General features: G+C 43.1%; 4 protein-coding genes, 2 long non-coding RNA genes and 4 pseudogenes across 13 annotated transcripts in view; 4 read left to right on the top strand and 6 right to left on the bottom strand.

Moving 5' to 3' along the window:
- Ces2f (carboxylesterase 2F) overlaps positions 1-9,790 on the bottom strand; it is a 13,776-nt gene extending 3,986 nt beyond the window's left edge. The window contains exons 1-13 of one of the 4 annotated variants that reach the window (XM_006531382.2): positions 9,691-9,790; positions 8,891-9,101; positions 7,041-7,182; positions 6,299-6,432; positions 5,959-6,217; positions 5,092-5,190; positions 4,531-4,671; positions 4,330-4,410; positions 3,981-4,125; positions 3,499-3,636; positions 3,039-3,111; positions 2,417-2,615; positions 1-1,284 (exon numbers count right to left, since the gene is read on the bottom strand). The exon at positions 1-1,284 is cut by the window's left edge and continues 1,433 nt beyond it. In XM_006531382.2, coding sequence (XP_006531445.1) covers positions 2,429-2,615; positions 3,039-3,111; positions 3,499-3,636; positions 3,981-4,125; positions 4,330-4,410; positions 4,531-4,671; positions 5,092-5,190; positions 5,959-6,217; positions 6,299-6,432; positions 7,041-7,182; positions 8,891-9,101; positions 9,691-9,766 — 1,686 coding nt within the window. In that variant the 5' untranslated portion in view covers positions 9,767-9,790 and the 3' untranslated portion in view covers positions 1-1,284; positions 2,417-2,428. Of the gene's footprint in view, positions 1,285-2,416; positions 2,616-3,038; positions 3,112-3,384; positions 3,470-3,498; positions 3,637-3,980; positions 4,126-4,329; positions 4,411-4,530; positions 4,672-5,091; positions 5,191-5,958; positions 6,218-6,298; positions 6,433-7,040; positions 7,183-8,890; positions 9,102-9,690 lie in introns of those variants that run through there. The other 3 variants (NM_001079865.2, XM_006531384.1, NM_001357269.1) reach the window with 3 other exon arrangements.
- A 12,682-nt stretch (positions 9,791-22,472) lies between these two features.
- Positions 22,473-30,885, bottom strand: Ces2e (carboxylesterase 2E). 2 transcript variants are annotated; one of them, NM_001163756.1, is made up of 13 exons: positions 30,749-30,885; positions 29,933-30,137; positions 28,276-28,417; positions 27,530-27,663; positions 27,190-27,448; positions 26,381-26,479; positions 25,939-26,079; positions 25,737-25,817; positions 25,159-25,303; positions 24,608-24,745; positions 24,149-24,221; positions 23,391-23,617; positions 22,473-22,698 (listed from the first exon to the last, which is right to left on the bottom strand). In NM_001163756.1, the coding sequence occupies exons 1-12, from the start codon at positions 30,822-30,824 to the stop codon at positions 23,431-23,433; spliced, it is 1,680 nt and encodes a 559-aa protein (NP_001157228.1). In that variant the 5' UTR covers positions 30,825-30,885; the 3' UTR covers positions 22,473-22,698; positions 23,391-23,430. The 2 variants fall into 2 exon arrangements, with proteins under 2 accessions (NP_001157228.1, NP_766347.1); NM_172759.3 differs by having other exon boundaries at positions 22,473-23,617.
- On the bottom strand, positions 56,070-70,347 carry Gm8798 (predicted gene 8798; annotated as a pseudogene).
- Positions 68,773-88,046, top strand: Gm33141. Of its 2 annotated transcripts, none has more exons than XR_387975.1 (3): positions 68,773-68,861; positions 69,037-69,191; positions 87,897-88,046. It is a non-coding gene; the product is annotated as a predicted gene, 33141 (long non-coding RNA). The 2 variants fall into 2 exon arrangements; XR_387976.3 differs by lacking the exon at positions 87,897-88,046 and adding an exon at positions 84,245-84,453.
- Positions 83,062-89,721, bottom strand: Ces2d-ps (carboxylesterase 2D, pseudogene; annotated as a pseudogene). Its single transcript, NR_033726.1, has 12 exons — positions 89,585-89,721; positions 89,040-89,250; positions 87,762-87,900; positions 86,973-87,106; positions 86,638-86,896; positions 85,796-85,894; positions 85,392-85,533; positions 85,182-85,262; positions 84,820-84,964; positions 84,322-84,459; positions 83,894-83,966; positions 83,062-83,467 (listed from the first exon to the last, which is right to left on the bottom strand). The product of NR_033726.1 is annotated as a carboxylesterase 2D, pseudogene (transcript).
- Positions 88,147-104,086, top strand: Gm33218. Its single transcript, XR_387977.3, has 3 exons — positions 88,147-88,235; positions 88,411-88,565; positions 103,845-104,086. It is a non-coding gene; the product is annotated as a predicted gene, 33218 (long non-coding RNA).
- Positions 102,662-110,077, bottom strand: Ces2c (carboxylesterase 2C). Its single transcript, NM_145603.2, has 12 exons — positions 109,937-110,077; positions 108,946-109,156; positions 107,360-107,501; positions 106,572-106,705; positions 106,237-106,495; positions 105,395-105,493; positions 104,992-105,132; positions 104,782-104,862; positions 104,420-104,564; positions 103,922-104,059; positions 103,494-103,566; positions 102,662-103,067 (listed from the first exon to the last, which is right to left on the bottom strand). Exons 1-12 carry the CDS (start codon positions 110,010-110,012, stop codon positions 102,881-102,883), a joined length of 1,686 nt encoding a protein of 561 aa, NP_663578.1. The 5' UTR covers positions 110,013-110,077; the 3' UTR covers positions 102,662-102,880.
- Positions 110,266-111,509, top strand: Matr3-ps2 (matrin 3, pseudogene 2; annotated as a pseudogene).
- On the top strand, positions 111,218-112,775 carry Gm33715 (annotated as a pseudogene).
- Positions 112,776-117,051: 4,276 nt separating this feature from the next.
- Ces2b (carboxyesterase 2B) lies at positions 117,052-128,651 on the bottom strand. Of its 2 annotated transcripts, XM_006530885.1 has the most exons (13): positions 128,614-128,651; positions 125,398-125,548; positions 124,355-124,565; positions 123,177-123,303; positions 122,398-122,531; positions 122,063-122,321; positions 121,200-121,298; positions 120,797-120,937; positions 120,586-120,666; positions 120,230-120,374; positions 119,739-119,876; positions 119,302-119,374; positions 117,052-118,875 (listed from the first exon to the last, which is right to left on the bottom strand). In XM_006530885.1, exons 2-13 carry the CDS (start codon positions 125,471-125,473, stop codon positions 118,689-118,691), a joined length of 1,671 nt encoding a protein of 556 aa, XP_006530948.1. In that variant the 5' UTR covers positions 125,474-125,548; positions 128,614-128,651; the 3' UTR covers positions 117,052-118,688. The 2 variants fall into 2 exon arrangements, with proteins under 2 accessions (XP_006530948.1, NP_937814.1); NM_198171.3 differs by lacking the exon at positions 128,614-128,651 and having other exon boundaries at positions 125,398-125,539.
- Positions 128,652-144,179: the final 15,528 nt, after the last annotated feature.

Genomic DNA, 144,179 nt, shown 5'->3' with positions numbered 1-144,179 from the left:
GGCTTAGCACTCTCCTCATCTGTGCCCTAGTGTCCGAAAGAGGCAATGTAGGTGTCTTCACTCTCATCCATAGGTGCTGGATGAAAAGGGATTTTGTCCTGGGAAAACTGATGCCCAAGGAAGGCAAATTGGCCAGAGGTATCGGATGAGAAATTCAAAGATCAATAGGACAACAGGACACACCCTTTCAGTGACAGATGCTTTGGGGGAACATAAGGTATGGTTTAGCATCATTGTAAACGACAATATAAAAGAGGCCTTGAGTTGCTAGGGTTGAGACGTTTAAGTACAACAGTAACTTAAGAATGCCCCAAAACTTGGAATACCCAAGATACAATTCATAGACCACATGAAGCTCAAGAAGAAGGAAGACCGAAGTGTGGATGCTTCAGATCTTTTTGGAAGGGGGAACAAAATACTCACAGGAAGAATATTGAGACAAAGTGTGGAGCAGAGACTGGAGGAAGGGCTATCCAGAGACTGCTCCACTTGGGGATCCATCCCATATCCAGTCACCAAATCCAGACACTATTGTGGATGCCAAGAAGTGCTTGCTGACAGGAGCCTGATATAGCAGTCTCCTAAGAGGCTCTGCCAGAGTCTGACAAATACAGAGGCAGATGATCACAGCCAACTCTTGGACTGAGCATGAGGTGTCCAATGGAGGAGTTAGAGAAAGGACTGAAGGAGCTGAAGGGGTTTGCAACCCCATAGGAAGAACAACAATATCAACCAACCAGACCCCCCAGAGTTCCCAGGGACTAAAACACCAACCAAAGAGTACACATGGAGGGACTTATGGCTCCAGCCACATATGTAGCAGAGGATGACCTTGTTGGGCATCAGTGGGAGGAGAAGTTCTTGGTCCTGTGAAGGCTTGACTCCCCAGTGTAGGGGAATGCCAGGGCAGGGAGGTGGGAGTGTGTCAGGGCACTCTGGTCAGGAGTGGGTGGGTGGGGGAACAAAATCAGGGGAAGGGGGAGGGGGAGGGGGAGGGGAGAGGGAGTTTTGGGATGGACCGGGAAAGGGGATAATATTTGAAATTTAAATAAAGAAAATATCCAATTAAAAAAAGAATGAGGAGGATTTCTTTAAAACAAGAAGATACTCATGCACATGGTGAAGCCATCAGTCAAGGTTCCAGACACAGGAATGTCTTCTGTTAGACATGTCTGCACGTTTCTACCTTCTCTACTTTACACCCATGTGACACACAATAGCAAAAGATCTTCACAGATGTTAGATGTTCATGCAGGTGTGAGTGTCATAGTGTCTACAAACACCCTGAGAATAAGAAACAAACAAACAAACAAACAAACAAACAAACATATTATTAGAGGGATCCTACCAAGGCCTTCTGGTCAACTCTACTCTTGGCCTTGCTTGAGGTATTTATGAACATGTCAAGTTCAGTTTCTTACAAAAGTGGACAATTGCTACTTGGGAAGGAAATTGATGACATTTCCTCTCCAGGGACAATCTGCACAGAGGTTTTCAGAGGCTGGCATGCTCAGTGGTTACTGTCAGAGAGGTCTAGGAGCTGAGCGCTAAAAGCCTGTGTGGCTCAAATTCATTTGTAGAAACATAATTCCCTATGTGTTGATATTAACAGTTGGGACCCTTAGAGGGTCCAGAGTGCTATAGTTTGTACATCCTACCTGGAGAGGATACGAGTGTAACCTTTGGGTCAAACAGGTAGTAGATCTGCTGCCAAACTGACCCTATATTTCTCAGTCTACAGAACTTCATGTATATTTCTGCTGTTTACAAATCGTACACCTTATAATTTTTTGTTTGTTTATGAGATATAGGTCTTGCTGTGTTGCCCAAGCTGGTCTGGAACCCCTGGACTCAGGCAATATTTCCTTTCAGTTTCTGAGTATATGGGGGTCACAGAAACCTATCATAAGACCCGAGGCAGTTTGTGATCTGACTAGAACAGCAGCTTGAACTCAGGAAAACAATAGGACTTTGGATAATCAGGTTTACTACTGGCCCCTTATAAAGATGTGGAAACATGGGACTTGCTGAGAGAAGGGTGTGAGGTTTTGATATAGCCTACCCTGTATAGTCAACGTTCCCCAAAGTTTCTGGGTCTTGGAGAAAAAGGCAATGGAGAGAAGATAACGGAAGAGAGTTGAATGGAGTTTAGTACTAGAGGAGTGTGAAAGAAGATGGGGGCACTTTGGTACTTACACATCCACACTTACATGAGAGCCTTTCTGGAGTGGGTCTAATAAAAAGTTTGCCTAGCATTTTGAATAAAGAATTACATGTAGAGAGTTGGTCATATATGTTGGCAAAATAGACAACTATAGAGGTTAGAAATGGTTGTGTGAATGTTGGAATTAATGCAGTCTTCTAAATGGGCCGTGAGAACCTTAGGCTAACCTTGACTTTACTGAAGTTCACATACCTTTCCTGGGCACTATACAGCCTTGATTTTATCGTGATTTCCTTTTAGCTCTAGCATCTTCTGGGGAAGAGTCTTGGTCCAGAATGGCAGCCTTCTGGCCTTCAGGGCATGGCCCACAGAAGGGTGGATGTCCAGCTGCAGGTACAGATCATCTTGGTTTGACGCTGGCCAGTAGGGTAGATCCTCACTGTTGGGGTTCCTATGGATATACCAAACAGTATAGAAAAATGAAGGTCACTTTCATTTAAGGCCTGACCTCCCAAGGTAAGACAGGGCAGTGGACTAAGAAGATGAGGGGACTGATAAACATACTGATTTGGAAATACAAGTCTGATCCACTAGTTTCTACTCCCTGTGGGATAAGGTTACTTGGCCTGTGTTGTTTCTCCTTCTCAGAGGTCAGATCTAAAGAAAAGTACCACAGTACTGTGATTCATCCACCGGGCACTGTGAAATGACCAGTAACCAACACCTACAAAGTAACTATTTCAATATGCCTTGGGTACAAAGAATTCTAACCCATGAGAAAGGATCCATGAATGCTAATGAGGTCACCAATCACGAATGGATCCCTACATGAGTACCTAAGCCTTAGGAGATTGAGAGAAGATCATCCTCTCACCCATATCGTGCAAAGTTGGCCCAGTATTTCATCATCTTCCTGCTCAGCAGCTTCTCCTCCGCAGTGAAGCTAACTGCAGGGAGAAGACAAGGGTCCAGATGCCAGCCATTTAGCACATCTGCCAAAGTCATGCTTCATACTCACCATGCCAGCTGTACCCTAAAACCGAACTCTAGGCTTCGTTCCCTCCCTCCTTTAGCACCCAGCATCCAAGGTCCATTTAGCCCCCTAAGTAAATCCCCTCAGGCTTATTCCTGATCCTGTGGATCCTCATTTTCTCTAACACAAGCTAAACTAAGAAAGACCCAGACCCAGTGCAGGTTTTGAGCTGTGAGCTGGTACACACTTGATCCTGTTGGTCTCAGAGCCTTGGACTCCTAAATTGGGCTTGAGGCTCAGACATCCTTCAGGTACAAATTTGGTTCAACATCCTGTTCATGGAAAATAAAGAAAGACTCACATTTGAGGCCCCAGAAGAAGGATCCAAAGATAAGGTAAAGCTCATCACCGTGGTCAGCCTTAACATGCCATGGCCTGAAATACTTGAGTAAACTGGACCTATGCTGGAACTCATAGAAGTAGACAGGAGCATGGGAACCTGAGGGCAGGGATACATGGGGACAGAAGCGAGTCTTGGTATCAAGTTATCTGGACTCAAAACAGTTGAATGTGGTGACCCTTCTTGGAGCACTGGCTGTGGGAAAGCCCACTGTTAAATAATGACTCTGCCCTCCCTGAGGGAACAAGTCACAGATACCACTCAGCTGTTTCCTCATCTGTACACAAATAAGATGTCACCATCTTATACTCAATATAAGGATAAAGACTCTTAGGGTCTGGAACCAGAGATATGATCTAGACATGGGTCAAGACTGGACACAGAGCATGCCTAGGACCCACAGCTCTGAGCTTCCTCCCTCAACCTTGTTACAGATTACTCACGCTGAAAACGTGCTACTTGGAGTGCAGGGATTATAATTAAGAAGTCCCCTATCATCTCTCTGAACTGCATTTGGAGTGTCCAGGGGTCCTCAGTGTCTCTTAAGTACTCTTCTATTAGCAGGTCACCACACTCAGAAGGCAGCATCTACAGCATTGTGATGAGAAAAAAAAATGAGCTTGGGTGGGCGACATCCTTAGGGTGGGGGAATGCCATTGAGGTCTATTATAGGGGGAATGCTCTGAGTTACTTCAATCAGCTGACCCTCTCTAACCTCCAATTTCTAGGGTTGCTATCTGAGCAGGATATTGAGAGGTCTTCTCAATGGAGGCAGGTCTCAAAGATTCTCACCATTTGCTCTGTTGTGATCTTCATAATAGCCTTCAAGTTATTTCTATTTATTTTCCTTATTGTCTGAGAAAATTTGAAGATCTAGGGTGGGGAGAATGTTTTGAGTTTGAATTAGGCTAGATATGGATCAAAGAGTCTCTGAGTTCCCATTGCCCATATTATGAGCCCTCAGACACATAGGACATTATATCTGGACCTTACCTTAGGGATAATCCAGCCATACTCATCATTGTTGACACCAATAATGCTGGGGACAGGGTGAAAGTCAGCAGAGGCCAGCAACTTCTTGGGATGTCTGGGTAGGAATTTCCCATCCACCACAGCAGGCATAAACCTGAAGGCCTGCGGGGGACATTCAAGGTTAGTATTGAAGATCTATCATTCATATATATATATATATATATATATATATATATATATATATATATGAATCATTCATATATATATCATTCATACATATATATATATATATATGAATGTATGTATTTGAGACAGTTAGGTGTTATTTATTATTTCCCCATTTCCTAATTTGTCTCAGGAGCATCATTCACACCACACCTCTCCCATCTCATCCCTGAAAAGACCCTACGTTTAGACCCTACTACATACACGACTCTATGAGGCAAGCTGCACCTTTCATTTTGCACCCAGGATTAGAAGAATGCCAAGCCATGCAGATAAAATAATTTGTCCAGAGTAGTAAGGACTTCCATTCACACACCCTATTGCCTATCATCTTCCCAGACACACAATTTTGCCAACCTTGCTCATAGCCAGAATTTCTGCTTCACTCTTGCCTCGAAGGCAGCGCACCAGGGCTTCTGAGTTTGAAGTTTCACAACCAGATAGGTTTGCCACCTTCTGTAATGGGAGTTGGCATGAGAGAGGAGTATCTTTCCAGTCCCAAGTGGGTGACTGTCCCTAAATATAACATCTTGTTGTGTGTTATATACAGATTACAATAGAATGTAAAATTGTTCCTATTTTCCTGTTGCTCAGAGTTGACAGCTAAGAAAGGGATCATCCTGTCTGCCCCCGGCCCCGTGTGTGTGTGTGTGTGTGTGTGTGTGTGTGTGTGTGTGTGTGTGTGTGTGTTCCTGTGTAACAATGGGTATTGTGTACGATATTTTGCCTGTGAAAGTCAGAGGACAACCTCGGATACCATTTGTCATCTTCCTCCTTATTTGAGACAGGTTCTCTTCTCTTCTTTGTTGCTGCCCACACCAATGTAGTTGACCTTTAACCTTTAGAGCACCCCTGTCTCTGCAATTTACTTTACCATAGAAACACTGGGATTGCAAATAAGTAGTGGCCTTATGTGGTTTCTGGGGATTTGACCTCTGGACTGCATGCTGCCACAGCAGGCTCTCTCACCTACTGAATCATCTCCCAAACCCATGCATCCTTGTTTTGGCCAATAATTAAAGCTGCTGGGAGGAGCTTTGCAAGCCACATAATGTATTCAGCATGTGTGAAGTAGAGGTAAGTAGAACCTCATCCTTGAACCTCTTAGAAATTATTGGAAAGAAGCTATTTCTCATGGTTCTTGTTTCCCCACTGAACAGAGTACTAGAGTATATGAGGCTGAGGGCTATGGCAAAGTCAGGGCTGGGGTGACAGTTCACTTACTGTGAAGATCATCTCAGGGGAGTCAGGTATAATGGTAGGCAGCAGGGCCACCCCACTCTCCATGATGGCTCTATGGAAGAGTCCTTGGGACACGGGGGACAAGACATGGAAAGACACACTTGTGCCACCTGCTGACTGGCCAAAAAGTGTGACAGAATCAGGGTTGCCTCCAAAGTTGGCAATGTTCTGCTGGACCCAGTGTAGGGCAGCTGTTTGGTCTAAGAATCCCCAGTTGCCTCTGGCCTGCTCATCTCCAGTGCTGAGAAATGAAAGGGACAGGGATCAAAAGGCTGTCTAGGTTCTGCTCAGCCCCTGTTCTCCAGCCCAGACTTATGCTCACCTGTAAAAGCCCGGGATTCCCAGGCGGTACTGAGTAACCACCACCACCACATCCTCAGTGGCTGCCAGCACGGATCCATCATACATGGAAGCCATGCCTGCAACCAGTCCACCACCATGGAGCCACACCATCACCTGGAGAAGTCAAGAGATGCCAGGAGGCTTCTTTACAACACATGCTCAGTTAGAACTGCCTCCTAGATTATTAGCTGCTGTGTATCTCTGCAGATAAAGACCTACACAGGACTCCTCAGCATCCTAGATCCAGGTCACAGATGAGGAACTAAACTCCCATTAGCATATTTTCAAACCCCACTGTGGCATCAGGAGTCTCGTAGCCTGGATTAATGGATGTAAGTCTAGAGTAATGTCACCATCACTCTCAGACTCCTCAAGAGTGTGGAGAAGGATATCTCCGCAAGTATTTTTTTTTTCCTGATTATGAATCAAAAGGCTCACCAACTTTCATTAAGTACAACCAATATCCCAAAGCTAGAAATTTGGCTTATCTTAGGGTTGAGCCCTTGGACACCTGACTGGGTCTCTAGGGCTCAAGTTTGTAGCGTGTGTCCTTAGTTAATCCATAATCCAACTCTCAGGAATTAAGTTGTCCTGCATGGCCATGAAGCAAAGCAAGAAACAAAAAATCCAAACCTTCTTGGACCCACTAGGGGTAAGGCTTCTCTTCCATCAGTGTCTACACTACTTTGCCCCCACCCAGTTGACCATGGCCCAGCTCTCACAGGCAGGTTAGAGCCCTCCTGGGCGTGGGCTGGTGTGTAGATGTTGAGATACAGGCAGTCCTCAGACATAGAGAAGGGAGGCAGGATCATCTTTATTATCTTCAGACCCTCTAAATTCACTATATCATCATTTTGTAGACACCTGTTGGCAATGACAGACACTGATACCAAGGAATGAAGGAATGTTTAGTGATCCAAACCTGTGTGTCCTAGTAATGTCAGAAGATACACCCATACAGTCTCACGAACAGTAAGGTGTAAACCTGACCTGAATAATACTGACATACATAGACACACAGAAGTAGATAGGTAAAGAACACGAGGCCTCAACCCTACACAGAGCTAGAGGTAAATAAGGAATATTCAGAGTGGGAGGAAAATCTTCCCTAAGGAAGAGCCCTTTTATAGGTTATCCAATACTAAATGGCTGGCCATCACACACACACACACACACACACACACACACACACACACACACACACACACACACACACTATTAAACAGACTAAGCAGGTTATATTTAGAAATATGTGTGTGTATACATATATGCATGTAACAACAATCAATGACAAAAGAGGCTATGAATTTGAGAGAGCAAGAAGGGATATATGAGAAGGCTTGGTGGGAGAAAAACAAAGGGAGAAATGATGTACTTATATTATAACCTCAAAATTAAAAGAAAAGAAAAAAAGTAGACCCTTAGGATTTTCTTCTAGTCGCCCTCAACACCTCCTCTAACACAGGATTCCTCTCTACAATCTCATATCAAGGTAAGGGTCACTGGCTCTGTGGAGGCTGAGAGGCGTCCAGATTTCCAGGGAGGTCTCCAGTTGAGTGGGGGCAACCTTTGTGAGACTGGAACTTTGAGACGTCTTGGATTCTCTGTGGAAATGATTAACTGCCGGTGGTGCTGTTCACCCCCTCTCCTTGTACGATTTATTTAGAATCACATGGGAAGAGAGTCTCAAGGACAGACTGTCTAATATGTTGGCCTGTGGGGATTATCTTGCTTACATAAACCAAAGTAGGAATACTTGTTTATGGTGGGTGTCACCATTCCCTAGCAAGGGACTTCTGAACTGAGTGAGTAGTCAGAGTGAGCAGACTATCAGCAAGCAATCATGCATTCTTTGCTCTCTTTCCCCAATTACAAACGTGATGTGACCAGCTTTCCTTACTGTGACCTCTGCTAAATACTCCCCCTCCCCCATGATGGTTGTAACCTGGAACTGTGACATGTCTTCCTTCCCTAAGCTGCTTTTGTCAGGGTACATTTATTACAGCAACAGCAAATGAAAGTCAGGTATCTGGATATTTGGGTGCTGTTTCTACAATGGGGCTGTAGGAATGGATGGACAATGCTGTACTGTAGGGAATAAGAAATCCTTCATCCCATGTCCCGACTCTCAGGGAATCTCTTTTTCCTATATATTCTCCAGTGGAAGCTTTCATCCATGTTCCTTGGACAATGGCATTTAATCTTCTGGGTTGCCACGGTGACTCTGCAGGATACTCATTACTGCTGCCCTCCCAAGGGACTTGTAGTGCATGACACCAGACTCTGGGCCCCTTCACTTGACGTAATCTGATTCTGGGATGACTTTAGATATGTTTTCCACTGTAGCACTGGGAGCTAACTCCCTTTATGTACCAAGCTCTAACCCAGTAGTCTGACATAGTTGTTCCATTCTAATCCTTAGCATATGCATCAGAAAAATGCATGGAAGATGTCCCTCATCACAGGCAGAGAACTGCTCTGTAGCCAAGAGGGAGGAGACACTTCCGCATGGCCTAGATGTTGGAACATATTTTCACCCCAGTACCAGAAACCCTCTGGGTCCAGAACTTACATGGCCGGCTGTGAGGTCCCATCTCTCACACCACTCCATGGCTCAGGGGCCTCAGGAGGTGCAAAGCGCAGTGGTCCTACAGGAGGCTTGGCAAAGGGGATCCCCAGGAAGTTATGGGCTCCAGCTTTGATGTCTGTCAAGTGGACAAACTTGCCTCGGACCTGTCCAGTATGTGTGTTTCTGATGGGGCTGGCCTCTGATGAGTCAAGACCTGTTGGCGAGATATCATCCGGGTTAGTTTTCTGGAATCACTTGCCTGGGTAAGTCGTGGAATTTCCCATTTTGTTATTATCAGAGCTCACAGGAAGGGAAGCCAGGGTTCCTCAATTCAGCTGTAACAGCTCCCCTATGCCCCAGGCCCAGGAACCTTTCCTAGTACCCCTTTGAAGGGTGTCACAGCATTTCTCTGGCCAAAGAGGTCACACACTCAGAGCCATTTGGCAGCCCGGAGGTGTTATTGTTATGATTACCCAAAGTTAGGAACAGTCACAGCCACACATAGATGTGGGAAATGCCCCTTTTGCTCTTCTCCTGACCTTCAGGTCCAGCTCCTTGGAGCCCTTTACACTGGGCTGGATCCTCAGCAGGCAGTAGTCTTCGACAGCTCTGACCCCCAGTGTGCTATGGCGCCCACTCTATGAATTTTAGTGGGTGCATTGGGTGGCTCACATTCCTCATGCTTTCATCTGTCACCTGGATGAACTCCTCCCTCCATGGTGCCTTCTTCCCACAAGCTCAGCCTCTGACTGACCTGGGCTGCTCTGACCCTGCTCCCCACCACCCCACTTAGGGAGTCTCACCCTTCACATGGAGGAGGAGAACCAGGAGCCCACAGGCCGCAGCATCCAGCCATCCAGGAAGTCTGTGCACTGGCATGATCGGCTCCCAGGCCTGAATCTGTTCCTCAAGAACTGAAAGCAGAATATATAGGCCTTGCCCAGACAGGACCAAAAGGAATGTAGGTGGGACAGTCCGTGGGGTGGGGCAAAGTTTTTTTCTTCCTGACAACTAAACGCAGAAATGACAGGAGACAATCAGTGACCAGCTGTAGGAAAAACACACCTCTGCAGTTTCTGCTCCTTGGCCTCTTGGGGAGGCACAGATGGCTTCTGTGCTCTGCAGTTCTTCTGAGATATCAGGAGCTCTGTCTTCAAACCCAGATCCACCATGACCACTGTTCTTGTGCTCACTGGCAGAGGTCAGTGCTGTTGCAGAGGTCAGGGGACAAAACGCTGTAACAGGAGAAATCGGGGGGTGGGGGGCTTCTCTGAGTAGGCAAATATGGAAGATGCTATAAATGGATAGAAGCTCAATGGCTGGAGCTCAGAACACCATGACCATTACAGTGATCTTAGGACTTCCATGGACTGCTCCCAGAAATCCTGGCTATGTCATTGAAACACTGGAATGTTGGCACTTCTTAGTCACATTCATTCCATCTCTATACTGTGTCTCCTCTGGTAGCTAGCTCCTGCACAGATCAACACACAGTCCTTTATTTACTTGGGAAACACTTTTTAAACCATTTTCTTATTGTTTGTTTGTTCATTTAATTATTTACTTATTGTGTGTGTGTGTGTGTGTGTGTGTGTGTGTGTATGTGTGTATGTAGGTGCGTGAGTACTCACATGCCATGACATGAACGTGAAGGTCACAAGGTAAGTTCTGGGAGTCAGTTCTCTCATTCCATCATGTTGACGTGGGGGATCCAACTCAGATCTTCAGGCTTTGTTGAAAGTCTCTTTACCCATGTAGGCACCTGGCCACCCATCACCTCCACTTGACAACAAGTGACATTTCATGGCTCCAGTAGTGATGAGAGTCTGGGCTCTCAGAGCCTATGAAGAAGCTGGAGACACAGGCTTCTAAACAGTTTCAGAATCTTAGAGAACCCTGGTGACTACAGGATGACTACATCCGTGACTACAGGATGAAGAGTTCCCACCTAGCTTGGTTTGATTTCCAGGAGGAAGTGGTGCAGAGATCCATACCAGACAGCCTTGAGTTCCCTCTGAGAACTGATTTTGGCTCTCACTTTCCCATCCCCAACAGTTTAGGGATTCACAGTTGGGAGTGGCAGGACTTCTTTCTTTGGTTCTTTTCTGGCTCCTCTGACATGAAACAGTCATGGCTTCCCCTGCCTCCTTCCAATCTGCAAGTCCTGCTTTTGATTCAATATTATCCTTACAATGCACTCTTGTTCAATCTGTGGTTTCAGCCCTTCTTGCCAAATGCTTTTCCTTCTTCAGTTCTATAACCAAATGAAATGCTTGCTCATGGGGTCCTGAGAAGTCCCCAGTTTCTCTAAGATCGAGGTCAAGGAACCAATTTTTTTATGCCTCCTGGGACATCCTGGTACTTCTTATTCCCAAACCATTTTAACTCAGCTTAGAAAAATCCATATGCACTGCCTCTTACAGTACCGCCATTCAGAGGCCCAGTGTTAATGATGGTTAAGACCATAGTAAAGATATGGAATAAAGATGGCATTGGAGGGAAGCAGAATTGAGAAGTGAGCAAGAAATAAAGAGAGAGGGGGGGGGAGGGAGAGGGAGAGGGAGAGGGAGAAGGAGAGAGAGAAACAGAGTCTCAAAAATTCATCATAACACATGCAATGATACATCATCCATACCCATTCAGTTGAATCAGAGGTAATTCCCATTGGGCCAAGTGCTGGCTAGGATTAGGAGCCATGTATCTATCTCCTCATACATGGCTGGAGAAGATGTGAAATGATATAGTCACTATAGGAAACAGTTTGACAGTTTCTTTAGAAGTTAAACACACCTATTCTATCTACTCCCAAGTCTTTAACCCAAAGAAAAGAAGGCAGCAATCACACACACACACACACACACACACACACACACACACACACACACACACACACACTAAAACAGATTGAAAAAGTTCATAAAAGACTCCTAGTCCATGATAGAACCTCCAGGGCTCTGATGTTTCCAAATTATATGCAACTGCCAAACTTTAGCATTAGAAAGTTGTTGCCTAGGAGCAGAGACTAAGTAATGATTTACATAGGATCTGAAGAAAACTTTTTTCCCATAAAAGAAGTAGTCTTATAGCTCCTATTTTTAGGCAAAATGTGTCCATCTATGCTGGAAAATGGGCAAATTTGGTAGCATAGAAATCATTAAACAAAAAAATTAAAAAATAGTATAGCTACTGAAATTCTAAAGGCCATTTTGTGAAGTGTCTGTATGTCCACAGAAATGGGGACCTCACAGATGCATGTGTGCAGCAGGAGCTCAGTAACCCCGCAAGTTCCCAGGACAAGTATTAGCCTCAGTTCTTCTGCACTCAAAGGAAGGGTTCTTCTCTGCTCAGCTACTGAGCCAAGGCTAAAGGATATTTTCAATTCTTTTCTGTCCCCTGGTGTTCAGAGAGAGGAATACAAAAACCATCACTTGGACGATGGTGTACTGTGGTTAGTCTTCAACAAAGTGAATTGAAAAAGGAGGACTTTTCCAACCTAAGAAAATTGTACCCCAGTGGGGCAAGGTGGGCACAGGTAGAGATATAAGGCAGTGCCAGGGTCTAGAGAATGAAGGAACCAACCTCTTTATGATGGAAGGAAAAAGCTTTGGAAGAACCCAGGGGTTAATGGAATACATTTTTGTAACCTTTGCAAAGAGACATAAAGCATGAGAGTTTAGGGACAACACTAAGGTAAGAATAAAAAAGAAATCACAGGAGATAAAATAGTTGTCATGCCAGAAGGACCCAGGAGGGCTCCTGGGACATATGTGCCCCTCCACATGTGGACTTGCTCAGAGGTCAAACAGGGATCTCTGTTATGGGATGTTTCTGGACCTTCTGATACCACACCCCACTTCTAGGACACACCTGACAGACACATAGTTTCCAGATGTCCTAAGCATGCAAATGTGAATATCATAGCATTTCCTGACTGCGATAATGAGAACAAACTTTAGCAGACAGGAACACAGACACAGATAGAGACACAAGACTTACAGACAGATTGATGGACACACACACACACACACACACACACACACACACACACACACATTTCAGCTCTGCTAATGAAGATTTCTAGACCCACTTCTCTTTGAAAAAAAAATTGTGCCACTCAACACTTGGGAAAGGTACAGATGAATTGATTATCTTGAATGCCAAGTTGCATTATATGTTGAAACCCAATCTATAATGTAGTAAAATTAAGAGTTGGAGCTGTTAGGAAGATATCAAATCATGAGCACCATTGTTTATCTCTTATATTTTATGAGAACATAAGGTAAAATCTTCAGTCCAGAGAGCTATCCTTGTTACACAGCAGGTCTACTGTCATCTTGGCTCTAGGACTTCTTTGTCTTTAAAACTGAACGTATTTCATCTGTTTATAAGCTATATAGTATATGACACACACACATATAAAATATACATATACGTGTGGTATATATCTTATCCCATATGACATATATACTCATTTACATATATAATATGTACTATTGAGATGCAGTGCCCATGTAACAAGGGGGTTACTCTTGAAATACTGAGAACATGCAATCCTCCTGTCTCTGTCTCGTAACTGGGACAAAAGCATCAGCCACAGCATCTAATGTGCAGTTTGTGATGATTTTATTATAATCACTGTATTAGGCAGGGGTCCCTAGACTAACAAGACTGATGGAGTACACATGTGCTATAGAAGGGGATTTACTAGAATAGCCTTGTATTTAAGGGGCTGGGTACTCTAACAATGGCCACAGGAAGCCTGAAGACCGTAAGAACCCCAGTTTCTGCTCAGTTTACCAATCTCAATGCTTTCACAGTTGCAATCTGGTATGGAAGGCCTGGAAGCTTCCTAGTGAGTTGCTGGTCTTCATCTCATAATAATGGCTGAAGGCAGCAGCAACAACAGAGATGGACACATTAAAAAAAGTAAGCAAGCTTGAAACATTGGTTTTTAAATATCTCCTTATATGTAGGACACAGTCAAAAGGTGGCATATACTCTGGGGGAGGTTTTCTTTCCATTGGGAATTTTCCTGGAAGTGTCCTTTGAGACCCACCCAGAGGTGAGTTTCTTAGTTGATCTTATCAAATCGACAACCAAGATTAAACATTACCTCAGCTTACAGGTAGTGAAAGATGAGATTAATACAATTTTATTGGCCAGTGTAAGTATGAGAAAACTTGGGACTCACTGAGGAGTAGGCATGGAAATTATACACACAGCCACCATGTCAACAACCTACAAAGTAGCTGTTCTATTTGAGAAATTCTAGGCCTCGGAGAAGAGGAGAAAAGGATAGGATAGGATGAAGATAAAGTCGAGGAGAGAGGAAGGTCACAGATTTAGTGGGGTGTAGAGAAAATCTGGCATCCACTGGGGCTCCTTTCTATCTCTTCAGAGTGTTGGGCACCACAGGCTGATCCCCTTTGTGCTCAGTACAAAATCTGACATAACTTGCTATAGTTACATGTGGCTGTCCTCAGCCACCTTCAGCTCCAGGATGTTCTAGGGCAGGGGCTGAGTCCAGAACACCATCCATCAGGCTTCCAGAGTATGGTAGATATCCAACTGTAGGCATTGTACATCATGGCCAAACAAGGACCAACGAGGTAGCCATTTCTTTGGGGATTCCTGTAACTATAGACTTCCAGTAGTGTAAGGCACTGGGCATTTTGAATTTTACTGAGCCAAAGACTCATTTCCTGATTCGGGTCAAGATAGTGGCTAGAGCATGCTAAGGGGAGAGAGGTTCAGAGGTGCAAGTGTCCGGATGTAAGGAACTCTGCTCTGTGTGGCAGAGCCATGTGAACTGTTTTGTCCTTTCTTTTACAGACAAAATAACATCCCTGCCAGGTTGTGGGGAGACAACCAGTGACTGGTACCCACAAGATATTCCTGTCTGAGTGGGCTCTGGCATTGTAAAGGAGGCTCCTATTGGTGAAGAATCCATGCATATTGATGAGGTCACCACAGGTAAGGGGAGCCCTGGATAGGAATTCCCTGACTAGGGAGGTTGAGGGGGTCCACTCATATATGTCATGTAAACTTGGTCTGGTACACCCTCCTCCTGCTAAGCAGCTTCTCCTCAGTGAGGTAGATTGCAGACAGGAGGGGAACCAGGGTCTTGGTCCTGACCACAGCGTGCAGCTGCCAGCTCATGCGCTACACTTGCCATTCCTACTTAGCCTGACCCTAGGCCCAGCATATGTCCACCCCACACCTGCCAGGATCCAGGCTAAACCTTCCTTATCCTGCCCTGACTGGTCCCAGCCTCTAATGGAAGCTCTCCTGGGCTCATTACTACCCAGAATGCCTTCCTTACCTCTATCATAGGGAAAAAGTCATGACTTTCAAATACCTTTCTTGGAATAGTGACACACCTGTTATCCCAGGCCTCTAGACAGAAGGCACTCATGGCCTTGGGTTGTGTAGGGCTATGCTAGGTTGTATAGGGCTACCACTCCAACATACCCTTTCTCAAAAATCCACACAAAAACAAAGAACAAAACAAAAAGCCTAAAAAACAAAAACAAAACAAAATAAAAAACACAAACAAACCAAACAAAAAAACCCTACAAACAAACCTATAAATTAATGAATGACATAAGATGTCCCCCCTCTGCCCCTATTTGTGTCACTATGGTCAGTTGGAGAGGGGAACAAGAGGAGGGAGCACAGGCTAGAGTGGAAGAAACTTGAATTCTAACCCTAGAGCAGTTTTTTATCTGTAAAATGTTCCACACTGGATCCCATCCTTCTTCAAGACCAGTTTCCACACCTGAAAAGTGGGGGCAATCACCCTTTAGTTACCTAGCTGCTGGGGACTGAGAAAGACTCACCACTGCACAGTAGGACAATCTGATGAAAAAGAGATGCTTATTACAATGGTTGTCCTTCATGTAGGATGGCTTAGAGTCCTTGAGAAAGTTGGGCTGATAACAGAATTCATAGAAGTAGACTGGGACATGGGGACCTGAGGACAAGGACACACTATGACATAGTGGCTTGTGATCTGGAGCTGCTCTTTATGCTTAGTGACCTAGGACCTTGATCCAAGGTGACCAGAATCTAGATAGTAGGTTTAAATCATAGCCTTTAACTTCCAGAGAAGACAGAGAACTAGAGGCTCTAAGGATGAGGACTAAGTCAGCAGGCCAGGGCTCTAACTTAATCTCTGCATGGCTTCCCTCTGACATGGTGAAGTCATTTATGACAATGGCATGGACTAACATTGACTCTCTTTCATATGATATCCAACTCCATGGTCAGTGAGGGGACAGGTAGAGAGAGCAGCAGTCTAGACAGGGAAGGGTTCAAACTCTCACACTAGTGTGGGCTTTTAAGCTATTTATAAGATGACTGGCTCATGAAAAGAATACTCGTGTTTGCTGCTCCCAGAGGAGAATCCAAAGACATAGACAAAGGCATTCTCACCATCATAGTTGGCTTTCACACGATGTGGTCCAATGTCTCTGAAGAGCTTGGGGTGGTACAGAAAATCATAGAAGTAGGCAGGTGCATGGGAACCCTGAGAGTGGACACATGTGACATAGTGGCCTCTCACACGGAGCTGTCCTGTCTCATCTTTTGCATAACAAGATCTTGGCCTAAAGTTGTGAGGAATCACAGTTGTTGGAGGGCTGGGGAATTGGGCGAGAGCATGGGCTCCAGGGCTGGAGCAAGAACATTGGGAAGGCCTTGGTAATCACAACCTTGGCTTTCATGCCTCAGTAGTTTGGGCAACTAATAGACCATCACTACCTCAGTTTTCTCATCAGTAACTAGAAAAGATACCACTCTTTCACACTAGACATAGGATTTACTTAGATGAGAGAACCGTTAGGGTATTGATAAAAACATAGAGAAGGCCTGGATATCACAGGACTCACCTAGGACCTACAGCTCAGAGATACCTCCTAAGAATCAGGCCTCTTCTTTTTCCCCTAGTACTGGGGACTGAGCCCATGATATCATTCATGGAGCAGAATTTCTAACACTGAGAGTCCCAACCTGGTCCTCTTTACAGATGTATTCACACTGCAGATGTGCTGTTGTAGAGCAGGGGTCATAAACATGAAGTCTGCCATTGTCTCCCAGAACCTACCGTGGAGAGCATCAGGGTTTCTCAGTGTCTTCTATGTACTCCTCCACCAGCAATGCACTACATTCAGCAGGTAACAGCTACTCCAGGAAAATCAGGAAGAATGCAGTTAGTTGGGTCCAGAGGAGGAGAAAGCAGCCTTGGGAGGGGAGATGGGTTATGGGATGGAGCAAGTCCAAAGGAGCCAGGGTAATCCTACCTGGAAAACATACCCTAGGCTTTAGTTTTACATATTTGTCTCTGAGTAGGATATATGGGAGATCCTGTCTATTGGAGCAGAACTCAAAGAGTATCACCATTTGTGCTGCTGTGTACTTCGGATCAGCCTTCAGAGTCCTTCCAGTTCTTTCCTTTATGGTGTGAAAGAAGTCTAGAAAGGCCAGGAAGAGTCTTCAGTATGTGGTGGGTTGATCTTGGACTAATGAATCTCTGACCTCCCACCATGCACCAGGTGAATTCTCAGGCCCCAAGACTCTTAGAAACACATTTCACCACAGCATGGTGCAGCTTTACTCACTGATGTTGAGACCAAGGCAAAGACCAGCAGAGGCCAACAACTCCTGGGGATTCATGGGTAGGAAATCTTCATCCACCCTACCAAGCTGAGAATCAAAATCTTAAAAGTATTAAAAATCACTGTCGAAGGTCAACAAGAACCTATTTCCATCCACACAGATTACCCCACTCTTGCTAATTCTTTCCAGTATTAATTAAACTAATTAATAGGCTTACACACATATAATAATTAATGTAATTATACATTTTCCATTTCCTCCTTCTCTCCTATGCCTCCCATGTATCCTTTCTCAAGTTTATGGCCTCCCCTTTCTTAACTATTACTGTTAGATATACATGTAAATGAATAAAGATATAACAAGAAGCTATTGGAGTTCACACTTCAGTGACCTGAGATGAGAGACATCAAGAGCTGTCTGTGTAAATGCCCTGGACACAGAACCTTCCTGGATAACCTTCTGATGAGGGTGCCACCCTCCTCACAAGGCTCATCCACAGTGACATCCAGGTGGCATGGTATTACATACTTAAAAAGAGAAGTTTGATCTGGACATGGTGGCAAGGGCACTTCGGACTATGTGGCAAGGAAGCTGTAGCCTTTCAGATCTGCAATGTGTTGAGGCTGGGGGCTTCTGTGTGCCCTAAGACTAGGAAACTTGCCTAGGATCCTTATCTGGGCAAAGGGTGACACACTCAGAGCCCAATGGCAGCATTACTACTTTCATTGATATCTAAGGATCACTATCAGCTACAACCATTGCTATAGCCACAGCCACACAAAGAACAAGGAAATTCCCCAACAGTCCCTTTCCCCTGAGCTTGATACTCTGACCTATACCCCTAAATGCCCATCAACTGGGCAGGCTCTTCAGTGTTGAGTGTCCTCAGGCACCGATGGTCCTCTTTGCTCCAAGAACCACCCTGTAGGCTTTGGTAGAGGCAGTGGGTAGTGTAGGTTTCCACAATGCCATTTCTCATTTCTGCCTGCACCTCCTTCCCTGATCCCTTTCCACCTGCCTTCTCAGTCTCTGGATCTCCAGAACCTGGTAGCTCTGATCCTAGCCTCCATCTCTACATCACAGAACCTCGCTTGACACACAGAGAAGGAAAAGCAGGCTTTTTGAAAGGCTTCAGCATTAGGTAGAAAGAGAATTGATTCAGGGGCATGATTGTTTCCCAGGCCTGAGTCTGTGCTGCCGTTGGATGCATGATGTTTAACCACAGGAAGCTTGAGTTGTCAGCCTAGTCCAGGCATGGTTCTACCCATAGGTGTGTGGCTAGGGAGTCTGGTGGGGCAGGGCAAAGTGGCTTTTAGAGAAGGACTGCACTGACCAGGAAGAGCCAACAGGAGCCAGTGGTGGTTAGGCTGGAAAAAGCCTTCTCAGTTAGTTTTGTCTGTTTTAGTCTTTCCGGATCTACACAGTATAGTCTCTGAAACCATAGCGGATATCTATCACTCTCAATCCAAACCTGGAATCACCATGGTTACTGTCCAGTCACAGGCTCAGCATGGATATGGGAAAGAGAGAAGAAAGCAGAAATCTGTAATCCATTTTCTCTAAGGAGGTACTTGCTGAAGATTCTACAGGAGAGTGGGTTGGCCCTTCGGTTGTTTTTGTTTTATCTTTATGTGTACGAATGCTTTGCTTGCATGCTCATCATGTCCATGCCTGGGAACCACAGATTCCAGAAGAGGGGGTTGGATTCCCTGGAATTGGAAATAGGGATGGTTGTGAGCTGCCTTGTGGATGCTGGGAATTGAACTCAGGTCCTCTGCAAGAACAAGAAGTATTCTTATACATTGAGCCATTTCTACGGCCTGACATTGGTTTGTTTGTTTGATTTTTCTTTTAGGCATTTATATAGCTCAGGACTGCTTTGAGTAGGTCCCATGGATTTTTGGTATGTTGTGCTTCCCTTTACATTTGATTCTGGGAATTTTTAGACTTAAAAAAACAAAAACAAAAACAAAAAACAAAAACTATTTTCAACTACACACCCATCATTCAATAGCATGCTATTTAATCTCCATGAGATTGCATGTGTTCTATAGTTTCTCTTGCTGTGGGTTGGGAATTTTATTCTTTTTTTTAAAAGCTATTTATTCTTTGTGAATTTCACATTATACACCTCAGTCCTACTAATCCTCTTCCATATCTCCCCTCTACCCTTGCATCATCCCCCCATAAGAGAACAACAACAACAACAACAACAAATCTCACTGTGAAAGCTTTGCTGTGTCACAATGTGTCCCCCAGTACACCATTTTGTCCTCACAGCTTGACTTGCAAATGTTGATGCAATGAGTCATCACTCTGGTTCCAGGCCTCTGGCTTTTGCTACACTATCAATGCTGGATGCTTACTGGGACTCTTTTTGGGTATCTTGTTGCTGGCCAGTGTCATGGTGATCCTGTAGCTTTAGTTCTGCAGGACTGGCTCCTTGACATGCTCCAGCAGTTTATAAATGTGGTAGATGTTGGGGTGGGCCAACTTAAAGCCATGGATCTGGGCTTGAGTGGTAGCTGAGTTGGTCTGACTGCTAGCTCTCCTATACCCAAGCCACTAGGGGCCAACTCTCCTGTGTTGTCCAGGCAATAAGTGATTACCACCAGGGCTGGCCAGCTCTTCCATGCTGTCCAGTTGAGGGGTAGAGCCAGCTTAGCTAAGCCTTTGGACATCAACATAGTCCCAGGTTGTAGTCCAGACCACAAGTGTCCACATGGTCTTTGATGGTAACATGGGCCATAGACATCGACACAGAACCCTGCTATGGCAGGACTAGGGGCCAATGCATGTTCCTCAACAGCAGCACAGACCCAGACATCATCATGACCTCAGGTGGCAGTGCAGGCTACTCACATTGTGCTGTTCCTTGATATTGTCGTGTCTCAAGTTCTGCCTCTCTTGATAGTACACAAACCATTCCACTTCTCTTTCTCTCCCATCTCTCTACCACATACTTGCTCATCTTTGGGAGTTTTATTCTATTGTGATCAAATAAGAAAAATTAATTCCATTTAAAATTTTTTGTTGAAACTTGCATTGTGTCTTAATATATGATTTATTTTATAAAGCATATGGTGGTCTTCCAAGAAGAAAGTGCATTCTTTTAGTGTTTGAATAGAATGTTCTGAAAATGTCACGTCCATTAGATCCATGATATCATTTAATTCAGGTGTTTCTCTGTTTAACTTTATGTGGCTCCTTTTAGGTCTCCATTCCCAGTTCATCCTACTTCCTTACTGGCACCACACTGGTGGTGAGTCCCTAGTGTGATCAAGGTCACACTCATTTACATATATTTGACAGGCATTTAATGGGCCTCTGTTGATTTCAACACTGGGATTCTCTGGGTTTTCAAAGCCTACTATAAATAGGAGTTCCAGAATCTCAGAGAACCCTTCCAGGAAGCATTACAGAGTCCAGACAAGAAGTTCCCTCCCAGCCTAACCTTAGGATTAACTTCTGACAGTACCACCTGGGGACTGGCCTTGGCTCCTTGCCACCTCCTAATATTCTAGAGAATCTACAGTCCGACACAATAGGCTTTCCTCCTTAGCTTCCTTCTGGGGTTTTACTACTGGCATGGAACAGCTATGGGTTCTCCACCCTCCCCCTGTCCTTAAGGTGTGCTATATATTTAGTACTGTCTTCATAACCAGTGTTGGCAAAGACATGGAGCCACTGGGCATGTTCACACATTCACACCTGGGAGATATGCAAAGGGCATAGTCATTTTGAAAGACAGGCTGACATTTTCTTCAAAAGCTAGACACACGCTTGTGTTGGGATTCAACAACTGTTCTTGATATAACCTGTTTGAACCATCATCAAGTGTCTGTTGATACCTTTGACTGCCTCTGATCTTCCTTTGCCTCTATGCAGTCTATTATCAGATCAACTCAAACCTGCACTCTACGGTGAGGGCATAAGAGTTGGGTTCACTAGGAAGCTCTGGTCAAAAGCATCATTATCTGTTCAGGACTCACAGGACTATGTTCTCAACCCTGCTTCTCATTAAACTAGATCAAGTTGAGGTGAAAAAGAATATATATATGTAATGTCTTGATATGTAGTCAAGCTGGCCTAGGACGCTAACACTCCTTCCTCAGCCTCTGGACACTATAACGACAAGTGTGCTCACCAGACTTTTTAATCAAACCCTCACAGGTAACTTCAAGCATAATTTTGTGTGCTCACATGTTTGAAATTCCTTTGGATGCAGTCATAAGCAAGGAGCTGTGGAGTTTGTGACAAGCCTGTGCTTGCTTAACTTAGATGACTATGCCCATTTGTCTTCCGATATGACTGCGTCATTTCTTACCCTCTCTAATGATGTGTGAGACTCCAGTTGTTTCACACGTTCACTTGTACTGGGATTTCTAGGTCCTCAATAAGATTGCTTTGGATGTACCTCCGCTTAAACAGGAGGATGGTAATTGTGGCCCAAGCCTGGGCTATATAGTAAGACTCTGTCTCAAAACCCATGACCTCTCCCAGCTAAAGAAGACTCTTAACATGGGAGTGGCACAGATATGCAGCTGCTGAGAGGATAAAAGGAACTGAGGCTATGCACAGAATGGGCAGAATGGGATGCCTCCTAGCATCCTCTCTTCTGTGCCCTTGTGTCCAGGACAGGCAACACAGGAGTCTTGGTTTTCATGCAAGGGTCATGGTGTCTTACTGCTGGTATTCAGTGCGGTGAATTAACCAAAGTGGCTTTGCCCTGGGAAAACTGGTGAACAAACAGGACAAGTTGGTCAGAGGTAGAGGGACTGCAAGTTCCCAGCGTCTAAAGAACACAGGACACACCCTCTGAAATAACAGAGAAAATGTTTTGAGGGAAACAAAAGGCACATTTGAAGACAAAGTGGTATCATTGTAAATGGCATGCAATCCTATAGTCCTTGTAATACTGGGCTTGAAAACTGTAAGGACAAAAAGGGCATAAGAATGAACATCACATGAAATGCCATGAAAAGATGGGTTTTATTAGGATTTTATGAAAGGCAAGAAGTCACTTCCATACATGGAGAAGCCATCAGGGTGCCAAGGACAGAAATCTCTTCTGCTATACATATCCGGGGATTCTTTTCTCTTCTATATCATCTCTAGAACACAATCATAGCCAAAGATCTTTGCAGATGTGTTATGTTCACATAAATGTGGGCTTCACAGTGTCTGCAGAATCCCTGTGCGTAAAAGCAATTTGTTATTAGAGAAAGCCTACTTGGGCCTGCTGGTCAACCCCCATTCTTGGCCTTGCTTGAGGTGTCTATAAACATACCAAGTCAAGCTTTTCACAAAAGTAGATAATGGCAATTTGGAAAGGATGCGATTTCCTCTATAGGGACAATGGACACAGTTTTTAGTAGCTGGAATGTTCAGTGGCTGACATCAGAGGTCTAGTAGCTGAGCCCTGAAAGACTGTATGGCTCAAGTTCATTTTCTCACCCTCTATTTCTCATACCACAGAACTTTACATACATTTCTGTTGTTTGCAAGTTACCCAGCTAGTGATTATTTCTGTTATTGAGTTACAGGTCTTGCTATGTTGTCCATGGTGGTATGGAACTACTAGGCTCATGCAACATCCCTGACTTAGTTTCTAAATATTCAGGTCCACTAGATCCCAAGACCTGCTGGTAGTTTGAGATCTACTTGGAACAGCATTCAGAACTTGTGGAGACTATGGGAACTTGGGGCTCCTACATCCATATTCCACATTGTTACAGAAGCTTTTATTGAGTGGCTCTAACAAGAGATTGTCAGCATTTTGTGAAGGAGTGACATGTAAAGGGTTTGTCATATAAATTGGTAAAATGGATAACTGTATGTGTTAGGAATGGTTGTGTGAATGGTAGGGTCAAAAAGCTTTCCAAACCTCAGACATGAAGCCCACATGCCTTTCTTCACACAGGGCACTACAACTCTTTGTGCCTCTCCTGAGACCCCTTTAGCTCCTGGATCTTCTGGGGCAGAGTCTTGGTCCAGAACTGCAGCCTTCTGGCCTTCAGGGCTCGACCCACAGAAGGCTGGATGTCCAGCTGCAGGTACTGCTCATCATGGTCCATCACAGGCCAGTAGGGTAGACCCTCACTGTTGGGGTTCCTGTGGATATGCCAGCCAGCAGGTAAGAGTGAAGGTCACTTGATCCTGATTTGTCTCAAGACAGTGAACAAACTTGGGCAGAGGGTTAAGGGGACTGATAGGGTATATGTCCTGATATTGGGATACAAGTGTGACCCACTAGTTTCTAGTCCATGTGGTACAAGGTTACTGTCCCCCATGGTATGTTTTCTGCCTCCTTCTCCAAGGCAAAAGCTAAAGAACATTACCATAATACTGTTACCCGCCCACCAAGTTAGCACAAGATGACCAGTAACAAACATATATAAAGTGTCTAAGTGTGCTGTGCGTGTGTGTGTGTGTGTGTGTGTGTGTGTGTGTGTGTGTGTGTGCGTGTATGTGTGTGTGCATGGTAACTGACTATGTGGTAAACTGCTTGCCAAAGTGTGCTCTAGGGTAGGAAAGACTCTCATGTAATAAAGGACTATATATGCTAAGGAGCTCACCATACCCAAAGGGAATTCTTGACAGCAACCCACCCTTGCAGCAGTTGGGGGAAGGGTAACCTCTCACCCGTGCCGTGCAAAGTTGGCCCAGTACTTCATTATCCTTCTGCTTAGTTGCTCCTCTTCCTCAGTGTAAGGAACTGAAGAGAGAAGGACAGGTACCCATGTCCCAGCCACTTCGTGCAGCTGCTTATTTATGCTTCACACACACCAAGTCAGCTAGCTATCACCCAGGTCTAAACTATTGGTCTGGTTCCCTCCTTCCCTCTCCCCACAATCCAGGATCTAAGCCTCTTAGTGAATTCGGCCAGGTTTGTTCCTGCATCATTATTCACTTATTACCAATAACACAAGGTAAACTTGGAAAGGGCCAGATTACAACCTAATGTAGGCTTTGAGCTGTGAGATGGTGTGCACTGGATTCTGTCTTTCTCCAAGGAGTTGGTTCACTTGATTAAGAACTTAGCTATCCTTCAGGTTTCCATAATGAACTCCATCCAGCTCAAGGAAATCCATGAAGACTCACGTTTTATGTTACCGAACTGGTAGCCAAAGACAAGGAAAATTTCATCACCATGGTCAGCCTTCACATAGGGTGGCCTGAAATCCTTGAAGAAGCTGGGTCGATGTTGGAACTCATAGAAGTAGACAGGAGCATGGGAACCTGGGGATGAGGACATGTAACGACATGGTGGAGCTTTGTCCAGAACTGCCCTGACACACATTTGGTGACAAGATGCCTCGGTCTCAAATTATCTGTATGTATGTGTGTGTGCATGGTAACTGACTATGTGGTACAGTTGGGTGTGAAGCCCCATCCTGGAGCATTGGTTGTAGGAAAGCCCACTGTTAAATAATAACTCTGCCCTCCTTGGGGGAGCAATTCACAGATACCACTTAGCTGTTTTTTTCATCTGTACTCAAATAAGATGTCACCATCTTACACTCAGAATAAGGGTTTACCAGATAAAGACTGTCAGTCATCTGAAACCAGAGATCTGACACTGACACTCCAGGGCTTGTCTGGGACCCACAGCTCTGAGCTTCCTCCCTCAACCTTGTCACAGATATACTCACGTTGAAAATGTGCTACTTGTAGTGCAGGGATCACGAACATGAAGTCCCCCTTCATCTCTCTGAACTGTGCTTGCAGAGTCTCTGGGTCCTCAGTGTCCCCCATGTACTCCTCCATTAGCAGGTCACCACACTCAGGAGGCAGCATCTACCACATTGTGATGAGAAAGAATGAGATTAAACAGGCACTCAAATAGGTAGGCAATAGCCTCAGGATGGAGAAATGTAAAAGAGATTTGGTATAGGGAGAAAGCTCTGTGACCTTAGACAGTGTGGCCACGCGCGTGTACACACCCACACCCACACCCACACTTAATTTCTGGGAATTTTCTCTGTGAAAATCAACCTGAGATACAGTGAACTCATTCACCACATAGCTAAAAAGAAATGTCTCTTTTGTTAATAATATTATATACTAACATGATATATAATATTAATAAAATTATATTAAATAGTTAATGTAATATTAAAGACACACCTTCTTATTTATTTGGTATTTATTTCCTTAATAAAGTCTATTTAATCATTTAAAAAATTAGATAGGGGTCCTCACAATTGTGGCTGTGTTCCATGATTCTCACCATTTTTAGGGCTGTGCTTTTTAGAACAGCTGGCAGGGTCTTTCTGGTTATTTCCTCTATTTTCTGAGCTGGGTCCATGATCTGGTATAGAGAGAATGTTTTTCAATGTGGCACAACATGGATACAGATCAGTAAATCTCTGAGTTCCCATTTTCTAACATATGAGTCCCTAGGCTCTCAAAAGACTAGAAATGAGCCTTACCGTAGGAAGAATCCAACCATATTCATCATTGTTGATACCAATGATGCTGGGGACAGGGTGAAAATCCTTAGAGGCCATCAGCTCCTGAGGATGCTTGGGTAGGAACTCTCCATCCACCACACCAGGGATGATTTTGAAGACCTGAGGAACATTCAAAGTCAGAACTGAAGGTTAATTATATATGTTTTCTGATGTCCAATGAATGTCCTCCACTCCATCTCCACTTTCTAATTTGCCTCAGGTTAGTTATTCTTCACCACATCTGTCCCATCTTGTCCCCAAAGAGACCTTACTTTTAGATTATCTTATGTTGGTATTGGTTTTGTACCCAGGACTAAAGTGATACTAGTTGTGGAGATTAGGTAATTTGTTCATAGTAATGAGGACTACCTATAACACACCTTGCTATCTGCCATCTTCCCAGCCATGCCATTTTGCCAACCTTATTAATAGCCAGCATCTCTGCTTCATTCTTGCCTCTTAGGCAGCACATCAGGGTCTCTGAGTTCACAGCTGCACAGCCAGATAGATTGGCCACTATCTGTAACGAGAACAGGATGTAGCTGTCTTCCAGGCAGAGAAGTTTTCCCAGTCCCAAGATGGTGCCATTGGTGCTAAATGTTATTCCAAATGTGTGTGGGCTGGAGCAAGAACAAAATTATTCCCATTTCCCTGTTGCTCAATTGTGACAGTGATACCACTCAATCCCATCCCAGCCCTCTCTCCCATCTTCCACTTAATTTGTTTTGCTGCAGGCTACTCCCGTTTAGCTGGTCTGTAACTTTCTAAAGATTTTCATGTTCCTGTCTCCCTTCTTTCCATAGGAACACCTGAATTAACAGCATGTATGCTATGGGGAAATGAACTCAGATCCTCTCACCAGCACATCAAGCTCTCTTGTCTCTGTACCATTTCCTGGACACATACATACTTGCTTTTGTTGGTGATGGAAGCTGCTAGATACAGCTTTGCTGAACTTTATATAAAGGTTCAGCAAAACCAAGCCAAATCAAACCAACCAACCAACCAACTAACCAACCAACCAACCAACCAACCAACCAAAAGGCCCTTTGTATAAAGCACTTGTATAATAGGAGTGGAGATGAGGGTTCTAAACCTTGAGTCTTTAAGAAAGCAGTGAAGGGAAGTTACTTCCCATGGCTTTCATTTTTCCCTGCTGAACACAGTACCAGCGAACTAGGGTGAGTGCTAAGACAGTAGGTCGGTGTTGGAGGGGTGGAGTGCACTCACTCTGTGAACCATCTCAGAGGAGCTGGAGATAAGATCAGGGAGCACAGCTACTCCACTCTCCATGATGGCACCATGGAAGAGTCCCTGGGACATGGGGGACACAACATGTGAAGACACACTTGTGCCACCTGCTGACTCTCCAAAAATGGTGACTCGGTCAGGGTTGCCTCCAAAGTGGACAATGTTTTGCTGGACCCAACGAAGGGCAGCCACTTGGTCCAGGTATCCCCAGTTGCCTTTGGCATGCTGGTCTCCAGTGCTGAGAAGTAGAAGGGTCATGAATCAAAGGTCTGTCCAGGTTCTGATCATTCCACATTGCCAAACCCTACCCCCAACTCACCTGAAGAATCCCAGAACACCCAGGCGGTACTGGATAGCGACCACCACCACATCCTCAGTTGCTGCCAGCATGGATCCATCATACATGGAAGCCATGCCAACAGTGAGTGCACCACCATGGATCCATACCATCACCTGGAGAAGTCAAGAGAGATGTCAGGAGGCTTCTATTTAGCATACATTCATGTGGGACTGCCTGCTAGATTATCTACTGCTTTTTATTTATACAGCTATACACACCTATAGGACTACTCATCATCTTAGACCCAAGATACAGATGAGGAATTAATCTCACCAGAATATTTCCAAGCTTCACTGTAGTACCAAGAATCTCAGTCTAGAGTAATGTCAATATCACTCTAGACTCCTCAAAAGCAAAGAAGGGTGTCTCCATATGCATTTTTTTCTAATTATAAACCAAAAGGATTGCCAGATCTCATTGGCACAAACAATATCCCAAAGCTGGAAATTTGGCTTATCTCAGTGTTCAGCCCTTAGGAACCTGACTGCATCTCTAGGGATCAACTTGGTTGAGAAAGTCCCGAGTTAGTTCCTGGAACACAACCTCTGACCTCCCAGTGCTCCATTGCTCAGTGTCCCTAGTGTTCAGCTGCCAATTGTGGGTAAGAAGGTCTTATTGAACCACTAGGGTCTACACTATAGCAGAACTCAGTTGTTTTGTGCTTTCTAATCTTCCTAAGAAAGAAAACCCCACTGCCACCCAGTTGACCATGACCCAGCTCTCACAGGTAGGTTAGAACCCTCATGGGCATGGGCTGGTACATAGATGTTGAGATACAGGCAGTCCTCAGACATAGAGATGGGAGGCAGGATCAAGTTCATCATCTTCAGATCCTCTGAACCCATCAAATTGTCATTTTGTAGACACCTGATGACAATGGCAGACAGTTAATACAAGAGATATTTACTGGTCAATATCAGGTCTTATCAGTCTGGGTTGTCTCTCAGCCACTTTTAGCCACTTCCCTCCAAGTTGTCCTGCTAATGTATGATTCTCTCTAAAGAGTTAGTTCCTGGAACAGAACCTCTGACACCCCAGCACTCCATTGCTCAGTGTCCTATACCTAGGGTTCAGCTGCCAATAGTGGATAAGAAGGTCTTCTTGAACCCACGAGGGTCTACACGGTAGCAGAACTCAGGTTTTTTGTGCTTTCTAGTATCCCTAAGATTTCCTTTTCCTACCATGGTAAAGGCTGCAGGCTTATTGAAATCTGAGGTAGAATCAGATTTCCAGAGAGGTCCCCACTTGGGTGAAGGCATATATTTTATTCTTTTTTGAGTTTGGCTTCTGGGGAACTCCTGGAGGCTCTATGAGAATAATTTCCCGTGAGCAGCGATAAGCACCAGTTCTGTTAGTACTCTTTAATGCCTATTGAGAAGGTTAGTCTTAATTTTTACCTTAAGATAACATAGAATCACTTGGGAATATAGTCTCAGTGAAGGATTGTCTAGATCAGGTTAGCCTATGGGGATTTCCTTGATTCTGTTAATTGAGGTGGTAAACTTTTCAACCATGGGGGGAACCATTCTCTAAGAAGGGGCTTCTGAATAGTATGAACAGAGAAGGCAAACTGAACATTAGGCAGTAGGTATGCATTCCTTGCTCTCTGGTCCCATTTAAAGATGTGATATTATTTATTCCCTTAAGTTTCCCCCTTGTAGTCTATGGTAACATGGAGTTGTGACCCATAATAAACAGTTTCTGTCTTAACCTGCTTTTTACCAGGTATTTTATCACAGCTACAAGAAACAAAATGAAGATACCAAGATAATGTTGTGCAATACCTACACAGGCACTAAGGGGTGCAGTGGACAATGTCCCAAAAACAATGTCCCAAAGACCCATGGGATGTTCTTTACCCTACTTCCAGAAACTCTCAGGACCTCTACTTCACACGTAATCTTCAGAGGAAGGTTTTATATGTTTCTTTGGACAATGGCACTTGGCTCCTTTGGTTGTATGAGGAACTGTAGAGGCTGGAGTTGTGAAAGGACACATCACTGCTGCCCTCCTGAGAGACTTATAGTACATTATACTTGACTCTGGGCTCTTGCTGGTTAAGGTGTTTATACTGACCTTTGTCCATAGACCTCATTTATGGTGGCAGAGATCACTTGGCATATTCTGAATCTAGGAACCATTCATATCTGTTTCTCACTGCAAAACTGAGAGATAACGTATAGGAACTGATCTTTGACCCAGGAGACTGGCAAAGTTTTTTCTATTAGAAGCCTTAGCTATGTATCTAAAAATGCACAACGCACTGCACATCATAGACAGAAAACTTCTATGGGGTTGAGAAGAAGGAAGCATTTCATTTGCTCCCAGAGCTTAAAGCATGCTTTTACCCCCGGCCTGCAATTGTCTAGGTCCAAAACTTACATGTTTGGATGTGAGGTCCCATCCCTCACCCCACTCCATGGCTCAGGGGCCTCAGGAGGTGCAAAGCGCAGTGGTCCTACAGGAGGCTTGGCAAAGGGGATTCCCAGGAAGGTATGAACAGCGATGTCAGTGTCCTTCACGTGGACAAGGCTGCCTCTCACCTGGCCTGTGTGTGTGTTCCTGATGGGGCTGGCTGAGTCCTGACCTGTGGGTGGAGATGCCAACATGGTTAGTTTTGCCCAGGCAGTTGCCACTACATGGTTTATTCCCACCTTATTTTCACTAAGTGCCCATGGGGAAGGGAATTTGGGGTGTGTAGGCTCAGGTGTGGGATGTGCGAGTAGGAGCTTCTACATAACCCCCAAGCCAGGAACATTACTTATACTCCTTTTGAATGGTAGCAGGGCATGTCTCTAAGGAGGAGACATGCTCAGAGCCACTTGACAGCATGGATGTATTCTTTTCATCATCACCGAAAGGTCTGTAGCAGCCACAGTCACACAGGGAGAGAGGAAATGATACCTTTGCTCTCTTTCCTCTAACCTTCAGGTGCAGCACTTCTTAGCCCTTCTTCCACTGGAATGATTGTTTTTGGAAAGGGGTGTTCATAGGTATTGCTGACCCTCTATGTGCAGCAGGGTTCACTCTGTGGGCTTTGGTGAAGGCATTGGGAGGCACACATTTTCCACCCTTTTTATCTGCCATCTTTACCAGCTTTTCCCTCCCTGGTGACTTCCCTCCCACAAACGAACCTGCTGACTCCGAGGAACTGAGCAGCTCTGACCTGTTCCTCATTGCTCACTGAATGACTCTCACCTTGCACATGCAGAACGAGAAGCAGGACCCCACAGGCCACAGCATTCAGCCATCCAAGAAGTTTGTATAGTGGCATAGTCAGCTCTTAGATCTGAGTCTGTGTTGCTCCAGGATATCTGTGTGCTATGGACAGGAAATAAAAGATGTGGGTCTTGCCTAGGCAGGAATTTGGACCTAAAATAAAGTAGGCAGGAAATTCACTAGGGCGGGGCAAAGTTCGTATTGCCAAAGAAGAGCAGGCCAGCAGGAAGCCAAAGCAATCTCTATTCCTGCTCTTTGGCCTCCTAGAAAGGTATATCATGCCATCTGAAGTCCTTCTGTAACACAGGGAGTCCTATATTCAAGCCTAAGTCAATTCAAACCATGATCACTGTCCTTGTACTCATTGGGCAGATGTTAGTGTTGTTCTGGAGTTCAGAGAACAGGAATCTGTAACAGAGACAGCCTGGGGGGCTTCTTCAAGTAGGTATGTATTCAAGATAAGAGAGGGGAGGGGGAGGGAGGGGGAGAAGAGAGGGAAGGAGGGAGAGAATGTGTTCAGAATATGTCCATTACAGTGATCTTAGGGTCTATATGGACCCCTCCACATGTGTCCTGGCTATTTCACTGAAACACCACAATGTGGCACTTCGCAAGTCTCATTCCTTATTCACACCACCTCTGTAATATATGTTTCCTCTTTTAGCCAGCTCCTGCTGAGATCAACTTTCATAGTTCTTTATCTACTTAAGGAGCACTTTCCATTTTTTTCTATTTCTTTCTTTCTTGTGCATGTGTTTATATGCATGTGTGAATGCCATGCCACACATGTGAAATGCCTCTTCCGTCAGTCAGATCATTCCACCATGTGGATATAGGGGACCCATTTTAGGTCTCTGGCCTTTTGAAAATTCCTTGGCACATTGTGCCATCTCCTGGTCTTCACTTAGCAAACATTTACTCAGGTCCTGCTAGTCTAACACTGAACTCTCAGTGTCTGAGCTCTCAGAGTCTATGATAAAGCCAAAGGTACAGGTCTACACTAGGTGTGTAATAATCACAAAGAACCCTGGCAGAACACACCAAAGAGTACAGGACTAGGAGCTCCCACAATGCCCAACGGATCTCCTAGAGGGCATGATACAGGGATCAAAGTAAGCCTGAAGTCTGAGAATTTGCCTTCACTCTGTATTTCCAGATCCTGATAATTTATGGGCCTAGCACTGCGGGCGGAGCTACATCCTTAAGGCTTCTCTGTCTCTGCAAGCATGATACAGCCAAGCCTTTCCCTACCAACACTGGCTATTGTTTCAATGTAGTGGCTGCAATGCACTCCTGACCAGTCTGCTGTCCCAGCCCTCACTGGCTGCTCCTCTCCCTCCTCTCAGTTCCTTGAGCAAAGAAACTGATGCGCTGTAGGGCTACGAGGTCGTCTTCAGTTCCTTCTTTCTCAGGGTCAAGGAATCAGCATCTTCAAGTTTTCAGGGCTTCCTGGTGCTTCCTCTTAATACAAGACTTTCTCAGCTCTACTGGTGTAGTGGTTTGAAAGAGAATAGCCTTTACAGACTCATATATTTGAATGTTTGCTTTCCAGTTGATGGACTGTTTTGGAGGAATTAGGAGGTGTGCTCTTGTTGAAGGAGGTTTGTCACTGGGGGTGGGATTTGAAGTTTCAAAAACCCATGCCAGGACAAGTCTCTGCTTTCTGCTTATGGATCAGAATGTAAACTCTCAGCTACTGCTCCAGCTCCGTTCCTGCCTGCCTGCTGCCATGCTGCCCACCAGGATGATGGTTCTGAACTCATCCTCTGAAATGTAAGGAAGCCCCCAATTAAATGCTTTCTTTCACAAGTACTCTTGGTCATGGAGTTATCTATAGAACAGTAACTGGGAATGCTGGGAAGGGGTGGTAGAACCCATGGGCTTTGTTACTTACTGCACATTTATCCAGAGACCCTCATGTTGGTAATTGCCAAGGCCATAGCAAATATGTGGAATGAAGAAGACTCTCAGGTGCATTTCTTGGAAGAAGTGGAGAGTGAGCTCAGGAACAGGGAGAAGTGGGGGAAGCAGAAGCTCAAATTCTATTGAAACACCTGCAATAGATACTCCTTCACACCGATTCGGTGCAAAGATATGGGGTCACCAGTGTCCTCAAACATGCCTGGAGGAGATAAGAATGATACAGTCATAGAAGACAGCTTGGCCCAAAGAGAAGAAAATATTAAGCTAAAAAACAAAACAAAACAAAACAAAACAAAACAAAACTAAAACAAAACAAAACAAAACAAACCCTGTGTTTGAGAAAGTTCACAAGAGCTTGATGGGAAGTAGTAGGAATCAGGTTGCTCAGGTGTGTATTAACTGGGGAGTGGGTAAATGTGTTGAGTGCATATGTAGAATGGCATTGTTTAGCAAAGGACGCAATGCTTGAATAAATTGTACCTAGTAATGAGACTAGTCACAAAGAATTCCTTTTCATGATAGGACAGCCCAGAGCCCTGATGTTTTCAAATTTTATGCAGTTTACAAACTCTTCCATCAGAAAGAAGTCATATGGTTGCTAGGGAGCAGAGACCAGGTGATGATTAACAGGAAGGATCATGAGTGGATTTTTTTTTTTTATACTTGAAGTGTGGGTTGTTGCTTATCTCATACTCTTATGCAGATTTACCAAGATATGCTGATACATGGTAAACTTACGCCCATAGAAATCACCTGACAATGAATCTTCCCAGTGGTAAGAGGGCTTCTTAGCATCTAAAACACCTTTGTGGAATGTCCTATATATCAGCAGAAATAAGTATCCCACAGAGGTGTGTTTACAGCAGGAGCTCAATAATGCTGTTGGGCTCCCATGGAAGTATCGGGCATAGGTCATTTGTATTCAAGGGTTAACTCTTCTCTCTGCCCCTACACTTGCTTGGGGTGGATACAGGAGGAGGGAACACATGATGGGAGAGAAGCAGCTTGAATTCTGACCCCACAGTAGCTTTTGAGCTGTAAAAAAAGTACATACCCGATTCTGTCCTTCCTCATGATTGTTTCCACCTGGAAATATACTTCTTGCAGGGCAGGGATCAGAAAAGTGAAAAGACCATCATGTTTCGAAACTATAGTTGGAGGGTCAGGGAGTCTTCAGTGCCCCTCATGAGTTCCTCTATCACTAGGTCACCAAACTCAGGGATGATCTTCAAGACCAGAGACCATTAAAAGTGAGGGAATACAATCAGGTCCCAGAACTAACTTTTGGATATACCCAAAAAGGCAATTCCACTCTTCACACACTTCTTAATTCATCCCATGATTCTCATATTCATCTCAAGAGAGATTTCACAATTAGTGTAGCTAAATTTGGTTTCTATTTTGCTTTGAAGGGCATGAAGTCAAAAGGTCATGGATTTGGGGTAATTGGTTCAGAGCAGTGAGGCCTTTGCATTCCATACCCCATTGACCCCCTTTCTACAGAAAACCAGGATTCAAAAAAACTTTGTGAAAAGTCAGAAGCTCCCTCCCCTCTTGCCTCTGCCTCCCAGGCAGCCAACCAGAGCATCCAAGCCATCTGTGCACACCCAGACAGGATGGACAGCAACTGTACAAGAATTAGGCAGGGAGGGACTGGAACATTCTTCTAGGAAGGGAGAAGAAAATTGCCAACATCTCCAGCTGAGTGTGTGTGCCCGCAAATTTCATAGTGTCCACTGTGTGCATGGTGGCCAGTATGAAATTGTTCGCACTTCCCCAGGCTGATTGATAGCATCACTAGGAGTCATCCTACCTCCTCACATGATTCTAAAAACAATGGAGATCACTAGGTCCAATTGTGCTGGCCAAAGGGCACATTCAACCCAAGTGAGGTAGAGGGGTATGGATTAGTTCCTTTGAGATCCTCAGCATCTCATGGAACTTTATCTGAAATTGACCACAATCTTGAACACAAAATAAGTCTCAAACAAAATGAAAAATTGAACTAATGCCCTAAATCCTATCTGACTGCCAAGAATTATCACTGGGCTGCAAAAACACAGTAACAATAGGAACTCGATTGGCTCAGGTTTCTTCCAGTCAGATCTAGTGCCGGGCCACCTTGGGCCTGAACTCAGCCGACAGTCCTACAGTCCTCAGAGGACTCTCCACCGCCCAGGTGCCATAGGATACCCAGGAGCATAGGATCACTGGTGAGTGGAACACAACATCTGTTCCAACAGAAACGGGAGTCCCTGGGGCCAGCTGGAGCATGGTCACAGGAACCCTGTTGGACCAGTGGCTCAGGTTCCTTCTGGTCGGCATTAGTCTACCTTGGTTTCGAACTCAGAGGAGAGCCTCACAGTCCCTGGAGGAAGTACTACTTCCAGGCACTCTAAAACGTCCAGGATCTTAGGATCCCTGGATCACAGGAGCTTGGTCACACCAGTTTCTCAGCATCTCAGAGGAAGCCAAGATGATTGATTGCCAAGAACTCTAACACACCCAGAATCTTAGCATCCCAGAATCCCAGAATCACAGGAACACAAAGAAAGCTGGACTCTAAGAAGTCCTGACTCAACTGGGATTACAGGAAGGACAGGCTCCAATCAGATGTATCGAGGGCAGGGAGCACTTGAGATAATCAGATGGCAGAAGGCAACATAAGAACAGAAGCAACAGAAACCAAGGTTACTTGGAATCATCAGAACCCAACTCTCTCACTGTAGCAAGTCCTGGATACAATATCACACTAAAAAAGAAAGATATGGATCTAAAGTTGCTTCTCATGATCATGATGGACATAAATAACTCCCTTAAAGAAATACAGGAGAAGACATCCAAACAGGTGAAAGAATTGAACAAAACCATCCAGGATCTAAAAATGGAAAAAGAAACAATAAAAAAAATCACAAAGGGAGATAACTCTGGAAATAGAAAACCTAAGAAAGAAATCAGGAGCCATAGATGCAAGCACAACCAACAGAATACAAGAGATAGAAGAGAGCATCTCAGGTACAGACGACATCATGGAAAACACTGACACAACAATCAAAGAAAATGCAAAATACAAAATGATCATAACTCAAAACATCCAGGAAATCCAGGACACAATGAGAAGACCAAACATAAGGATAATAGGTATAGATGAGAAGGAAGATTTTCAACTTAAATGGCCAGTAAATATCTTCAACAAAATTATAGAAGAAAACTTCCCTACCCTAAAGAAAGAGATGCCCATGAACATACAAGAAGCCCACAGAACTCCGAATAGATTGGACCAGAAAAGAAGTTCCTCTTGACACATAAAAGTCAAAACACCAAATGCACAAAACAAAGAAAGAATATTAAAAGCAGTAAGGGAAAAAAGTCAAGTAACATATAAAGGCAGACCTATCAGAATTACACCTGAGTTCTCCCCAGAGACTATGAAAGCCAGAAGATCCTGGAGAGATGTCACACAGATCCTAAGATAACACAAATGCCAGCACAAGCTACCATACCCAGCAAAACTCTCAATTACCATAGATGGAGAGACCAAAGTATTCCATGACAAAACCAAATTCACACAATATTTTTCCACAAATCCAGCCCTTCAAAGGATAGTAAAGGGAAAATTCTAACACAAGGAGAGAAATGACACCCTAGAAAAAGCAAGAAAGTAATCTTTCAGCAAACCTAAAAGAAGATAGCCACAAGAACAGAATCCCAACTCTAACAACAAAAATAACAGGAAGCAACAATTACTTTTCCTTAATATCTCTTAGTGTCAATGGATGCAGCTCCCCAATAAAAAGACATAGACTAACAGACTGGTTACATAAACAGGACCCAACATTTTGCTGCATACAGGAAACTCAACTCAGGGACAAAGACAAACACTACCTCAGAATAAAAGTCTGGAAAATAAGTTTCCAGGCAAATGGTCCCAAGAAATAAGATGGATTAGCCATTCTAATATTGAATAAAATTGACTTTCAATCTAAAGTTATCAAAAAAGACAAGAAGGGGTACTTCATACTCATCAAGGTAAAATCTACCAAGATGAACTCTCAGTTCTGAACATCTATGCAAGGGCATCCACATTCATTAAAGAAACTTTAGTAAAGCTCAAAGCACACATTGCACTGCACACAGTAGTCGTGGGAGACTTCAATACCCCACTCTCATCAATGAACAGATCCTGGAAACAGAAACTAAACAGGGACACAGTGAAACTAACAGAAGTTATGAAACAAATGGATTTAACAGATATCTATAGAACATTTTATCCTAAAACAAAAGGATATACCTTTTTCTCATCACCTCATGGTACCTTCTCCAAAATTTATCATATAATTGGTCACAAAACAGGCCTCATCAGATACAAAAATATTGAAATTATCACATGCATCCTATCAGATCACCACGGACTAAGGCTGATCTTTAATAACAACATAAATAATAGTGCCCACATACACATGGAAGCTGAACAACACTCTACTCAATGATACCTTGGTCATGGAAGAAATAAAGAAAGAAATTAAAGACTTTTTAGAGTTTAATGAAAATGAAGCCACAACATACCCAAACTTATGGGACACAATGAAAACAGTGCTTAGAGGAAAACTCATAGTTCTGAGTGCCTCCAAAAAGAAACTGGAGATAGCATACACTAGAAGCTTGACAGCATACCTAAAATCTCTAGAACAAAAGGAAGCCAATTAACCCGAGGAGTAGATGGCAAGAAATAATCAAACTCAAGGCTGAAATCAACCAAGTGGAAATAAAAAGAACTATACAAAAAATCAACCAAACCAGGAGCTGGTTCTTTGAGAAAATCAACAAGATAGATTAAACACTTAGCCAGACTCACTAGAGGGCACAGGAACAGTATCCTAATTAACAAAATCAGAAATGAAAAGGGAGACATAACAGATTCTGAGGAAATAAAAGAAAATCATCAGATCCTACTACAAAAGCCTATACTCAACAAAACTGGAAAACCTGGATGAAATGGACAATTTTCTAGACAGATATCAGATACCAAAGTTAAATTAAGATCAGATGGATGACCTAAACAGTCCCATATCCCCTAAAGAAATAGAAGCAGTCATTAATAGTCTCCCAACCAAAAAAAAAAAAAAAAAAAAAAAAAAAAAAAAAAAGCCTAGCACATGATGGATTTAGAGTGCAGAGTTCTATCAGACCTTAAAAGAGGACCTAATTCCAATACTCCTCAAACTATTCCACGAAATAGAAACAGAAGGTACTCTACCCAATTTGTTCTATGAAGCCACAATTATTCTGATATTTAAATCACACAAAGACCCAATGAAGAAAGAGAACTTCAGACCAATTTCTTTTATGAATATCGATGCAAAAATACTCAATAAAATTCTCGAAAAACGAATCCAAGAACACATCAAAATGATCATCTATCATGATCAAATATGCTTCATCCAGGCATGCAGGGATGGTTCAATATACAGAAATCCATCAACATAATCCACTATATAAACAAACTCAAAGACAAAAACCACATGATCATCTCGTTAGATGCGGAGAAAGCATTTGACAAAATCCAACACCCATTCATGATAAAAGTCTTGGAAAGATCAGGAATTCAAGGCCCATGCCTAAACATAATAAAAGCAAAATACAGCAAACTGGTGGCCAACATCAAACTGAATGAAGAGAAATTTGAAGCAATCCCACTAAAATCAGGGACTAGACAAGGCTACTCACTTTCTCCCTACCTATTCAATATAGTACTTGAAGTCCTAGCCAGAGCAATTTGACAACAAAAGGAGATCAAGGGAATACAAATTGGAAAGGAAGAAGTCAAAATATCCCTTTTTGCAGATGATATGAGAGTATATATGAGTGACCCTAAAAATTCCACCAGAGAACTCCTAAATCTGATAAACAGCTTCAGTAGCTAGATATAAAATTAACTCAAACAAATCAGTGGCCTTTCTCTACACAAAGAATAAACAGGATGAGAAAAAAAAATAGGGAAACAACACCCATCACAATAGTCACAAATAATATAAAATACCTTGGTGTGACTCTAACTAAGGAAGTGAAAGATCTGTATGATAAGAACTTCAAGTCTCCGAAGAAAGAAATCAAAGAAGATCTCAGAAGATGGAAAGATCTCCTACGCTCATGGATTGGCAGGATTAATATAGTCAAAGAGGCTATATATGACTCAGAAGATGCTCCAAGTTGTAATAAGGACACAATCTCCACTATGCTCATAGCAGCCTTATTTATGAATGAATTTATGAAATTCCTAGGCAAATGGATGGACGTGGAGGGCATCATCCTGAGTGAGGTAACCCAATCACAAAGGAACTCACACAATATGTACTCACTGATAAGTGGATATTAGCCCAGAAACTTAGGATACCCAAGATATAAGATACAATTTGCTAAACACATGAAACTCAAGAAGAATGAAGACTGAAGTGTGGACACTATGCCCCTCCTTAGAATTGGGAACAAAACACCCATGGAAGGAGTTACAGAGACAAAGTTTGGAGCTGAGACGAAAGGATGGACCATGTAGAGACTGCCATATCCAGGGATCCACCCCATAATCAGCTTCCAAATGCTGACACCATTGCATACACTAGCAAGATTTTATCGAAAGGACCCAGATGTAGCTGTCTCTTGTGAGACTATGCCGGGGCCATAACAAACACAGAAGTGGATGCTCACAGTCAGCTATTGGATGGATCACAGGGCTCCCAATGGAGGAGCTAGAGAAAGTACCCAAGGAGCTAAAGGGATCTGCATCCGTATAGGTGGAACAACATTATGAACTAACCAGTACCCTGGAGCTCTTGACTCTAGCTACATATGTATCAAAAGATGGCCTAGTCGGCCATCACTGGAAAGAGAGGCCCATTGGACACACAAACTTTATATGCTCCAGTACAGGGGAACGCCAGGGCCAAAAAAATGGGAATGGGTGGGTAGGGAAGTGGGGGGAGGGTATGGGGGAATTTTGGGATAGCATTGGAAATGTAATTGAGGAAAATACGTAATAAATAAATAAATACAATTTAAAAAAAAAGAATTCAAGTACTGTATTGAATAGGCATGGAGAGAGTGAACAACCTTGTCTTATTCCTGATTTTAGTGGAATTGCTTTGGACTCCTCTCCATTTAAAGTAGCATTGGCTATGGCCTTACTGTAAACTGTCTTTGTTATTTTGAGGTGTATCTGTAATCTCTTCAGGACTTTATTATGGAGGGGTATTGCATTTTTCTCACAGCTCTTTTCTGCTTCTAAAGAGATATCATATGGTTTTTTTTTCAGTTTGTTTATCAGTTCATGTATGGTGAACCATCCCTACATCTCTAGCATGAAGCCTACTTGATCATGGTGGGTGGTATTTTTGATGTGTTCTTGGATTTGGTTTGCAAGTAATCTATTGAGATTTTTTTTGCATCTGTATTTATAAGAAAATTGATCTGTAACTCTCTTTGTTGGGTCTTTATGTGGTTTGGATATCAGGGTAACTGTGGCTTTGCAAAATGAATTGGGCAGTGTCTTTTTGTTTCTATTTTGTGGGATAATTTGAGGAGTGTTGGCACTCTCTTTTTTTAAAAGTCTGGTAGAATTCTGTCTAAAACCATCTGGCTTTGGTCTTCTTTTGGTTGAGAGACTTTTGATGACTGTTTCTATTTCACTAGAGGCTATAGATACATTTATATTACTTACCTATTCTAGATTTAAGCTTGGTAAGTGGTGTGTATCAGGCAAAATATCTGTTTCTTTTAGTTTGTCCAATGTGGAATGCAGATTTTTTTATTTGTTAATTCTTCTATCTATTTATATCCCAGGTGTTGCCCCATACCAGTCCCCCCTCAAAGAGTTTTTCCCCCATCCTCCCTTCCACAGACTACACCATCAACCAAAGTACATACACAGGCTGGTCTTAGGCCTTCTGGCACATATGTAACAGAAGACTGTATTGTCTGGCCTCAGTGGGAGAGGATGAGCCTAATCCTGTAGAGACTTGATGCCCTAGGTTAGGGGGAGGCCTGGGGGCACCCTCTCAGAGTGCAGGTTTTAAAAGTATGTTCTTATGATTCTCTGGTTTTCCTCAGTGTCTGTTGCTATGCCTTTCTTTTCACTTCTTGTTTTGTTCATTTGAATCTTCTCTCTCCACCTTTTAGGGTTTTTTTTTGGATAAGGGTTGGAAGACCTTACTGATTTTCTCAAAAAAACACAACTTTTGTTTTACTGATTCTTTGTATTGTTTTTTGTTTGTTTCTGTACTGTTGACTTTTATCTCTGGGTTTGATTGCTTCTTGCCATCTGGGCCTTCTGGATGTGATGTTTGCTTTTTGTTCTAGTAGAGTTTTTATGTATGCTGCTAAGTTACTAGTATGAGATTGTTCCAATATTTGTGTGAGTGCACACATGTGCATGCATGTGTGTGCATATGCATGTATGTATCTATGAGTACATGAATGTGTGTGCCTGTGTGTGTGTGTGTGTGTGTGTGTGTGTGTGTGTGTGTGTGTGTGTGTAGGCTATTAATGCTATGAAGTTGCTTCAATATGTGTCCCATAAGTTTGGGTATGTGTGTATTCATTTTCACTGAGTTTTAGAAAGATTGTAATTTCTTCCTAAATTCATCTTGACTCATTTTTCATTCCATTAGAGAGTTGTTCGGTTTCTATGAGTTTCTATTTTTTTAATTTCATATTTTCTTTATTGACATTTCAAATATTATTCCCTTTCCTAGTTTCCCCTCTGAAAATCGCCTATCCTCTCCTCCCTCCCCCTGATCCCCAACCCATCCACTCTTGATTCCTGGCCCAGGCATTCCCCTATAATGGGGCAGAGAACTTTCACAGGACCAAGGGACTCTCCTCCAATTGATGACCAACTAGGTCATCCACTGCTACATATGAAGCTAGAGCCATGAGTCCCAAAATGTGTTTTCTTTGATTAGTAGTTTAGTCCTAGGGAGCTCTGAAGGTACTGGTTAGTTCATATTGTTGTTCCTCCTATGGAGCTACAAACCCTGTGCTCTGTCCAATGGATGAATGTGAGCATCACTTCTTTATTTGCCATACACTGGCAGAGCCTCTCAGGAGACAGCTATATCAGGCTCCTGTCAGCAAGTTCGTGTTAGCATTTGCAATAGTGTCTGGGTTTGGTGGTTATTTATGGGATGGATCGCCGGATGAATCAGTCTCTGGATGGTCATCCCTTCAGTTGCTGCTCTGAACTTTGTCTCTGTAACTCCTTCCATGGGTATTTTGTCCCCCCTTCTAAGGAGGATGAAAGTATCCACACTTTGGTCTTCCTTCTTCTTGAGTTTCATGTGTTTTGCATATTGTATCTGGGGTATTCTGAGCTTCTGGGCTAATATACACTTATCAGTGAGTACATATCATGTGTGTTCTTTTGTTGTTGGGTTACCTCACTTAGGATGATATACTCCAGATCCATCCATTTGTCTAAGAATTTCATGAATTCATTGTTTTTAATAGCTGAGTAGTACTCCATTTTGTAAATGTACCACATTTTCTGTATCCATTTCTCTGTTGTAGGGCATCTGGGTTCTTTCCAGCTTCTGGCTATTATAAATAAGGCTGCTATGAACATAGTGGAGCATGTATCCTTCTTACCGGTTGGGACATCTTCTTGATATATGCCCAGGAGAGGTATTGCTGGATTCTCTGGTAGTACTATGTCCAATTTTCTAAGGAACCGCCAGACTGATTTCCAGAGTGGTTGTACAACTTGCAATCCCACCAGCAATGGAGGAATGTTCTTCTTTCTCCACATCCTTGCCAGCATCTGCTGTCACCTGAATTTTTGATCTTAGCCATTCTGACTGGTGTGAGGTGGAATCTCAGGGTTGTTTTGATTTGCATTTCCCTGATGATTAAGGATGTTGAACATTTTTTCAGGTGCTTCTCTGCCATTCGGTATTCCTCAGGTGAGAATTCTTTGTTCAGTTCTGAGCCCCATTTTTTAATGGGGTTATTTGATTTTCTGGAGTCCACATTCTTGAGTTCCTTATATATATTGGATATTAGTCCCCTATCAGATTTGGGATAGGTAAAGATCCTTTCCCAATCTGTTGGTGGCCTTTTTGTCTTATTGACGGTGTCTTTTGCTTTGCAGAAGCTTTGCAATTTTATGAGGTCCCATTTATCGATTCTCGATCTTACAGCATAAGCCATTGCTTTTGTATTCAGGAATTTTTCCCCTGTACCCATATCTTCAAGGCTTTCCTCTCCTCTATAAGTTTCAGTGTCTCTGGTTTTATGTGGAGTTCCTTAATCCACTTAGATTTGACCTTAGTACAAGGAGATAGAAATGGATCAATTCGCAATCTTCTACATGATAACCGCCAGTTATGCCAGCACCATTTGTTGAAAATGCTGTCTTTCTTCCACTGGATGGTTTTAGCTCCCTTGTCAAAGATCAAGTGACCATAGGTGTGTGGGTTCATCTCTGGGTCTTCAATTCTGTTCCATTGGTCTACTTGTCTGTCACTATACCAGTACCATGCAGTTTTTAACACAATTGCTCTGTAGTACAGTTTTAGGTCCGGCATGGTGATTCCACCAGAGGTTCTTTTATCCTTGAGAAGAGTTTTTGCTATCCTAGGTTTTTTGTTATTCCAGATGAATCTGTTGATTGCCCTTTCTAATTCGTTGAAGAATTGAGTTGGAATTTGATGGGGATTGCATTGAATAAGTAGATTGCTTTTGGCAAGATAGCCATTTTTACAATGTTGATCCTGCCAATCCATGAGCATGGGAGATCTTTCCATCTTCTGAGATTTTCTTTAATTTGTTTCTTCAGAGACTTGAAGTTTTTATCATACAGATCTTTCACTTCCTTAGTTAGAGTCACACCAAGGTATGTTATATTATTTGTGACTATTGAGAAGGGTGTTGTTTCCCTAATTTCTTTCTCAGCCTGTTTATCCTTTGTGTACAGAAAGGCCATTGACTTGTTTGAGTTAATTTTATATCCTGCTACTTTACCGAAGCTGTTTATCAGGCTTAGGAGTTCTCTGGTGGAATTTTTAGGGTCACTTATATATACTATCATATCATCTGCAAAAAGGGATATTTTGACTTCCTCTTTTCCAATTTGTATCCCCTTGATCTCCTTTTGTTGTCGAATTGCTCTGGCTAGGACTTCAAGTACAATGTTGAATAGGTATGGAGAGAGTGGACAGCCTTGTCTAGTCCCTGATTTTAGTGGGATTGCTTCCAGCTTCTCTCCATTTACTTTGATGTTGGCTATTGGTTTGCTGTAGATTGCTTTTATCATGTTTAGGTATGGGCCTTGAATTCCTGATCTTTCCAAGACATTTATCATGAATGGGTGTTGGATCTTGTCGAATGCTTTTTCCGCATCTAACGAGATGATCATGTGGTTTTTGTCTTTGAGTTTGTTTATATAATGGATTATGTTGATGGATTTCCGTATAATAAACCATCCCTGCATCCCTGGAATAAAACCTACTTGGTCAGGATGGATGATTGCTTTAATGTGTTCTTGGATTCGGTTAGCGAGAATTTTATTAAGGATTTTTGCATCTATATTCATAAGGGAAATTGATCTGAAGTTCTCTGTCTTTGTTGGATCTTTCTGTGGTTTAGGTATCAGAGTAATTGTGGCTTCATAGAATGAGTTGGGTAGAGTTCCTTCTACTTCTATTTTGTGGAATAGTTTGTGCAGAACTGGAATTAGATCTTCTTTGAAGGTCTGGTAGAACTCTGCACTAAACCCATCTGGTCCTGGGCTTTTTTTGGCTGGGAGACTATTAATGACTGCTTCTATTTCTTTAGGGGATATGGGACTGTTTAGATCGTTTATTTGATCCTGATTTAACTTTGGTACCGGGTATCTGTCTAGAAATTTGTCCCTTTTGTCCATGTTTTCCAGTTTTCTTGAGTATAGCATTTGTAGAAGTATCTGATGGTGTTTTGGATTTCTTCAGGATCTATTGTTATGTCTCCCTTTTCATTTCTGATTTTGTTAATTAGGATTTTGTCCCTGTGCCTTCTAGTGAGTCTAGCTAAGGGTTTATCTATCTTGTTGATTTTCTCAAAGAACCAACTCCTCGTTTGGTTAATTCTTTGAATAGTTCTTCTTGTTTCCACTTGGTTGATTTCACCCCTGAGTTTGATTATTTCCTGCCTTCTACTCCTCTTGGGTGAATTTGCTTCCTTTTCTTCTAGACCTTTTAGGTGTGTTGTCAAGCTGCTAATGTGTGCTCTCTAGTTTCTTTTTGGAGGCACTCAGAGCTATGAGTTTCCCTCTTAGAAATGCTTTCATTGTGTCCCATAGGTTTGTGTATGTTGTGGCTTCATTTTCATTAAACTCTAAAAAGTCTTTAATTTCTTTCTTTATTCCTTCCTTGACCAAGGTATCATTGAGAAGAGTGTTGTTTATTTTCCACGGGAATGTTGGCTTTCCATTATTTATGTTGTTATTGAAGATCAGCCTTAGTCCATGGTGGTCTGATAGGATGCATGGGACAATTTCAATATTCTTGTATCTGTTGAGGCCTGTTTTGGGACCAATTATATGGTCAATTTTGGAGAAGGTCCTGTGAGGTGCTGAGAAGAAGGTATATCCTTTTGTTTTATGATAAAATGTTCTGTAGATATCTGTGAGATCCATTTGTTTCATAACTTCTGTTAGTTTCACTGTGTCCCTGTTTAGTTTCTGTTTCCACGATCTGTCCATTAATGAAAGTGGTGTGTTGAAGTCTCCCACTATTATTGTGTGAGGTGCAATGTGTGCTTTGAGCTTTACTAAAGTGTCTTTAATGAATGTGGCTGCCCTTGCATTTGGAGCATAGATATTCAGAATTGAGAGTTCCTCTTGGAGGATTTTACCTTTGATGAGTATGAAGTGTCCCTCCTTGTCTTTTTTGATAACTTTGGGTTGGAAGTCGATTTTATTAGATATTAGAATGGCTACTCCAGCTTGTTTCTTCAGACCGTTTGCTTGGAAAATTGTTTTCCAGCCTTTTACTCTGAGGCAGTGTCTGTCTTTTTCCCTGAGATGGGTTTCCTGTAAGCAGCAGAATGTTGGGTCCTGTTTGTGTAGCCAGTCTGTTAGTCTATGTCTTTTTATTGGGGAATTGAGTCCATTGATATTAAGAGATATTAAGGAAAAGTAATTGTTGCTTCCTTTTATTTTTGTTGTTAGAGTTGGCATTCTGTTCTTGTGGCTGTCTTCTTTTTGGTTTGTTGAGGGATTAGTTTCTTGCTTTTTCTAGAGCGTGATTTCCATCCTTGTATTGGTTTTTTTCTGTTATTATCCTTTGAAGGGCTGGATTCGTGGAAAGATAATGTGTGAATTTGGTTTTGTAGTGGAATACTTTGGTTTCTCCATCTATGGTAACTGAAAGTTTGGCCGGGTATAGTAGCCTGGGCTGGCATTTGTGTTCTCTTAGTGTCTGTATAACATCTGTCCAGCCTCTTCTGGCTTTCATAGTCTCTGGTGAAAAGTTTGGTGTAATTCTGATAGGCCTGCCTTTATATGTGACTTGACCTTTCTCCCTTACTGCTTTTAATATTCTATCTTTATTTAGTGCATTTGTTGTTCTGATTATTATGTGTCGGGAGGAATTTCTTTTCTGGTCCAGTCTATTTGGAGTTCTGTAGGCTTCTTGTATGTTCATGGGGATCTCTTTCTTTAGGTTTGGGAAGTTTTCTTCTATAATTTTGTTGATGATATTTGCTGGCACTTTGAGTTGAAAATCTTCATTCTCATCAACTCCTATTATCTGTAGGTTTGGTCTTCTCATTGTGTCCTGTATTCCCTGGATGTTTTGAGTTAGGATCCTTCTGCATTTTGTATTTTCTTTGATTGTTGTGCCGATGTTCTCCATGGAATCTTCTGCAAATGAAATTCTCTCTTCTATCTCTTGTATTCTGTTGCTGATGCTCGAATATATGGTTCCAGATTTCTTTTCTAGGGTTTCTATCTCCAGCATTGCCTCACTTTGGGTTTTCTTTATTGTGTCTACTTCCCTTTTTATGTCTAGTATGGTTTTGTTCATTTCCATCACCTGTTTGGATGTGTTTTCCTGTTTTTCTTTAAGGACTTCTACCTGTTTGGTTGTGTTTTCCTGTTTTTCTTTAAGGACTTGTAACTCTTTAGCAGTGCTGTCCTGCATTTCTTTAAGTGAGTTATTAAAGTTCTTCTTGATGTCCTCTACCATCATCATGAGATATGCTTTTAAATCCGTGTCTAGCTTTTCGGTTGTGTTGGGGTGCCCAGGACTAGGTGGGGTGGGAGTGCTGTGTTCTGATGATGGTGAGTGGTCTTGGTTTCTGTTAGTAGGATTCTTACGTTTGCCTTTCGCCATCTGGTATTCTCTGGAGCTGTGCAGGATACACTTGTCGGGGTCCCGGAACCAAGATGTCTGCTGCCGTTGCTCAGGCAAAGTGCTGCCTGGGGCCTGAAAAGGGGGCTGCCTTAGAAGCTCTTTGGTTCCTGTTTGTCCCAGAAGCTTTTAGCTTCTGTATTCCGTACTCTCACCTGTGCAGGATACACTCGGCAGGGTCCCGGAACCAAGATGTCTGCTGCCAATGCTCAGGCAAAGCGCTCCCGCGCCAGGCAGATCCCTATCCTCTGGCCAGAAAAGTGGCCAGCTGTCTGTGCAGGATACACTCGGTGGGGTCCCGGAATGAAAGTACTTGAATTCTAAGCTAGAGCAATAAGACAATGAAAGAGATCAAGGGGATACAGATTGGAAAGGAAGAAGTCAAAGTACCTGTATTTGCAGATAACATGGTAGTATGTGTAAGTGACCTGAAAATTCCACCAGGAAACTTCTACAGCTGATAAACACTTTCAGCAAAGTAGCTGGTGTTGGTATATTTATTTATTACTTTACTGGGTTCTTATCCCTCTATGTCCCTTCAAATCCTTATTCCATCCCAATTTCTGTCACACTCCCCCAACCCTAGGTAGGAGAGAAAGAAGGTGCAAACCAGTAAACCATCAACCCAGCAATCTAGTACTACAGCAAACCAGCAAGCCAGCAAGCCAGCAAGCCAGCAAGCCAGCAAGCCAGCAAGCCAGCAAGCCAGCAAGCCAGCAAGCCAGCAAGCCAGCAAGCCAGCAAGCCAGCAAGCCAGCAAGCCAGCAAGTCAGCAAGCAAGCCAAGACAGCAAGCAAGCCAAGACAGCAAGCAAGCCAAGCCAGCAAGCCAGCCAGCAAGCCAGCCAGCCAGCCAGCCAGCCAGCCAGCCAGCAAGCAAGCAAGCAAGCAAGCAAGCAAGCAAGCCAGCCAGCAAGCCAGCAAGCCAACAAGCCAGCAAGCCAGCAAGCCAGCAAGCCAGTAATAGCAAATGAAGCGTTAGTGGAGGTTAAGAGCTGGAGGAGCAGCAGCTGCCTCAGTGTGACCCCTGCTTTCTTGTGCCCCTGGCATTTAGAACCTTTTCTAAGCCCTCAGAATTAAACTATCTGCAGCTGACAAAGATCATGTCCCTCCTAGAGTTTGAGACAATCATAGTTAACGGCTGCAGACCAACTGAAGCAGCCCCGTATCCCACACCTGGGATTTAAAACAAACAAACAAACAAACAAACAAATAAACAAACCATAATGACATAACATAACTAAAGAAACCAAAATTCTTACTACAAGCTCAATACAAAGTTAACTCACAAAAATCAGTCACCCTCTTATGTATAAAAGACAAATGAACTGAGGAAAGAAATCAGGGAAATACATTTCACAATAGCCTCAAATCATATAAAAGATCTTGAGGTAATTCTAACCCAACAAATGGAAGACTTGAATGATAAAACTTCAAGTCACTAAAGAAAGAGATTGAAGAACATATCAGAGGATGGAAAGATATCCCATGGTCATGATTCAGTAGGGTAACATAGTAAAAAGGGCCATCTTACAAAAAGAAATCTACAGATTCAATGCAACCATCACCAAAATTCCAACACAATTCTTCATAGAACAGGAAAGGATAATTTACAGCTTCATGCTGAACACAAAAATCCCAAGATTCCTAAACCAATCCTGAATAATAAAAGAACTGCTGGAGGTATCACTACACATTGTTCAACTGAGGAACAAGAAATTAAGTCGAAGACCAAGACATAAATGCACACACCTAGGGACACCGGATTTCTGACAAAAAGGTCAGAATACACACTGGGAATGAGACAGCACCTTCAACAAATGGGGCTGGATGGCTGCGTGTAGAAAAATCTGAATAGATGCAGGTTTATCACCCGGAGCAAAACTCAACTCCTAATGGATCAAAGACTTCAACATAAAAACTGACCCTGATAGCAGACAAAGTGGGGAGTAGCCTTGAACTTATTTGGCACAGGAAAGACTTTTTGAACAGATCATTAGCACTAAAATCAACAATTATTAAACAGGACTTATGAAACTGAAAAACTTAGGTAAGGCAAAGGACAAAATGGAAGCCTACAGAATGAGATAATTTTTTTGTTTTTGTTTTTATTATTTACTTTATGTATATGAGTACACTGTAACTGTCTTCAGAGACACCAGAAGAGGGTATCCTATCCTGCTACAGATGGCTGTGGGCCACCATGTAGTTGCTGAGAATTGAACTCAGGACCTCTGGAAAAGCAGTCAGTGCTCTTAACTGCTGAGCCATCTCTCCAGTCCAGATAATTTTTTTTTAACCAACTTCACATTTGATAGAGAGCTAATATCCAAAATATGTAAAGAATTCAAGAAAAAACTAGATATCAAGAAAACATATAATCCAGTTAAAGTGGGATATGGACTTAACCAAAGAATTCTCAATAGAGGAAACTCAAATGGTTGAGAAACACTTTTAAAAATGTTCAGTATCCTTAGCTATCTGGGACATGCAAATCAAAACTACCTTGAGATTTCATCTTACACCTGTGAAAACGGCTAAGATTAACAAAGCAAGTGGCAGCTCATTGTGGTGAGGATGTGGAGTAAGAGGACTAGACATTCACTGCTGGTGGGAATGCAAACTTGCACAGCCACTATGGTAATCAGTATGGCAGATCTTCAGGGAAATGGGAACAGATCTACCTCAAGATCCAGCTCTACAACTCTTGGGCATATTTCCAAAATACTCTTTTCCTACCAGAGGAGACCCTTGCTCAACCATCTTCATAATAACCAGAAATTGGAAGCAACCCAGATGTCTCTCAACAAATGAATAGCTAAAGGAGATGTGGCACATTTACACAACGAAGTATTACTCAGCTGTTAAAACATATGACATCATGAAAATTGCAGGCAAATGGATAGAGGTTGGAAAAAACCATCCCTAGTGAGGTGTCCCAAATCCAGAATGGTAAATATAGTATTTGCTTATATATGTACATTAGCTATTAAATCAATGACAACCAAGCTACAGTTCATAGAAAAGGTAGGTATAGAGCAAGGGACTAGAGGGAATGAATTGATCTCATTAGGAAAAAGAAATAAAATAGATAATTATGGATGGATGAGGGACTGGAATGGAAGGTTCAAGTGGTGAGGGAGGGAATATGGGAAGAGACAGCTAAAACTAAGGGGCATTTAGGGCTAGTATGGAAACTCAATACAGTATATACTTCCTATATATAAAATAAATTGATATGTGATAAGTATATATAAATGTATTATATATATTTAGGATTATATATATGTATATATATATATATATATACATACATATATATGTGTGTGTGTGTGTGTGTGTGTGTGTGTGTGTGTGTGTGTGTATGACAATCTAAATGAAATTGCCAAATAGTAGGAGAGACAGAGTCCCAACTGGACTTTTCTTGTCACAGAATAAACTTCCAGTATCAGGATTAGATTATATCTAATTGAGTTGTTGGCCCCAAAAGTCCCATTGGAATCCCCAAACAAGTGAGTCTGTTCCTAACACTTATAGGTTGCTCTCCACAAACTGTCAGCAGGGCCCTACTGCTGCAGCCAGCACCTATGCAACTCACTGAACATGGTGAGTCCATCCTTTACAAATATATTATAGTGTCTTTGGCCAAACCAGTCTATAATCCTTTGATCCACAATGGTGTCCTTGCAAGATATGCTTGGGCAACAGTGGCACAAAGCTGTGAGAGTGAATGAATCAATATCTAATATAACTTAAGTCTCACTCCTAGAGATGGAACCCATACTCAACACTGCTTGGGTGATCAAGAAACAAAGACTACATAACCCAGGGACCTAGGGTGAAACCTAGGGTCTGAAAAAAGGAAAAGGGTAATGATTAAATGACTACACGCATAGACAAGAGCCTTCTTCAGCCATCATCAGAGAAACTTCCTCCTGCTGTAGATGGTAACAAATGCAGAGACCCACATCGAGGCATTACACAGAGAATGAGAGACCTTGGAACACTCAGTCATAAATAGGATGTCTCCTTTAAATCCCTCCCCCACAGGGCTTAGGAGACCCTGCAGAAGAGAAGAAAGATTGACTGTAAGAGCCAGAGGGAAAGGAGAGCACCAAGAAATCAAGGCCCTTTGCTTATGATGTGATCTCACAGATGCTGAAGCTGCCTGCATAGGGCCTGAACAGGTCTGCATCGGGTCCTTTCGCATATACATTATGGCTTCAGGTTTAATGTTTTTATGGGATTCGCAAGTGTGTGGGTGAGTGGGTTTCTGAGTCTTATGCCTTGTCTTGGATTATTTTCCTTTTCTGATTTGTTCTGTCCAAGTTCTATGTGATGGTTTTTAAATTTTATATTATTATATTTAAGTTTGTTATACTTTAATATTATCTTTTGGAAGTCTGTTCTTTGCTAATGAGAGACAGAAAGGGGTGGATCCAAATGGGAGGGTAGCTGGGGAGGAAGTGGGAGGAGTCGAGGAAGGGGGAACAATAATCAGGATATATTAAGTTAGAAAAGGATCTATTTTCAATAAAAGGGAAAAGTAAATTTAAAAAAGAGGGGAACACACAAGAGTTAAAAGCTTGGAAATAGTTCCTCAATTTTAAAAAGTGTATATATTGGAAAAAAGTGCACAGAATCATTTGTAAACAGACACTACGACTCCTCCTCCTCCTCCTAGTACTACTACTACACACCCATATAATCAGTGTTGACAAAAAATGTTTCTGGTATGCTTACATGAGGCTGAAGGAGATTCAAATGGTGTACTCACTTTGAAAGACAGACTGGCATTTTCTTCAAAGGTTAAATATATCCTTCTGTATTGATTCAATAAGTCTACTCTCTCAAGTTTCTAGTCCAATGATGTGAGAATAGATCAGAGAAACTCATGCTTGAAATGTTCACAACTGTTTGATTAAAATCAGATTAAAAAACAAAAGTCTCCACATGTGCATTATTGGGAACAAGCGGCACTCAGCCATAAGTCAGTAACTCCATACTGTATAAAACTGTGTTTTTCCAAAGCATTCCTTGCACCGGAAGACTCCATTTTACAAGGGGCACTCGACCTTACTTTGAGAATGGAGGATTATCTGCAGCTTGCTAGACATACAACCTTAAAGGTCATGCTGTCCTATGATTGGCCTTCACTGCAGTGGATTAAAAAAAGAAAAGCTTGTTAATCCACAAATAACTTCTTGAGGATAATAGGTCAGAAGTAGGAGTATAGAGGAATTACAGGGGACCAGGAGATTGAAAAAAAAAAAAGCCAAGATGACCAATTCATGAAAAGATCTGGTTTCAGAGAGGCAGGGAATAGAGATCTCTTCTACTAGACATGCCTGAACCTTCTGACATCCCCATCCTACTTGTATGACACACCCTATGGTCAAACATCTTCACAGATATTCTGTGATCATTCAAGGGTAGACCTCACAGTGTCTGCAGAATCCTTGTGGGTAAAAACAAGCCTTAGCAGACACAAAGGAATCATTCTTATGCTGCTAGACCCACAAGCAGACAGGCAGACAGTCAGGCAGACAGGCAGACAGACAGACAGACAGACAGACAGACAGACAGACAGATAGACACACACACACACAGCCTCAGGCTCAAAAAGCTAATATATATCTAGACATAATGTTTGTGTAGCTTATACCACTTGCCACCTTGGGACAGAAGTAGACTACATTATAGGCTGTCCTAAATGTCAAACATAGGTGACATTCGATTTATAAACACAATGAAGAGAGATATTTTCCACTGTTCACACCCTCACTGGCCAGTATGGGGACCTCTGTGTGCTATGTTCTGAACGTTTATACTTCACACACCCACGGTGAAAATTGTTCTTCAATGGGATGTTAGTAAGAATTGGGTCTTTAGGAGTTGTCACAGAAGACCAAGAGATCTAAAAAAGTACAGAGAATTCTATCTAGGGTCTTGCGCACTCTAGGTAAGTCCTCTACCACTAAGCTATATTCTCATAACCTCGAGGTTTAATTTATTTTTTGGTAATTTCATATATGCAAACAATGTGTCCTGATCTTGGACACTGTTATTTATCCTGCCTGCCCAGTTGAAGACAAAGGTTCAATCTTTGACAAAGAGAGCTAGCCCTTATCCCACAGCACAAATGCTGGTAAACACATTTCTTATAGACACACGTGTTATGATACATACATGTCCACACATGTACATAGCGTATATATTATTGAAATGCAATGTATGCATATAGGTGGTTAGCCCTTTAGCTTCTGAGTTCACAAAACCTTCCAGGGGCAGTCTTTCAAGAAGCTGAACCACAGACATCTGTTTCAGAACTGAACCAGCTGGCAGCTTATGTACATTTTTCTGGCAGCTGGTTTGGGGCTTATCAGATGTGTTAGAAGTCATTTGTATTTGTGAGAAAGCTTGGTAGTTGGTAAAAAAAAATAGTCATGGAAATTTGACACTCAACCAGCTCTGATGTAGACAATTGCCCCAAAGCTTTTAAAGAGGGCACAGAAGATCAGGTTTTGTGTTTTACATATGTCAGATAAGTTCTCTACCATTGAGCTGAATTCCCAGATCTTTGAGATTTTTTTTCTCTTCAGTAATTTCATAAATGAAAACAATGTGTCATATGCATGCCTACCTATGCCCCATCACTTCCAAAACCACCCACCCACCACCACTTTGTTTTACATTATTTCTAGTTGTTCTGTTCCTCCTTCTCTTTTTCCTTCTCCTCTTCCCCTTCTTTAATAACCCACTGAGTCAAATTAGATTTGTATAATTTTTTGTGTATCCCTGGCTGTCTTGAAATTCCCTCTGTAGACAAGGTTGGCCAGGGACTCAGAGATCCACCTTCTTCTGCCTTCAGAGTGCTGGATTAAGGGGGTGCAACAACACCCCTAACATTCATTTTTTTAAACTTTCTATGTGGAGACAGACCACAACTAAAATTTCCAGTTTTTCCAGAAGCTTGCTGTATAGCTCGGGCAAGTCTTAACTTGTGATCCCTGGCCTCAGCTCTCTGAGCAACTAAGATTTCAAGTCCTATGTCATCTGAGCTGGTTTCTTTTACTTTTTATGGTGCCCAGGGCTTTGTACATGCAGGGCAAGCTGTCTACCACTGCTATGTCCCTAACTTTACAACTTCTTAAAGTGTTTAATGAGTATGTCTCATGACATAGCAATTCTGCTTTAGATTTTAAAGCCAACAATAGAATACACGAGGCCACATAAAATCATGTGATAATTTCCATACAGTTTATTAAAATCCAAACAAAGGATGGGTGCCCCTATAATCCTATAAGTCAACCTGTTATCCACCCACCGAAGAAGCCAAGGCAGCAAGATCATGTGTTTGGGTCCCTCCTGGGCTACATAGAAACCGCATCTCTCTCCTCCCCTCCCCCAAAAGAGGTAATAAACAAGGGCAACAGTTGTGCATAGTCTGGTGAGTGGATAGACTGTGTTGTGTGCACACATGGATGTCATTCCACAATAAAAGGAAACAAACACATTATGTGAAGTGACTTAACCAGTCACAAAATCTTTTATTTCTATTAGATAAGAGACAAGTTCTAATATAGTAAGCTAAAGCAATGTCATGTTTACTCTGAAGCACTGTTAAAGGTGGTTAATGGCATCCAAAGGACCCAAGGGAAGCCCTGTGGGGAACAAGGGAGCATTTCTAAATCTGATTTGGCGGCAGGGGCACGCCTTGAGAATTTTCTCAGACTTACTAAACCAGGTCCCTAAAAAAGATCAATTCAGTTTCATCTAAAGAACCCACAGTAGGCTGAAAGTTTGTGGGTGGATCCATTGCCCAACATGCACAAGCCCTGAGATGAATCCCTAGCATCATAGAAACAATCGACATCCGAGCTATTACAAATGAGATAATTATTAAAAGTCTCAAACATAATTGACACCCAGTTTAGTGTGTCTGTATAGATCTGATGAGAACAGGCATGCTGGCAGTGGCAACTTCAATGTTGTACATATAGAATGGAAGCATGCATAGTAGTCAGCCTCACTGATAGGAAGGTCTTCCCTGCCCCAGTTCAAGTCAGCAGGGACTTGATATTATCCTCACAATGATTTTGTTTATGCATTCTACCAGGAGAGGGCACAAGAAGTAATCCTTGAGACTCATTTTCCAGAGAACTGTTTCTCACCACACAGCAAATCTGTGTGCATCTTGACCACGAATTTCCCAATCTGTAAGACGGTACATTTGTTACTATTGTTGTAAGTTACTGAAGTTATGATCTTTGTTTTGCTTCAGAGATGTGGGTCTTGTCATCATGTCCCAGGCTTATGGAATCCTTTCATATCAGCCCTCAAACATTCGAGGCCACTGATGGCACAAGTGCAATTTGTAGTTTATGATCTTTTGGGAACAGCATTTTGAAGGCAACAGGGCTTAGAGAAATCAGGTTTCCTATCATCAGTTATAAATATGAGAATACATAAACTTGCAAAGAGAAGATACAGAATTTTGATGTAACAAATCTTCTGTAGTCTACAGTCCCTGAAGCATCTGTTTCATTTTAAGAGGGTCTGGGACTTGGAGAAGAGGAAAGTAAGGATGGGGAGAAGTTAATGGAAGGAAGGAAGGAAGGAAGGAAGGAAGGAAGGAAGGACAAATGAAAGGAAAAAGGAAGGAAGGAAGGAAGGAAGAAAAAAAAGGGAAGAAAGAAGAAAGGAAGGAAAGAAGGAAAGAAAGAGCAAAGGAAGGAAAAAAGAAGGAGCCTAGTTTCAGTGAAGGGTTAAAGATGATCTGGGTACTTAGGGTTCACATATCCACACTATAATGGGAACTTTTATTGAGTCTAATAAAAAAAGTATGCCCAGAAGAATAAGCAGTAACATGGGGTGTGGTGGGAGATTCTCATACATGACTGAAAGTGAAATTATGGGGATTAGAAATAATTCTGAGAGGGTTGGAACAAAAAAATAGACTTTGAATCTCAGAATGCTTCCACCTGCCCTCACTCCCACACTCTGTTCCTTATACCAGACACTACAGCTCTGCATGGTTTTCCTGAGCCCTGTTTAGCTCCTGGATCTTCTGGGGCAGAGTCTTGGTCCAGAACTGTAACCTTCTGGCCTTCAGGGCTCGACCCACAGCAGGCTGGATGTCCAGCTCCAGATACTGCTCATCATGGTCCATCACAGGCCAGTAGGGTAGACCCTCGCTGTTGGGGTTCCTGTGGATATGCCACCCAGCAAAGAACAGTAAGGTTACACTCATCCAAAGCCCAATTCCATGTTTTGGATCAGGGCAGTGGAACAAGTAGGACACTGGCTAAGGGGTCTGATGTGACTTGTGTCCTGATAAGTGCATGCAAGTGTCACTCATGTGTTTCTGCTTCATTGGGGAGACTGCCTGACCTGCTTTGTGTTACCTCTAAGAGGTGAGATCTAAGGAACAGTAGCATAGCATTATAGCCCCACCAGCTTTGTCACTGTGAGATGACCAGTATCTGACACCTACAATGTATCAAAATTTATGTATAAATGTGTTACTATGTAGAAAAGACTCTGTCATGCAGTGGAGGATGCATGCATGCTAGAAGATCACCATCCAATAGGAAGCCCTAGGTAGAGACCCACACATGTGAGGTTGAAGGGTGTGTTCTCACCCATGTCGTGCAAAGTTGGCCCAGTACTTGATCATTCTCCTGCTCAGCAGCTTCTCCTCATCAGTGAAGTCAACTGGGGTCACAAAGAAGACAAAGTCAATGCCACCTCATGCAACTGTCAACTCATTCTTCACATGCGTTATCCGACCTACTGTCTGACCACAAACTGTAGACTTTGTTGCCTTTCTTCATTATCCAGTATATAAGATCCATGCAATTTCCTAATTCAATTCCTGCCCCCGATGTGATGTCATCTCCTCTATCACAGGCTAGACTGGGAAGGGTGCATATTCGAAGCTGGACATGGTTTTGAGGCCATGATATGGTACACATTTGAATTTCTCCCTCTCTATAACCTAGGTTTTTAAAAATGGACTGGAAAAGCAGGAGTCCCTGTGGGAAGTCATCTAGGACCTCATTATTTCAGGAAAAGAAATGAAGACTCACGTTTCATGCCCCAGAAGGAGGACCCAAAGACAAAAGGAATCTCATCAGCATGGTCAGCCTTCATGTGGGGTGGTCTGACATATTGAAGTAGCTGGGTGGATGTTGGAACTCATAGAAGTAGACAGGGGCATGGGAACCTGGAGGTGGGAAAAAGAGTGACTTAGTTGACTCTCTTTTTTTTTTTTTTTTGAGGGAAGGATATATTTATTTACTTATTTTTATTTTGGGGGGGGTTATTTTTTTTTCATTTTCCATTTTTTATTAGGTATTTAGCTCATTTACATTTCCAATGCTATACCAAAAGTCCCCCATAACCACCCACCCCCACTCCCCTACCCACCCACTCCCCCTTTTTGGCCCTGGTGTTCCCCTGTACTGGGGCATATAAAGTTTGCGTGTCCAATGGGCCTCTCTTTCCAGTGATGGCCGACTAGGCCATCTTTTGATACATATGCAGCTAGAGTCAAGAGCTCCAGGGTACTGGTTAGTTCATAATGTTGTTCCACCTATAGGGTTGCAGATCCCTTTAGCTCCTTGGGTATTTTCTCTACCTCCTCCATTGGGAGCCCTGTGATCCATCCATTAGCTGACTGTGAGCATCCACTTCGGTGTTTGCTAGGCCCCGGCATAGTCTCACAAGAGACAGCTACATCTGGGTCCTTTCGATAAAATCTTGCTAGTATATGCAATAGTGTCAGCGTTTGGATGCTGATTATGGGGTGGATCCCTGGATATGGCAGTCTCTACATGGTCCGTCCTTTCATCTCAGCTCCAAACTTTGTCTCTGTAATTCCTTCCAAGGGTGTTTTGCTCCCACTTCTAAGGAGGGGCATAGTGTCCACACTTCAGTCTTCATTTTTCTTGAGTTTCATGTGTTTAGGAAATTGTATCTTATATCTTGGGTATCCTAGGTTTTGGGCTAATATCCACTTATCAGTGAGTACATATTGTGTGAGTTCCTTTGTGAATGTGTTACCTCACTCAGGATGATGCCCTCCAGGTCCATCCATTTGGCTAGGAATTTCATAAATTCATTCTTTTTAATAGCTGAGTAGTACTCCATTGTGTAGATGTACCACATTTTCTGTATCCATTCCTCTGTTGAGGGGCATCTGGGTTCTTTCCAGCTTCTGGCTATTATAAATAAGGCTGCTATGAACATAGTGGAGCATGTGTCCTTCTTACCAGTTGGGGCATGTTCTGGATATATGCCTAGGAGAGGTATTGCTGGATCCTCCGGTAGTACTGTGTCCAATTTTCTGAGGAACCGCCAGACTGATTTCCAGAGTGGTTGTACAAGCTTGCAATCCCACCAACAATGGAGGAGTGTTCCTCTTTCTCCACATCCACGCCAGCATCTGCTGTCACCTGAATTTTTCATCTTAGTCATTCTGACTGGTGTGAGGTGGAATCTCAGGGTTGTTTTGATTTGCATTTCCCTGATGATTAAGGATGTTGAACATTTTTTCAAGTGCTTCTCTGCCATTCGGTATTCCTCAGGTGAGAATTCTTTGTTCAGTTCTGAGCCCCATTTTTTAATGGGGTTATTTGATTTTCTGAAGTCCACCTTCTTGAGTTCTTTATATTTGTTGGATATTAGTCCCCTATCTGATTTAGGATAGGTAAAGATCCTTTCCCAATCTGTTAGTGGTCTTTTTGTCTTATTGACGGTGTCTTTTGCCTTGCAGAAACTTTGGAGTTTCATTAGGTCCCATTTGTCAATTCTCGATCTTACAGCACAAGCCATTGCTGTTCTGTTCAGGAATTCTTCCCCTGTGCCCATATCTTCAAGGCTTTTCCCCACTTTCTCCTCTATAAGTTTCAGTGTCTCTGGTTTTATGTGAAGTTCTTTGATCCACTTAGATTTGACCTTAGTACAAGGAGATAAGTATGGATCGATTCCCATTCTTCTACATGATAACAACCAGTTGTGCCAGCACCAATTGTTGAAAATGCTGTCTTTCTTCCACTGGATGGTTTTAGCTCCCTTGTCGAAGATCAAGTGACCATAGGTGTGTGGGTTCATTTCTGGGTCTTCAATTCTATTCCATTGGTCTACTTGTCTGTCTCTATACCAGTACCATGCAGTTTTTATCACAATTGCTCTGTAGTAAAGCTTTAGGTCAGGCATGGTGATTCCACCAGAGGTTCTTTTATCCTTGAGAAGACATTTTGCTATCCTAGGTTTTTTGTTATTCCAGATGAATTTGCAAATTTCTCCTTCTAATTCGTTGAAGAATTGAGTTGGAATTTTGATGGGGATTGCATTGAATCTGTAGATTGCTTTTGGCAAGATAGCCATTTTCACAATGTTGATCCTGCCAATCCATGAGCATGGGAGATCTTTCCATCTTCTGAGATCTTCTTTAATTTCTTTCTTCAGAGACTTGAAGTTTTTATCATACAGATCTTTCACTTCCTTAGTTAGAGTCACACCGAGATATTTTATATTATTTGTGACTATTGAGAAGGGTGTTGTTTCCCTAATTTCATTCTCAGCCTGTTTATTCTTTGTGTAGAGAAAGGCCATTGACTTGTTCGAGTTAATTTTATATCCAGCTACTTCACCGAAGCTGTTTATCAGGTTTAGGAGTTCTCTGGTGGAATTGTTAGGGTCACTTATATATACTATCATATCATCTTCAAAAAGTGATATTTTGACTTCCTCTTTTCCAATTTGTATCCCCTTGATCTCCTTTTGTTGTTGAATTGCTCTGGCTAATACTTCAAGTACTATGTTGAAAAGGTAGGGAGAAAGTGGGCAGCCTTGTCTAGTCCCTGATTTTAGTGGGATTGCTTCCAGCTTCTCTCCATTTACTTTGATGTTGGCTCCTGGTTTGCTGTAGATTGCTTTTATCATGTTTAGGTATGGGCCTTGAATTCCTGATCATTCCAGAACTTTTATCATGAATGGGTGTTGGATCTTGTCAAATGCTTTTTCTGCATCTAACGAGATGATCATGTGGTTTTTGTCTTTGAGTTTGTTTATATAGTGGATTACATTGATGGATTTTCGTATATTAAACCATCCCTGCATCCCTGGAATAAAACCTACTTGGTCAGGATGGATGATTACTTTAATGTGTTCTTGGATTCGGTTAGCGAGAATTTTATTAAGGATTTTTGCATCGATATTCATAAGAGAAATTGATCTGAAGTTCTCTATCCTTGTTGGATCTTTCTGTGGTTTAGGTATCAGAGTAATAGTGGCTTCATAAAATGAGTTGGGTAGAGTACCTTCTACTTCTATCTTGTGAAAAAGTTTGTGCAGAACTGGAATTAGATCTTCTTTGAAGGTCTGATAGAACTCTGCACTAAACCCGTCTGGTCCCGGGCTTTTTTTGGCTGGGAGACTATTAATAACTGCTTCTATTTCTTTAGGGGATATGGGACTGTTTAGAAGGTCAACTTGATCCTGATTCAACTTTGGTACCTGGTATCTGTCCAGAAATTTGTCCATTTCGTCCAGGTTTTCCAGTTTTGTTGAATATAGCCTTTTGTAGAAGGATCTGATGGTGTTTTGGATTTCTTCAGGATCTGTTGTTATGTCTCCCTTTTCATTTCTGATTTTGTTAATTAGGATTTTGTCCCTGTGCCCTTTAGTGAGTCTAGCTAAGGGTTTATCTATCTTGTTGATTTTCTCAAAGAACCAACTCCTCGTTTGGTTAATTCTTTGAATAGTTCTTCTTGTTTCCACTTGGTTGATTTCACCCCTGAGTTTGATTATTTCCTGCCTTCTACTCCTCTTGGGTGAATTTGCTTCCTTTTTTTCTAGAGCTTTTAGATGTGTTGTCAAGCTGCTAGTATGTGCTCTCTCCCGTTTCTTCTTGGAGGCACTCAGAGCTATGAGTTTCCCTCTTAGAAATGCTTTCATTGTGTCCCAAAGGTTTGGGTACGTTGTGGCTTCATTTTCATTAAACTCTAAAAAGTCTTTAATTTCTTTCTTTATTCCTTCCTTGACCAAGGTATCATTGAGAAGAGTGTTGTTCAGTTTCCACGTGAATGTTGGCTTTCTGTTATTTATTTTGTTATTGAAGATCAGCCTTAGTCCATGGTGGTCTGATAGGATACATAGGACAATTTCAATATTTTTGAATCTGTTGAGGCCTGTTTTGTGACCTATTATGTGGTCAATTTTGGAGAAGGTACCATGAGGTGCTGAGAAGAAGGTATATCCTTTTGTTGTAGGATAAAATGTTCTGTAGATATCTGTTAAGTCCATTTGTTTCATCACTTCTGTTAGTTTCAGTGTGTCCCTGTTTAGTTTCTGTTTCCATGATCTGTCCATTGGTGAAAGTGGTTTGTTGAAGTCTCCCACTATTATTGTGTGAGGTGCAATGTGTGCTCTGAGCTTTACTAAAGTTTCTTTAATGAATGTGACTGCCCTTGTATTTGGAGCATAGATATTCAGAATTGAGAGTTCCTCTTGGAGGATTTTACCTTTGATGAGAATGAAGTGCCCCTCCATGTCTTTTTTGATGACTTTGGATGGGAAGTCAATCTTATCAGATATTAGGATGGCTACTCCAGCTTGTTTCTTCATACCATTTGCTTGGAAAATTGTTTTCCAGCCTTTCATTCTGAGGTAGTGTCTATCTTTTTCTCTGAGATGAGTTTCCTGTAAGCAGCAAAATGTTGGGTTTTGTTTGTGTAGCCAGTTTGTTAGTCTATGTCTTTTTATTGGGGAGTTGAGACCATTGATGTTAAGAGATATTAAGGAAAAGTAATTGTTGCTTCCTGTTATTTTTGTTGTTAAAGTTGGCATTCTGTTCTTGTGGCTGTCTTCTTTTAGGTTTGTTGAGGGATTACCTTCTTGTTTTTTCTAGGGTGTTGTTCCCATTCTTGTATTGGTTTTTTTCTGTTATTATCCTTTGAAGGGCTGGATTCGTGGAGAGATAATGTGTGAATTTGGTTTTGTCGTGGAATACTTTGGTTTCTCCATCTATGGTGATTGAGAGTTTGGCTGGGTATAGTAGCTTGGGCTGGAATTTGTGTTCTCTTAGTGTCTGTATAACATCTGTCCAGGCTCTTCTGGCTTTCATAGTCTCTGGTGAAAAATCTGGTGTAATTCTGATAGGCTTGCCTTTATATGTTACTTGACCTTTTTCCCTTACTGCTTTTAGTATTCTATCTTTATTTAGTGCATTTGTTGTTCTGATTATTATGTGTTGGGAGGAATTTCTTTTCTGGTCCAGTCTATTTGGAGTTCTGTAGGCTTCTTGTATGTTCATGGGCATCTCTTTCTTTAGATTTGGGAAGTTTTCTTCAATAGTTTTGTTGAAGATATTTGCTGGTCATTTGAGTTGAAAATCTTCATTCTCATCCACTCCTGTTATCCGTAGGTTTGGTCTTCCTATTGTGTCCTGGATTTCCTGGATATTTTTAGTTAGGATCTTTTTGCATTTTCCATTTTCTTTGATTGTTGTGCTGATGTTCTCTATAGAATCTTCTACACCTGAGATTCTCTCTTCCATCTCTTGTATTCTGTTGCTGATGCTCAAATCTATGGTTCCAGATTTCTTTCCTAGGGTTTCTATCTCCAGTGTTGCCTCACTTTGAGTTTTCTTTATTGTGTCTACTTCCCTTTGTAGGTCTAGTATGGTTTTGTTCATTTCCATCACCTGTTTGTATGTTTTTCCACTTTTTCTGTAAGGACTTCTACCTGTTTGATTGTGTTTTCCTGTTTTTCTTTAAGGACTTGTCACACTTTAGCAGTGTTCTCCTGTATTTCTTTAAGTGATTTATTAAAGTCCTTCTTGATGTCCTCTACCATCATCATGAGATATGCTTTTAAATCTAGGTCTAGGTTTTCGGGTGTCCTGGACTGGGCGAAGTGGGAGTGCTGGGTTCTGATGATGGTGAGTGGTCTTGGTTCCTGTTAGTAAGATTCCTACATTTACCTTTTGCCATCTGGTAATCTCTGGAGTTAGTAGTTATAGTTGACTCTGTTTAGAGATTGTTCTTCTGGTGATTCTGTTACTGTCTATCAGCAGACCTGGGAGACAGATTCTCTCCTCTGAGTTTCCGTGCTCAGAGCACTCTCTGATGGCAAGCTCTCTTACAGGGAAGGTGCGCAGATATCTTGTGTTTGGACCTCCTCCTGGCCGAAGAAGAAGGCCCAAAACAGGACCTTTCTCAGAAGCTGTGTTGCTTTGGCAGTTCCCAGAAGCTGTCAGCTTCTGTGGTGCACACTCTCACCTGTGCAGACTAAATTCCTAAGTTCTGCGGAGTCCCGGAACCAAGATGGTGACCGCTGCTGCTGAGGCTGAGGCCGCCACCCGAGCCAGGCGGACACCTGTCCTCTGGTCCTGACGGTGGCCGGCTGTCTGCGGCCCGCAAAGGGTGCTGCCTAAGCGGCTCTGTGCTTCCGCCTGTCCCAGAAGCTGTCCGGTTCTCTGGTGCACCCTCTCACCTGTTCAGACTAATTTCCTAAGTTCCGCGGAGTCCTGGAATCAACCTTAGTTGACTCTCATCTGAAGTTTTTCTGATAAATATTTGGTAACAAGGTAGCTTGATAAAACTTTACCAGAATCATAGAAGTTAAATGAGAGAGTGGGATTTAGGCTGAGCACAAGTCATGGAAAAGCCCTTGGCTAATCAGTGCCCATGGCCTTCCCAGTTGAGTGCTTTTGTTAAGTCAATAGAGTATCAGCAACCCATTTTCTTCTCTACCCAAATTTCACTCTCTTAAACTGGACATTAGGAGACCTAGACACTACCATACTCCACAGTGCTCACCATGACCCCCATCTCTGAGCTGCTCCCCTAAGCTTTGACACAGATATACTCACGTTGAAAATGTGTGACTTGGAGTGCAGGGATCACAAACATGAAATCTCCCATCATCTCTGTGAACTGTATTTGGAGGGTCTGGGCATCCTCAGTGTCCCCCATGTACTCTTCCATTAGCAGGTCACTACACTCAGGAGGCAGCATCTACACCAAGGAGAGCAGGGACAATGAGGTTAGGCATAATATAGATTCAGTAGGCAAGAAGAACATTTGCTATTTGGGAGAATTGGGTCTGGGATTACCTAGGGTATAGGTCTGAGGACCACACACAGAATCAGAGTATGTACTGATTGCATTAACAAAGATGCTGTCTGAGAAGGAAATTTGAGGGAACCCTCTATTTGGAGAGGACCAGAGGTATCTCACCATCTGTATTGCTGTATCCTTCAGAACAGTCTGCAGGTTCTCTCTGGTTATTCCATTTATTTTCTGAGCAAAGCCCATGATCTGGGATGCAGAACACAGTCTTAAGTGTAGGGTCTGATGTGGACTTGGATTAAAGATGTATTGAGTTTCTATTTCTTAGCATTCATATGCTCTCCAGGCTCCCAGAGGATTGAAACTGTGACTCACCATAGGAATGATCCAACCATACTCATCAGTGTTGACACCAATGATGCTGGAGACAGGGTGAAAATCCTCAGATGCCAATAACTCTTTGGGATGTCTGGGGAAGAACTCACCATCCACCACAGCGGGGATCATCTTGAAGACCTGTGAGGCATTAAGGTCAATGCTGAAGGTTAATGAAATAAATATCCTGATGTCTACTGAGTCACCTCCATCTTTTTCTCATTTCTCACTAGTTTCAGGGTGATCTCCTCACCCTGGGGGAGAATCTACACTTAGATTAGCCTATCTTGTATTCATTTTACACACAGAACTGAAAGAACACAAAGGCATAAAGATGAGGTATTTAGTTCAGAATCCCACATCATGTACACCAGGTTCTCCCAGACACACAATTCTCCCAACCTTGTTAATAGCCAGAATCTCTGCTTCACTCTTGCCTCTCAGACAGCGCACCAGGGCCTCTGAGTCCACGGCCTCACATCCAGAGAGCTTGGCCACCGTCTGCAAAGGGAATGAGGCAAGAAGGAGAGTTCTCAGTTCCAATTCGATGCTGTTGTGCCTATTTCCCACACTGTGTTTTGTGGATTGGAATAAATACATGTTGTTCCCATTGTGCAATTGATCAAAGGTGACAGTGGTCATTGGGACCCTTTCTACCTTCACACCTGGTCTTTTTGTTTAGGGTAGCTTTGTTTTCTCCACCTGTTTTTCTGTGTTTCTTGTATTGGGGAAAATGTAATTGTCTGAAAGTTTGTACTCATGTACAAACTTTTGTTAGAGAACGAAGTCTCGGTCTTTACTGTCTTCATTATTTAATAGGGTGACTTCTTGTTTTGTTGCTCCCTACACCAATGAGCCGGTCTGTGAACATCCAAGGAATCTCTTGTCTTTGCCTTCCATCTGACCAGAAGAACATGAGAATTAGAGGTAGATGCTACTGTTTCCAGCCCTTTGTGTGTTCTTGGGATTTGAACTTATGGCCTCAGGCTTCCACTCTAAGCACTTTTAAAAACCAGTGAATCAGCTCCCAAGCACATACACATTTATTTTTGCCAGTGATAGAAACTGCAAGGACCAGTTCGTGGACTTATAGCATGCTCATCCAGTATGAAATAGAAGTGAGTAGATGCTAACCCCTGAGATTCTCAGAAATTACTGATACAACCATTCTGGAAATCAATCTGGAGTTTCCTCAGAAAATTGGAAATAGATATACCCGAAGACCCAACTATACCACTTCTGGAAATATACCCAGAAGATGTCCCACCATGCAACAAGAGCACATGCTCCACCATGTTCATAGCAGTCTCATTGGTGATAGCCAGAAGCTAGAAACAACCTAGATGTCCCTCAATGAAAGAATGGATATTGAAAATGTGGTTCATTTATGCAATGGAATACTATTCAGCTATTTAAAATGAGGACATTATGAGTTTTGCAGGCAAATGCATGGAACTAGAAAATATCCTGAGTGAGGTGTCTCAGACCCAAAATGACATGCATGGTATGTACTTTCTAATAAGTGAATATTAGCCAAAAACAAAGCTCAGAATACCCAGCATACAATCCACAGAACTCAAAAAGGTTAACATAAGGCCTAAGTGAGAATGCTTCAATCTCACTAGGGAGGGAAAAGAAACCAGAGGACAGAGGTAGGTAGGTAGGGAAATGGGTTGCTGAGGGGTGGGGAAAGGCCAGGGGAAAGGGGGAACATGATCAGGTATTGGAGGAGGAGCAGGGTGAAGCCCTGAGGGCCAGCAGAATGAATGGAAATATACAGCTTCTAGAGATGAGAGGTGGGAGATGGGGGGAACCTTCTAGAATGTACCAGGGATCTGGGAGGTGGGAGAATCTCAAGGCTCAAAGGGAGGGACCTTAGATGAAATGCCCAACAGTGGGCAGAAGGAACTTGTATAATCCACCTCCAGTAGAAAGACAGGGCATCAAGTGGAGGGATGGGGTTCCCATTCCACAGTCAGAAACTCTGATTTAGAATTATCTCTGCCTAGAAGAAATGCAGGGATAAAAGTGGAAAAGAGTGTGAGGGAAAGAAGGTCCAGTGATAGGCCCAAATTGGAACCAATCCCAAGGGGAGGCTTCAAGGTCTGACCCTATTACTGATGCTGTGATATGCTTACAAACATGGCAGTCCTCTGAGAGGCCCAACAAGCAGCTGACTGAGACAGAAGTAGATACTTACACCCACCCAATGGACAGAAGGCAGGAATGCCTGTTGTTGAATTAGGGAAAGGTTGGAAGAAGCTAAGGAGAAGGACTATCCCATAGGAAGACTAGCAGTCTCAAATAATCAGGACTCCTGAGATCTCTCAGACACTGAGCCACAAACCAGACAGCATACAGTAGCTAGTTCAAGGCCCCCAACATATATACAGCAGAGGACTGCCTGGACTGGCCTCAATGAGAGAAGATGCAACTAAACCATGAGATACTTGAGGTCTCAGGGAATGAGGAGGTCTGGCAGGCTGTGTTGGGAGGTGTAGGTGATGTGGGGACATTTTCTTGGAGACTGGAGAGGAGAAATGGATGAGAAACTGTCAGAGGGTAGAATAGGAGGGGAAAAACGACTGGACTGTTAAAAAGATTAAAGATAATAAAAAATTAAAATAAAAATTATTGGAAAGAAGTTATTTCCCACTGTCCTTGATTTCCCCACTGAACAGAACACCAGAGTACCAGAGTATAAAGGCTGAGACAGCAGGGCTGAGAGCACTTACAGTGGAGACCATCTCAGAGGTTTCAGAGATAAGGTCAGGAAGCAGGGCCACCCCACTCTCCATGATGGCACCATGGAAGAGCCCTTGGGACATGGGGGACACAACATGTGAAGACACACTTGTGCCACCTGCAGACTCGCCAAAAATAGTGACCCGGTCAGGGTTGCCTCCAAAGTGGGCGATGTTCTGCTGGACCCAGCGTAGGGCAGCTGCTTGGTCCAGGTATCCCCAGTTGCCTCTGGCATGCTGGTCTCCAGTGCTGAGAAGTGGAAGGGACATGGATCAAAGGGCTGTCTAGGTTCTGATCAGCTACTATTGCCCAGTAATGATCTTACCTGAAAAAGCCCAGGACACCCAGACGATACTGGATAGTAACAACCACCAAGTCCTCATTGACTGTCAATAGAGATCCATCAAACATGGAAGCCATTCCTATAACCAGTGCACCTCCATGGATCCACACCATCACCTGGAGAAGTCAAGAGAGATGCCAGGAAGCTCCTAGCCTGTCCAAGCTCTCTGGTCTGCTTACTAGAATATCAACTCCTGGGACTCTGTGCAGCTACAGACATATGTAAAAATTCTCAGGACTTCAGAGCCTTGGCCACTGCCAGGGCAACTAGTATTCCCATTAATGTATTTCTAGTCCCCATTCCCACCTTGTGTCTCAGTTTGAATTCATTGCTCTCTATATAGAATAATCTCATCATTACATAGGCTCTTCACAGTGGAACAAAGTGGGGTGTTTCCATGAATATCTCTCCAGATTACAAATGGAAAGGATCACCAACCCTCATTGTCACAACAGATAACCCAAGAGTATAAGTTTGAGTGACCTCAGTTTTGAGGTCTTGAGCCCCTAAGTGGATCTGCAAAGAACAAGTCATTGAATGAGTTCTGATTTCATCAGACAGCAAGGGCCTTTGATGGCTCAGAGGTCCAGTGCTCTGTGTCCCATACCCAGGATTCAGCTGCATCATGTGGCTGAGATGGTCTTCTTTGGCCCAAGAAAGGTAAGACTTTTATCAGGGTCCACCCTGTAATGGAACTCAGGTTGCTTTTGTCCCTTCTAATCATCTTGACAAAATGCCTTCTCCCCAAGCTGGCCACAGCCTGACATTCACAGGCAGGTTAGAGCCCTCATGGGCGTGGGCTGGTGTGTAGATGTTGAGATACAGGCAGTCCTCAGACATAGGGAAGGAAGACAGCATCATTTTCATTTCGGGCAGGCCTTCATTCATCATATCATGATTTTGCAGACACCTGATGAAAATAGCAGACAGATATTCCAAGAGATGGATCGTGATCAAAACCCAGTGTAAGTCTGGAGATCTTATCTCAGCCACCTTCAGCTGCTGCTCCTCCTGAGACACCCTGCTGACACATACTCTCTCTCTAAGTCCTTTCCAACCAAGGTAAAGGTCACTGGCTTTGTATAATTTGGGGTGGAGCCAGATTTCTAGGGAGGCTGCCAGTCAGGTGGGGCCTGAATGTCATTCTTTCTGAGTCTGGGATAGAGAACGATCTAGATGTCCACATGAAAATGAATGGCTGTCTGTAGTGGTATTCATGGAATTGTATAAGAATAGAAAAGTGAGGTAAACATTAGCAGCCATGTAAGCATTTTCTAGTCTCTGTTCCTGGGTGTGGCTGTGATGTAAACAGCTCCAGTAGTTTTGATTCACTGTGTTTTCCCCAAAGGATGGATTGTAATGTGGAGCCTCTAATAGTAGCCTTCTCCCCTAACTTGCATTTGTTGGTACATTATTACAGCAACAGAACACAAACTAAGATCCTCATATTGGAGTTTTGGACTCATACAACTACTAGAGGATTCAGTGGCAATGCTGCCCTAAAGGGTAGTGAGTAGACCTTCATCACATGTACAGACTCTCAGGGATCTTCTCTTGTCTGCAGTGTCTGCAGTGGTAAGTACATATACTTGTTCCTTGTTCAATGGCACATGGCCTTATAGGTTTTCACAATGACTGTCAGGATGGGGCTAGCAAGTTATCAATCACTGCTGTAGTCTTCAAGGACATGAAGTATATTCTCCTGGATTCAGAGTGATTGCTGCCTAATATGTGACATTTACTCATGCCTAGAGATGCACCCATTGTGGCAGAGAACACTTTGGTTAATTGGAATGTGTGAACAATTTTATCTTTGCTTCTCTCCATAATACCGCCATGTTATTCCCTATGAGTGCCAAGCTCTGACCTAGGAGCCTGGCCCAGTTGTACTACTCGACATTAGCACATCATCAGAAAAACCCATGGGGCACTCATCTACAAAGAGAGAAAACTGCTGTGTAACTGAAATGGAGGAGACACTTCAGCATGGCCCAGAGCTCAGAGCACAGTCTCCCCCAGTACCTGAAACCCTCTGGGTCCAGAACTTACATGGCTGGATGTGAAGTTCCATCTCTTACACCACTCCATGGCTCAGGGGCCTCAGGAGGTGCAAAGCGCAGTGGTCCTACAGGAGGCTTGGCAAAAGGAATTCCCAGGAAGGTGTGGACACCAGCTTTAGTGTCCTTCACATGTACAAGGCTTCCTCGGATCTGGCCAGTGTGTGTGTTTCTGATGGGGCTGGACTCTGGTGAGTACTGACCTGATGGAAAGATGCCATCTGGATTAGTTTTCTGTAACCAGCTGCCAACATATTGTGAGATTTTTGTCTCTTTGTTACCAGGGCACAGAAAAAGGGAATCCAACCACTTTGCCCCCACTACCCCTGGTTCACCTGTGAGTGTGGGAGCTTCCTTACCCCTCCAGCTAGAAACCACTCCATATATGAATGGTCTCCCTATGATCGTGACCTACAGTTTGATAATGTCTGGCTATGATTTCAATTAGTTTCCTCCCTGCCCCCATGCTTTCCCTCCCACAAACTCAGCTATTCGCTGACTTCAGTTATTCTCCGCTGCCAGTTTAGTGAGCCTCACCATGCACATGGATAAGAAGCAGCAGCCCAAAAAGCACAGCATTCAGCCAGCTATGCAGTTGGTTCTGTGGCATGGTCAGCTCTCAGCCCAGGTTCTGGGCTGCTTGGAAGACTAAGTTTCACAAACAGGAAGCAGAATATGTGAGTCCTGCCAAGGCAGGGATTTAAATCAAAAGATGTAGGCGGGGAACTTGTTGTAGTCGGGTGGTTGTGGTCAAAGTTCTCACTGTAGCAGAAGTGATTAGTCACAAGAGATAGGAGCCAATGTTCAGGAGGTAGGGGAAAGTCCCCTCTGCTGTTTCTGTTCTCTCTCTGGCCTCCTGAAAAGACACTGCATGAATTATGAAGCTTGTCTTTGATACCAGGTACCCTGTCCCCTTACCTAGCCAGAAAGCTGTAACAGGAGAAGCCAGAATGCTTCTATGAGAAGGTCAGAGCCTTCAGGTTTCTGTCTCTGCCTGTACCAGATACTCAGCCATAGGCCTTCATAAACAAATAGTGCCAGCAGGGAGCAAGCCTCCCAGGAGTGCAGACAGGTCTGTGAGTGCAGGTTGGATCACAACCCCTTCTCATAGGAGCCTGCACAGAAGCCTCAGGACAAAGGAAACTAGGGGCGGCCTGGGACCCAACTCGTCTGGTCTCCATTTGCACACAGAGCTGATCCTGTGCCACAGTTCTACATACCCAAATTTCTCCCAGAGAGAACTGGTCTCTCAAGAGTACTGACACACAGGCTTGCCGGAGAGACAAGCCAAAGTCAGACAGCAAGACCAACTAACACCAGAGACAACCAGATGGCAAAAGGCAAGTGCAAAAACATAAGCAACAGAAACTAAGATTACTTGGCATCATCAGGACCCAGTTCTCCCACAACCACGAACCCTGGTTTCTGCAACACACCAGAAAAGCAAGACTCTGATTTAAACTCACATCTCAAGATGAAAATGGAGGAATTTAAGAAGGAGGTAAATAACTCCTTTAAAGAAATACAAGAGAACACAGGTAAATAGGTAAAAGACCTTAAAGAGGAAACACACACAAAAAAAATCCCTTAAAGAATTACAGGAAAACACAACCAAACAGATGCAGGAACTGAACAAACTATCCAGGATCTAAAAATGGAAATAGAATAAAGAAATCACAAAGGGAGACAACACTGGAGATAGAAAAGCTAGGAAAGAGATCAGGAGTCGTAGATACAAGCATCACCAACAGAATACAAGAGATAGAAGAGAGAATCTCAGGTGCAGAAGATACCATAGAAAACATTGACACAACAGTCAAAGAAAACTCAAAATGCAAAAAGCTCCTAACTCAAAACATCCAGGAAATCCAGGACAAAATGAAAAGACCAAACCTAAGGAAAATGTGTATAGAAGAGAGTGAAGAATCCCAACTTAAAGGGCCGGTAAATATCTTCAACAAAATTATAGAAGAAAACTTCCCTACCCTAGAGAAAGAGATGCCCATGAACATACAAGAAGCCTACAGTACTCCAAATGGCTTGGACCAGAAAAGAAATTACTCCTGTCCTATAATAATCAAAACACCAAATGCACTAGCAAAGAAAGAATATTAAAAGCATTAAGGGAAAATGGTCAAATAACATGTAAAGGCAGAACTATCAATTATACCAGACTTCTCACCAGAGACTATGAAAGCTAGAAGATCCTGGGTAGATCTCATACAGACCCTAAGAGAACACAAATGCCAACCCAGACTATGCTCCACTATGTTCATAGCAGCTTTATTTATAATAGCGAGAAGCTAGAAAGAACCTAGATGTCCCTCAACAGAGGAATGGATACAGAAAATGTGGTACATTTACACAATGGAGTACTACTCTGCTATAAAAAACAATCAATTTATGAAATTCTTGGGCAAATGGATGTATCTGGAGGATATCATCCTTAGTGAGGTAACCCAATCACAAAAGAAGTCATTAGATATGCACTCACTGATAAGTGGATATTAGCCCAGAAACTTAGAATACCCAGGATACAATTTGCAAAACACAAGAAAATCAAGAAGAAGAAGGAAGACCAACTTGTGGATACTTCATTCCTCCTTAGAATTGGGAACAAAATATCCATGGAAGGAGTTACAGAGATAAAGTTTGGAGCTAAGTCAAAAGGATGGATCATCCAGAGACTACCCCACCCGGGGACCCATCCCATAATCAGCCACCAAACCCAGACACTATTGCAAATGCCAGCAGGATTTTACTGAAAGTTCCCTGATATAGCTGTCTTGTGTGAGGCTATGCCGGGGCCTGGCAAATACAGAAGTAGATGCTCACAGTCATCTATTGGATGGAACACAGGGCCCCCAATGGAGAACCTAGAGAAAGTAACCAAGGAGCTAAAGGGGTCTGCAACCCTATAGGAGGAACAACAATATGAACTAACCAATACCCCCAGAGCTCGTATCTCTAGCTTCATATGTAGCAGAAGATGGCCTAGTTGGCCATCATTGGGAAGAGAGGCCCCTTGGTCTTGCAAACTTTATATGCCCCAGTACAGGGGAAAGCCAGGGCCAAGAAGTGGGAGTGGGTGGGTAGGGGAGCAGGGCAGGGGGGGAGGGTATAGGAAACTTTCAGGAGAGCATTTGAAATGTAAATGAAGAAAATATCTAATAAAAAAAGATGTGAGGAAAAAACCCTCTCAATTACCATAGATGGAGAAACCAAGATATTCCATGACAAAAACAAATTTATACAATATCTTTCCAGAAATCCAGCACTACAAAGGATAATAGGTGGAGAACACCAACACAAGGAGGGAAACTACACCCTAGAAAAAGTAAACAAGTAATCTTCTTTCAACAAACTCAATAGAAGATAACCACACAAACATAAAAATAAGATCAATAATAACAAAGAGCAACAATCACTATTCCTTAGTATCTCTTAACATCAATGGACTCAATTTCCCAATAAAAAGACATAGACTAACAGATTGGATACATAAACAGGACTCAGCATTTTGCTGCACACAGAAAATGCACCTCAGTGTCAAAGATAAAAACTACCAGATTCGATTGCTGGCGTTTGGAGAGCGGTGGACCGAGCGGCCGGCAGGCGGAGCGGTTGCCTGGGCTTGTCTGTGTCCTTTGCCTCAGAAAAATTTTTAAGTGCCTCCATTATGCCAAGAAGGGCCAGGTTTTGGATGACTTCAACTAACAATGGAGACTGCTGTCCTAGGGCTTTCTCTGCATAGACCAAGCTGGCCTCGAACTCAGAAATTCGCCTGCCACTGCACGGGTGACCGTGTGGAATACAGAGGCCAGCCGTTTCTGAGACGGGCGAGAGTCGCAGAGCCTCTGGGGCGGCGCCATCTTCAGCTCCAGACAGCCGGCCACCTTCCTGGTGAGAGCACGGGGGTCTGCCCAGCCTGAGAGGTTTGTGTCACAGGCGCCGGCGGGAGCCTTCTTGGCTCCGGGACTCCGCGGAGGGCAGGCTGCACGGGTGACCGTGTGGAATACAGAGGCCAGCTGTTTCTGGTACGGGCAAGAGTCTCAGAGCTTCTGGGGCGGCGCCATCTTCGGCTCCAGACAACCGGCCACCTTCCTGGCGAGAGCCACAGAGCTTCTGAGGCAGCGCCATCTTCGGCTCCAGACGGCCGGCCACCTTCCTGGCGAGAGCCACAGAGCTTCTGAGGCGGCGACATTTTCGACTCCAGACAACCGGCCACCTTCCTGGCCAAAGCAACACAGCTTCTGGGAAAGATCCTGTTTTGGGCCTTCACCTTCAGCCAGGAGGAGGTCCAATCACCAGATAACTGTGCACCTTCCCTGAAAGAGGAGAGCTTGCATGCAGAGACTGCTCTGACCACTGAAACTCAGAGGAGAGAGCTTGTCTCCCACGCCTGCTGATTGAGGGTAACAAAATCAACAGAGGAAAAATCTCTTAACAAAGACGACTATAACAACTAACTCCAGAGATTGCCAGATGGCGAAAGGTAAACGTAAGAATCCTACTAACAGAAACCAGGACCACTCACCATCATCAGAACCCAGAACGCCCACTTCGCCCAGTCCAGGACACCCTAACACACCTGAAAAGGTAGATCTGGATTTAAAAGCATATCTCATGATGATGGTAGAGGACATAAAGAAGGAATTCAATAACTCACTTAAAGAGATACAGGAGGACACTGCTGAAGAGTTACAAGTCCTTAAAGAAAAACAGTAAAACACTGCTAAAGAGTTACAAGTCCTTAAAGAAAAACAGGAAAACACAACCAAACAGGTAGAAGTCCTTATAGAAAAACAGGAAAACACATCCAAACAGGTGATGGAAATGAACAAAACCATACTAGACCTAAAAAGGGAAGTAGACACAATAAAGAAAACCCAAAGTGAGGCAACGCTGGAGATAGAAACCCTAGGAAAGAAATCTGGAACCATAGATGCCAGCATCAGCACCAGAATACAAGAGATGGAAGAGAGAATCTCAGGTGCAGAAGACTCCATAGAGAACATCGGCACAACAATCAAAGAAAATGGAAAATGCAAAACGATCCTAACTCAAAACATCCAGGAAATACAGGACACAATGAGAAGACCAAACCTACGGATAATAGGAGTGGATAAGAATGAAGATTTTCAACTCAAATGACCAGCAAACATCTTCAACAAAATTATTGAAGAAAACTTCCCAAATCTAAAGAAAGAGATGCCCATGAACATACAAGAAGCCTACAGAACTCCAAATAGACTGGACCAGAAAAGAAATTCCTCCCGACACATAATAATCAGAACAACAAATGCACTAAATAAAGATAGAATACTAAAAGCAGTAAGGGAAAAAGGTCAAGTAACATATAAAGGCAAGCCTATCAGAATTACACCAGATTTTTCACCAGAGACTATGAAAGCCAGAAGAGCCTGGACAGATGTTATACAGACACTAAGAGAACACAAATGCCAGCCCAGGCTACTATACCCAGCCAAACTCTCAATTACCATAGATGGAGAAACCAAAGATTTCCACCACAAAACTAAATTCACCCATTATCTCTCCACGAATCCAGCCCTTCAAAGGATAATAACAGAAAAAAACCAATACAAGGACGGGAACCATGCCCTAGAAAAAACAAGAAGATAATCCCTCAACAAACCTAAAAGAAGACAGCCACAAGAACAGAATGCCAACTTTAACAACAAAAATAACAGGAAGCAACAATTACCTTTCCTTAATATCTCTTAATATCAATGGACTCAATTCCCCAATAAAAAGACATAGACTAACAGACTGGCTACACAAACAGGACCCAACATTCTGCTGCTTACAGGAAACCCATCTCAGGGAAAAAGACAGACACTACCTCAGAGTGAAAGGCTGGAAAACAATTTTCCAAGCAAATGGTCTGAAGAAACAGGCTGGAGTAGCCATTCTAATATCGGATAAAATTGACTTCCAACCCAAAGTTATCAAAAAAGACAAGGAGGAACACTTCATACTCATCAAAGGTAAAATCCTCCAAGAGGAACTCTCAATTCTGAATATCTACGGTCCAAATGCAAGGGCAGCCACATTCATTAAAGACACTTTAGTAAAGCTCAAAGCACACATTGCACCTCACACAATAATAGTGGGAGACTTCAACACACCACTTTCATCAATGGACAGATCGTGGAAACAGAAACTAAACAGGGACACAGTGAAACTAACAGAAGTTATGAAACAAATGGACCTGACAGATATCTACAGAATATTTTATCCTAAAACAAAAGGATATACCTTCTTCTCAGCACCTCACGGGACCTTCTCCAAAATTGACCATATAATTGATCACAAAATAGGCCTCAACAGATACAAAAATATTGAAATTGTCCCATGTATCCTATCAGACCACCATGGCCTAAGACTGATCTTCAATAATAACATAAATAATGGAAAGCCAACATTCACGTGGAAACTGAACAACACTCTTCTCAATGATACCTTGGTCAAGGAAGGAATAAAGAAAGAAATTAAAGACTTTTTAGAGTTTAATGAAAATGAAGCCACAACGTACCCAAACCTTTAGGACACAATGAAAGCATTTCTAAGAGGGAAACTCATAGCTCTGAGTACCTCCAAAAAGAAACGGGAGAGAGCACATACTAGCAGCTTGACAACACATCTAAAAGCTCTAGAAAAAAAGGAAGCAAATTCACCCAATAGGAGTAGACGGCAGGAAATAATCAAACTCAGGGGTGAAATTAACCAAGTGGAAACAAGAAGAACTATTCAAAGAATTAACCAAACTAGGAGTTGGTTCTTTGAGAAAATCAACAAGATAGATAAACCCTTAGCTAGACTCACTAAAGGGCAAAGGGACAAAATCCTAATCAACAAAATCAGAAATGAAAAGGGAGACATAACATCAGATCCTGAAGAAATCCAAAACACCATCAGATCCTTCTACAAAAGGCTATATTCAACAAAACTGGAAAACCTGGACGAAATGGACAAATTTCTGGACAGATACCAGGTACCAAAGTTGAATCAGGATCAAGTTGAACTTCTAAACAGTCCCATATCCCCTAAAGAAATAGAAGCAGTTATTAATAGTCTCCCAGCCAAAAAAAGCCCAGGACCAGACGGGTTTAGTGCAGAGTTCTATCAGACCTTCAAAGAAGATCTAATTCCAGTTCTGCACAAACTATTTCAGAAGATAGAAGTAGAAGGTACTCTACCCAACTCATTTTATGAAGCCACTATTACTCTGATACCTAAACCACAGAAAGATCCAACAAAGATAGAGAACTTCAGACCAATTTCTCTTATGAATATCGATGCAAAAATCCTTAATAAAATTCTCCCTAACCGAATCCAAGAACACATTAAAGCAATCATCCATCCTGACCAAGTAGGTTTTATTCCAGGGATGCAGGGATGGTTTAATATACGAAAATCCATCAATGTAATCCATTATATAAACAAACTCAAAGACAAAAACCACATGATCATCTCGTTAGATGCAGAAAAAGCATTTGACAAGATCCAACACCCATTCATGATAAATGTCTTGGAAAGATCAGGAATTGAAGGCCCATACCTAAACATAATAAAAGCAATCTACAGCAAACCAGTAGCCAACATCAAAGTAAATGGAGAGAAGCTGGAAGCAATCCCACTAAAATCAGGGTCTAGACAAGGCTGCCCACTTTCTCCCTACCTTTTCAACATAGTACTTGAAGTATTAGCCAGAGCAATTCGACAACAAAAGGAGATCAAGGGGATACAAATTGGAAAAGAGGAAGTCAAAATATCCCTTTTTGCAGATGATATGATAGTATATATAAGTGACCCTAAAAATTCTACCAGAGAACTCCTAAACCTGATAAGCAGCTTCGGTGAAGTAGCTGGATATAAAATAAACTCAAACAAGTCAATGGCCTTTCTCTACACAAAGAATAAACAGGCTGAGAAAGAAATTAGGGAAACAACACCCTTTTCAATAGTCACAAATAATATAAAATATCTCGGCATGACTCTAACTAAGGAAGTGAAAGATCTGTAAGATAAAAACTTCAATCTCTGAAGAAAGAAATTAAAGAAGATCTCTGAAGATGGAAAGATCTCCCATGCTCATGGATTGGCAGGATCAACATTGTAAAAATGGCTATCTTGCCAAAAGCAATCTACAGATTCAATGCAATCCCCATCAAAATTCCAACACAATTCTTCAACGAATTAGAAGGAGAAATTTGCAAATTCATCTGGAATAACAAAAAACCTAGGATAGCAAAACTCTTCTCAAGGATAAAAGAACCTCTGGTGGAATCACCATGCATGACCTAAAGCTTTACTACAGAGCAATTGTGATAAAAACTGCATGGTACTGGTATAGAGACAGACAAGTAGACCAATGGAATAGAATTGAAGACCCAGAAATGAACCCACACACCTATGGTCACTTGATCTTCGACAAGGGAGCTAAAACCATCCAGTGGAAGAAAGACAGCATTTTCAACAATTGGTGCTGGCACAACTGGTTGTTATCGTGTAGAAGAATGCGAATTGATCCATACTTATCTCCTTGTACTAAGGTCAAATCTAAGTGGATCAAGGAACTTCACATAAAACCAGAGACACTGAAACTTATAGAGGAGAAAGTGGGGAAAAGCCTTGAAGATATGGGTACAATGGAAAAATTCCTGAACAGAACAGCAATGGCTTGTGCTGTAAGATCGAGAATTGACAAATGGGACCTAATGAAACTCCAAAGTTTCTGCAAGGCAAAAGACACCGTCAATAAGACAAAAAGACCACCAACCGATTGGGAAAGGATCTTTACCTATCCTAAATCAGATAGGGGACTAATATCCAACATATATAAAGAACTCAAGAAGGTGGACTTCAGAAAATCAAATAACCCCATTAAAAAATGGGGCTCAGACTGAACAAAGAATTCTCACCTGAGGAATACCGAATGGCAGAGAAGCACCTGAAAAAATGTTCAACATCCTTAATCATCAGGGAAATGCAAATCAAAACAACCCTGAGATTCCACCTCACACCAGTCAGAATGGCTAAGATCAAAAACTCAGGTCACAACAGATGCTGGCATGGATGTGGAGAAAGAGGAACACTCCTCCATTGTTGGTGGGATTGCAGGCTTGTACAACCACTCTGGAAATCAGTCTGGCAGTTCCTCAGAAAACTGGATATAGTACTACCGGAGGATCCAGCAATACCTCTCCTGGGCATATATCCAGAAGATGCCCCAACTGGTAAGAAGAACACATGCTCCACTATGTTCATAGCAGCCTTATTTATAATAGCCAGAAGCTGGAAGGAACCCAGATGCCCCTCAACAGAGGAATGGATACAGAAAATGTGGTACATCTACACAATGGAGTACTACTCAGCTATTAAAAAGTATGAATTTATGAAATTCCTAGCCAAATGGATGGACCTGGAGGGCATCATCCTGAGTGAGGTAACACATTCACAAAGGAACTCACACAATATGTACTCACTGATAAGTGGATATTAGCCCAAAACCTAGGATATCCAAGATATAAGATACAATTTCCTAAACACATGAAACTCAAGAAAAATGAAGACTGAAGTGTGGACACTATGCCCCTCCTTAGAAGTGGGAACAAAACACCCGTGGAAGGAGGTACAGAGACAAAGTTTGGAGCTGAGATAAAAAGATGGACCATGTAGAGACTGCCATATCCGGGGATCCATCCCATAATCAGCTTCCAAATGCTGACACCATTGCATACACTAGCAAGATTATGCTGAACGGACCCTGATATAGCTGTCTCTTGTCAGAGTATGCCTGGGGCTAGCAAACATAGAAGTGGATGCTCACAGTCGGCTATTGGATGGATCACATGGCCCCCAATGAAGGAGCTAGAGAAAATACCCAAGAAGCTAAAGGGATCTGCAACCCTATAGGTGGAACAACATTATGAACTAACCAGTACCCCGGAGCTCTTGACTCTAGCTGCATATGTATCAAAAGATGGCCTAGGCGACCATCACTGGAAAGAGAGGCCCATTAGACACGCAAACTTTATATGCCCCAGTACAGGGGAAAGCCAGGGCCAAAAAAGGGGAGTGGGTGGGTAGGGGAGTGGGGGTGAGTGGCTATGGGGGACTTTTGGTATAGCATTGGAAATGTAAATGAGCTAAATACCTAATAAAAAATGGAAAAAAAAGATAAAAACTACCTCAGAATAAAGGTTTGGAAAACAATTTTCCAAGCAAATGGTCCCAGGAAACCAGCAGGAGTAGCCATTCTAATATTGGATAAAATCGACTTTCAACCAAAAGTCATCAGAAAATATAAGTAAGAACACTTCATACTCATCAAAGGGAAAAATCTACCAAGAACTCTCAATTCTGAACGTCTGTACTCCAAATGCAAGTGTACCCAAAATTCTCAAATGAGGAATGAATGGCTGAAAAGCACCTAAAGAAATGTTCATCATCCTTAATATTCAGGGAAATCCAACTTAAAATAACCCTGAGATTCCACCTCACACCAGTCAGAATGGCTAAGATAAAAAACTCAGGTGACAGCGGATCCTGGTGAGGATGTGGCAAAAGAGTAACACTTCTTCATTGCTAGTGAGATTGCAGGCTAGTACAACCACTCTGCAAATCAGTTTGGCGGTTCCTCAGAAAATTGGACACAGTACTACCTGAGGTCCCAACAATACGACTCCTGGGTATATACCCAGAAGATTCTCTAATATGTAATAAGCACACATGCTCTACTATGTTCATAGCAGCCTTATTTATAATAGACAGAAGCTGGAAAGAACTCAGATGACCCTCAACAGAGGAATGGATACAGAAAATGTGGTACATTTACACAATGGAGTTCTACTCAGCTATTAAAAACAAAGAATTTATGAAATTCTTAGGCAAATGGATGGAACTAGAAAATATCATCCTGAGTGAGGTAACCCAATCACAAAAGAACACATATAATATGCACTCACTGATAAGTGGATATTAGCCCAGAAGCTCAGAATACCCAAGATACAATTCACAGATCATGTGAAACTCAAGAAGAAGACCAAAGTGTGGATACTTCAGTCCTTCTTAGAAGGAGGAACAAAATACCCATGGGAGGGAGGAGATACAGAGACAAAGTGTGGATCAGAGAATGAAGGAAAAGCCATCCAGAGACTGCCCCACCTGGGAATCCATCCCATATACAGTTACCAGAACCAGACACTATTGTGGTTGCCAAGAAGTGCTTGCTGGCAGGAGCCTTATATAGCTGTCTCCTGAGAGTCTCTGCCAGAACTTGACAAATACAGAGATGGATTCTTGCAGCCAACCATGGGACTAAGCAGGGGGTCCCCAATGGAGGAGTTAGAGAAAGGATGGTAGGAGCTGAAGGGGTTTGCAGCCTCATAGGAGGGACAACAATATGAACCAACCAGTACCCCCAGAGCTCCCAGGGACTACACCAACAACCAAAGAATACACATGAAAGGACCCATGGTTCCAGCCACATATGTACCAGAGGATGGCCTTGTGGGACATCAATGAGAGGAAAGGCCCTAGGTGCTATGAAGGCTTTATGCCCCAGTACTTCTTAATCCCAGACATTTCTCTAGCTCAGCTCGGGAAATCCCTGTGTGCTCTGCTCCTCACTGTACCATCACTCAGAGGCCCCGTGTGGATGATGGTCATAGCCACAGTGAAAATGTGAAACGAAGCCGGAAAGTGGTAGCAAATGCCTTTAATCCCAGTGCTTGGGAGGCAGAGGCAGGCGGATTTCTGAGTTCGAGGCCAGCCTGATCTACATAGTGAGTTCCAGGACAGCCAGGACTATACAGAGAAACCCTGTCTCTAAAAAACAAAAAGAAAAAAAGAAAGAGAAAATGTGAAATGAAGAAGACACTCAGGATCTGCTCTGTAGAAGGGAGTAAGAGGGAGAGCATGAATGATAGAGATAGAGATGTGGGTTTGAGAGAGAGAGAGAGAGAGAGAGAGAGAGAGAGAGAGACAGAGACAGAGACAGAGACAGAGAGACAGAGACAGAGAGAGACACAAACAGAGAGAGACACAGACAGAGAGAGACAGAGACAGAGGGACAAACACAGAGACCTTGCTTTGCCTCTCAGATTACAAATGTCGTGCGTGATCAGGGCCACCATGACATAACTGGCAGAGAGACAGAGACTGAATAACAGCTGGCGCTGGAATGTGGAGCATGGAGACCATCAGGGGAATTCCAGAGACTGGTAGACTCTTCAGAATGATGAGTCTACAACTGCTTTTATATCAGCTGCTCGAATGCTGTAATTTTTCCTTAGTTAAGGACCACTGCTCTACTCACACAAGCTTGTCAACCACTTTAGGAGTAGAGCCACTGATATTTCAACAGTGCCCTACCTTATAAATGTGGAAACTCAATCACTGGGATATCCTATATTTAGACAATTGACACAGCCTGGGCTTGTTTTTGATGACATATATCAATGCCATCCCCAAGAGCATCTAACATTCCACCCATAATTTCTTCTTGAGCTATCTCTGGGATTGCAGAAATATCAAGTTGATTATCTCATTGTTGTAAAAGATCCCTTCCTCATAACTTCATATGTATGTCAACCACATTAGGTTGTAACTTCCCTGTTTTTCCTTCTGGGCACACATCAATCCATGGTATACTTTATTTTATTTGAGACAATTTTCTAATTTCTACAAACTGTATACAAACCTACTGCAATGTCCCCATCCTGGAGTTGGTGAGAAAATTGCTTTTCAAGTCTTTAATGCTTGAGAGGAGATGGATGGATGACTTTTCTCACAAGCTTAGCTACAGCAGAAGGTTAATCTCCAAATCCAAGCCTTAGCAGCTGCCCTGACACCAACTATATCTCTGCAAAGGGAACAGGGAGGTTGTGCATGTCCTACCCCACCCAGGACCAGCCTAAGTCAACTCTGGTAAGGGTCTGTTTAATATATGATTACAAAAGGTATTGGTCCTGCTGGTGCTTCAACCTGTGGCAGCCCACCAAGCCATGCCCTGCCTGCAAAAAGCCATACTAAAACTCAACATGCTCCCCATGCAGATTTGCCCTCGGTTCAATTTGGAGTTCATGGTGTTTTGGGAATAACATTCCAAACTCCTGAAGGCAATAAAGCTTAGGGAAAGCAAGTTTTCTGTTGCCAATTTTAAATATAAGAAAACATAACTTGCTGAGAATAGACACAGGATTTTTGTCACAGACAAACATTCCCTGGAGCATCCACTTCATTTGAAGAAGGTCTGGGACTTGGAGAAGAGGAGAATGAAGACGGGGAGAAGATAATGGAAAGAAGGAGGGAATGAAAGAAGGAAAGAAGAGTATAATCTCAGTTAAAGAAGATGGAGGCTCTTTGAGGCTCACACATCCACAGTGTTATTTGAGAATTTATTGAATTTAATGAAAGTTTGGCCAGAATGATAAGTAATACAGAGTATTTTTCATACATGAAAGCTCAAAGACTGAGGTGACAGATGCTTATGTAAGTGTTGGAACAAATAAAAATAAATAAATGGAATTTGTAGCGCTATTGACTTTAAACCCCAAACACATTTTTTTTGATACAGGGTACTAAAGCTCCCTGTGCTTGTCCTGAGAAGCCTTTAGCTCCTGGATCTTCTGGGGCAGAGTCTTGGTCCAGAACTGCAGCCTTCCAGCCTTCAGGGCTCGACCCACAGCAGGCTGGATGTCCAGTTGCAGGTACTGCTCATCATGGTCCATCACAGGCCAGTAGGGTAGACCCTCACTGTTGGGGTTCCTGTGGATATATCACACAGCAAAGAACAGTAAGGTTACACTCATCCAAAGCCTAATCCTATGTTTTGGATCAGGGCAGTAGAACAAGTAGGACATTGGTTAAGGGGTCTGATGTGACTTGTGTCCTAATATGTGCATACAAGTGTCACTCATGAGGTTCTGCTTCATGTGGGGAGACTGCCTGACCTGCTTTGTGTTACCTCTAAGAGGTGAGATCTAAGGAACAGTAACATAGCATTATAGCCCCACCAGCTTTGTCACTGTGAGATGACCCATGTCTGACACCTACAAAGTATCTGTATAAATGTGCTATTGTGTAGGAAAGACCTGTATGTGATGAAAGATCCATGGATGCTACAAGGCCACCATCCAATAGAGAGCCCTAGATAGGAACCAACACACGTTAGGTTGAGGGGTGTATTCTCACCCATGTCGTGCAAAGTTGGCCCAGTACTTCATCATCCTCCTGCTCAGCAGCTCCTCCTCCTCAGTGAAGTCAACTGGAGTCATAAGGAAGACAAAGTCAATGCCACCTCATGCAACTGTCAACTCATTCTTCACATGCCCCATCCCAGCTCCCAAACTGTTGGCTTTTGTTGCCTCCCTTCTTCATTATTCAGAATCCAAGATCCTTGTAAGTTTCTAATTCAATTACGGCCTTGATGTGCTGTCACCTCTCTATCACAGGCTAGACTGTGATTCAGATTCTAAGCTGGGCATGGATTTGAGGCCACAATAGGCTGCACATTGGATTTCTTTTTCTTTGCTCACAATCTAGGTTTTCTAAAATGGAAGCTCAGAATCCCTATAGGAAATCATCGGGGACCTTGATCAAGATAAAAAGTGAAGACTCACGTTTCATGCCCCAGAAGAAGGACGCAAAGACAAAAGGAATCTCATCAGCATGGTCAGCCTTCACGTGGGGTGGTCTGACATCCTTGAAGTAGCTGGGTGGATGTTGGAACTCATAGAAGTAGACAGGGGCATGGGAGCCTGGAGGTGGGAAAAAGAGTGACTTAGTTGACTCTCATCTGAAGTTTTACTGATAAGCAGTTGGTAACAAGGTAGCTTGATAAAACTTTACCAAGAATCATAGAAGTAAAATGAGAGAGTGGGATTCAGGCTGAGCACAAGCCATGGAAAAGCCCTTGGCTAATCAGTGCCCATGGCCTTCCCAGCTGAGTGCTTTTGTTAAGTCAATAGAGTTATCAGCAACCCATTTTCTTCTCTCTACCCAGATTTCACTCTCTTAAACTGGACATTAGGAGACCTAGACACCACCATACTCCACAGTGCTCACCATGACCCCCATCTCTGAGCTGCTCCCCTAAGCTTTGACACAGATATACTCACGTTGAAAATGTGCTACTTGGAGTGCAGGGATCACAAACATGAAATCTCCCATCATCTCTGTGAACTGTATTTGGAGGGTCTGGGCATCCTCAGTGTCCCCCATGTACTCTTCCATTAGCAGGTCACTACACTCAGGAGGCAGCATCTACACCAAGGTGATCAGGAGCAATGAGGTTGCCATATTGTAGATTAGGTAGACAGCAAACTTTGGTGTTGGGAGAATGGGGTCTGGGATTACCTAGGATATAGGTCTGAGTACAACACACAGAATCACAATATGTACTGATTGTATTAATAAAGATGCTGTCTGAGAAAGAAATGTGAGGGACACCTCTATTTGGATAGGACCAGAGGTGTCTCACCATTTGTACTGCTGTATCCTTCAGAACAGCCTGCAGGTTCTCTCTGGTTATTCCTTTTATCATCTGAGCAGAGCCCATGACCTGGGAGCAGAAGACAGTATTAAGTTTAGGGTCTGATGGACTTGGATTAAAGATGTATTGAGTTTCCTTGAACACATCTACTTAGCATATGAGTGTCCAGGCTCCCAGAGGATTGGAACTCTGCCTTACCACAGGAATGGACCAGCCAAACTCATCATTGTTGACACCAATGATGCTGGGGACAGGGTGAAAATCCTCAGATGCCAACAACTCTTTGGGAATGCCTGGGGAAGAACTCCCCATCCACCACAGCAGGGATCATCTTGAAGACCTGTGAGGTATTAGAGGTCGATGCTGAAGGTTAATGAAATAAATATCCTGATGTCTACTGAGTAACCTCCACCTTTTTCTCATTTCTCACTAGTTTCAGGGTGATCTGCTCACCCTGGAGGAGAATCTACACTTAGATTAGCTTATCTTGTATTCATTTTACACACAGAACTGAAAGAACACAAAGGCATAAAGATGAGCTATTTGGTTCAGAATCTCCCATCATGAACACCAGGTTCTCCCAGACACACAATTCTCCCAACCTTGTTAATAGCCAGAATCTCTGCTTCACTTTTGCCTCTCAGACAGCGCACCAGGGCCTGGGAATCCATAGCCTCACATCCAGAAAGCTTGGCCACCGTCTGCAGAAGGAATGAGGCAAGATGGAGAGTTATCAGTTCCAAGACGACGCTGTTGTGCATAATTCCCACACTGTAGGGTGTGTTGTGTGGATTGGAATAAATTGTATTGTTGTTCCCAGTTTCCTATTGCTCAAAGATGACAGCCAGCAAGCAGGACTCTTTCTTCCTACATATGTTTTGTGTAACTTTGTTTTCTCCACCTGTTTTTAATGTGTTTCATGTATCAGGGAAACTGTAATTTTCTCAAGGTTTGTACACGGAGGTTAGGGAAAAAAGTCTCAGTCTTCACTGTATCCCTTATTTAACAGGGTGGCTTCTTGTTTTGTTGCTGCCTACACCAATGAGTCGGTGTGTCGACATCCAAGGATTCTCTTCTCTTTACCTTCCACCTGACCAGAGTAACATGAAAATTACAGATAGATGTTACTATTTCCAGCCCTTTGTGTGTTCTCGGGATTTGAACTTATGGCCTCAGGCTTCTACTCTAAGCACTTTTAAAAACCAGTGAATCAGTTCCCAAGCACATGCACACTTATTTTTGCTAATTATAGAAACTTCAAGGACCAGTGTGTGGACAGATAGCAAACTTATCCAGTATAGTAGAAGTGAATAGATGTTAACCCCTGAGCTTTTCAGAAATTATTGGAAAGAAGTTATTTCCCACTGTCCTTGATTTCCCCACTGAACAGAACACCAGAGTACCAGAGTATAAAGGCTGAGACAGCAGGGCTGAGAGCACTTACAGTGGAGACCATCTCAGAGGTTTCAGAGATAAGGTCAGGAAGCAGGGCCACCCCACTCTCCATGATGGCACCATGGAAGAGCCCTTGGGACATGGGGGACACAACATGTGAAGACACACTTGTGCCACCTGCAGACTCGCCAAAAATAGTGACCCGGTCAGGGTTGCCTCCAAAGTGGGCGATGTTCTGCTGGACCCAGCGTAGGGCAGCTGCTTGGTCCAGGTATCCCCAGTTGCCTCTGGCATGCTGGTCTCCAGTGCTGAGAAGTGGAAGGGACATGGATCAAAGGGCTGTCTAGGTTCTGATCAGCTACTATTGCCCAGTAATGATCTTACCTGAAAAAGCCCAGGACACCCAGACGATACTGGATAGTAACAACCACCAAGTCCTCATTGACTGTCAATAGAGATCCATCAAACATGGAAGCCATTCCTATAACCAGTGCACCTCCATGGATCCACACCATCACCTGGAGAAGTCAAGAGAGATGCCAGGAAGCTCCTAGCCTGTCCAAGCTCTCTGGTCTGCTTACTAGACTATCAACTCCTGGGACTCTGTGCAGCTACAGACATATGTAAAAATTCTCAGGACTTCAGAGCCTTGGCCACTGCCAGGGCCACTAGTATTCCTATTAATGTATTTCTAGTCCCCATTCCCACCTTGTGTCTCAGTTTGAATTCATTGCTCTCTATATAGAATAATCTCATCATTACATAGGCTCTTCACAGTGGAACAAAGTGGGGTGTTTCCATGAATATCTCTCCAGATTACAAATGGAAAGGATCACCAACCCTCATTGTCACAACAGATAACCCAAGAGTATAAGTTTGAGTGACCTCAGTTTTGAGGTCTTGAGCCCCTAAGTGGATCTGCAAAGAACAAGTCATTGAATGAGTTCTGATTTCATCAGACAGCAAGGGCCTTTGATGGCTCAGAGGTCCAGTGCTCTGTGTCCCATACCCAGGATTCAGCTGCATCATGTGGCTGAGATGGTCTTCTTTGGCCCAAGAAAGGTAAGACTTTTATCAGGGTCCACCCTGTAATGGAACTCAGGTTGCTTTTGTCCCTTCTAATCATCTTGACAAAATGCCTTCTCCCCAAGCTGGCCACAGCCTGACATTCACAGGCAGGTTAGAGCCCTCATGGGCGTGGGCTGGTGTGTAGATGTTGAGATACAGGCAGTCCTCAGACATAGGGAAGGAAGACAGCATCATTTTCATTTCGGGCAGGCCTTCATTCATCATATCATGATTTTGCAGACACCTGATGAAAATAGCAGACAGATATTCCAAGAGATGGATCGTGATCAAAACCCAGTGTAAGTCTGGAGATCTTATCTCAGCCACCTTCAGCTGCTGCTCCTCCTGAGACACCCTGCTGACACATACTCTCTCTCTAAGTCCTTTCCAACCAAGGTAAAGGTCACTGGCTTTGTATAATTTGGGGTGGAGCCAGATTTCTAGGGAGGCTGCCAGTCAGGTGGGGCCTGAATGTCATTCTTTCTGAGTCTGGGATAGAGAACGATCTAGATGTCCACATGAAAATGAATGGCTGTCTGTAGTGGTATTCATGGAATTGTATAAGAATAGAAAAGTGAGGTAAACATTAGCAGCCATGTAAGCATTTTCTAGTCTCTGTTCCTGGGTGTGGCTGTGATGTAAACAGCTCCAGTAGTTTTGATTCACTGTGTTTTCCCCAAAGGATGGATTGTAATGTGGAGCCTCTAATAGTAGCCTTCTCCCCTAACTTGCATTTGTTGGTACATTATTACAGCAACAGAACACAAACTAAGATCCTCATATTGGAGTTTTGGACTCATACAACTACTAGAGGATTCAGTGGCAATGCTGCCCTAAAGGGTAGTGAGTAGACCTTCATCACATGTACAGACTCTCAGGGATCTTCTCTTGTCTGCAGTGTCTGCAGTGGTAAGTACATATACTTGTTCCTTGTTCAATGGCACATGGCCTTATAGGTTTTCACAATGACTGTCAGGATGGGGCTAGCAAGTTATCAATCACTGCTGTAGTCTTCAAGGACATGAAGTATATTCTCCTGGATTCAGAGTGATTGCTGCCTAATATGTGACATTTACTCATGCCTAGAGATGCACCCATTGTGGCAGAGAACACTTTGGTTAATTGGAATGTGTGAACAATTTTATCTTTGCTTCTCTCCATAATACCGCCATGTTATTCCCTATGAGTGCCAAGCTCTGACCTAGGAGCCTGGCCCAGTTGTACTACTCGACATTAGCACATCATCAGAAAAACCCATGGGGCACTCATCTACAAAGAGAGAAAACTGCTGTGTAACTGAAATGGAGGAGACACTTCAGCATGGCCCAGAGCTCAGAGCACAGTCTCCCCCAGTACCTGAAACCCTCTGGGTCCAGAACTTACATGGCTGGATGTGAAGTTCCATCTCTTACACCACTCCATGGCTCAGGGGCCTCAGGAGGTGCAAAGCGCAGTGGTCCTACAGGAGGCTTGGCAAAAGGAATTCCCAGGAAGGTGTGGACACCAGCTTTAGTGTCCTTCACATGTACAAGGCTTCCTCGGATCTGGCCAGTGTGTGTGTTTCTGATGGGGCTGGACTCTGGTGAGTACTGACCTGATGGAAAGATGCCATCTGGATTAGTTTTCTGTAACCAGCTGCCAACATATTGTGAGATTTTTGTCTCTTTGTTACCAGGGCACAGAAAAAGGGAATCCAACCACTTTGCCCCCACTACCCCTGGTTCACCTGTGAGTGTGGGAGCTTCCTTACCCCTCCAGCTAGAAACCACTCCATATATGAATGGTCTCCCTATGATCGTGACCTACAGTTTGATAATGTCTGGCTATGATTTCAATTAGTTTCCTCCCTGCCCCCATGCTTTCCCTCCCACAAACTCAGCTATTCGCTGACTTCAGTTATTCTCCGCTGCCAGTTTAGTGAGCCTCACCATGCACATGGATAAGAAGCAGCAGCCCAAAAAGCACAGCATTCAGCCAGCTATGCAGTTGGTTCTGTGGCATGGTCAGCTCTCAGCCCAGGTTCTGGGCTGCTTGGAAGACTAAGTTTCACAAACAGGAAGCAGAATATGTGAGTCCTGCCAAGGCAGGGATTTAAATCAAAAGATGTAGGCGGGGAACTTGTTGTAGTCGGGTGGTTGTGGTCAAAGTTCTCACTGTAGCAGAAGTGATTAGTCACAAGAGATAGGAGCCAATGTTCAGGAGGTAGGGGAAAGTCCCCTCTGCTGTTTCTGTTCTCTCTCTGGCCTCCTGAAAAGACACTGCATGAATTATGAAGCTTGTCTTTGATACCAGGTACCCTGTCCCCTTACCTAGCCAGAAAGCTGTAACAGGAGAAGCCAGAATGCTTCTATGAGAAGGTCAGAGCCTTCAGGTTTCTGTCTCTGCCTGTACCAGATACTCAGCCATAGGCCTTCATAAACAAATAGTGCCAGCAGGGAGCAAGCCTCCCAGGAGTGCAGACAGGTCTGTGAGTGCAGGTTGGATCACAACCCCTTCTCATAGGAGCCTGCACAGAAGCCTCAGGACAAAGGAAACTAGGGGCGGCCTGGGACCCAACTCGTCTGGTCTCCATTTGCACACAGAGCTGATCCTGTGCCACAGTTCTACATACCCAAATTTCTCCCAGAGAGAACTGGTCTCTCAAGAGTACTGACACACAGGCTTGCCGGAGAGACAAGCCAAAGTCAGACAGCAAGACCAACTAACACCAGAGACAACCAGATGGCAAAAGGCAAGTGCAAAAACATAAGCAACAGAAACTAAGATTACTTGGCATCATCAGGACCCAGTTCTCCCACAACCACGAACCCTGGTTTCTGCAACACACCAGAAAAGCAAGACTCTGATTTAAACTCACATCTCAAGATGAAAATGGAGGAATTTAAGAAGGAGGTAAATAACTCCTTTAAAGAAATACAAGAGAACACAGGTAAATAGGTAAAAGACCTTAAAGAGGAAACACACACAAAAAAAATCCCTTAAAGAATTACAGGAAAACACAACCAAACAGATGCAGGAACTGAACAAACTATCCAGGATCTAAAAATGGAAATAGAATAAAGAAATCACAAAGGGAGACAACACTGGAGATAGAAAAGCTAGGAAAGAGATCAGGAGTCGTAGATACAAGCATCACCAACAGAATACAAGAGATAGAAGAGAGAATCTCAGGTGCAGAAGATACCATAGAAAACATTGACACAACAGTCAAAGAAAACTCAAAATGCAAAAAGCTCCTAACTCAAAACATCCAGGAAATCCAGGACAAAATGAAAAGACCAAACCTAAGGAAAATGTGTATAGAAGAGAGTGAAGAATCCCAACTTAAAGGGCCGGTAAATATCTTCAACAAAATTATAGAAGAAAACTTCCCTACCCTAGAGAAAGAGATGCCCATGAACATACAAGAAGCCTACAGTACTCCAAATGGCTTGGACCAGAAAAGAAATTACTCCTGTCCTATAATAATCAAAACACCAAATGCACTAGCAAAGAAAGAATATTAAAAGCATTAAGGGAAAATGGTCAAATAACATGTAAAGGCAGAACTATCAATTATACCAGACTTCTCACCAGAGACTATGAAAGCTAGAAGATCCTGGGTAGATCTCATACAGACCCTAAGAGAACACAAATGCCAACCCAGACTATGCTCCACTATGTTCATAGCAGCTTTATTTATAATAGCGAGAAGCTAGAAAGAACCTAGATGTCCCTCAACAGAGGAATGGATACAGAAAATGTGGTACATTTACACAATGGAGTACTACTCTGCTATAAAAAACAATCAATTTATGAAATTCTTGGGCAAATGGATGTATCTGGAGGATATCATCCTTAGTGAGGTAACCCAATCACAAAAGAAGTCATTAGATATGCACTCACTGATAAGTGGATATTAGCCCAGAAACTTAGAATACCCAGGATACAATTTGCAAAACACAAGAAAATCAAGAAGAAGGAAGACCAACTTGTGGATACTTCATTCCTCCTTAGAATTGGGAACAAAATATCCATGGAAGGAGTTACAGAGATAAAGTTTGGAGCTAAGTCAAAAGGATGGATCATCCAGAGACTACCCCACCCGGGGACCCATCCCATAATCAGCCACCAAACCCAGACACTATTGCAAATGCCAGCAGGATTTTACTGAAAGTTCCCTGATATAGCTGTCTTGTGTGAGGCTATGCCGGGGCCTGGCAAATACAGAAGTAGATGCTCACAGTCATCTATTGGATGGAACACAGGGCCCCCAATGGAGAACCTAGAGAAAGTAACCAAGGAGCTAAAGGGGTCTGCAACCCTATAGGAGGAACAACAATATGAACTAACCAATACCCCCAGAGCTCGTATCTCTAGCTTCATATGTAGCAGAAGATGGCCTAGTTGGCCATCATTGGGAAGAGAGGCCCCTTGGTCTTGCAAACTTTATATGCCCCAGTACAGGGGAAAGCCAGGGCCAAGAAGTGGGAGTGGGTGGGTAGGGGAGCAGGGCAGGGGGGGAGGGTATAGGAAACTTTCAGGAGAGCATTTGAAATGTAAATGAAGAAAATATCTAATAAAAAAAGATGTGAGGAAAAAACCCTCTCAATTACCATAGATGGAGAAACCAAGATATTCCATGACAAAAACAAATTTATACAATATCTTTCCAGAAATCCAGCACTACAAAGGATAATAGGTGGAGAACACCAACACAAGGAGGGAAACTACACCCTAGAAAAAGTAAACAAGTAATCTTCTTTCAACAAACTCAATAGAAGATAACCACACAAACATAAAAATAAGATCAATAATAACAAAGAGCAACAATCACTATTCCTTAGTATCTCTTAACATCAATGGACTCAATTTCCCAATAAAAAGACATAGACTAACAGATTGGATACATAAACAGGACTCAGCATTTTGCTGCACACAGAAAATGCACCTCAGTGTCAAAGATAAAAACTACCAGATTCGATTGCTGGCGTTTGGAGAGCGGTGGACCGAGCGGCCGGCAGGCGGAGCGGTTGCCTGGGCTTGTCTGTGTCCTTTGCCTCAGAAAAATTTTTAAGTGCCTCCATTATGCCAAGAAGGGCCAGGTTTTGGATGACTTCAACTAACAATGGAGACTGCTGTCCTAGGGCTTTCTCTGCATAGACCAAGCTGGCCTCGAACTCAGAAATTCGCCTGCCACTGCACGGGTGACCGTGTGGAATACAGAGGCCAGCCGTTTCTGAGACGGGCGAGAGTCGCAGAGCCTCTGGGGCGGCGCCATCTTCAGCTCCAGACAGCCGGCCACCTTCCTGGTGAGAGCACGGGGGTCTGCCCAGCCTGAGAGGTTTGTGTCACAGGCGCCGGCGGGAGCCTTCTTGGCTCCGGGACTCCGCGGAGGGCAGGCTGCACGGGTGACCGTGTGGAATACAGAGGCCAGCTGTTTCTGGTACGGGCAAGAGTCTCAGAGCTTCTGGGGCGGCGCCATCTTCGGCTCCAGACAACCGGCCACCTTCCTGGCGAGAGCCACAGAGCTTCTGAGGCAGCGCCATCTTCGGCTCCAGACGGCCGGCCACCTTCCTGGCGAGAGCCACAGAGCTTCTGAGGCGGCGACATTTTCGACTCCAGACAACCGGCCACCTTCCTGGCCAAAGCAACACAGCTTCTGGGAAAGATCCTGTTTTGGGCCTTCACCTTCAGCCAGGAGGAGGTCCAATCACCAGATAACTGTGCACCTTCCCTGAAAGAGGAGAGCTTGCATGCAGAGACTGCTCTGACCACTGAAACTCAGAGGAGAGAGCTTGTCTCCCACGCCTGCTGATTGAGGGTAACAAAATCAACAGAGGAAAAATCTCTTAACAAAGACGACTATAACAACTAACTCCAGAGATTGCCAGATGGCGAAAGGTAAACGTAAGAATCCTACTAACAGAAACCAGGACCACTCACCATCATCAGAACCCAGAACGCCCACTTCGCCCAGTCCAGGACACCCTAACACACCTGAAAAGGTAGATCTGGATTTAAAAGCATATCTCATGATGATGGTAGAGGACATAAAGAAGGAATTCAATAACTCACTTAAAGAGATACAGGAGGACACTGCTGAAGAGTTACAAGTCCTTAAAGAAAAACAGTAAAACACTGCTAAAGAGTTACAAGTCCTTAAAGAAAAACAGGAAAACACAACCAAACAGGTAGAAGTCCTTATAGAAAAACAGGAAAACACATCCAAACAGGTGATGGAAATGAACAAAACCATACTAGACCTAAAAAGGGAAGTAGACACAATAAAGAAAACCCAAAGTGAGGCAACGCTGGAGATAGAAACCCTAGGAAAGAAATCTGGAACCATAGATGCCAGCATCAGCACCAGAATACAAGAGATGGAAGAGAGAATCTCAGGTGCAGAAGACTCCATAGAGAACATCGGCACAACAATCAAAGAAAATGGAAAATGCAAAACGATCCTAACTCAAAACATCCAGGAAATACAGGACACAATGAGAAGACCAAACCTACGGATAATAGGAGTGGATAAGAATGAAGATTTTCAACTCAAATGACCAGCAAACATCTTCAACAAAATTATTGAAGAAAACTTCCCAAATCTAAAGAAAGAGATGCCCATGAACATACAAGAAGCCTACAGAACTCCAAATAGACTGGACCAGAAAAGAAATTCCTCCCGACACATAATAATCAGAACAACAAATGCACTAAATAAAGATAGAATACTAAAAGCAGTAAGGGAAAAAGGTCAAGTAACATATAAAGGCAAGCCTATCAGAATTACACCAGATTTTTCACCAGAGACTATGAAAGCCAGAAGAGCCTGGACAGATGTTATACAGACACTAAGAGAACACAAATGCCAGCCCAGGCTACTATACCCAGCCAAACTCTCAATTACCATAGATGGAGAAACCAAAGATTTCCACCACAAAACTAAATTCACCCATTATCTCTCCACGAATCCAGCCCTTCAAAGGATAATAACAGAAAAAAACCAATACAAGGACGGGAACCATGCCCTAGAAAAAACAAGAAGATAATCCCTCAACAAACCTAAAAGAAGACAGCCACAAGAACAGAATGCCAACTTTAACAACAAAAATAACAGGAAGCAACAATTACCTTTCCTTAATATCTCTTAATATCAATGGACTCAATTCCCCAATAAAAAGACATAGACTAACAGACTGGCTACACAAACAGGACCCAACATTCTGCTGCTTACAGGAAACCCATCTCAGGGAAAAAGACAGACACTACCTCAGAGTGAAAGGCTGGAAAACAATTTTCCAAGCAAATGGTCTGAAGAAACAGGCTGGAGTAGCCATTCTAATATCGGATAAAATTGACTTCCAACCCAAAGTTATCAAAAAAGACAAGGAGGAACACTTCATACTCATCAAAGGTAAAATCCTCCAAGAGGAACTCTCAATTCTGAATATCTACGGTCCAAATGCAAGGGCAGCCACATTCATTAAAGACACTTTAGTAAAGCTCAAAGCACACATTGCACCTCACACAATAATAGTGGGAGACTTCAACACACCACTTTCATCAATGGACAGATCGTGGAAACAGAAACTAAACAGGGACACAGTGAAACTAACAGAAGTTATGAAACAAATGGACCTGACAGATATCTACAGAATATTTTATCCTAAAACAAAAGGATATACCTTCTTCTCAGCACCTCACGGGACCTTCTCCAAAATTGACCATATAATTGATCACAAAATAGGCCTCAACAGATACAAAAATATTGAAATTGTCCCATGTATCCTATCAGACCACCATGGCCTAAGACTGATCTTCAATAATAACATAAATAATGGAAAGCCAACATTCACGTGGAAACTGAACAACACTCTTCTCAATGATACCTTGGTCAAGGAAGGAATAAAGAAAGAAATTAAAGACTTTTTAGAGTTTAATGAAAATGAAGCCACAACGTACCCAAACCTTTAGGACACAATGAAAGCATTTCTAAGAGGGAAACTCATAGCTCTGAGTACCTCCAAAAAGAAACGGGAGAGAGCACATACTAGCAGCTTGACAACACATCTAAAAGCTCTAGAAAAAAAGGAAGCAAATTCACCCAATAGGAGTAGACGGCAGGAAATAATCAAACTCAGGGGTGAAATTAACCAAGTGGAAACAAGAAGAACTATTCAAAGAATTAACCAAACTAGGAGTTGGTTCTTTGAGAAAATCAACAAGATAGATAAACCCTTAGCTAGACTCACTAAAGGGCAAAGGGACAAAATCCTAATCAACAAAATCAGAAATGAAAAGGGAGACATAACAACAGATCCTGAAGAAATCCAAAACACCATCAGATCCTTCTACAAAAGGCTATATTCAACAAAACTGGAAAACCTGGACGAAATGGACAAATTTCTGGACAGATACCAGGTACCAAAGTTGAATCAGGATCAAGTTGAACTTCTAAACAGTCCCATATCCCCTAAAGAAATAGAAGCAGTTATTAATAGTCTCCCAGCCAAAAAAAGCCCAGGACCAGACGGGTTTAGTGCAGAGTTCTATCAGACCTTCAAAGAAGATCTAATTCCAGTTCTGCACAAACTATTTCAGAAGATAGAAGTAGAAGGTACTCTACCCAACTCATTTTATGAAGCCACTATTACTCTGATACCTAAACCACAGAAAGATCCAACAAAGATAGAGAACTTCAGACCAATTTCTCTTATGAATATCGATGCAAAAATCCTTAATAAAATTCTCCCTAACCGAATCCAAGAACACATTAAAGCAATCATCCATCCTGACCAAGCAGGTTTTATTCCAGGGATGCAGGGATGGTTTAATATACGAAAATCCATCAATGTAATCCATTATATAAACAAACTCAAAGACAAAAACCACATGATCATCTCGTTAGATGCAGAAAAAGCATTTGACAAGATCCAACACCCATTCATGATAAATGTCTTGGAAAGATCAGGAATTGAAGGCCCATACCTAAACATAATAAAAGCAATCTACAGCAAACCAGTAGCCAACATCAAAGTAAATGGAGAGAAGCTGGAAGCAATCCCACTAAAATCAGGGTCTAGACAAGGCTGCCCACTTTCTCCCTACCTTTTCAACATAGTACTTGAAGTATTAGCCAGAGCAATTCGACAACAAAAGGAGATCAAGGGGATACAAATTGGAAAAGAGGAAGTCAAAATATCCCTTTTTGCAGATGATATGATAGTATATATAAGTGACCCTAAAAATTCTACCAGAGAACTCCTAAACCTGATAAGCAGCTTCGGTGAAGTAGCTGGATATAAAATAAACTCAAGGGGCTGGTGAGATGGCTCAGTTGGTAAGAGCACCCGACTGCTCTTCCGAAGGTCCAGAGTTCAAATCCCAGCAACCACATGGTGGCTCATAACCATCCGTAACAAGATCTGGCGCCCTCTTCTGGAGTGTCTGAAGACAGCTACAGTGTACTTACATATAATAATAAATAAATCTTTAAAAAAAAAAATAAAATAAAATAAACTCAAACAAGTCAATGGCCTTTCTCTACACAAAGAATAAACAGGCTGAGAAAGAAATTAGGGAAACAACACCCTTTTCAATAGTCACAAATAATATAAAATATCTCGGCATGACTCTAACTAAGGAAGTGAAAGATCTGTAAGATAAAAACTTCAATCTCTGAAGAAAGAAATTAAAGAAGATCTCTGAAGATGGAAAGATCTCCCATGCTCATGGATTGGCAGGATCAACATTGTAAAAATGGCTATCTTGCCAAAAGCAATCTACAGATTCAATGCAATCCCCATCAAAATTCCAACACAATTCTTCAACGAATTAGAAGGAGAAATTTGCAAATTCATCTGGAATAACAAAAAACCTAGGATAGCAAAACTCTTCTCAAGGATAAAAGAACCTCTGGTGGAATCACCATGCATGACCTAAAGCTTTACTACAGAGCAATTGTGATAAAAACTGCATGGTACTGGTATAGAGACAGACAAGTAGACCAATGAAATAGAATTGAAGACCCAGAAATGAACCCACACACCTATGGTCACTTGATCTTCGACAAGGGAGCTAAAACCATCCAGTGGAAGAAAGACAGCATTTTCAACAATTGGTGCTGGCACAACTGGTTGTTATCGTGTAGAAGAATGCGAATTGATCCATACTTATCTCCTTGTACTAAGGTCAAATCTAAGTGGATCAAGGAACTTCACATAAAACCAGAGACACTGAAACTTATAGAGGAGAAAGTGGGGAAAAGCCTTGAAGATATGGGTACAGGGGAAAAATTCCTGAACAGAACAGCAATGGCTTGTGCTGTAAGATCGAGAATTGACAAATGGGACCTAATGAAACTCCAAAGTTTCTGCAAGGCAAAAGACACCGTCAATAAGACAAAAAGACCACCAACCGATTGGGAAAGGATCTTTACCTATCCTAAATCAGATAGGGGACTAATATCCAACATATATAAAGAACTCAAGAAGGTGGACTTCAGAAAATCAAATAACCCCATTAAAAAATGGGGCTCAGACTGAACAAAGAATTCTCACCTGAGGAATACCGAATGGCAGAGAAGCACCTGAAAAAATGTTCAACATCCTTAATCATCAGGGAAATGCAAATCAAAACAACCCTGAGATTCCACCTCACACCAGTCAGAATGGCTAAGATCAAAAACTCAGGTCACAACAGATGCTGGCGTGGATGTGGAGAAAGAGGAACACTCCTCCATTGTTGGTGGGATTGCAGGCTTGTACAACCACTCTGGAAATCAGTCTGGCAGTTCCTCAGAAAACTGGATATAGTACTACCGGAGGATCCAGCAATACCTCTCCTGGGCATATATCCAGAAGATGCCCCAACTGGTAAGAAGAACACATGCTCCACTATGTTCATAGCAGCCTTATTTATAATAGCCAGAAGCTGGAAGGAACCCAGATGCCCCTCAACAGAGGAATGGATACAGAAAATGTGGTACATCTACACAATGGAGTACTACTCAGCTATTAAAAAGTATGAATTTATGAAATTCCTAGCCAAATGGATGGACCTGGAGGGCATCATCCTGAGTGAGGTAACACATTCACAAAGGAACTCACACAATATGTACTCACTGATAAGTGGATATTAGCCCAAAACCTAGGATATCCAAGATATAAGATACAATTTCCTAAACACATGAAACTCAAGAAAAATGAAGACTGAAGTGTGGACACTATGCCCCTCCTTAGAAGTGGGAACAAAACACCCGTGGAAGGAGGTACAGAGACAAAGTTTGGAGCTGAGATAAAAAGATGGACCATGTAGAGACTGCCATATCCGGGGATCCATCCCATAATCAGCTTCCAAATGCTGACACCATTGCATACACTAGCAAGATTATGCTGAACGGACCCTGATATAGCTGTCTCTTGTCAGAGTATGCCTGGGGCTAGCAAACATAGAAGTGGATGCTCACAGTCGGCTATTGGATGGATCACATGGCCCCCAATGAAGGAGCTAGAGAAAATACCCAAGAAGCTAAAGGGATCTGCAACCCTATAGGTGGAACAACATTATGAACTAACCAGTACCCCGGAGCTCTTGACTCTAGCTGCATATGTATCAAAAGATGGCCTAGGCGACCATCACTGGAAAGAGAGGCCCATTGGACACGCAAACTTTATATGCCCCAGTACAGGGGAAAGCCAGGGCCAAAAAAGGGGAGTGGGTGGGTAGGGGAGTGGGGGTGAGTGGCTATGGGGGACTTTTGGTATAGCATTGGAAATGTAAATGAGCTAAATACCTAATAAAAAATGGAAAAAAAAGATAAAAACTACCTCAGAATAAAGGTTTGGAAAACAATTTTCCAAGCAAATGGTCCCAGGAAACCAGCAGGAGTAGCCATTCTAATATTGGATAAAATCGACTTTCAACCAAAAGTCATCAGAAAATATAAGTAAGAACACTTCATACTCATCAAAGGGAAAAATCTACCAAGAACTCTCAATTCTGAACGTCTGTACTCCAAATGCAAGTGTACCCAAAATTCTCAAATGAGGAATGAATGGCTGAAAAGCACCTAAAGAAATGTTCATCATCCTTAATATTCAGGGAAATCCAACTTAAAATAACCCTGAGATTCCACCTCACACCAGTCAGAATGGCTAAGATAAAAAACTCAGGTGACAGCGGATCCTGGTGAGGATGTGGCAAAAGAGTAACACTTCTTCATTGCTAGTGAGATTGCAGGCTAGTACAACCACTCTGCAAATCAGTTTGGCGGTTCCTCAGAAAATTGGACACAGTACTACCTGAGGTCCCAACAATACGACTCCTGGGTATATACCCAGAAGATTCTCTAATATGTAACAAGCACACATGCTCTACTATGTTCATAGCAGCCTTATTTATAATAGCCAGAAGCTGGAAAGAACTCAGATGACCCTCAACAGAGGAATGGATACAGAAAATGTGGTACATTTACACAATGGAGTTCTACTCAGCTATTAAAAACAAAGAATTTATGAAATTCTTAGGCAAATGGATGGAACTAGAAAATATCATCCTGAGTGAGGTAACCCAATCACAAAAGAACACATATAATATGCACTCACTGATAAGTGGATATTAGCCCAGAAGCTCAGAATACCCAAGATACAATTCACAGATCATGTGAAACTCAAGAAGAAGACCAAAGTGTGGATACTTCAGTCCTTCTTAGAAGGAGGAACAAAATACCCATGGGAGGGAGGAGATACAGAGACAAAGTGTGGATCAGAGAATGAAGGAAAAGCCATCCAGAGACTGCCCCACCTGGGAATCCATCCCATATACAGTTACCAGAACCAGACACTATTGTGGTTGCCAAGAAGTGCTTGCTGGCAGGAGCCTTATATAGCTGTCTCCTGAGAGTCTCTGCCAGAACTTGACAAATACAGAGATGGATTCTTGCAGCCAACCATGGGACTAAGCAGGGGGTCCCCAATGGAGGAGTTAGAGAAAGGATGGTAGGAGCTGAAGGGGTTTGCAGCCTCATAGGAGGGACAACAATATGAACCAACCAGTACCCCCAGAGCTCCCAGGGACTACACCAACAACCAAAGAATACACATGAAAGGACCCATGGTTCCAGCCACATATGTACCAGAGGATGGCCTTGTGGGACATCAATGAGAGGAAAGGCCCTAGGTGCTATGAAGGCTTTATGCCCCAGTACTTCTTAATCCCAGACATTTCTCTAGCTCAGCTCGGGAAATCCCTGTGTGCTCTGCTCCTCACTGTACCATCACTCAGAGGCCCCGTGTGGATGATGGTCATAGCCACAGTGAAAATGTGAAACGAAGCCGGAAAGTGGTAGCAAATGCCTTTAATCCCAGTGCTTGGGAGGCAGAGGCAGGCGGATTTCTGAGTTCGAGGCCAGCCTGATCTACATAGTGAGTTCCAGGACAGCCAGGACTATACAGAGAAACCCTGTCTCTAAAAAAACAAAAAGAAAAAAAGAAAGAGAAAATGTGAAATGAAGAAGACACTCAGGATCTGCTCTGTAGAAGGGAGTAAGAGGGAGAGCATGAATGATAGAGATAGAGATGTGGGTTTGAGAGAGAGAGAGAGAGAGAGAGAGAGAGAGAGAGAGAGAGAGAGACAGAGACAGAGACAGAGACAGAGACAGAGACAGAGAGACAGAGACAGAGAGAGACACAAACAGAGAGAGACACAGACAGAGAGAGACAGAGACAGAGGGACAAACACAGAGACCTTGCTTTGCCTCTCAGATTACAAATGTGGTGCGTGATCAGGGCCACCATGACATAACTGGCAGAGAGACAGAGACTGAATAACAGCTGGCGCTGGAATGTGGAGCATGGAGACCATCAGGGGAATTCCAGAGACTGGTAGACTCTTCAGAATGATGAGTCTACAGCTGCTTTTATATCAGCTGCTCGAATGCTGTAATTTTTCCTTAGTTAAGGACCACTTCTCTACTCACACAAGCTTGTCAACCACTTTAGGAGTAGAGCCACTGATATTTCAACAGTGCCCTACCTTATAAATGTGGAAACTCAATCACTGGGATATCCTATATTTAGACAATTGACACAGCCTGGGCTTGTTTTTGATGACATATATCAATGCCATCCCCAAGAGCATCTAACATTCCACCCATAATTTCTTCTTGAGCTATCTCTGGGATTGCAGAAATATCAAGTTGATTATCTCATTGTTGTAAAAGATCCCTTCCTCATAACTTCATATGTATGTCAACCACATTAGGTTGTAACTTCCCTGTTTTTCCTTCTGGGCACACATCAATCCATGGTATACTTTATTTTATTTGAGACAATTTTCTAATTTCTACAAACTGTATACAAACCTACTGCAATGTCCCCATCCTGGAGTTGGTGAGAAAATTGCTTTTCAAGTCTTTAATGCTTGAGAGGAGATGGATGGATGACTTTTCTCACAAGCTTAGCTACAGCAGAAGGTTAATCTCCAAATCCAAGCCTTAGCAGCTGCCCTGACACCAACTATATCTCTGCAAAGGGAACAGGGAGGTTGTGCATGTCCTACCCCACCCAGGACCAGCCTAAGTCAACTCTGGTAAGGGTCTGTTTAATATATGATTACAAAAGGTATTGGTCCTGCTGGTGCTTCAACCTGTGGCAGCCCACCAAGCCATGCCCTGCCTGCAAAAAGCCATACTAAAACTCAACATGCTCCCCATGCAGATTTGCCCTCGGTTCAATTTGGAGTTCATGGTGTTTTGGGAATAACATTCCAAACTCCTGAAGGCAATAAAGCTTAGGGAAAGCAAGTTTTCTGTTGCCAATTTTAAATATAAGAAAACATAACTTGCTGAGAATAGACACAGGATTTTTGTCACAGACAAACATTCCCTGGAGCATCCACTTCATTTGAAGAAGGTCTGGGACTTGGAGAAGAGGAGAATGAAGACGGGGAGAAGATAATGGAAAGAAGGAGGGAATGAAAGAAGGAAAGAAGAGTATAATCTCAGTTAAAGAAGATGGAGGCTCTTTGAGGCTCACACATCCACAGTGTTATTTGAGAATTTATTGAATTTAATGAAAGTTTGGCCAGAATGATAAGTAATACAGAGTATTTTTCATACATGAAAGCTCAAAGACTGAGGTGACAGATGCTTATGTAAGTGTTGGAACAAATAAAAATAAATAAATGGAATTTGTAGCGCTATTGACTTTAAACCCCAAACACATTTTTTTTGATACAGGGTACTAAAGCTCCCTGTGCTTGTCCTGAGAAGCCTTTAGCTCCTGGATCTTCTGGGGCAGAGTCTTGGTCCAGAACTGCAGCCTTCCAGCCTTCAGGGCTCGACCCACAGCAGGCTGGATGTCCAGTTGCAGGTACTGCTCATCATGGTCCATCACAGGCCAGTAGGGTAGACCCTCACTGTTGGGGTTCCTGTGGATATATCACACAGCAAAGAACAGTAAGGTTACACTCATCCAAAGCCTAATCCTATGTTTTGGATCAGGGCAGTAGAACAAGTAGGACATTGGTTAAGGGGTCTGATGTGACTTGTGTCCTAATATGTGCATACAAGTGTCACTCATGAGGTTCTGCTTCATGTGGGGAGACTGCCTGACCTGCTTTGTGTTACCTCTAAGAGGTGAGATCTAAGGAACAGTAACATAGCATTATAGCCCCACCAGCTTTGTCACTGTGAGATGACCCATGTCTGACACCTACAAAGTATCTGTATAAATGTGCTATTGTGTAGGAAAGACCTGTATGTGATGAAAGATCCATGGATGCTACAAGGCCACCATCCAATAGGGAGCCCTAGATAGGAACCAACACACGTTAGGTTGAGGGGTGTATTCTCACCCATGTCGTGCAAAGTTGGCCCAGTACTTCATCATCCTCCTGCTCAGCAGCTCCTCCTCCTCAGTGAAGTCAACTGGAGTCATAAGGAAGACAAAGTCAATGCCACCTCATGCAACTGTCAACTCATTCTTCACATGCCCCATCCCAGCTCCCAAACTGTTGGCTTTTGTTGCCTCCCTTCTTCATTATTCAGAATCCAAGATCCATGTAAGTTTCTAATTCAATTACGGCCTTGATGTGCTGTCACCTCTCTATCACAGGCTAGACTGTGATTCAGATTCTAAGCTGGGCATGGATTTGAGGCCACGATAGGCTGCACATTGGATTTCTTTTTCTTTGCTCACAATCTAGGTTTTCTAAAATGGAAGCTCAGAATCCCTATAGGAAATCATCGGGGACCTTGATCAAGATAAAAAGTGAAGACTCACGTTTCATGCCCCAGAAGAAGGACGCAAAGACAAAAGGAATCTCATCAGCATGGTCAGCCTTCACGTGGGGTGGTCTGACATCCTTGAAGTAGCTGGGTGGATGTTGGAACTCATAGAAGTAGACAGGGGCATGGGAGCCTGGAGGTGGGAAAAAGAGTGACTTAGTTGACTCTCATCTGAAGTTTTACTGATAAGCAGTTGGTAACAAGGTAGCTTGATAAAACTTTACCAAGAATCATAGAAGTAAAATGAGAGAGTGGGATTCAGGCTGAGCACAAGCCATGGAAAAGCCCTTGGCTAATCAGTGCCCATGGCCTTCCCAGCTGAGTGCTTTTGTTAAGTCAATAGAGTTATCAGCAACCCATTTTCTTCTCTCTACCCAGATTTCACTCTCTTAAACTGGACATTAGGAGACCTAGACACCACCATACTCCACAGTGCTCACCATGACCCCCATCTCTGAGCTGCTCCCCTAAGCTTTGACACAGATATACTCACGTTGAAAATGTGCTACTTGGAGTGCAGGGATCACAAACATGAAATCTCCCATCATCTCTGTGAACTGTATTTGGAGGGTCTGGGCATCCTCAGTGTCCCCCATGTACTCTTCCATTAGCAGGTCACTACACTCAGGAGGCAGCATCTACACCAAGGTGATCAGGAGCAATGAGGTTGCCATATTGTAGATTAGGTAGACAGCAAACTTTGGTGTTGGGAGAATGGGGTCTGGGATTACCTAGGATATAGGTCTGAGTACAACACACAGAATCACAATATGTACTGATTGTATTAATAAAGATGCTGTCTGAGAAAGAAATGTGAGGGACACCTCTATTTGGATAGGACCAGAGGTGTCTCACCATTTGTACTGCTGTATCCTTCAGAACAGCCTGCAGGTTCTCTCTGGTTATTCCTTTTATCATCTGAGCAGAGCCCATGACCTGGGAGCAGAAGACAGTATTAAGTTTAGGGTCTGATGGACTTGGATTAAAGATGTATTGAGTTTCCTTGAACACATCTACTTAGCATATGAGTGTCCAGGCTCCCAGAGGATTGGAACTCTGCCTTACCACAGGAATGGACCAGCCAAACTCATCATTGTTGACACCAATGATGCTGGGGACAGGGTGAAAATCCTCAGATGCCAACAACTCTTTGGGATGCCTGGGGAAGAACTCCCCATCCACCACAGCAGGGATCATCTTGAAGACCTGTGAGGTATTAGAGGTCGATGCTGAAGGTTAATGAAATAAATATCCTGATGTCTACTGAGTAACCTCCACCTTTTTCTCATTTCTCACTAGTTTCAGGGTGATCTGCTCACCCTGGAGGAGAATCTACACTTAGATTAGCTTATCTTGTATTCATTTTACACACAGAACTGAAAGAACACAAAGGCATAAAGATGAGCTATTTGGTTCAGAATCTCCCATCATGAACACCAGGTTCTCCCAGACACACAATTCTCCCAACCTTGTTAATAGCCAGAATCTCTGCTTCACTTTTGCCTCTCAGACAGCGCACCAGGGCCTGGGAATCCATAGCCTCACATCCAGAAAGCTTGGCCACCGTCTGCAGAAGGAATGAGGCAAGATGGAGAGTTATCAGTTCCAAGACGACGCTGTTGTGCATAATTCCCACACTGTAGGGTGTGTTGTGTGGATTGGAATAAATTGTATTGTTGTTCCCAGTTTCCTATTGCTCAAAGATGACAGCCAGCAAGCAGGACTCTTTCTTCCTACATATGTTTTGTGTAACTTTGTTTTCTCCACCTGTTTTTAATGTGTTTCATGTATCAGGGAAACTGTAATTTTCTCAAGGTTTGTACACGGAGGTTAGGGAAAAAAGTCTCAGTCTTCACTGTATCCCTTATTTAACAGGGTGGCTTCTTGTTTTGTTGCTGCCTACACCAATGAGTCGGTGTGTCGACATCCAAGGATTCTCTTCTCTTTACCTTCCACCTGACCAGAGTAACATGAAAATTACAGATAGATGTTACTATTTCCAGCCCTTTGTGTGTTCTCGGGATTTGAACTTATGGCCTCAGGCTTCTACTCTAAGCACTTTTAAAAACCAGTGAATCAGTTCCCAAGCACATGCACACTTATTTTTGCTAATTATAGAAACTTCAAGGACCAGTGTGTGGACAGATAGCAAACTTATCCAGTATAGTAGAAGTGAATAGATGTTAACCCCTGAGCTTTTCAGAAATTATTGGAAAGAAGTTATTTCCCACTGTCCTTGATTTCCCCACTGAACAGAACACCAGAGTACCAGAGTATAAAGGCTGAGACAGCAGGGCTGAGAGCACTTACAGTGGAAACCATCTCAGAGGTTTCAGAGATAAGGTCAGGAAGCAGGGCCACCCCACTCTCCATGATGGCACCATGGAAGAGCCCTTGGGACATGGGGGACACAACATGTGAAGACACACTTGTGCCACCTGCAGACTCGCCAAAAATAGTGACCCGGTCAGGGTTGCCTCCAAAGTGAGCGATGTTCTGCTGGACCCAGCGTAGGGCAGCTGCTTGGTCCAGGTATCCCCAGTTGCCTCTGGCATGCTGGTCTCCAGTGCTGAGAAGTGGAAGGGACATGGATCAAAGGGCTGTCTAGGTTCTGATCAGCTACTATTGCCCAGTAATGATCTTACCTGAAAAAGCCCAGGACACCCAGACGATACTGGATAGTAACAACCACCAAGTCCTCATTGACTGTCAATAGAGATCCATCAAACATGGAAGCCATTCCTATAACCAGTGCACCTCCATGGATCCACACCATCACCTGGAGAAGTCAAGAGAGATGCCAGGAAGCTCCTAGCCTGTCCAAGCTCTCTGGTCTGCTTACTAGACTATCAACTCCTGGGACTCTGTGCAGCTACAGACATATGTAAAAATTCTCAGGACTTCAGAGCCTTGGCCACTGCCAGGGCCACTAGTATTCCTATTAATGTATTTCTAGTCCCCATTCCCACCTTGTGTCTCAGTTTGAATTCATTGCTCTCTATATAGAATAATCTCATCATTACATAGGCTCTTCACAGTGGAACAAAGTGGGGTGTTTCCATGAATATCTCTCCAGATTACAAATGGAAAGGATCACCAACCCTCATTGTCACAACAGATAACCCAAGAGTATAAGTTTGAGTGACCTCAGTTTTGAGGTCTTGAGCCCCTAAGTGGATCTGCAAAGAACAAGTCATTGAATGAGTTCTGATTTCATCAGACATCAAGGGCCTTTGATGGCTCAGAGGTCCAGTGCTCTGTGTCCCATACCCAGGATTCAGCTGCATCATGTGGCTGAGATGGTCTTCTTTGACCCAAGAAAGGTAAGACTTTTATCAGAGTCCACCCTGTAATGGAACTCAGGTTGTTTTATCCCTTCTAATCATCTTGACAAAATGCCCTCTCCCCAAGCTGGCCACAGCCTGACACTCACAGGCAGGTTAGAGCCCTCATGGGCATGGGCTGGGGTGTAGATGTTGAGATACAGGCAGTCCTCAGACATAGGGAAGGAAGACAGCATCATTTTCATATCTGGCAGGCCTGCTTCATTCAGCATGTCAAGATTTTGCAGACACCTTTGAAATTAGTAAACAGACATTCCAAGACATGGATGGTGATCCAAACCCAGTGTGATTTTGCAGATTTTTATCCCAGCCATGTTCAACCTGTGAATACATATTCTGTCTCCAAGTCCCTTCCAACCAAGGTAAAGGCCACGTACACCAGTAAAGCTGGTATGGAGCCAGATTTCTAAGGAGGCCCCCAGTTAGGTGGGGCCTGGATTTTAATCTTTTCAAGTCTATGAAGAAGAGACTTGTAGCTGTCTCCATGGAAATGATTGGCTGTCTGCAGTGACGTTCATGTAATTGTATGAGAAGGGAAACTCGAGCTAAGCTTTAGCAGGTGTGTAAGCATTTTCTAGTCTCTTTTCCTGGGTGTAGTGGTTTGTATAAGCTCAGCCCATGGAATGGCACTATTAGATGTTTGGAGTAGGTGTGTCACTGTGGGTGTGGGCTATAAGACCCTCACTCTAGCTGTCTGGAAGTCAGTTTTCTGCTATCAGCCTTTAGATGAAGATGTAGAACTCTCAGCTCCTCCTACACTGTGTCTACATAGATGCTGCCATGTTCCTACCTTGATGATAATGGACTGAACTTCTGAACCTGGAAGGCAGCCCCAATTAAATGTTGTTCTTTATAAGACTTGCCATAGTCATGGTGTCTGTTCATAGCAGTAAAACCCTAACTAAAACTCTGGGCATGACTGTGATGTGAGCAGCTCCTGTAGTTTTGATTCAATGTGTTTACCCAAAGGATGGATTGTAATCTGGAGCCTCTAATAGTGGCTTTCTCCCCTCCCTTGCTTTTGTCGTTACCTTATTACAGCAACAGAACACAAGCTAAGATCCCCATATTGGAGTATTGGACTCAAACAGCTACTAGAGGATTCAGTGGACAACGCTGCCCTAACGGGTAGTGAGTAGTCCTTCATCACGTGTGCAGACTCTCAAGGAACTTCTTTTGTCTGCAGTGTCTCCAGAGGGATTTCACTACATATACTTGTTTCTTGTTCAATGGCACATGGCCTTATAGGTTTTCACAATGACTGTCAGGATGGGGTTAGCAAGTTATCAAAAACTGCTGTAGTCTTCAAGGACATGAAGTATATTCTCCTGGATTCAGAGTGCTTGCTGCCTAATATGTGACATTTACTCATGCCTAGAGATGCACCCATTGTGGCAGAGAACACTTTGGTTAATTGGAATGTGTGAACAATTTTATCTTTGTTTTTCTCCATAGTATATCCATGTTATTCCCTATGAGTGCCAAGCTCTGACCTAGGAGCCTGGCCCAGTTGTTCTAATCAACATTAGCACATCATCAGAAAAACCCATGGGGCACTCATCCACAAAGAGAGAAAACTGCTGTGTCACTGAGGTGGAGGAAACACTTCAGCATAGCACAGAGCTCAGAGTACATTCTCCCCCAGTGCCTGAAACCCTCTGGGTCCAAAACTTACATGGCCGGATGTGCAGTTCCATCTCTCACACCACTCCATGGTTCAGGGGCCTCAGGAGGTGCAAATCGCAGTGGTCCTACAGGAGGTTTGGCAAAGGGGATTCCCAGGAAGGTGTGGACACCAGCTTTAGTGTCCTTCACGTGGATAAGGCTGCCTTGGATCTGTCCTGTATGTGTGTTTCTGATGGGGTTGGCCTCTGGTGAGTCCTGACCTGGTGGAGAGATGCCTCTGGGTTAGTTTTCTGTAATCAGCTGCCAGCAGATTGTGAAATTTCCATCTCATTGTTACCAGGGTTCAGGAGAAGGGAACCCAGCCACCCTATCCCCAGTTCACCCGTGTTGTGTTAGTGTGGGAGGTTCCTTATCCCTCAGGCTAGGGGCCTTTTTATTACCATTTTTGAAGTGTGTCAGAACATTTCTCTAGCTAAAGAAGTTATCACACTTTTAGAGCCATTTGGCCACATGAGTTTATGATAATTGTTATTTTCATCCAAAGGTCAGTAGTAGTTATTGTCATTATCATACACCAAGTAGGGAAAAGTGTCTTTTTACTTTCCCTAGAATTATCTCCTTCTGGCCTTACACTGAATTTTCTCCTCAGTATGAGGTGATCTGAGATGTCTCTGACCCTCTGAGTGCTAGTGGGTCCACAAAATATGTGTGCTTTTGTCGGGGAACATGTTTCTCATCTTTTGTCTATTATGCCATTCTTCAACCTTTGGGCCATGACCATTGGAAATCACATATTCCTGATGATCTTAGGAACTGAGAAGCCACTCAAGAGCAACATTACAGTAAGGAAGAAGCAATAGAAATGGTTTTATGGTTGAGTGTTTCTGATGCTGTCGGATATATGGGTTCTTCAATGGTCATGACCTACAGGTTGAAAATGGCTGATCTATGGTTTACATAAGTGACCCTCCTATTCCTTCTCTCCCACAAGCTTAGCTCTGACTCCAATCATTCCCCATTGACAGGTTAGTTAGCCTCACCCTGCACATGGATAAGAAGAAGCAGCAGCCCGAAGAACCCAGCATTCAGCCAGTTATGTAGTTGGTTCCGTGTCATGATCAGCTCTCAGTCCTAAGTCTGTGCTGCTAAGATGACCAAGTTTCACAAACAGGAAGCATAAGGAGTGAACCTTGCACAGGCAGCTATTTAAACCAAAAGGGTGTAGGTGGGGCCATTGTGTGACGGGTGAAAGTTCTCATTGCAGGAACAGTAATTAGTCACAAGTGATAGGAGCCAATGGCCAGGAGGTAGGGGAAAGTCCCCTCTGCTGCTTCTGTTCTCTCTCTGGCCTCCTGGAAAGGCACAGCATGAATTCTGGAACTTGTCTGGGATACCAGGAACCCTGTCTCCTCACCTGGCCAGAAAGCTGTAACAGGAGAAGCCAGAGTGCTTCTGTGAGAAGGTCATAGTCAAGATGTCACAGGAGAATCAGGCAAGTGCAGAAGCTCTGAGTGTAACCTCAGCTTCAAGACTCCTGTGCTTTGAAGACTCAGTTTACTGAGCCTGCTTCCCGAGTCCCTGGTTCCTACAATTATCTTAGGATCTGCATGGACAGTTTCCCTATTAAGTCACACTTGTTTTAACAAGACACATGGATACTCTGGTGCTTTAAAGGTCACAGTCCCTTCTTTCCCTCTCTCTTCCCCTAACTGCTGGCTCTCAGCTTGAATAGATTCTATGGTCCTTATTGATCTTTCTTCTTGCCATTACCATTTTTGTAGCAATTAACCTTGCTTTCTAGCTTGTGCTTTCTTTTTGGCCCTGTTTTAAAACATTTTTTTTTAATCTATAAAATAGAAAAGACATAGTTCTACAATGTCCAAGTCATTTCAGCAGTCATTTTTCAGTGGGGATTTACAGGGTCATGGGTGTAACCTGCCTGCAACAGGAATAGGCCTTCTTACTGCTGCTACCCAGTCTTTAAGTATGCTAGCATCTCTTGGAAGGGTGAACCATCATACTGCAAACCTTGCTAGTTTAATGAATCTAGGAATGAGTTCTTCATTGAATCAACAAGGAGCTTCGACCACCCACGTCCTATTCCCTTATACTCACTGTAAAATTTATGATAGTTATGCGAGGTCACATAAAAAAAAAAAGAACCATCCTTACACCTTTCTCAATCTCAGCAACACAGCAGTTTTCTCTCTTTGTGGATGAGTGCCTCATGTGCTTCTCAGATGTTGTGCTAAGATTGACTAGAACTATACCGTGCTCCTGGATCAGAGCTTGGCACTTATAGGGAATACCATGGAGGTACTATGGAGAGAAACACAGGTAAAATTGAGAAAAATAGGGGCACTCTTCTAAGTAGCAATATTAAACAGTTACACGGACTCTTACTGAAGGGTTATCCCCATTTGTGCTCTATATGTGATATGCCAGTTCATTCTAATAAGGAGTGGAGTCAATATACCAGTGGAGCAAGTCACAGTTGTCGATGCCAGCTTCTTCTTGAAATCTACCCAGAATGGAATCCTGACAGTGATACTGGACACACAATGGGTGATCCATTCATGCTGCGTCACTCTACAAACTCAGCACCAGGAATTCTGGGACTGCCACATCCTTCATTTCATCTTAGAGGACCAGCAGTTGGACCAGCAGGAAATCTGGGTGCTGCTAATGGGAACCTAAAGGGACCAAGACACATGCAAAAAGGCAGAGTGGAAGCCAGCTGAGTCGTTTACGTTATGGATTTTCAGCGAGGAAAAAGCTTGAAATACTAGCTATTACAACTGGTAGAACCATTTGGAGTCATTTCAAATCATCTGATTCTAAATACAATTAATGAGGCATTTATTTTAATGGCAACCACAGAAGATGCTCAGTGAGCCTTATGTGTAAATAAAGAATTGTATATTGATGAAGATGAAAAGTCGGGCTTTTAATGAGATGGAAACCAGAGAAGATGCAATGGCAATGGTTGACCACTGCCTAAAAAACGCAGTTTGGTTTCAAGGAAGATGGGTTAAAGTTGACCTGAGAAGTATAAAAAGCTGGTGCTGTGGTTTCCTAACAGAGGCATTGACTTACTGAAAAAAAGATAAATCCTGGAAAAGGTCCTATTCTCCAGATGGAAAAGAATCCCCAAGTGATTAGTAGTCTATACCTGATGGTGCTCAGAAGACTGAGAGTCCAGCTGAGGGTAGAGAACAAGAAGAGAAGGCAGGTGAGGATGGTGAGAAGGACTCCAAGGATGACCAGACAGAACAGGAGCCCAGTATGCTTCTTGAATCTGAAGATGAACTGCTGCTTATCGATGAGGAAGAAACCGCAGCACTACTAGAGAGTGGTAGTTCAGTGAGACTGATCTTGCTAATTTAGGGGATGTATCTTCTGATGGGAAAAAAAGAGCCTCCAGATAAAGCCATGATAAAAGATGCAAATGCTCCAGCAACATCCAAGAAAAAAACTTAAAAAGGTGGACAAGATCGAGGAACTTGATCAAGAAAGTGGAGCTGCATTGGAAAATGGGAATAAAATGAGGAAAATACAGAACTGGGTGCTGAATCTACTGAGAGTGCTGACGAGCCGAACAAAGACACACGTGAAAATGTGGATGGTCAAAATGGTGAGAACAAGGAGGATCATAAAACTCCCAATGAGTATAGAAGTGGACCATAGCAGCCTCATGTTCCTGCTGGTATAGACTGTGTGACACCAAAAGCAGGGTTTCACTGTAAACTGTGTTCACTCTTTTATACAAGTGAAGAAGCTGTAAAGAACACTCATTGCAGCAGTCTTCCTCATATTCAGAAATTAAAGAAATTTCTGCATAAATAAGCAGAAGAACAGAGGCAGAAGAAGGAAAATTAAGATGTACAAGAAGCTTAATTATTTCAAAGAAAACAATGGTTCTTTGATTTTAATGTTAACCTTTTAAAAATTACAATACTGATAGTTAGAAACGACTATACTCTTTTGCTTTAGTGGAAAATAATAGATATCTATTTGTGTGTTTAAGTGTTATAGCAAAAAGTACACATACAAGTTAGTTAATGAAAAAGTTTTTGTTTCATCCAAGTGACAACAAACAAAAGTATTCCCTAGAGATTGAATGTTGTAAGTAAGCCATGGAAAACAACGTGCACTACTAAGAGAAAGATAACATAGAACCATTCAGAAAAATGAAATTTAGTCATTTGAGGCTTCAAAGAAGTGTCAGCTTTCAATTCCATTCAATGAAGAACAAAACCAATTGTATTTTTTATTACTTTTCATCTGAAATGTTCCACATTTTAATCTTTTTTTTAATTGGGTATTAATTTCATTTACATTTCCAATGCTATCCCAAAAGTCCCCCACACGCTCCCCCACCCATTCCCCCACCCACTCACTCCAACTTCTTGGCCCTGGCATTCCCCTGTACTGAGGCATATAAAGTTTGCATGACCAATGGGCCTCTCTTTCCACTGATGGCTGACTAGGCCATCTTCTGATTCATATGCAGCTAGAGACACGAGCTCCAGGGGGTACTGGTTAGTTCATATTGTTGTTCCACCTATAGGATTGCAGTTCCCTTCAGCTCCTTGGGTACTTTCTCTAGCTCCTCCATTGGGGGCTCTGTGATCCATCCATTAGCTGACTGTGAGCATCCACTTCTGTGTTTGCTAGGCCCCGGCTTAGTCTCACAAGAGACAGCCATATCTGGGTCCTATCAGCAAAATCTTGCTAGTGTATACAATGGTGTCAGCGTTTGGAAGCTGATTATGGGATGGATCCCCGGATATGGCAGTCTCTAGATGGTCCATCCTTTCATCTCAGCTCCAAACTTTGTCTCTGTAACTTCTTCCATGGGTGGTTTGTTCCCAATTCTAAGAAGAGGCAAAGTGTTCACACTTTGGTCTTTGTTCTTCTTGAGTTTCATGCGTTTAGCAAATTGTATCTTATATCTTGGGTATTCTAAGTTTCTGGGCTAATATCTACTTATCAATGAGTACATATTGTGTGATTTCTTTTGTGATTGGGTTACCTCACTCAGGATGATCCCCTCCAGGTCCATCCATTTGCTTAGGAATTTCATAAATTCATTCTTTTTAATAGCTGAGTAGTACTCCATTGTGTAAATATACCACATTTTCTGTATCCATTCCTCTGTTGAGGCATCTGGGTTCTTTCCAGCTTCCGGTTATTATAATAAGGCTGCTATGAACATAGTGGAGAATATGTCCTTCTTACCGGTTGGAACATCTTCTGGATATATGCCCAGGAGAGGTATTGCTGGATCCTCCGGTAGTACTATGTCCAATTTTCTGAGGAACCGCCACACTGATTTCCAGAGTGGTTGTACTAGCTTTCAATTCTACCAACAATGGAGGATTGTTTCTCTTTCTCCACATCAGGGTTAGGGTTAGCCTTGCAGACTTTTCATTTCACTTTGGAAGCTCTTTCGGTTGCATTGCATATTTAGAGAACTTCATTCATGTGAGATTGGCCATTCAAATGCAGGTGCAGTTTTCTTTTAATGTCATGCTGTTTAGATGATAAGAAATTTTAAGTAATTGGCTATAGATTTGTAATTTTTTCTCTGAGTTCCTGGTTGGTTTGTATTCTAGTAGTGAGTGTTATTTCAGTGAATTGTAAAAATATTCCCGTTCTTTTTGACCAGTATTAATTTCTTGAAAACCTATAGCTTGTCACTTGAATCCTATAGCTGTCATACATCTCTGGTATAAGCAACATTTGATTTTTGAAGTATGTAAACCATCTATATTTTCAAGATGTAATTTGACATTTCTGCATTTCAAAAACAGTTTGGCCATAATTCTAGACCCGTGCTTCTAATTCACGTACCTGCACATGTGACCTTTGAGCAGAAATTTGCATGTATAATATGTGTTTACTTGTAACTCTCTGGATATATACTTCTTACATCTGTGGATTCATGTTACTGAAGTGAATACAAATTAAAAGAAAAAAACACCCTAGGCCATGCTGATTGGTTGGTTAAACATGTTTGGGATGTTAACCGAAGAAAAGTAAATAAATAAAAATTAAAAAATAAAGTTCACAGGCCCTGTTCTCTCCACTGTTTTGATGTGTCTTCTTTAGTGATCAGCTCCTGCCAAGATCAACTTCACAGTAACTCCTCCAATTAACAAAAAATTTTAATTCTTTGCATCTATTGTGCTCATGGATATATGTGTACGGATGCTCCCAGGCTATGGTTTATATATGAAGGTGAAAGCAGAATTTGTGTTAAGTCCATCTTCTCCTGCCACCGTGGCATTCTCAAGAAGGAACTTAGGTCATCAGAATTGGAGGAAAGTTCTCTTACCACACCCTGATTACTCTCACACTTAGACACATGACCAGTATTTAATGGGGCCTTAATAGCTCCAACACTGGAGTCAATCTATGAGCAAGCTGAGATACAAATCTAAAAATAGAAGTTTCAGAATTGCAAAGAACTCAGAGAACCTATATAAAAGAATGAAGGATCAGGAGCCCATACCCAGTCCAGCCTGACTCTCTGGAGGAAGTGTCGTGGGGATCAGTGTCACACAGCCTTTAGTGAAGATTGACCTTGACTGCAAATTATGGTTACAATCTTTATTATCCAGATAAATCCCAGAACTTTACAGCATGCACTACAAAACTTCTTCCTTGTGTCTCTCTGGCTGCTTCCTAGGCACAGCACAGCACAGCACAGCACAGCACAGCACAGCACAGCACAGCACAGCACAGCACAGCACAGCACAGCACAGCACAGCATAGCTTGTCCTTCCTCCCCAGGAAATCCCTGTGTGCTCTGCTCCTCACTGTACCATCACTCAAAGGCCCCATGTGGATGATGGCCATGGCCACAGTGAAAATGTGAAATGAAGAACTCAAGTTCTGCTCTGTGGAAGGAGGGAGTGAGTAGTGAGAGTATTAGAGATAGAGATGTGTGTGTGTGTGTGTGTGTGTGTGTGTGTGTCTGTCTGTCTGTCTGTCTGTCTGTCTGTCTGTCTATGTCTGTGTGTGAAAGAGACAGACAGAGACAGAAGAGACAGAGAGACAGAGAAACAAACAGAGAGAGAGAGACAGAGACAGAGACCTTGCTTTGCCTCTTAGGGTATACATGTCATGAACAGGGCCATCATGACATAATTGGCAGGGAGACAGAGCCTGAATGGCAGCTGGCTCAGCAACATGGCGTATGGAGACCACCAGGGGAATTTCATGGGCTGGGAAACTCTTCAGTATGTTGAGTCTACACCTACTCAAATACTACTGCTCTACCCACACAGATTTGACAACCACTTTAGATATAGGGGCATTGGTATTTCAACAGTGTCCTACCTTATAAGTGTAGAAACTCAATCCCTGGGATATCCTGTATTTAGATAATTGAGACAGCCTGGGGTTGTTTTTGATGACATATAGCAATACCATCCCCAGGAGCATCTAACATTCCCTCCATAATTTCATCATGAGCTGTCTCTGGGATTGCAAGAATATCAATTTGAGGATCTCATTGTTGTAAAAGATCCCTTCCCCATAACTTCCTGTGCATGTCAGTCACATTAGGTTGTAACTTCCCTGTTTTTACTTCTGGCCATACACATAAATCCATGGTATACTTAATTTATTTGAGACAATTTTCTAATTCCTATAAACTGTATATAAACCTACTGCAATGTCCCCATCCAAGAGTTGGTGAGAAAATTGCTTTTCAAGTCTTCAATGCTTGAGAGGAGATGGATGACTTTTCTCACAGGTTTAGCTATAGGAGAAAGCTACTCGCCAAATCCAAGCCTTAGCAGCTGCCCTGATGCCAGCCCTATCTCTGCAGAAGGAACATGGAGGACATGCATGTCCCATCCCACCCAGGACCAGTCTAAGTCAACTCCAGTAAGGGTCTGTTTAATATTTGGTAATAAAAGATGTTGGTCCTGCTAATGCTTCAAGCCATGACAGCCCACCAAGCCATGCCCAGACTACTAGAAGCTTGGCCACTGAAAATCAGCATGCCCCCATGCAGGCTTGGAGTTTATGATGTTTTGGGAATAACATATGGAACTGATGAAGGCAATAGAGCTTGGGGAAAGCAGGTTTTCTGTTGTCTATTTTGAATATGAGAAAACATGACTTGCTGAATTTTTAAAAATTGTTTTCAATTATTTTTTATTAGATATTTTCTTCATTTACAATTCAAATGCTATCCCAAAAGTCTCTTATACTCTCCCCCCACCCTGCTCTCCATCCCACCCGCTCCTGCTTCCTGGCCCTGGTATACACTTGTATTGGGGCATATAATATTTGCAAGACCAAGGGCCTCTCCTCCCAATGATGGCTGGTTAGACCATCTTCTGTTACATATGCAGCTAGAGACACAAACTCAGGGGGTACCTGTTAGTTCATATTGTTGTTCCTCCTATAGGGTTACAGACCCCTTCAGCTCCTTGGGTACTTTCTCTAGCTCCTCCATTGGGGGCCATGTGTTCCATCCAATAGATGACTCTGAGCATTCACTTCTGTATTTGCCAGGCACTGGCATACCCTCACAAGAGTCAGCTATATCAAGGTTCTTTCAGCAAAATCTTGCTGGCATATGCAATTGTGTCTGTCTTTGGTGGTTGATTATGGTATGGATCCCTGGATGGGACAGTCTCTGCATGGTCTTTCCTTCCATCTCATCTCCTAACTTTGTCTCTGTAACTCCTTAGATGGGTATCTTTGTGCCCCATTCTAAGGAGGGATGAAGTATCCACACTTTGGTCTTCGTTCTTCTTGAGTTTCATGTGTTTTGCAAATTGTATCTTGGGTATTCTAAGTTTCTGGGCTAATATCCACTTATCAGTGAGTGCATATCATCTGAGTTCTTTTGTGATTGGGTTACCTCACTCAGGATGATACCCTCCATATCTATCCATTTGCCTAGGAATTTCATAAATCCATTGTTTTTAATAGCTGAGTAGTACTCCATTGTGTAAATGTACCACATTTTCTGTATCCATTCCTCTGTTGAGGGATATCTGGGTTCTTTCCAGCTTCTGGCTATTACAAATAAGGCTGCTATGAACATAGTGGAGCATGTGTCCTTATTACCAGTTGGAACATCTTCTGGGTATATATGCCCAGGAGAGGTATTGCTGGATCTTCTGGTAGTACTATGTCCAATTTTCTAAGGAACTTCCAGACTGATTTCCAGAGTGGTTGTACAAGCTTGCAATCCCACCAACAATGGAGGAGTGTCCCTTTTTCTCCACATGCTTGCCAGTATCTGCTGTCACATGAATTTTTGATAATATCCATTATGACTGGTGTGAGGTGGAATCTCAGGGTTGTTTTGATTTGCATGGCTTGCTGAAATTTTGATGCAGTCAATCTCTTGGGGCCAACAGTCCCTTAAGCATCCATTTCATTTGAAGAAGGTTCTGGAGTTGGAGAAAAGGAGAGGAAAGTTTGGGAGAAGATAATGGAAAGAAGGAAGCAAAGATGGAAGGAAGAAAAGATGAAAGGAAATAAAGAAGGAAAGAAGGAGGAGCCTAGTCTCAGTAAAGGGTTAAAGAAGATGGAGGCACTTTGGGGCTTACACATCCACAGTGTAATTTGAGAATTGATTGAATTTAATGAGAATTTGCCCAAAATAATAAGGAATACATAGAGAGTGTTTTTCACACAGGAAAGCTCAAAGACTGAGGTGACAAATGCTATGTAAGTGTTGGAACAAACAAAAATAAATAAATGGACTTTGTAACGCTATTGACTTTAAACCCCAAACACATTTCCTTATAAAGGGTACTAAAGCTCCGTGTGCTTGTCCTGAGAAGCCCTTAGCTCCTGGATCTTCTGGGACAGAGTCTTGGTCCAGAACTGCAGCCTTCTGGACTTCAGGGCTCGACCCACAGCAGGCTGGGTGTCCAGCTGCAGGTACTGCTCATCATGGTCCATCACAGGCCAGTAGGGTAGACCCTCGCTGTTGGGGTTCCTGTGGATATATCACACAGCAAAGAACAGTAAGATTACACTCATCCAAAGCCTAATCCTATGTTTTGGATCAGGGCAGTGGAACAAGTAGGACATTGGTTAAGGGGTCTGATGTGACTTTTGTCCTGATAAGTGCATGCAAGTGTCACTCATGAGGTTCTGCTTCATTGGGGAGACTGGCTGACCTGCTTTGTGTTACCTCTAAGAGGTGAGATCTAAGGAACAGTAGCATAGCATTATAGCCCCACCAGCTTTGTCACTTTGAGATGACCAGTGTCTGACACCTACAAAGTATCTGTATAAATGTGCTATTTTGTAGGAAAGACTCTGTCATGCAATGAAAGATCCATGCATGCTTGAAGACCATCATCCAATAGGGAGCCCTAGATAGGGACCCACAATGTAAGGTTGAGGGGCGTGTTCTCACCCATGTCGTGCGAAGTTGGCCCAGTACTTCATCATCCTCCTGCTCAGCAGCTTCTCCCCCTCAGTGAAGTCAACTGGAGTCATGAGGAAGACAAAGTCAATGCCACCTCATGCAACTGTCAACTCATTCTTCACATGCCCCATCCCAGCTCCCAAACTGTTGGCTTTTGTTGCCTCCCTTCTTCATTATTCAGAACCCAAGATCCATGCAAGTTTCTAATTCAATTCCTGCCCCGATATGCTGTCAGCTCCTCTATCACAGGCTAGACTGGGAAGGGTGCAGATTCCAAGCTGGGCATGGTTTGGGGAAAATAATATGGTACACATTTGATTTTCTCCACTCCCAGAACTTAGGTTTCCTCAACGGCCTGAGAGCTGAGGAGTCCCCTACAAAGTCATCTGGGACCTCATTCAGTTCAAAAAGAAAAGAAGACTCACGTTTCATGTCCCAGAAGAAGTACCCAAAGACAAAAGGAATCTCATCAGCATGGTCAGCCTTCACGTGGGTTGGTCTGACATCCTTGAGAGAGGCGATCTGATGTTGGAACTCATAAAAGTAGACAGAAGCATGGGAACCTGGAGGAGGCACAAAGAGTGACATAGTGGTCCCTCACCTGAATTTTTTTTCTGACACATATTTGGTGACAAGATATCTTGATTAAAAAAAATTACCCTGAATCATAGAAGTTAAATGGAGAGTTAGCCTCCAGGCTGAGGAATAGCTGTGAAAAAGCCCTTGGCTAATCAGTGCCCATGGCCTTCCCAGCTGAGTGTTTTTGTTAAGTCAATGGAGTATCAGCAACCCATTTTCTTCTCTCTACCCAGATTTCATTCTCTTAATCTGGACATGAGGAGGCCTGGACACCACACCACTCCACAGTGCTCACCCAGGACCTGTCTCCACTAAGCCTTGTCACAGATATACTCACGCTGAAAATATGCTACTTGAAGTGCAGGGATCACAAACATGAAGTCTTCCATCATCTCTGTGAACTGTATTTGGAGGGTCTGGGCATCCTCAGTGTCCCCCATGTACTCTTCCATTAGCAGGTCACTACACTCAGGAGGCAGCATCTACACCAAGTTGGCATATTGTAGGTTAGGTGACAGTAGCCGTTGGTGTTGGGAGAATGGGGCCTGGGATGATATAGGTATAGGCAAAAAGGTTCACGATCTGAGGTAACCACATACCAAATCATACATACATATGATTTTTATTAATAGGGATGCTGGCAGAGGAGATATGAGAGATCTGAATATTAGGACAGAATGAGAGCTATTTTACCAGTTGTGCTGTTGTATTCTTCAAAACAGCCTGCAGGTTCTCTCTGGTTATTTCCTTTATTGTTTGAGCAGAGCCCATGACCTAGGAGGCAGAAGACAGTATTGAGTGTGGGGTCTGATGGACTTGGATTAAAGATGTATTGAGTTTCCTTGAACACATCTACTTAGCATATGAGTGTCCAGGCTCCCAGAGAATTGGAACTCTGCCTTACCACAGGAATGGTCCAACCAAACTCATCGTTGTTGACACCAATGATGCTGGGGACAGGGTGAAAATCCTCAGATGCCAACAACTCTTTGGGATGCCTGGGGAAGAACTCTCCATCCACCACAGCAGGGATCATCTGGACAAGCTGAGCAGCATTAGAAGTCAATGCTGAAGGTTAGTGAAATAAATATTCTCATGTCCATTGAGTCACTTCTGCCTCTTTCTCATTTCTCACTAGTTTCAGGATGATCTGCTCACCCTGGGGGAGAATCTACACTTAGATTAGCCTATCTTGTATTCATTTTACACACAGAACTGAAAGAACACAAAGGCATAAAGATGAGCTATTTGGTTCAGAATCCCACATCATGTACAGCAGGTTCTCCCAGACACACAATTCTCCCAACCTTGTTAATAGCCAGAATCTCTGCTTCACTTTTGCCTCTCAGACAGCGCACCAGGGCCTCTGAGTCCATGGCCTCACATCCAGAGAGCTTGGCCACCGTCTGCAAAGGGAACAAGCATGGAAAAGAGTTCTCATTTCCATGTCCATGCTGTTGAGCCTAATTCCCACACTGTAGCATGTGCTGTGTGGATTGGAATGAATACATATTGTCCCCATTGTTCTATTGTTCAAAAATGACAGCCAGCAAGCAGGACTCTTTCTACCTGCATATCTGTTCTTTTTGTTCAGGGTAGTTTTGTTTTCTCCTTCTATCTTTTTGTGTTTAAAAGATGAGGGAAACTATAACAGTTTAAGGTTTCTATATTAAGGATAGAGGGGAATGTATAAGTCTATATTGCTCCCTTTATTTAACAGAGTGGTTTTCTTTTTCTTTCTTTCTTTTTTTTAACCTGGAACCTCATCTGGTCTATGCACATTCAGGAATTCTTGTTTATCTACCTCCGACCTGACCTGAGTAACATGAGAATTGCAGATACATGTTACTGTCTCCAGCCGTTTATGTGTTCTCGGGATTTGAACTTATGTGCTCAGGCTTGCACTCAAAGCACTTTTCAAAACCAGTGAACTGGGTCCCAAGTATATGCATACTTATTTTTTACCAGTGATAGAAGCTGCAAGGAGCAGTTTGCTTGTCTGCTAACATACTTATTTGTATGAAGTAGAAGTGAGTACATGCTCACCCCATTTTTATCACAAATTATTTTAAAGTAGTGATTTTCCCCCATGGCCCTGGCTTTTGCCACTAGCCACAGAATCAGAGTACCAGAGTATAAAAGCTGAGGCAGCAGGGCTGAGAGCACTTACAGTGGAGACCATCTCAGAGGTGTCAGTGATAAGGTAAGGAAGCAGGGCCACCCCACTCTCCATGATGGCTCCATGGAAGAGTCCTTTGGACATGGGGGACACAACATGGGAAGACACACTTGTGCCACCTGCAGACTCGCCAAAAATAGTGACCCGGTCAGGTTTGCCTCCAAAGTGGGCAATGTTCTGCTGGATCCAGCGTAGGGCAGCCACTTGATCCAGGAATCCCCAGTTGCCTCTGGCATGCTGGTCTCCAGTGCTGAGAAGTGGAAGGGACATGTATCAAAGGGGTGTCACAATTCTAGTCAGCTACCTTTGCCCTGTCATTGCCTTACCTAAAAAAGCCCAGGACACCCAGACGATACTGGATAGTGACCACCACCAAGTCCTCAATGGCTGCCAATAGAGATCCATCGTACATGGAAGCCATGCCTGCAACCAGTCCACCTCCGTGAATCCATACCATCACCTAGAGAAGTCAAGAGAGATGCCAGGAAGCTCCCAGCCTTTCCAAGCTCTCTGATCTGCTTACTAGAATATCAACTCCTGGGACTCTGTACAGCTACAGACATGTGTAAAAATTCTCAGGACTTCAGGGCTTTGGCCACTACCAGGGACATCTAGTAGCTGCTCAGTGTTCTTCTATTCTTGACCCTGACTGTGCATTGTACTTTGAATTAATCCTCTATATATAGAGTAATCTCGTCATTACTCAGGCTCTTCATAGTCGAACCAAGAGGGGTTGTCTCCATGGATACAGATTAGAGGTTAAAAGGATCATCAAACCTCATTGTCAAAACAGACCATCCAAAAGGATAAATGTGGGTGACCTCAATGCTTGATCCCCTAAGTGTTCTGCAAAGAGCTAGTTGTAGAATGAGTTCTGGTTTTATTAAGGAGTTGGAGCCTTTGATGGCTTGGTGCTCGCGTGCTGTGTCCCATACCCAGGTATCAGCTGCATCATGTGGCTGAGATGGCCTTTTTTGACCCAAGTAATTACCTTACTTTCATCAGGTTCCATCCTGTAAAGGAACTCAGGTTGCTTTTGTCCCTTCTAATCTTTTTGAAAAAAATAAAAGCCCTCTCCCCAAGATGACCATAGCCTGACACTCACAGGCAGGTTAGAGCCCTCATGGGCATGGGCTGGTGTGTAGATGTTGAGATATAGGCAGTCCTCGGACGTAGAGACAGGTGGCAGCTTCAATTTTATCTCCTTCATTACACCCAGATTTTGCAGACACCTGATGAAAAGAACAATCAAATATTCTAGTAGGTGTTCAAAACCAAATGTGAATCTGGATTTTTTTTCCAACCACTTTAAGCTGCTCCCTGTGAGAGCTGGGTGGAGCCAGATTTTTAAGGAGACCTCCAGTATGTTAGGGTCTTGATGTCTTTATTTCTGAGACTTGGATAGAAAGACTGTGGGTGTCTCCATGAAAATGATTGGCTGTCTGTAGTGACATTCATGAAGTTATATAAGAAAATCTAGCTATGTATGCATTATCAGACACACAAGAATTTTCTAGTCTCTGTTCCTGGGCGTGGCTATGATGTGAGCAGCTCCTGTAGTTTTGATTCTCTGTGTTTACCAAATGATGAATTGTAATCTGGAGCCTCTAATAGTAGCTTTTGCCCCTAAGTTGCTTTCTTTGGCTACTTTAGTACAGCAACAGAAAACAAACTAAGATCCCAGTATTTGTTATTGGGCTCACACAGCTACTAGAGGGTTCAAAAGACAATGCCACACTAAAGGGTAGTGAGTAATCCTTGATCATATGTGCAGACTCTCAGGGAACTTCTCTTGTCTGCAGTGTCTCTAGAGGGAATTAATTACATATACTTATTCCTTGGTCAATGGCACATGGCCCTATAGGTTGTCACAGTGACCATGAGAGTAGGATTAGCAAGTATTGATCACTCTTGTGTTCCGCAGGAACCTGAAGTGTATTCTCCTGGAGTCAGGAGCTCTGATGCCTAATAGGTGACATTTACTCATGCCTGGATATACTTCCTGTTGTGGAAGAAAGCACTGTCCTTAATCTAAATCTGTTAGCACTTTATCTTTGTTCCCCTCCATAATATCTACATGTAACTCCCTCTGAGTGCCAAGTTTTTACCCAGGAGCCTGGCCCAGTTGTTCTATTCAACATTAACACATCACTAGGAAAATGCATGGTGCACTCATCCACAAAGAGAGAAAACTGTTGTGTAGCTGAGATGAAGGAAACACTTCAGCATGGCTCAGAACACAGTCTCCCCCAGTGCTTAAAACCCTCTGGGTCCAAAACTTACATGGCTGGATGTGCAGTTCCATCTCTCACACCACTCCATGGCTCAGGGGCCTCAGGAGGTGCAAAGCGCAGTGGTCCTACAGGAGGCTTGGCGAAGGGGATTCCCAGGAAGGTGTGGACACCAGCTTTAGTGTCCTTCACGTGGACAAGGCTGCCTCGGACCTGTCCTGTATGTGTGTTTCTGATGGGGCTGGCCTCTGGTGAGTCCTGACCTGGTGGAGAGATTCTATCAGGGTTATGTATCTGCAACCATCTGCCAGCAGATTGTGAGATTCCCATTTCATTGATACAAGGGCACAGAGGAAGGGAACCCAGCCCCCTACCCCCACAGTTTAGTTTTGGGGTAGGAGTGTAGGAGTGTCCCTGTCAGTCAGCGACAGGAGTCTTTCCTGGTTCATTTTCTAAGGATTTCCCACCATTTCTCTAGCTAAAGAAGTCACACACTCAGTGCCATTTGGCCACATGAATTTATGATTATTATCATTCTTGCTCAAATGTTTATAGTAGTTACAGTCATAGCCATACTCCAAGGAGAGAAAACTATCTTCTTACTTCCCCTGAATTCTCATCTGCTCTCTCAAATCTCTTTACACTGAAGTGTCTCTTCAGTATAGAGTGATATTAGATGTCTCTGACCCTCTGAGTGTTAGTGGGGCCACAAGATGTGTGTGCTTTTGCCTGGGTATTGGTAGGCATGTGCCTCATATTTTTATCTATTGCACCAGTCCTCAAGCTGTGAGACATGACCATTGGAAAACACATATTTCTCATGCTCTTAGGAACTGAGAAACTGCTCAAGAGCAACATTAAGTTAGAAGGTAGCAGTAAAAATAATTTTATGGTTGGGTGTTTCTTATACCAGTCAATATATTGGTTTTTCCTATGGTCATAATCTATAGTTTGAGAATGTCTGATCTATGACATGTTTTTGACCAGTTCCCTCCATGCCCCCCATGCTTTCCCTCCCACAAGCTCAGTTCTGACATGCAGAACTTGGCAGGTCTGACTGCAATCATTGCCCCATGCCTGTTTAGTGAGCCTCACCCTGCACATGGCCGAGGAGAAGCAGGAGTCCAAAGAGGAGAACATCCAGCCAGTTATGCATTTGGCTCCGTGGCATGGCCGGCTCTCAGGCTCTGAGTTTGTGCTGCTAGGAGGACCACGTTTCACAAACAGGAAGCAGACTGTGTGAGTCCTGCCCAGGCAGGAATTTAAACAAAGAGGATATAGGTGGAGATCTTGTTGTGACCGGTCAAAGTTGTTGGAGAAGTTATTAGTTAACAAGTGACAGGAGCCAATGGCCTGGAATAGTCACTTCTGCTAATTCTTTTCTCTCTGTGGCCTCCTGGAAAGGCACAGAATGAATTCTGGAGCTCAACTGGGATACCAGGAACTCTATCCCAGTGTTTGGCCAGAAAGCTGTAATGGGATAAATCAGAGTGCTTCTGTGAGAAGGGCACACAGTCAAGATGTCACAGGAGAATCAGGCAAGTGCAGGAGCTCTGAGTGTGAGCTCATTCTCAAGCCTCCCCTGGCCTTTGAAGATTCAGCTTATTGAGCCCGTTTCCATGGTCCTTGGCCCCTGCAATCATCTTAGGATCTGCATGGACCCTCTTCCCTTTAGGACACATTTGTTTCAACAAAACACACTGACATTCTGGTGGTTTTAGAGTCCACAGTCCCTATGCACTCTGCTATAATGATGTGTCTCCTCTAGTGATCAGCTTCTGACCAGATCAACTTCACAGTCACTCATCCATTTAACCAATAATTTTAATTGTTTGCATTTACTGTGCTCATGGATATGTGTGTGCAGTTGCTGCCGGGCTATGGGTCATATAAGGAGGTGAAAGGAGAATGTGTGCCAAGTGCATCTTCTCCTTCCACTGGTAAATCTCAAGATGGAACTTAGGTCATCAGCATTGAAGGAACGTTCTCTTATAACACACTGATTACTCTCACTCTTAATCACATGACCAGTATTTAATGGGACCTTAATATCTCTAACATTATGGTCAATCTAAATTACAAAGAACCCCTACAGGATATATCAAAGAATGAAGGATCCGGAGCCCATATCCAGTCCAGCCTGACTCTCTAGAGGAAGTTTTGTGGGGATCAGTGCCAGACAGCCTTTAGTGCATGTGAGAATTTGCCTTGGCTCCAAATTATGATTACTGTCTTTATTATCTAAATAATAATCCAGAACTTTACAGCATGGCACTACAAAACTTCCTTGTGTCTCTCTGGCTGCTTCCCTGGCAAAACCCAGCTCAGTTTTTCTGCCTCCTCTAATTTTACCTCTCCAATGCACTCTTGTCCTGTCTGTCATCTAAGCCTTTCTTGGTAGCTGTTCTCTCTACACCAAGTTCCCTGAAAAAAGAATTGCTAGACCATGAGGGCTGAGAAGTTCCTGGTTCCTCCAATCTTGGGATGGAGAAGCCAGATCCCAATGGATGCTGTGCATCCCTGTGCTTCTTAATCCCAGACATTTCTGTAGCTCAGCTTGGGAAATCCCTGTGTGCTCTGCTCCTCAATGCGCCATCAGTCAGAGGCGTGGCATGTCCAAACCCCAGAAATACTGAGGCTAGCAGTAGGATCCTTCCCCACTGCCTGTGGTCTGGGTTTCCAGGCACACATAGCTCTGTGTGTACTTTTGCCTCCCTGCTCCCAGGAGGTCACTTAGCCTGGCAGCACCTGGAATTCCTCCTTATGCAGATGAGGCATCCTGAGTGCATTGGCCCCAGCCAATGATGTACACTCACCTTCAATGTCTCTACCTACTCCCACAGTGGTTTAAGTAGACTTTGTTCTCCCCCCCCCGTCCCCACCCCCAATTAACTAGGTGTCTTTTTCATGGTTCCAGCTGCATACATAGCAGAGGATGGCCTTGTCTGGCTCAAAGGGAGGGGAGGCCCTTGGTCCTATGAAGGCTTGATGCTCCAGCATAGGGGAATGCTAGGGCTGTGAGGCAAGAGTGGGTGGATGTGTGGGTCAGTGGGAGAGCACCCTCATGGAGATAGGGGAGGAGTGGGATGGAGGGTTTTCAGAGAGGAAAATGGGAAGGGGGATACCAGTTGAAATGTAAATAAACAAAATAACTAATATATATTTTTTATTCCTAGCTGTTTCACTGAAGCTGTTTCCTGAGAACATTCTAGTCACATTCACATCTGCCTGAGGTCTGTTCTGTTCTTGGCTGTTCTCACCTGGCTTCCCCTGTCAGGATCCACACTTGTCGATGGCAGCTAGCACACTGAGACAGACAGGAATGTGGAACCTAAATAGAAGCTGGCTATGCTATGTGGATCATGAAGACCACAAGTATGCACAGAAGGAAGGTGAGCTATCCCAGCCAGGGTACATTGACACCCCAACACACACACACACACACACACACACACACACACACACACACACACACACTCATCTTTTTTCCTGTCACAAGGGCTTATAGTCTTTTTTTCTTTCTGTCTCTTACTTTGGGTTGGCACTATAATGAGGGACTAGGTACAATGATGGGACAAGTGACATCTTCTGACCACAGATACTCCTTGGTATTGGTACAATCCCCCCAGCCCTCTTCCCAGACCCCCCTCAGCCAACTTGGGTGTTGACTATAACCCTTTACATTTTTCTCTCCTTGAAAGGAACCCAGGAATGTAATGACCAGTCAAAATCCCTTAGGGTGGTCACCAGATTCTCTGAAATGTGCAGGTAGGCTTATGTCTAAGACTTTGGGGAACACCCTGTGGAGCTACACGCCCCACTGGAAACATTCATCTCCAACTTTGACATTTCCAAACCATTTCTATCATGGGAAATTCATCATCACTTTAAAAGGAGTCTCAAATGACGGGGCTGCTCAAGACCCATGGCATAACACTTACTCAGAAGGAAGCCAATTCCTTTTGGGAAGGGGTCCTTGAGGCAGCTACCTTGATGGTGGTAGGTGATCCTTATGACTCTGATACATGAACTTGAGTCATTTATCTTACCAACTGCCAAGGGAACCAGAAAGGAAAGCCCCCTCCTCCTCCATTTTCTGCCCATTATAGCTGCTCTCTACCAATATATGATTCCCTCTAAGCTGGGGCCCACCAAAGATGCTTCATCTTCCCCATAAGATGAATTTGATGCTGAATGTCCTGAAAACCACCCCATCACAGATCTCGAAGTGCTAGAAAAGGCCATAGAGGAGATTCACAAAACAATTGCTTCCTCAGTCATGGGAGCATATTGTGGTCCCACCCAACTCACCCTGATCGCCCTTGCCTCCCTATATTGCACAGCATGGCACTTCTCCCTCAGCCACTTCTTCCACTACCTAGCTAGCAGCTCTGCCACCTCCGAGTCTATGCTGTGAGTCCAAAGATCCAGGCAATCCTGGTTAATATCCACACCACTCAGACTAAGCCTTCAAATTGGTCTTCTTATCAGGCTGGAGAAGTAAAAGAGCAATCAAGGATGATGGTATGCATGCCCCTTAGACTAATTCCCTTCTCCAAAGTCAAACCTTTAAATATGCCCCAGGATTGGTGAGATGTCTGTCATTCCTCTTTAGGCATCCTGTATTTTCTATAAATGGAAGGCTCTCTACAGAGATAAAAATGCCTCCAGTAGGTCAGGTGGAAATGACTGTCATAGGCCATGACTTAGGTAATAAAGAAGGTAAAGAAATTCCAACTGTGATGGACCCATAGGTTGAATTAGTCTATTCACCGCTCTTAAAACTCTTAACATCCTGCATTTCTCTGATCTCTCTCTCTCTCTCTCTCTCTCTCTCTCTCTCTCTCTCTCTCATATCAAGCACCAGAATTCCAAGGACTGGTAGACCCTTCTATATGTTGAATCTCCACTGCTCAAGTGGCTCTAATTTTTCCTTAGTTAAGGACCACTGCTCTACCTACACAGGCTTGACAACCATTTTAGGTGTAGCCATTGGTATTTCAGCAGTGTCCCCTCCCCCACCCCTAAATGTGGAAAGTCAATCCCTGGGATATCCTGTATTTAGACAATTGACACAGCCTGGGATTATTTTTGATTACATATTTCAACAACATCTCTAGGAACATCATATGTTCCATTCATAATTTCATCATGAGCTGTCTCTGGGATTGCAGGTTTTAATTTTGAGTATCTAATTTTGTAAAAGATTCCTTCCCCATAACTTCATGTGTATGTCAGCCACATAGAGTCTTAACTTTCCTGGTTTGCCTTCTAGTCCCACACATTTAACCCATGGGACACTGTTTTATTTCAGATTATTTTCCAATTTCCTATAGATTGTGCATAAATCTTCTGAAACTTCCATTCTTAATTACAATAATTTTGGGAAATGATAGTCACATCAGCTCCTGTATCCACCAAATCTTCTATTTCAACACCGTTTACTTGAAATTTTAATTTTGGTCTCTGATCATTTACAACTCTTTCCCAGAAAACATTTTCCAGTCCTTCCACAGCCCCACCCCATATTTTTTTTTTACATAGGCCATATTTTTAATTCTTCTTTGAAATTCCCATCTGTATTTAGTAGATGCACAATGAATTCTTGGGAAATTAATTTACTTCTTCCTAAGATCATCCCAGCTGTCCACACTGGCCAAGGACCAGTGGTTATTTTGCAATATTAAATTTTAGGGATTGGGAAAGAGGTTTATCTGTGGCCAACTTCAGAGCCACACTTCCTACAGTAGCTTGCAATATTTAGTTTCGGTTTTCCTGCCTGCTTGTTATTTCCTGGCTGACCAGAGAGAAACAGCTCATATTTTTTTGCTGCAGGGCCTCAAGCTGCCAGGTGCCCACTTCATTTCCTGGTGACAAGATATTGTCTTGGATATCCCTCTTGGTCTGATGGTAGCCCTTGCCACAATGCTTGCACACCCCAGGAAGCCGAGGTATCCTTTCTTATTTTTTAAAATTATTAATTATTTTATTTATTTACATCCCAAATGCTGCCCCCTCACAGAGTTCTTTTCCCCATCTCCCTTTGCCTCTGAAAAAGTGTCCCCCATCCCCCCACCTAAATCTCTACAGGATTAGGCTCATCCTCTCCCACTGAAGCCAGACAAGGCAGCCCTCTGTTACATATGTGCCAGGGGCCTCAGAACAGCCCATGCATGCTCTTTGGTAGTGGCTCAGGCTTTGGGAACTCCCAGGGGTTCAGGCTAGTTGACACTGTTGGTCTTGCTATGGGGTTGTCATCTCCTTTCATTCCTTCCATCCTTTCCCTAACTCTTCCATAGAGGTCCCCAACCTTCATCCAATGAGTGGCTGTGGGTATCTGCCTTTGACCCAGTCAGCTGCTGGGTAGAGCCTCTCAAAGTACAGCCATGCTAGGCTCCTGTCTGCAAGCACAACATAACATCAGTAATAGTGCTAGGGATTTGTGCCTTCCCATGGGATGGATCCCAACTTGGGCTGGTCACTGGTCAGCCAATCCTACAGTCTCTGCTCCCTTCCTTCCTTTCTTTCTTTCTTTCTTTCTTTCTTTCTTTCTTTCTTTCTTTCTTTCTTTCTTTCTTTCTTTCTTTCTTTCTTCTCTGCATTTCTTTTAGACAGGAACATTTTGGGGTTGAGAATTTTGTAGGTGTGTTGGTGTCCCCATTCCTCCACTAGGAGACCTGTCTAGCTACTGGAGGTGATCTCTACAGGTTCCATACCCACACTGTTGGGCATTACCACTAAGGTCACCTGCATTGAGTCATGGGAACATCACCCATCTCAGATCTCTGGGAATTCCTCAAGATTCTCCCCCACCCCCAAGCAGCTGCATGATTCCACTCTTTCTTCAGGACCTCTGGCCATCTCTCTTGTCTCTCCCCATACCTGATCCTGCCCCCATATTCCCCTCTCTCTTCCCTCACCCACCCATGTCCCTCCCTCCCTCTGTCTTTCATGATTATTTTGTTTCCACTTCTAAGTGGGATTTAAGCATCTGAATATTGGAAATAGTTCTACCTGAAGACCCAGCTATACTGATCCTGGGCATACACCCACAAGAGGCTCCACTATATCACAAGGACCTGTGCTCCACTATGGTCATAGCAGCTTTATTAGTAATAGCCAGAAATTGGAAGCAACCCAGATGTCCCTCATCCCAAGAATGGATACAGAAAATGTGGCTCATTTATACAATGGAATACTATTCTGATATTAAAACCGAGAATATCACTAATTTTGCAGGCAACTAGATGGAACTAGAAAATATCATCCTGAGGAAATTAGTCTGAACAGGTTAGAGGGTGCGCCAGAGAACCGGACAGCTTCTGGGACGGGCGGAAGCACAGAGCCGCTGAGGCAGCACCCTTGGCGGGCGGCAGACAGCCGGCCACCGTCCGGACCAGAGGACAGGTGTCCGCCTGGCTTGGGAGGCGGCCTCAGCCTCAGCAGCAGCGGTCGCCATCTGGGTTCCGGGACTCCGCGGGACCTAGAAAATTAGTCTGAACAGGTTAGAGGGTGTGCCAGAGAACCGGACAGCTTCTGGGACAGGCGGAAGCACAGAGCCGCTGAGGCAGTACCCTTTGCAGGCTGCAGACAGCCGGCCACCGTCCAGACCAGAGGACAGGTGTCCGCCTGGCTTGGGAGGCGGCCTCAGCCTCAGGAGCAGCGGTCGCCATCTTGGTTCCAGGACTCCCTGGAACTTAGGAATTTTGTCTGCACAGGTGAGAGTCTGCACCACAGAAGCTGACAGCTTCTGGGAACTGCCAAAGCAACACAGCTTCTGAGAGAGGCCCTGTTTTGGGCCTTCTTCTTCAACCAGGAGGAGGTCCAAAAACAAGATATCTGCGCACCTTCCCTGTAAGAGAGCTTGCCAGCAGAGAGTGCTCTGAGCACTGAAACTCAGAGGAGAGAATCTGTCTCCCAGGTCTGCTGAGAGACGGTAACAGAATCACCAGAAGAACAATCTCTAAACAGAGTCAACTATAACTACTAACTCCAGAGATTACCAGATGGCGAAAGGTAAACGTAGGAATCCTACTAACAGGAACCAAGACCACTCACCATCATCAGAACCCAGCACTCCCACTTCGCCCAGTCCAGGGCACCCCAACACACCCGAAAACCTAGACCTAGATTTAAAAGCATATCTCATGATGATGTTAGAGGACATCAAGAAGGACTTTAATAAATCACTTAAAGAAATACAGGAGAACACTGCTAAAGAGTTACAAGTCCTTAAAGAAAAACAGGAAAACACAATCAAACAGGTAGAAGTCCTTACAGAAAAAGAGGAAAAAACATACAAACAGGTGATGGAAATGAACAAAACCATACTAGACCTAAAAAGGGAAGTAGAAACAATAAAGAAAACTCAAAGTGAGGCAACACTGGAGATAGAAACCCTAGGAAAGAAATCTGGAACCATAGATTTGAGCATCAGCAACAGAATACAAGAGATGGAAGAGAGAATCTCAGGTGCAGAAGATTCCATAGAGAACATCGGCACAACAATCAAAGAAAATGGAAAATGCAAAAAGATCCTAACTCAAAATATCCAGGAAATCCAGGACACAATGAGAAGACCAAACCTACGGATAATAGGAGTGGATGAGAATGAAGATTTTCAACTCAAAGGACCAGCAAACATCTTCAACAAAATTATTGAAGAAAACTTCCCAAATATAAAGAAAGAGATACCTATGAACATACAAGAAGCCTACAGAACTCCAAATAGACTGGACCAGAAAAGAAATTCCTCCCGACACATAATAATCAGAACAACAAATGCACTAAATAAAGATAGAATACTAAAAGCAGTAAGGGAAAAAGGTCAAGTAACATACAAAGGCAAGCCTATCAGAATTACACCAGATTTTTCACCAGAGACTATGAAAGCCAGAAGAGCCTGGACAGATGTTATACAGACACTAAGAGAACACAAATTCCAGCCCAGGCTACTATACCCAGCCAAACTCTCAATTACCATAGATGGAGAAACCAAAGTATTCCACGACAAAACCAAATTCACACATTATCTCTCCACGAATCCAGCCCTTCAAAGGTTAATAACAGAAAAAAACCAATACAAGAACGGGAACAATGCCCTAGAAAAAACAAGAAGGTAATCCCTCAACAAACCTAAAAGAAGACAGCCACAAGAACAGAATGCCAACTTTAACAACAAAAATAACAGGAAGCAACAATTACTTTTCCTTAATATCTCTTAACATCAATGGTCTCAACTCCCCAATAAAAAGACATAGACTAACAAACTGGCTACATAAACAAGACCCAACATTTTGCTGTTTACAGGAGACACATCTCAGAGAAAAAGATAGACACTACCTCAGAATAAAAGGCTGGAAAACAATTTTCCAAGCAAATGGTATGAAGAAACAAGCTGGAGTAGCCATCCTAATATCTGATAAGATTGACTTCCAACCCAAAGTCATCAAAAAAGACAAGGAGGGGCACTTCGTTCTCATCAAAGGTAAAATCCTCCAAGAGGAACTCTCAATTCTGAATATCTATGCTCCAAATACAAGGGCAGCCACATTCATTAAAGAAACTTTAGTAAAGCTCAAAGCACACATTGCACCTCACACAATAATAGTGGGAGACTTCAACACACCACTTTCACCAATGGACAGATCATGGAAACAGAAACTAAACAGGGACACACTTAAACTAACAGAAGTGATGAAACAAATGGATCTGACAGATATCTAGAGAACATTTTATCCTAAAACAAAAGGATATACCTTCTTCTCAGCACCTCATGGTACCTTCTCCAAAATTGACCACATAATAGGTCACACAACAGGCCTCAACAGATTCAAAAATATTGAAATTGTCCCATGTATCCTATCAGATCACCATGCACTAAGGCTGATCTTCAATAACAAAAAAAATAACAGAAAGCCAACACTCACGTGGAAACTGAACAACACTCTTCTCAATGATACCTTGGTCAAGGAAGGAATAAAGAAAGAAATTAAAGACTTTTTAGAGTTTAATGAAAATGAAGCCACAACGTACCCAAACCTTTGGGACACAATGAAAGCATTTCTAAGAGGGAAACTCATAGCTCTGAGTGCCTCCATGAAGAAACGGGAGAGAGCACATACTAGCAGCTTGACAACACATCTAAAAGCTCTAGAAAAAAAAGGAAGCAAATTCACCCAAGAGGAGTAGATGGCAGGAAATAATCAAACTCAGGGGTGAAATCAACCAAGTGGAAACAAGAAGAACTATTCAAAGAATTAACCAAACGAGGAGTTGGTTCTTTGAGAAAATCAACAAGATAGATAAACCCTTAGCTAGACTCACTAGAGGGCACAGAGACAAAATCCTAATTAACAAAATCAGAACTGAAAAGGGAGACATAACAATAGATCCTGAAGAAATCCAAAACACCATCAGATCCTTCTACAAAAGGCTATACTCAACAAAACTGGAAAACCTGGACGAAATGGACAAATTTCTGGACAGATACCAGGTACCAAAGTTGAATCAGGATCAAGTTGACCTTCTAAACAGTCCCATATCCCCTAAAGAAATAGAAGCAGTTATAAATAGTCTCCCAGCCAAAAAAAGCCCAGGACCAGACGGGTTTAGTGCAGAGTTCTATCAGACCTTCAAAGAAGATCTAATTCCAGTTCTGCACAAACTTTTTCACAAGATAGAAGTAGAAAGTACTCTACCCAACTCATTTTATGAAGCCACTATTACTCTGATACCTAAACCACAGAAAGATCCAACAAAGATAGAGAACTTCCCACCAATTTCTCTTATGAATATCGATGCAAAAATCCTCAATAAAATTCTTGCTAACCGAATCCAAGAACACATTAAAGCAATCATCCATCCTGACCAAGTAGGTTTTATTCCAGGGATGCAGGGATGGTTTAATATACGAAAATCCATCAATGTAATCCACTATATAAACAAACTCAAAGACAAAAACCACATGATCATCTCGTTAGATGCAGAAAAAGCATTTGACAAGATCCAACACCCATTCATGATAAAAGTTCTGGAATGATCAGGAATTCAAGGCCCATACCTAAACATGATAAAAGCAATCTACAGCAAACCAGGAGCCAACATCAAAGTAAATGGAGAGAAGCTGGAAGCAATCCCACTAAAATCAGGGACTAGACAAGGCTGCCCACTTTCTCCCTACCTTTTCAACATAGTACTTGAAGTATTAGCCAGAGCAATTCGACAACAAAAGGAGATCAAGGGGATACAAATTGGAAAGGAGGAAGTCAAAATATCACTTTTTGCAGATGATATGATAGTATATATAAGTGACCCTAAAAATTCCACCAGAGAACTCCTAAACCTGATAAACAGCTTCGGTGAAGTAGCTGGATATAAAATTAACTCAAACAAGTCAATGGCCTTTCTCTACACAAAGAATAAACAGGCTGAGAAAGAAATTAGGGAAACAACACCCTTCTCAATAGTCACAAATAATATAAAATATCTCGGCGTGACTCTAACTAAGGAAGTGAAAGATCTGTATGATAAAAACTTCAAGTCTCTGAAGAAAGAAATTAAAGAAGATCTCAGAAGATGGAAAGATCTCCCATGCTCATGGATTGGCAGGATCAACATTGTAAAAATGGCTATCTTGCCAAAAGCAATCTACAGATTCAATGCAATCCCCATCAAAATTCCAACTCAATTCTTCAAAGAATTAGAAGGAGCAATTTGCAAATTCATCTGGAATAACAAAAAACCTAGGATAGCAAAAACTCTTCTCAAGGATAAAAGAACCTCTGGTGGAATCACCATGCCTGACCTAAAGCTTTACTACAGAGCAATTGTGGTAAAAACTGCATGGTACTGGTATAGAGACAGACAAGTAGACCAATGGAACAGAATTGAAGACCCAGAAATGAACCCACACACCTATGGTCACTTGATCTTCGACAAGGGAGCTAAAACCATCCAGTGGAAGAAAGACAGCATTTTCAACAATTGGTGCTGGCACAACTGGTTGTTATCATGTAGAAGAATGCGAATCGATCCATACTTATCTCCTTGTACTAAGGTCAAATCTAAATGGATCAAAGAACTTCACATAAAACCAGAGACACTGAAACTTATAGAGGAGAAAGTGGGGAAAAGCCTTGAAGATATGGGCACAGGGGAAAAATTCCTGAACAGAACAGCAATGGCTTGTGCTGTAAGATCGAGAACTGACAAATGGGACCTAATGAAACTCCAAAGTTTCTGCAAGGCAAAAGACACTGTCAATAAGACAAAGAGACCACCAACAGATTGGGAAAGGATCTTTACCTATCCTAAATCAGATAGGGGACTAATATCCAACATATATAAAGAACTCAAGAAGGTGGACTTCAGAAAATCGAACAACCCCATTAAAAAATGGGGCTCAGAACTGAACAAAGAATTCTCACCTGAGGAATACAGAATGGCAGAGAAGCACCTGAAAAAATGTTCAACATCCTTAATCATCAGGGAAATGCAAATGAAAACAACCCTGAGATTCCACCTCACACCAGTCAGAATGTCTAAGATCAAAAAATCAGGTGACAGCAGATGCTGTCGAGGATGTGGAGAAAGAGGAACACTCCTCCATTGTTGGTGGGATTGCAGGCTTGTACAACCACTCTGGAAATCCGTCTGGCGGTTCCTCAGAAAATTGGACATAGTACTACCGGAGGATCCAGCAATACCTCTCCTGGGCATATATCCAGAAGATGCCCCAACTGGTAAGAAAGACACATGCTCCACTATGTTCATAGCAGCCTTATTTATAATAGCCAGAAGCTGGAAAGAACCCAGATGCCCCTCAACAGAGGAATGGATACAGAAAATGTGGTACACCTACACAATGGAGTACTACGCAGCTATTAAAAAGAATGAATTTATGAAATTCCTAGCCAAATGGATGGACCTGGAGGGCATCATCCTGAGTGAGGTAACACATTCACAAAGGAACTCACACAATATGTACTCACTGATAAGTGGATATTAGCCCCAAACCTAGGATACCCAAGATATAAGATACAATTTCCCTAAACACATGAAACTCAAGAAAAATGAAGACTGAAGTGTGGACACTATACCCCTCCTTAGAAGTGGGAACAAAACACCCTTGGAAGGAGTTACAGAGACAAAGTTTGGAGCTGAGATGAAAGGATGGACCATGTAGAGACTGCCTTATCCAGGGATCCACCCCATAACTAGCATCCAAACGCTGACACCATTGCATACACTAGCAAGATTTTATCGAAAGGACCCAGATGTAGCTGTCTCTTGTGAGACTATGCCGGGGCCTAGCAAACACAGAAGTGGATGCTCACAGTCAGCTAATGGATGGATCACAGGGCTCCCAATGGAGGAGCTAGAGAAAGTACCCAAGGAGCTAAAGGGATCTGCAACCCTATAGGTGGATCAACATTATGAACTAACCAGTACCCCGGAGCTCTTGACTCTAGCTGCATATGTATCAAAGGATGGCCTAGTCGGCCATCACTGGAAAGAGAGGCCCATTGGACACACAAACTTTATATGCCCCAGAACAGGGGAACGCCAGGGCCAAAAAGGGGGAGTGGGCGGGTAGGGGAGTGGGGGTGGGTGGGTATGGGGGACTTTTGGTATAGCATTGGAAATGTAAATGAGCTAAATACCTAATAAAAAATGGAAAGAAAAAAAAAAAAAGAAAATATCATCCTGAGTGAAGTGACCTAGACCCAAGAAGACGTGCATGGTACATACTCACTGATAAGAGATATTGGCCAAAAAGTACAGAATACCCATGATAAACCTTACAGACTCAAAGAAAGTAAACAAAAGGAAAGCATTCTTTCTGAAAACCCATTGTCACGAGAAATGGCTTGATCACTTGTCTTGCAGAAAGTACCATATTCCTCACAGTTAACACACACACTGGGCATTTAGAGATCTGAGGCTTTTGGCAGATTGGTTTTGGCTTCTTTGCAAAAACCGGATTTACTGAAATTGAAGCACCAGGCATTTTGATATCACCGACACTTAGCAATAGCTTGTCCTATGATATTAGCATGATACTCGTGGGAACCTATGTGAGTCCTGTCCCTTATACACTCGTTCAGTGATGCTGCCTGCACCTTTAACAGTCTAATAACTCCTTTACATTTAGTATTCGAATTCTCATATGCCAAGGTCTCTATCAACACCTATCTCACAAAAGGGTCTGATGTGGCTTTGTTTACAGCTGAAACCAATCTTTGAAAAAAAATTCTGTGAATGCTTCCCCAGAGCCTTATACAATCTTAATAAATGTGGTGGACTTTTCTCCAGGCTTCTCAACTTTGTCCCAAGCTCTTAAAGCTGCTAGGCGACATAGCTCTATAATGGCATGATCAAATCCAATCTGTTCTTGTAAATCGGAGAATGCCTTTCAACAAACCACTGATCTTTGACAATATTCAATCCTCTTATTCTATTTCACTGTCCAATATTCCTGGATTCCTCCCTCTACCACATTAAGCATTGTAACTGATGATCACCCTCTGGCACTGCAGTCTCCAAACTCTTACAGTCTTGGAGAACAATTTTGGGTAATTCACTTACTTAATATTTGTTTTACATAAGTGGAATGCATCTCATAAAAAAATTCATAGCCTCTTAAAAATGCCCCAGATTTATCATTTCTGTCAGATGTCACATTATCTCATCATAATCATGATCCATACCATTAGCAGGCATGTGTTGTACAATTACTGGGAAAACCAATAGTAACTTTGTAATCCCAGGACACCCCTCATCTAGCTCCACAGCTGGGTCAAGATTAACCCTTTCTTTCAAAACAGGATGTTTGAGCATTTCTTTAAGCCTGTGGCACTCTCTGCACAGTGTAGGACCATGAAAGGCAGTATGGTTTCTGGTTGAGCTAAGGTTGGAAACCCCGGTGACCCTGGGGGGCTGTAGGCGTTTTGCTCTGCTCCTGGACACCAGGCTCCTAGGACAAGGCCACAGTTCTCCAGAGGTTTGTGGCCATCAGTCACTTAAGGGCAGAGCCCTAAGCAAGACAGATCTCCATTTTAATGAGGTAACTAAAGGCCTGGAGGCTTAGCCAAGAAACTCCCCTTCCCAGACACTCCTCCCTACAAAAGGTATTTAACCTCAGGCCCGCTCTGAGAAAGTGGGGTACAGTTTTATTCATCTTCTTTCCGCCATGACAGTAATTATCTAAAAAGCATGGACTGTCTCTTTTCATTGGGAGGCGCTGTGGGGAGCAATGGAGAAAGCTTTCCCTTAAGAGCCAGCCACCTAATCTCCCTTGGAAGACCACTCAACACTCCCAGCCATGGCCTCCACCAAGCCAAGCCACCTGCTGGACAAACCAAGGACTCACATCCAATCACCTCTGGACCCAGACAGAGCTCTCCCCTCTTTTCCCCTTTTGCCCAGGGCTAGATCCACTCCACGGGGCCCCACCCTATTCTCAGCTCTCCTGCTGCTTCCAGTGGCACCTGGTTCTTCAAAAGCCTGAGAACCAGAAGGCCCTGGCCTCTCTGCAAGACCAAGGACCCCCGAGCCAGCTCCGGTGTCCCCGGGGACCTCAGACTGCACTCCTCGACCCCTGTAACAGTGTCCCACAGCTTCCCATAACCTGACACCCTTCCAGAGTGGGGTAAGCACAGTGAAATCTCCAAGAGCATCCCTAGCCCTGTGGTGGGTGGAGCTGATGTGGGACTCCATAAACCCTACAGCACAGTCTCCTTCTCTTCCCCACTGCTACACAACCAGCTCCCTGCTCTGTCCAGGGACTGCATGGACTTGAAACCAAAGGTACATGGCACCAGGCAGGGACACGACTTGCCTTTCAGCCCAAACTGCTTTCCTCCTTTAACTTGCAGGAACTCCCATTCTCTTGCTTAGTCGCCGGGTATGGTCCTTTTATTCCTTCCTTTTCTGGCTTCCCAAGTGATTTTACATCTACCTTCAATTTTTTTCCAGTTGTATAGTCAATTCTGCAACCCTTTCAAAAATGAAAGACTAGAGAGAACCTTTTGGCTTTCTCATTTTATCCATTTTTTTGGTTTCTCAGATACCATAATTTCCACTCTCAACTGTTCAAACTGCTCAGCCGTTTCTCTCAACCTCTTTTGAGACTGAATACAGACAGGAGGAGGAAGAGGGGGAGGAGGAGCAGGAGGAAGAGGAGGAGAGGAAGAGGAAGAAACAGAAAATCCCCTCTGAGAGCAAAGCAGTTGGCAAAAATCACACCCCTGCCAGAGCACAAGACAAATCATTGTTAGCTGCTGTGAACAATCTGAAGCAGTATCATATCTCACACCCAGAATTAAAACAAAAAATATTCACATACTATTTCTGCAGGTTATATATATATATATATTCTCACAACACAGTGTTCAAACAACTTTGTGAAAAGCCTGAAGCTCCCCTCTTCCCTCTGCCTCTCAGGCACCCAAATAGTCCTTATGAGTCCTTCTGCTCACTCCCAGACAGGATGGACAGCAACTGTACAAGAAATAGGCAGACACTGGCTGGCTCATTCTTCTAGGAAGGGAGAAGAAATTTTTCACCACCTCCAAACTGAATGTGTGCACACTGCAAATCTCAAAGTGTGCAGTGTGTGAAATGAACATGGTTAAGCAGTGTCTCATTCATTTGCTCAAAATGACCAAGCTCTGCAGATAAATGGGTGTATTTGATTGCATACAAATCATTTAATGATTAAACTCTGCAAAAAGAATATAGGTACTAGGATTCTAAAGTGCCCTGTGAACTTCTGTGTGCAAATGCACAGAGGGGTGTTTGCAGCAGAAGCTCAATAATGCCTTCAGCCCCAGCGGAAGGATCAGGTAGCTATCTACTTGCACTTAATAAATTGCTCTTCCCTCTGCCCCAAGACTTAAGTCAGGCTGAACTTTATCCTTGTCTACCCCTCGGTGTCCAGGGTAGGGCATGTCAGTATCACCACTTTCACCTACTGACCCCCCCGTGAACCTAGGCTGTGAAGTTCTGATTTGAGTGAAGGTGAATGGAGTACATCACGCATTTGCTAACTTATCTCTGTCTCAGACTGGGACGTGCCTTGGATACTATGTACTCCTTAGGAAGTCCTGACTCTTTCCATGGCCAAAGGTGAAGGGAGGTTGTCTTAGCCAGGGTTTGTATTATTGCATGAAGCATCATGACCAAGAAGCAAGTTGGGGAGGAAAGGGTTTATTCAGCTTACACTTCCACATTGCTGTTCATCCCCAAAGAAAGTCAGGACAGGAACTCACACAGGGCAGGAAGTTGGAGCCAGGAGCTAATGCAGAGGTCATAGAGGGTTTGCTGTTTTCTGGATTGCTTGTCCTGGCTTGCTCAGCTTGCTTTCCTATAGAACCCAAGACTACCACCCTAGGGATGGCACCACCCACAATGGGCCCTCCCACCTTTGATCACTAATAGAGAAAATGCCTTACAGCTGGATCTCATGGAGGCATTTCTAGAGGGAGGCTCCTTCCTCTGTGAGTGTCGAGTTGACACACAAAATCAGCCAGTACAGAGGTGTCCAGTGAGGTCCTTCTCTCTCCTCAGGGTTTGTCATTTCCACAAGCTCCCACCTCCCTGGCACCTCACCTTATAGAGCATCATGATTTGACAGTGTAGAATTTGGAAAACCTAAGCTTCAAATCACCCTGATGTTCCTGAAATGCCCTCTGATCCATGTGGACTAGCATCTTTTCTACCAAGTGACACTAATGAGGACAGAGCAGCAGCACATACAAGCATCAGACAACTTTATCTACATCTTTCCAAGGTCAACAGACGCTCAGCTCCCTGTCCTCAGTGAATCTCTGCATATGTGGTCTATGTTACCACATGGTTTTTCTGACCATGGAGCTCACTGAGCCAACCACTGATGCCTGACGCTGTTACAGCAACAGATTAAACCGGGTGGCGTGATCCTGCTTCGACACAGCCATGATGGCTTCATCCTCTGAAATGGCATTTAGTGCAATGATGTACTTTTAGTCTGAGGGTTGCTGAGTCCATCCCAGAAAGTTGTCATTTTGTGACTAATCTGTGGGAACCAAAGATACATGGACACACTTATCCTCTTTTTGCATTTGGTTATTTTTATTAAGCAGATCTGGCATTCTTTTGGGGGGAAATGGGGTGATGAATGAGTTCATTAGGGTGTGGTGTATGAGCAAGAGGTTGTGACAAAACCTATACAGGGAAGGCTATGGCAAGCAAGTGAGTTACCTGGAGCTAGTCCACCATTTTACATGGGTGTGCTCTGAGATACATGGACCCCAGAGACTTGATCCCAGGATTGCTTCTCTCTGTTGGTATGCCTTTCCTGCCACCCATACATGGCCTAATGAATCCTGGGCATCAGCCCACCTCATTGGGCAAATTTCCTGCAGATCAATATGGAGATAAACTTTCCTGTAATAACACTGCTTTGATGAAATGATGATTTCATAATTCCTGACAATGATTTTATAGAACTCCTGGATTGATACAAGTAGTTTTCAGCCCACTCTAGAATAAAAAGATATAAATAAGAATTTGGTATCATCTGTAAATAAGGCAAAAGGGCCACCAACAGATTGGGAAAGATTCTTTACCAATCCTAAATCAGATAGGGAACTAATATCCAATATATATAAAGAACTCAAGAATATGGATTCCAGAAAAATCAAATAACCCTATTGAAAAATGGGGTAGAGCTAAACAAAGAATTCTCAACTGAGGAATACCAAATGGCTGAGAAGCACTTGAAAAAAATGTTCAACATATTTAATCATCAGAGACATGCAAATCAAAACAACCCTGAGATTCCACCTCACACCAGTCAGAAAGGCTAATATCAAAAATTCAGGTGACAGCAGATGCTGGCGAGGATGTGGAGAAAGAGGAACACTCCTCCATTGCTGGTGGGATTGCAAGCTAGTACAACCACTCTGGGAATCAGTCTGGCAGCTCCTCAGAAAATTGGACATAGTACTACCAGAAGATCCAGCAATTCCTCGCCTGGGCATATACCCAGAAAATGTTCCAACTGGTAATAAGGACACATGCTCCACTATGTTCATATCAGTCTTATTTATAATAGCCAGAAGCTGGAAAGAACCCAGATATCCCTCAACAGAGGAATGGATACAGAAACTGTGGTAGGTTTACACAATGGAGTAATACTCAGCTATTAAAAACAATGAATTTATGAAATTCCTAGGCAAATAGATGGATCTGGAGGATATCATCCTGAGTGAGGTAACCCAATCACAAAAGAACTCAGATGATATGCACTCACTGATAAGTGGATATTAGCCCAGAAACTTAGAATACCCAAGATACAATTTGCAAAATACATGAAACTCAAGAAGAAAGAAGACCAAAGTGTGGATACTTTGCCCCTTCTTAGATTTGGGAACAAAATACCTATGGAAGGAGTTACAGAGACAAACTTTGGAGCTGAGACGAAAGGATGGACCATCCAGAGACTGCCCTACCTGGGGATCCATCCCATAATCAGCCACCAAATGCAGACACTATTGCATACACCAGCAAGATTTTGCTGAAAGGACCCTGATATAGCTGTCTCTTGTGAGGCTATGCCAGAGCCTGGCAAATACAGAAGTGGATGCTCACAGTCAGCTATTGAATGGAACACAGGGCCCCCAATAGAGGAGCTAGAGAAAGTACCCAAGGAGCTGAAGGGGTCTGCAGCCCTATAGATGGAACAACAATATAAAATAACCAGTACCCCCCCAGAGCTCGTGTCTCTAACTGCATATGTAGGAGAAGATGGCCTAGTCAGTAAAATTGGGAAGATTATTGGTCTTGCCCCTTGGTCTTGCAAACTTTATATGTCCCAGTACAGGGGAGCACCA

Source organism: Mus musculus, chromosome 8 (assembly GCF_000001635.26).
Source record: "Mus musculus strain C57BL/6J chromosome 8, GRCm38.p6 C57BL/6J".
NCBI classification, from domain to species: domain Eukaryota; kingdom Metazoa; phylum Chordata; class Mammalia; order Rodentia; family Muridae; genus Mus; species Mus musculus.
This window is presented reverse-complemented; position numbering and strand designations above follow the sequence as displayed.

Coding starts and splice junctions, on each gene's coding strand:
- Ces2e (NM_172759.3), bottom strand. CDS start 30,824: ATGCCACTATACAAACTTCTTGGATGGCTGAATGCTGTGGCCTGTGGG. Junction 28,418..29,932: donor GGGACCTCACATCCAAACAT/GTAAGTTTTGGA, acceptor CATTGTCATCAG/GTGTCTACAAAATGACAATT. Junction 23,618..24,148: donor GCCAACTTTGCACGGCACGG/GTGAGAGGTTAC, acceptor GCATATCCACAG/GAACCCCAACAGTGAGGGTC.
- Ces2c (NM_145603.2), bottom strand. CDS start 110,012: ATGACACGGAACCAACTACATAACTGGCTGAATGCTGGGTTCTTCGGG. Junction 104,565..104,781: donor AGGATACAGCAGTACAAATG/GTGAGACACCTC, acceptor ACCTTGGTGTAG/ATGCTGCCTCCTGAGTGTAG. Junction 104,060..104,419: donor CCAAGTAGCACATTTTCAAC/GTGAGTATATCT, acceptor TCCCACCTCCAG/GCTCCCATGCCCCTGTCTAC.
- Ces2b (XM_006530885.1), bottom strand. CDS start 125,473: ATGCCACGGAGCCAAATGCATAACTGGCTGGATGTTCTCCTCTTTGGA. Junction 122,532..123,176: donor ATGAGGGCTCTAACCTGCCT/GTGAGTGTCAGG, acceptor TGACTTCTCTAG/GTGATGGTATGGATTCACGG. Junction 119,375..119,738: donor CTTCTTCTGGGACATGAAAC/GTGAGTCTTCTT, acceptor TCATGACTCCAG/TTGACTTCACTGAGGGGGAG.